At 42.5% G+C, this 133372-nt stretch overlaps 3 protein-coding genes and 1 pseudogene across 3 annotated transcripts; 3 read left to right on the top strand and 1 right to left on the bottom strand.

Moving 5' to 3' along the window:
* The first annotated feature begins 14746 nt into the window (after nucleotides 1-14746).
* Nucleotides 14747-22861, top strand: LOC132781537 (transmembrane protein 100-like). The gene is made up of 2 exons (XM_067473024.1): nucleotides 14747-16211; nucleotides 16274-22861. The coding sequence occupies exon 1, from the start codon at nucleotides 14997-14999 to the stop codon at nucleotides 15390-15392; it is 396 nt and encodes a 131-aa protein (XP_067329125.1). The 5' UTR covers nucleotides 14747-14996; the 3' UTR covers nucleotides 15393-16211; nucleotides 16274-22861.
* A 46352-nt stretch (nucleotides 22862-69213) lies between these two features.
* CCNF (cyclin F) lies at nucleotides 69214-104309 on the top strand. Its single transcript, XM_060786204.2, has 17 exons — nucleotides 69214-69295; nucleotides 72903-73057; nucleotides 75495-75601; nucleotides 77212-77279; nucleotides 78537-78733; nucleotides 79580-79633; nucleotides 80810-80914; nucleotides 83153-83230; nucleotides 83338-83489; nucleotides 84673-84837; nucleotides 89166-89289; nucleotides 91376-91556; nucleotides 92063-92150; nucleotides 93009-93108; nucleotides 94053-94177; nucleotides 96528-96697; nucleotides 99101-104309. The coding sequence occupies exons 1-17, from the start codon at nucleotides 69283-69285 to the stop codon at nucleotides 99565-99567; spliced, it is 2349 nt and encodes a 782-aa protein (XP_060642187.2). The 5' UTR covers nucleotides 69214-69282; the 3' UTR covers nucleotides 99568-104309.
* On the bottom strand, nucleotides 103409-105438 carry LOC132770182 (RPA-related protein RADX-like; annotated as a pseudogene).
* A 2507-nt stretch (nucleotides 105439-107945) lies between these two features.
* Nucleotides 107946-133093, top strand: LOC132781763 (serine/threonine-protein kinase VRK3-like). Its single transcript, XM_060786205.2, has 14 exons — nucleotides 107946-108095; nucleotides 113538-113668; nucleotides 115545-115694; nucleotides 116889-117029; nucleotides 121942-121994; nucleotides 124087-124153; nucleotides 124349-124433; nucleotides 126182-126284; nucleotides 127435-127527; nucleotides 128901-129033; nucleotides 129732-129852; nucleotides 130761-130819; nucleotides 130916-131064; nucleotides 132772-133093. Exons 1-13 carry the CDS (start codon nucleotides 108001-108003, stop codon nucleotides 131062-131064), a joined length of 1380 nt encoding a protein of 459 aa, XP_060642188.2. The 5' UTR covers nucleotides 107946-108000; the 3' UTR covers nucleotides 132772-133093.
* The last annotated feature ends 279 nt before the right edge of the window (nucleotides 133094-133372 follow it).

Raw genomic sequence — 133372 nt, 5'->3', positions numbered from 1 at the left:
AAGCCATGTGGGAATGGCTGGCATTCACAAACAAACAGTCAAAATCTGTTCTGTACACAGCCTAAGACGACCTCAGATTGGACCAGGCACAAAAGGAGATTGATTCCATGAGCAGTTTTTGAGTCTACTGTTTGTTCTTCAGAGATGCATTTGGCCATCTTGGGCATTTCTCTGCACTTTCTTGATACGCTTTTAAGTTCTACTCGCAACAAAGAATTAAGCCCTTTCCAAAGAGAGACCACCGTATATTTCAAATGTTCTGGAAAGGGCGCTTCTACGACCTGCGTCAATACTTATAGTAGGTTTAAAGGTGAATCTTACACTCTGCCGCCTACACAGTAGCAAGAATGAGCTAATTCTAAAATTCAGGATGCGGATTCTTGCGCATGGCTGGTTTGGTGGAAACAAACCGCATGCTCCTTGGGTGCCAGCGCTGTCAGTGTTCCCCTTTTTAGGACAGCTAATCCCAGAATCCTCTGATCAACAAAGTTGGGGGAATTCCTGGAAATGGTTGTCCACCAAAGAAACCTCCCCAACCTCTTTGGATGCTAGCAAGAATGCAATCCTATTAATGCTGGAGTGAAGACTATGAGAGTCTTCCTCTTATAGACTGGTGTTTGCTTCAGTCTGGATTCTCGCCTATGGAGAGCCTTTGTTCCCAAATCCAAGAATTTTCTTCCCTGTTGGCCTGCGTCCTGGACACATATTGAGTTATTCGGAAAAAATACAAAAGAGAGGGACCAATGGAAACATTGAAAGAAAGGTCAGGTTTGAGTCATGATACGTAACTGGTTTCTGCCCGCTTTTAGAGATGTTCCATCCCCAAAGTCATGCTGAATAGTCCCCTCCAGCGTGGCGCCCATTAGAGACTAATTAGAGTGCAGATAATAACCGCAAGCACCAGCAGCAATTGTGTGGCTCAGCACCGGCAGAGGAGTGGGATTTGAATCACTTTGCCAGTCCTTTGTATGCAATCCCCCAGGAACTGGCAGCCTTCGTCTAGACCAGGCATGGGCTAACTTTGGCCCTCCCACCATGTGTTTTGGGCTTCCAACTCCCACAGTCCAAATCACATAGAGGGAGGGCCAAAGTTGGCCCATGCCTGGTGTCTTTCTGGCTCATAAGAAGAACATCAAAAGGATTGTTGTCACCTTTTCCTTCTGAAAAGCTATTTGCTCATGATTCTGGTTCTGTTCATGTTTGAAAACTTGGGAGTTCTGTAATGCTCAGCAAACAGATGCGCAGTGGCTTATTTGTATAAATAAAATGTAAGGGGAAAAAATACCAGCGAAGAGAGTGATGAAAATGCTTTCCCCTGTTCCTGTTTTCCCTCTCGGGATACCTTTAGGCAAGCCACTGCCTTTCTGCCTCAGTTCTGTCACCTATAATCTGGAGGTAATAACACTATGTAACAATATTTGGAAAAAAATCTGCTTTGAAGGTGTTATTTCCTGTTTAATTGTGTAGTCCTTACTTTGAAAGTAGTTGTTCTGCTCCAGACTCTGTTGAATGGGTTGAGACTCAAGATATTCATTGAGAAACTACAGCCAAATGTGCTGCATGATGCCCCTCCTGTGAAAACAAAAGTTTTTTACAGTTTAATAAAAAAAATCCATGTTTTTATGATAGAACCGATTGGAAAATGACATTGATAACCCAAGGACAAAAATCATAATCCGGTTAATAGAGACTAAACGACATTATATGTTCAGTATGGACTCATGTAGTGCAGTTTAATTGCATTGAGTTGCATGTTATATAAGTCTATACTGACCATATAATGCAGTTTGATGTGCATTATTAAATAGCCAGTGTAGATGGGCCTTAGTAAAGTGTTGTGAGAATCTGGAGAGCTATAGCCAGGTGCACAATTGGAGCAATGGTTTGCCTTTGTCTGTCATGACCTGGTTTGGTGTGAAGCCAGGAAATAAGGCCATGACATAGACTTTTCCTATGTATATTTGAAATCTGGTAGAGGGTTGCCATGGAAATGAAAGCAATGCAGGGCAGGGGTCAGAATAAGACGTGAGGGAAATAAACTGTCGGTTATAACTTTGTCGTGTTCCCTACTGCATGCTTTTGAATTAAAGCCTTCCAACTTCATTTGTGAGGTAATTATTTTGCCAGAAAGCTACAGATCCAGACATTATCTTGACACAGCTTCATATCACACTTGAGTTTTAACAGCTATTATTTATAAATACAGGTAATTTTTATATATTAATAGTTTGCTGTGTAGCTTGAAATGTCAGCAGTTGGTTGCCTTTGGCAATTAGACTTGTATATGCTATAAACAGTTTGCAAATGGAAATGTACAAAGGCAACGTTGCAAAGCAGAACAGCCTTTCTACTCTCACGTTGTTTATGGGTTGGCTGCCAAAACATATGGATTGCTTGATGTTTTTGTCAAATGTTTTCCTTAAAGACACATCTTGGCAAGTTTTGTTCTGGTTGGTCATTAAACCAGGTTTAGATGAATAAATGGTGAAACCGATTTTCCGATTTGGGGGCAGAAATTGTAATTTCAGACTTGCAAAGGCAACTTCATTACTTCTTTTTGGTGATATAATTCCTATTTTCTTTTAACGCCAAAGGAGAGTTATTTGTTTGTGACCAAATATTTGCTTTGCACATTTTGGCAAAGCAATTGAGTTCCATTCAGGAAGAAAAACGGGACATAAATAAAGATTTATTATTATTATTATTATTATTATTATTATTATTATTACTTGTTACTGCAGCACATTTTGCTCTAGCTTTTCAATGTGTATCTCATCAATCAGTCTCAATGAATTGCAATCTAGTATGTGCCACAAAAACAATGTTTCTGGAGTAGAACAACTACTTCCAAAGTAGTAAATAGTGCACAATTAAACAGGAAATAACACTTCCAAACCAGGAACAGAAAATGTTTCACATTTTGTTACATAGTGTTATATTGGAGTTTCTTTGCAAAGATTTTTTAAGCTGCTTGTCATTGAAGAATTACTGTTTAAATGTTTAGTATATAATTACTCTTAAGGACGAGCTCAGCTTTTTCCACAACCAGCGCTTAAATATGTTTGGCCTAATTGTTTAATGGGCCCCGACGCACATGTCTCCTCCTAATTGCTAATTGCGAACTGATCATTAAGTGCCCAAAATGGCACAGGAAGGAAATGTCAACAGGCACAGAGGAATTGCAAAGATCACAGAAGGAAGAAACGCCTTCCCACTCCAAAAAGCTACGATATGTCACCTAGCAACTTGTCACTGTCTCTGAAACCTTTGTGGTTGGAGAGGAAAGTGACATGTCATTGTTCTATTTGGAACCACGTTCCTGATGCTGCCGTTGCTAAATCCGCACTGCATTTCTCTCCACCAGATTCAACAACATTGGAATGGAAAAAGGCTTCCAAAGAACCTATCTCCGTCTTTTGGACCCTTTTTCTGTGCCTTTCTTGGTTCCTGGGGATGTAGACAAAGGAAGACCAGAGTCAGACCGCCCTTGGTCCCTTTAAGAAGCTATGTTAGTGTCATCATTATGTGTTTTCTCTTTGAGTCCTTCTATCCACTTCTTCCATAGATGGCCGTTGCTCACTGCAGGTGTAAGTAAGCAACCTATATAGTATATGCTCAGGATTGATTAGGACAGGCATAGGCTGTTAGGAATTGTGGGAGTTAAAGTTCAAAACACCTAGAGGGCCAAAGTTTGCCTATGCCTATATTAGGAGCTTGCAAATATTACTTTTTAGCATCATCTAACCAACAAACGCGCTAATGTAGCAGGACTCTTACAATCATCTGAATGTAGAGATGATATATACTGTGCTACTTTCTCTGTTTCGCACATATTCCCACTTTGCAGATGAAACAATGAGGCGGAAGAGATCAATATACAAGGTTGCACAAAGCAGGCCATGGCAGAGATAAGGCATACCCAATGTAAGAGATACAGACACATATGTAAAATGTAATAACAAAATGAATGGAGACACAATATATAAAAGCCCATGATCTGTAAGGTAATGACATACATTTTCAAGGGAAATGTATTAGTGCACTGCAATAATCGACAGCACCTTTGCCGCATAAAAATGCACACACATTGTCATTGCTTTTCAAAGGTTTCTTGTTACATTTACGTGACATGCCTACACTCTGCAGCTGGCACACTTAACATGTCGCAACCCATGGTTGGAAAGTTTTTCTCTGGAAATGCTAAAAAAGTATGGGGTTTTCTGTTGTGTTGGTGGGCTCCCAATAATGGAGGAAAAGATTCTGGATGAAATCACCATTTGGTTTATCCAAACAGGCTCTTCTTATATTCTGTGGGCAAAAACATTTGCCCACGGCACTGCATTTGTACACTGCAATCCGCCATGTGCAATCCAGTTCCAGCACCCACAAAAGTGAATTAAGTACTTTCAAGTTTTTATGACGCTACATTGTCCTCGGTGACGCAATGGGTTAATCCCTTGTGCCAGCAGGACTGCTGACCGATAGGTCAGTGGTTCGAATCCAAGGAGTATGGTTGAGCTCCCTCTGTCAGCTGCAGCTCCCCATGCAGGGACATGAGAGAAGCCTCTCACAAGCATGGTAAAACATCTGGGCATCCCCTGGGCAACATCCTTGTAGACAGCCATTTCTCTCACACCAGAAGCGACTTGCAGTTTCTCAAGTTACTCCTGACACCCACACAAAAAAAGATCCAAGCGACACTCTGCTGCCACTGGAGGGCACCGGAACCTCACCATTGCCTCTTTCCTCCTCCGTTATTCTTGTTACTGTGTGAATGTAAGCTAGATCAAGATTACAATGCTGGCCCATCCATCCACCATCTTCTAAGGGTTGCAGGTGGATCAGGCATTTGCATCTTTCTCCCTTGAAAGAATGAGTCATTCAGATCCAGCTGGGCCGATTCATATTTGCAGAAAACAAACATAGATAATAACATCACCAAGTTTATTTGGTTAAGAAAGCTTTCTCCTTGCATTGGTCCCAGCAGCCAATGCGGTACCCAAATGCAAAGATGGACAAGCTCCCAGCTTCCCATCCTGCCTTTAAAAACAGAACTAGCCACAGTACAGTGCAGGGCTTTCCACCATCAAATCAGTATAGTCTGACACCACCATGGTTCATTGTTGTGGGATCTGACCAGGTCTTTATCCTTCTCTGCAAAGAGTTACAGTACTTCGCCAAACTCCAAGGATTCCTTAGCACTGAGCCATGGCAGTTAGAGTGGCAAAGATTGTATTAATGTTGCAGCATAGATGCAGGCCCGGTTGTAATTGGCCTCTTCCAGGTTCCTCTCCTAGATATTTTGTCCTTCTGCTGTTGTCCCACAAACTTTGATGCATGGATAGTACTCTTTTGGTAGTTAGAGGATGCAGCAATGCTTAATGCATACCTCGGGTAAATGCACTGGTGCCTGATGTGGCCCTCCCCATCCCATTGCGTTTCCTTCTGTACTGTGAGTTTCCAAACTGCTCTTGAGGACAGGCCTGCTTTTCTGCTGATATGTCTAAGCCGCTGTGGGCCTTTTGACTGAAGAACGGGATGAAAGGGTTTTTGGATATATTTAACAGACTTTCCCTGCTGCTTTCTTTTGACACGCCAAGAAAAGTTGGAAGACGGATCCCATTTCAGTCGCTTTCCCTTTTCATTCAGCAGCAGGAGATTGACTCTCAGTGGCTGCTGCCAGCTTTTTAACCTTTCCCCATTTTTGTGCTTTTAAAAAGCTACAGAAATGTCAATTCTTTCTTCCTGCATATCATTTTTTGTGTCAGGAGCGACTTGAGAAACTGCAAGTCACTTCTGGTGTGAGAGAACTGGCCATCTGTAAAGATGTTGCCCAGGAGACACCCGGATATTTTTGATGTTTTACCATCCTTATGGGAGGCTTCACTCATGTCCCCACATGGGGAGCTGGAACTGACAGAGGGAGCGCATCCGCGCTCTTCCCACATTCAAACCTGCAACCTGTCAGTCTTCAGTCCTGGCGGCACACCACTACATATCTTGATTAAACCTGATCCCCTTCACCTCACCCTGTCCTTTGTCAACTGGCAAGCAACTGCTGTTTCATTGATTATTAAAGAAGATTCTATGAGACCATGGCATTTAATAGGCAAGTTTCTCCCATGGATATTTAAAAACCAACCACAGAAAACAGAAATGACGTATCCACAGGTCAATCTATGATCATTCGCATTTTCTGACAGCAGACCGCTTTTTTGTTCTGAACCCTTTGGCGTTGGAAGCTGCATTCCTTTAGTGAAGGAGATCCTGAGAAAGTCTCCTTTCTCCTGCCTTCCACCATTGTCTTTGTGTGGGATCCTGTTTCCTCTGTTTTTGTATTTAACGGAATGCTCACAATTCCCTTTCTTGTGCTTTTAAATAGATTGTGACCTCCAGACTCTTCTCCCTAAATCCTGGACTCTGGTGACGTCAAGCGCAACAATTCTTTTCTTTCTTTTTTTCATTTTTCTGGCTCTTCCACCATTTACTCAACTAGGCTTTTGTTCCTCAAAAGAGGAAGTGGATACGTTCAGGAGGCAATGGTGGTGACAGTGATGCCGGTTATGGGGATAGTAAAGAGGAGAGGGATATTAGGGCAATAGTTCCTCCCACTTCTTTCCATTGCTGGGAAAGCCTGAGAAGGAAGCAAAGGATGCTGCCAAGGGATGATGGGAGGCCAGCAGTTGGGCCCTGGGAAACACAGCCACCATTGTGTGCATCCATCCAGCAGGCTCTTGCATGCCAAAAGGGATGCAAAACCTCTTGCAATTAGGACAAGGCTTCATCCAAGAACGAAGTGTTTTTAATGGGCACTTCATTGGCAGGCATCAGGCATTTCAAAGCTTGAAAGGGGGCAAAACTGTGAGGCAATGAAGTCCGGCCTAATTGCAGGGCATGGCGAAGCCACGTTGCATCTGATGGCAGATGCAGCAGACTGGTCCTTAAATGTCCCCAATGAAAACCATTGCACATACGTGTCACGCGGAAAGACTCAGTGTCACCCCATGATTTGAAGCATCGTTGTTGTTGTGAGGCAGCAATGACAGGTCTGACTGGAGCACATGGGGATTACAAGAGTCTAATAATAATAATAATAATAATAATAATAATAATTTAATAACCTGTCCTCTCTCCCCAAAGGGACTCAAAGCGGTTTCCTGAGTATAACAAAAATGGCAAACATTCAATGCCAAGAGCAAACAAATAACAATCAAGATGAAACAGAAAATAAAATAAATATAACTTATAAACAACTGAACTTAAGGTAAAGGTTTCCTCTGACATCAAGTCTAGTCAGGTCCAACTCTGGAGAGTGGTGCTCATCTCCATTTCTAAGCCGTAGACACCTCCAAGGTCATGTGGCCAGCATGACTGCATGGAGCACCATTACCTTCCCATTGAAGCAGTACCTATTGATCTTCTCACATTTGCATGTTTTCAGACTGCTAGGTTGGCAGAACCTTGGCCTAACAACCAAATATAATAAAGTTAATTAACATATTGATTTGTTTGCCTGGAGCATTTCTACCCTGCTCTTGAGCCACAAAAGCTCTCAGGCTTACAATCCAGCCTTGGATGTATATTGATACAGGACATATATCAGCTTATGAAAAATGTGTTTGTACTTATATCTAATAACACAATAATAATACATTTCTGCCCATAAAGCTGCACAAGTATTTCAGAGACGGTCATTTTGGTGTTGCCATGATGATGTCACATGGTGGTGTGATTCACACACATTGTGACCACCCATGAGCCCTGGCCTTGCTGTTCAAGTAGCAAATGCTGGGAATGGGGAGCTGACTTCTAGAGCAGAGCTTCTTAGCATTTCCCCACTCGTGAGCCCTTTTCTGGCCAAGACATATTTTTATTTGTATTTTGATGTATAAAATAGGCATGGAAATCAAACATTTACTGATAACTAATCAGCACTTGCAACACTTGTTCTGCAGTTTGATTTCCCTTTTTATGAAGTACAGAGAGAGCATTTAATAATAATACATAATTATACACTTTATTTATATAGTTCGCTTTATCTCCCTGGAGGAGCTCAGAGTGGATTACAATACACATCTGAGGCAAACATTCAATGCCTTTTACACCCAGTGAACAACAGCATAAAACACAGACAAAGGTAAAGACCTTCCCTTTTTTCCATCTCCAGCACCTGGAGGTGATGTTCAACTCCAGCCAATGGCTCTTGTTCCATTTTTCCATGACAAGGAGCCTGTTTGTCCATAGACATCTCCAATTGTGTTGCCAGCATGTCTGCATGGGGCACCCTTTTACCTTCCCACCAAGATGGTACCTATTGATCTACACACGTTGCATGTTTTCTAACTGGAAGCTCACCCCAATACACAGCCTTCTGCAGGCCTTCTGGTCAGCAGATTTCCTGCTGCTAACGGTTTAATTTGCTGCACTACCATGGCCCCTATTTTCTGCAGGGTTCACTGTAAACGTATGTTGTTGCAAACAGATTGGTATAAATGTCAAAAACAGCCACTAGGTGGCATTCAGAAAACTTTGTTGTTGTTCATTCGTTCAGTCGTCTCCGACTCTTCGTGACCTCATGGACCAGCCCACGCCAGAGCTCCCTGGATTACAATACACATGTGAGGCAAAACTTTTACTGTTGCCAATTTTGGGGGGACCACAGCGTTGAGACAAAGGGACCCCATTTAAGAAGCAGTGGCCCAGAGGATAGCCCCAATTCAGCTGCAGTGAAAGATGTTCTCCCTCTGTAAGTGCTGAATATTGTGCTCTATGAGAAGGGTGCCACTTTCTCTTTGGTTTCAGGCAGCCAAACGTTTGGGGGTGGACTTTAAATCTTCCCTTTAACTTACAAAGGCTGGTGCGGTGGGGGAGGGGGGCAATTTTATTTCCTGTGTCTTGTTTCATCTAAGGAAATGCTACCTCAGGCATGGGCCAACTTGGGCCCTCCCTCCAGGTGTTTTGAACTTCAACTCCCACAATTCCTAACAGCCTCGGGCCTTTCCTTTCCCCCCCTCAGCCACCTAAGTGGAAAAGGAAAGGGAAAAGGAATCAGAAAGGGCCTGAGGCTGTTAGGAATTGTGGGAGTTGAAGTCCAAAACACCTGGAGGCTGGACCCAAGTTTGGCTATGCCTGAGCTATTGGCACTAAATGATCTTTGTTCTGCAGAGTGCAGTGGAAAAGTCGGCCCAACAATTAAGGAAAGACAACAGAGGGAGGGGAGTATTTTGGAGGCTGGATCATTGATGATGTCCAACCCCCTGCCAAGAAGCAGGAATATTGCACTCAAATCACCCCTGACAAATGGCCATCCAGCCTCTGCTTAAAAGCTTCCAAAGAAGGAGCCTCCACCACACTCCGGGGCAGAGAGTTCCACTGCTGAACGGCTCTCACAGTCAGGAAGTTCTTCCTAATGTTCAGATGGAATCTCCTCTCTTGTAGTTTGAAGCCATTGTTCCGCGTCCTAGTCTCCAAGGAAGCAGAAAACAAGCTTGCTCCCTCCTCCCTGTGGCTTCCTCTCATATATTTATACATGGCTATCATATCTCCTCTCAGCCTTCTCTTCTTCAGGCTAAACATGCCCAGTTCCCTAAGCCGCTCCTCATAGCGCTTGTTCCCCAGACCCTTGATCATTTTAGTCGCCCTCCTTTGGACACATTCCAGCTTGTCAATATCTCTCTTGAATTGTGGTGCCCAGAATTGGACACAATATTCCAGATGTGGTCTAACAAAGCAGAATAGAGGGGTAGCATTACTTCCTTAGATCTAGACACTATGCTCCTATTGATGCAGGCCAAAATCCCATTGGCTTTTTTTGCTGCCACATCACATTGTTGGCTCATGTTTAACTTGTTGTCCACGAGGACTCCAAGATCTTTTTCACATGTACTGCTCTCGAGCCAGGCGTCACCCATTCTGTATCTTTGCATTTCATTTTTTCTGCCAAAGTGGAGTATCTTGCATTTGTCACTGTTGAACTTCATTTTGTTAGTTTTGGCCCATCTCTCTAATCTGTCAAGATCGTTTTGAATTCTGCTCCTGTCCTCTGGACTATTGGCTATCCCTCCCAATTTGGTGTCGTCTGCAAACTTGATGATCATGCCTTCTAGCCCTTCATCTAAGTCATTAATAAAGATGTTGAACAGGACCGGGCCCAGGACGGAACCCTGCGGCACTCCACTTGTCACTTCTTTCCAAGATGAAGAGGAAGCATTAGTGAGCACTCTCTGTGTTCGTCCACTTAACCAATTACAGATCCACCTCACCGTAGTTTTGCCTAGCCCACATTGGACTAGTTTCCTTGCCAGAAGGTCATGGGGGACCTTGTCGAAGGCCTTACTGAAATCCAGGTACGCTACATCCACGGCATTCCCCGCATCTACCCAGCTTGTGACACTATCGAAAAAAGAGATCAGATTAGTCTGGCATGACTTGTTTTTGATAAATCCATGTTGACTATTAGCGATGACTGCATTTGTTTCTAAGTGTTTGCAGACCGCTTCCTTAACAATCTTTTCCAGAATCTTGCCCGGTATCGACGTGAGGCTGACTGGACGGTAGTTGTTTGGGTCATCCTTTTTTCCCTTCTTGAAGATTGGGACCACATTGGCCCTCCTCCAATCTGCTGGAACTTCTCCCATTCTCCAAGAACTCTCAAAGATGGTTGCCAATGGTTCCGAAATGACTTCCGCTAGTTCCTTCAATACTCTGGGGTGTAGTTGATCTGGCCCTGGGGACTTGAACTCATTAAGAGCGGCCAGGTATTCCTGGACGACTTCTTTCCCAATTTGGGGTTGGATGTCCTCCAATCCCTCAACCACTCCATCTTGCTGAGGTTGAAGACTCTCTTTTTGTGAGAAGACCGAGGCAAAGAAGGCATTAAGTAGTTCTGCCTTTTCCCTATCCCCTGTCAGCATTGCCCCATCTTCTCCTCGAAGAGGTCTTATCGCCTCCTTGTTTTTCCTTTTTCTACTGACATAATAATAGAAGCCCTTTTTATTGTTTTTAATGTCCCTGGCAAGTCTGAGCTCATTTTTTGCTTTAGCCTTGCGGACCTTTTCCCTACAGGTGTTGGCTATTTGTTTGAATTCTTCTTTGGTGATTTCTCCCTTTTTCCACTTCTTGTGCATGTCTCTTTTGTGTCTTAGCACAGTTAGAAGTTCTTTGGACATCCATTCTGGCTTCTTTGCACTTGTCCTATTTTTTCTCTTTGTTGGCACGGTTTGCAATTGCGCCTTGAGTATTTCACTCTTGAGAAACTCCCATCCATCCGTAACTCCCTTGTCTTTTAGTATCTGTGTCCACTGAATGCTGCTCAGCGTTTGCTTCATTTTTTGGAAATCAGCTCTCCTAAAGTCCAAAATGCGGGTTTGACTTGTCTTAGTTTCGGCCTTTCTTTGTACCTCAAATTGCAGGAGCACATGGTCACTTGCCCCTAAGGATCCTACTACTTCGACCGCATCGATCAGGTCCTCCGCATTTGTTAGGATGAGATCAAGAGTAGCCAATCCCCTTGTTGCCTCTTCTACCTTCTGGACCATGAAATTGTCTGCAAGGCAAGTGAGGAATTTGTTGGACCTTGTACTCTTGGCCGAGTTTGTTTTCCAGCAAATATCGGGATAGTTGAAATCGCCCATGACTACTACATCTCTTCTCTGTGCCTGTTTGGTCAACTGTTGGCAGAAGACTTCATCAAGTTCTTCCTCCTGGCTTGGGGGTCTGTAGTAGACGCCTACAACGACATCTTTTTGAGTCCCAGTTCCCTTGATTCTTATCCAGATGATTTCAAGCTGGTTTCCCAGATTGCTGTTTTGAATCTCTTCTGCAGCATAAGAGTTTTTGACATATAAGGCTACTCCGCCTCCTCTCCCCTTTGTTCGGTTTCTGTGAAAGAGGTTATAGCCCTCGATATCTACATTCCAGCGATAGGAGTCATCCCACCAGGTTTCAGTGATCCCTATGATATCATATTTGTGGTGTTGTGCTAAAAGTTGGAGTTCGTCTTGTTTATTTCCCATGCTCTGTGCATTAGTGTAAAGACATGTGAGCCCCTGAGATCTTCCCTTGAGCTGTTTAATTGGGATTATTGTGCTTTTGGTACTTGGTCCTTGTTGTGTTTGTGCAGCCCTCCGTTTAGCCTTCTGGCGATTCCCAGACATTATGGGTAAAGTAGTGTTCGCAAGGCTGTTGTCCCCCTCCCCCGGTGGACCTAGTTTAAAGTGCGTCTTTCACACGTCTATAACCTCTTTCACAGAAACCGAATGAGCGCTCTTCCATTACTTGATCCAGGCAGCTTTCCATAATAACACTGCTGGATCTGGATGATGAAGCACTCATCAAAAGGCAGGAGCTGGAAGCTTTATGCTGAGCAAGCATTCGCCTGAGTCGCCGCACACTGTACTTAAGTGGATAGAACATTCGTGGGAAATTGCATTTGTGGATGGCCGTTCCTCAAATCCCCAGCCAGCAATGCTGAAATAAGATTCCTCTGCCAGCTTGGTTGGCTCCAAGCCATCAAAGGAATCCATGTTATCTCATTCTGGGAACTTTGTTTTTGCAAGACATCCTACAGCACATTTTGCTATATAATAATAATAATAATAATAATAATAATAATAGTTATTATTATTATATCTGTATATTTATTATTCCTCATGCAAATTGTAAACCAGATGCTTGTAACTTGGGGACTGCCTGAATGTGTGTGTGCTCACCCATGTGTGAGTTGTAGTTCACCCTGCACCCAGAGAGCATTCCAAAGCCCCAATGGCGAATCTGGTACACACGTAACACACAAAACCCTGATGGTGAACAGAATATAATTTGTGTTTCGATTGTGATGTGTTTTAGACTCCAACCTAGCTGCACAAGTAGCATGACACTCTTTTCCGTTTTCTGTGTTTGCTAAAGGGCAAGTGACCATGGGGCAATACAGAATGCTTGCCGAGCAAGGGGTTCAGGATGTGTTTGGGCTGAGACTTGAGCAACTGTCACCTACAATACTAAGAATTCCCAGCCACAATGTATAGTTTGTGTGGATTGCGCCTTGAGATGAGCTGAGAGTGAACATTGGCTGTGGTTTAATGATACCCATTTGTCTCACGTTTAGGTTCTTGTTTCCGTGTGCTATCTTTGCTACTATGTTTTGGTCAAAGGTAGCCGAATTTTCTTCAGTTTTAACAGAAGTATTGAAAGCCTATTGTGTCAAGAGGCTGATGCACATACACTTGTCATGGTTCAGGTTTTGTGATCCACTCCCAAATTATTTTTTTCAGATATTTAGAAATGGGAATTCATTTGAAAATGGGAGAATTTGAATAAGGCCTTACTGTTTTCCCACTGGTTGTCTTTTAAAGTTTCAGTATATTGGGTTGCTGTGAGTTTTCCAGGCTTTCTGGCCATATTCCAGAAATATTCTCTTCTGACGTTTCACCCACATCTACGGCAGGCATCCTCAGAGGTTCAATGTCCTCTGGATAAGGGCGCACTGCAACTCCCAGATCCAAGGTCAATCACCCCCAATCCCCATGTTGGAACTGTGTCAATAAATTTCCTTTTGACTGTGTTAGCTACTCTACCAGTAACGACATGCAGTGTGGAAGATCGTTTTCAACCATGAAGAGAGTGAAAGTGTATCTCGAAGTTTAATGACAGACCAGAGACTTAGTGGACTAGCAGTGATTTCCATCCATTGGGACATCACTATCAAACCAGAAAAAGTAATTGACAAAATAGCCGGGGAGAAGAAAAGAAGACTGTTGCTGTAAAGTAAAAAATAAGTCAAAGAGTATTCTAAACTTTTTGTGAATGAAAGTAAGTAAATAACATTTATTATTTAAACTATTACATTTATTCATACTTACTTACTTAGGCAATCTCTCGTTGTCCGAGGATGACGGTCCTCCTGGCAGTGGGTCCGTAGGTGACTGTGGAGCCCTATTCTTGATCTGCATCTTCTCCCACAGTGAGGGCATCGGTTTCCAGGTGGAAGGCAGTCCTGGTCGGGGTTGGCTTGATGTGCCTTCCTCTTGGAATGTTTCTCTCTTTTGCCCTCCATTTGTGCCTTTGCAAATTCTACTGCACTGCTGGTCACAGCTGACCTCCAACTGGAGCGCTCAAGGGCCAGGGCTTCCCAGTTCTCAGTGTCTATGCCAGAGTTTTTAAGATTAGGTTCTTGTAGGTTTTTTTGGGCTGTAGGGCCATGTTCTAGAGGCATTTCTCCTGATGTTTCGCCTGCATCTATGGCAAGCATCCTCAGAGGTAGTGAGGTGTTTTTAAGATTGTCTTTGAGCCCATCTTTAAATCTCTTTTCCTGTCCTCCAACATTCTGTTTTCTGTTTTTGAGTTCGGAATAGAGCAACTGTTTTGGGAGATGGTGGTTGGGGCATCCAGACAACATAGCCAGTCCAGCGGAGTTGATGGTGGAAGACCATCGCTTCAATGCTGGTGGTCTTTGCTTCTTCCAGCATGCTGACATTTGTCCGCTTGTCTATTTTTACGTTTATTCATGTCATGATCTGATCGCCATGCTCAATATATCCCATATGCATTGCATGATGGGGGTCTTGGGATAAGGATGCAAAAGGTTTGCTAGGGTAGATCCTCTCTCACTCAGACTCAGCTGGGCAGATTCATGTGCCAGATGCCAAGGTCCAGGGGGATTCCAGCCTGGAAGGATGTTCAAGGTGTGTTGCAAACCTTCCCGGTTGCTTTGGGGAGGGAGGGAGGGAGGAGAGGTCGGAAAGCTCTTCTGCGTCGCTTCCGCGAGGAAAGGGTTAAATCACGGGCCCCGCCCACCTTGCAAGAGAGCTCCGCCTATGGTGCCCCCAAAGAAGGATCTCCTTTGAGCCTCGTCTCCGGCAGAAAGAGCGGCGAGCTGAGGCGAGCAAGGAGAGAAGAGCGAGCGAGCGAGCGAGCGAGAGAGGGAGCGAGGGAGCGAGGGAGCGCGCGGTCCTCCTCCTGCTTTTGCTCCTTCTTCTCCTCTTGGTCTCCTGGCGGGGATGATGGGCTGCAAGTCGCCCTCGCTGACCTGCCTGCAGGGCAAGCCCCCTCCGGCGGCGGCGCCGGGCTCCCCGCCGGCCACGGAGTCCACGGCCACGCTGCACAAGCTGGCCTTGGCCACCGGCGGCACCGAGAAGTCCTGGTACCGCTGCGTCTTCCCCTTCGGCATCGTCTCGCTGGTCATCGGCGTGGCCGCCACCTGCATCACCTTCTCCATCAACGGGCCGCGCATGGACATCGCCAAGGTGGTCTCGGTGGCCGCGCTGCTCTTCGGGCTGGCCCTCCTGGCCGCCGCCCTCCTCTGCTGGCGGGCCAAGCGGCGGAGGCAGAGGCAGAGGCAGAAGCAAGGCGAGGCGCCCCCGGGACAGCCCCAGCCCCAGCCCGGCGCCTTGTGAAGCAGCCGCCCCAACGGGCAGGCCCCGCGGGCAGCTCTCCGCCACGCTTCCCTGGAGGGAGGGAGGGAAGGAAGGAAGGAAGCAAGCAAGGGAGGGAGGGAGGGCCTTCTCCCGAGACCCCGAGAAGGCACACAAGCCGGAGCGCCCTTCCTCTGCACCCGGTCTCTGGCTTGTTCACCAAGTGCCCCCTCCGGCAACTTCCAGAAGAAGGGGAGGATGTGGCAACCCTAGACATACATCGCAGCCGGCGGGAAGGAAGAAAGACTGACATATGTATGTGTCGCATTCATGAAACAATAACCATCCTGGAGGGGTCTGTGGGCTCCACCGCTTGCATCCAGGTGTCACCAAAAGTGCCCAAGATTGGAAAAGAGGGCTTTGTCGTTCCACCGACGCAAACAGTGTGAGTGAGCGAACCAACATGAACCAACATTTCGACCAACATGAACACTACGATCCTGTCCTGCGACTGGCGGGAACAAGAAGGTGCCATCGTTCAACCGCAACCAATGCTATGATCCTGTCCTGTGACTGGCAGCAATGAGAAAGTTCCGTCTTGCAACCAACAATCCTGTCCTACAAATGGTTCTGCCATTCAACAAGAACGAATGCTGTGATCCTTTCCTGCGACTGGCAGGAACAAGAAGGTTCCATCTTTCAACCAGCACCAGTGTTATGTTCCTGTCCTAAAAATGGTCCTGCCATTCAGCAGGGACGAATGCTACGATCCTGTCCTGCAACTGGCGGGAATGAGAAGGTTCCGTCTTTCAACTGGTACCAATGTTACAATTCCATCATACAACTGCCAGGAACAAGAAGGTTCTGTCTTTCAACCAGCACCAATTCTACAATTTTGTCCTGCAACTGCCAGGAACGAGAAGGTTTTGTCTTTCAACTGGCACCAGTGCTACAATCCTGTCCTGCAACTGGTGGGAACAAGAAGGTTCTGTCTTTCAACCAACACCAATGCTACAATCCTGTCCCGTGACTGTCAGGAACGAGAAGAGTCCATCTTTCAACCAGCACCAATGCTACAATCCTGTCCTGTGACTGGCGGGAATGAGAGTGTTCTGTCTTTCAACCAGCACCAGAGCTATGATCCTGTCCTACAAATGATTCTGCCATTCAATGAGCACGAATGCTGTGATCCTGTCCTGCAACTGGCATGAACCATAAGGTTCTGTCTTTTGACCAGCACGAATACCATGTTCCACCCCGATCAGTTGTTCAGTCTTTCAACTGGCAAGGTGAGCAACATGGCAAAACTCTCTCAAGTTGCAAGTTGGAGCAACAGTCGAGAACCAAACTCTCTTTCCCTCTTGGCCTAGACCAGCTCCAAGCCGTGGCCAGGATTTTGAGAAGGAACGGAGGCCTCTCTCCATCAAGAGGACCTTCTTGCGCAGGAAAAAAGAGCATTAAAGCGGCAAAGAGACAAGGGGTATGAGAAGACCTGATGAGACGGAGAAGGGTTCGGCTGCAGTGGAAGCAGGCCCGCTGTGGGGAGTGTGGGGCAAGGGGCTTCTAGCTGAGAAAGGCAGTTGGCACAGGTTAGGAAAGACAAAGAGTGCCTCCTTTGTTCTTCAGGGCCAGCATAGCCAGAAAGTCAAGGGCTGAGTCGGGCTACTGTTTCATGCAGGGCTGGCTCGAGTGTCGGATCAAGTGCACATTCGCCATGTGATTTTTATTATTACTCTTATTTGCAAGCAAGCTATAGCACAGGAGCCTTCGAAACAGCAGGGTCTGTGGCATCCCTGGTTTCACGGTGCGGCTGTGGCTGCATCTCAAAAGGAGCGGCGCACAGTATGTCCATTTGGCATGGCCCCAATTGAGCTTGTCATCGAAGAAAGGAAGGAAAGAGTGTATATATATATTGGAGGCAGAGAGGGAAAGCAAACAGTTGGTAGAGTTCCTGGTTCCATCTTCCCTGGAAAAAGGACAGAGCCAGAACGAGGGATGTTACGTTTTTTCCTGACTTCTCTGCCCTTTCTCACTTCATGGTCACCCTTTCTCTTTGGCACTGCTTAAGAAACTAACAGGGTGGCCTCATTTTGCCTTTCAGGAGGCCATCTTTCCTTCTTTTGAGCCGGATCTGCCCAAAGCAGGCGCCTTGTGGTTGGAAAAACAGCTGCGCTCTTGGCTCCCCGACACCTGGAGCCCATCTCACAGACGCACATGCAACTGGAAAGGAAGGAGTGAAACCGGACTCTCAGTAATGATACATACATACACCTAGAAGCCGGAGACAGGCTGCAACAGGGAGGGGGAAGGAGAGGATAGGCACAGGGCACTGGTACGCACATCCCTGACATCTGGGCCATGCCTGGCCCAGATGCTGTGGACGGGGCAGGGCAAGCCAAAAGAGAGGCAGTTGGAAGGGCAGAGTGTCCCTCTGGGAAAGTCCAATGGTCACCTCTCACCCTCTGGGTCTGTGTCCCTCGAGAGGAGGGGCCCATGCCTGCTCTTTCCATACCAGAGGCAATGGCCAGTCTTATGCTTTGGCACATGTCCTTCTCTTTCGATAAGTGCTTCTCAAACTGTGGCTCCCAGCCCCAAATGCAACTCCTTTGGCTCAGTGTTGAGGTCCCGAAACATTTGGCAAGGAGAACACTTTTCTGAATCTCACCCAGTTCCATTTTAGGAACAAATCCGTTGTGCTGTGTTTACAGGGGACTCCACCACTTTAGCAAGTCTTGCAAATGCTGATTTGTTATCAGTGAATGCCTGATTTTATACCTAGGTTATGTGCCTGTTGTCACAGAAAAAAATTACAATATGTAACATTATTGTTATTATTATTATTATGCTTATTTCTATCCCACTTTTTCTCTCCATAAGGAGACATGATTTTTGTTCCTGGGTTATCAATGTCATTTCCTAATTGGTTCTATCAGGAGCCCCCGATGGCACAATGGGTTAAACCCTTGTGCCGGCAGGACAGAAGACCGACAGGTCAGAGGTTCAAATCTGAGGACAGCATGGATGAGCTCCCTCTGTCAGCTCCAGCTCCCCATGCAGAGACATGAGAGAAGCCTCCCACAAGGATATTAAAACATCAAAATATCCAGGCACCCCCTGGGCAATGTCCTTGCAGACAGCCAATTATCTCACATCAGAAGCGACTTGCAGTTTCTCAAGTTGCTCCTGACATGAAAAAAATGGTTCTATCATAAAAACATGGAACAAGTTTATTAAACTGCAAAAACTTTTGTCTTTGCGGGAGGAACATCATCCTGCGAATTGGTTCTATCATAAAAACATGGTGAATGGGGCAGCAGCTTCACATGCTTGTGTTGGATTTTGGGTTTGTTCTTGTGAGGCATCCTGCTCCAGCACATTTTGCTCTAGTTTTTCCAAGGAATATCTCATAGAGTCTTAAGCGATTCAATGTTTCTGGAGTAGAACACAGACTTCCAAAGTAAGGGCCGCACTATTAAACAGGAAATAACACTTTCAAACCACGAATAGATTTTTCACCCTCAAATGTTGTTACATATTGTTGTCAGCTGAAATGGGCCACAAGTGGAAAAGTTCAAGAAGCCCTGATGTAGACTTATTCCCAAGTCAGCTGTCCTCAGAATTAAGGTGGCCTCCTTCAACAGCATTGAGTTGACATTTATGTAGCAAAAGGTGCAGAAATGTAGCATTTGTATACGAATACAAATATGCCTCGTATTCTTATAACAGCTTTGTAAGGGAGGTAAGACAGAGTGTAAGTGTTGGAGTGGAGAAGGAATGTGAAGTTTTTTTCCTTTCTCCACCTACCTATAGCTAATATTCTAGCTTGGGCATGGGCAAACTTGGGCCCTCCCTCCAGGTGTTTTGGACTTCAACTCCCACAATTCCTTACACCCTCTGGCCCCTTCCTTTTCTTCTCCTTTCTGCTTAAGCAGCTGAGGGGCAAAAAGAAAGGGCCTGAGGCTGTTAGGAATTGTGGGAGTTGAAGTCCAAAACACCTGGAGGGAGGGCCCAAGTTTGCCCATGCCTGCCTGCCTTGGCCATAGGAATAATACTGCAAGATAGCAAAACCTTCCCTACCTTTTTAAACTATCTACTCCTCGCGTGTATTGTCTCTATTAATGTAGCATAGCTTTTATTTCTTTCGTTTGCAAATCTTTTTCCCCTGAACACTTGCTTACTCTACAGATTCTTCTAACACAATTTAACTCAAATTGGCAAAGGATAATATTTATTTATATATTTATATACCACCTTTCTCACTCCCGGGAAGGGGAGGGAATGGGACTCAAGGTGGTTTACAACATATTAATGGCAACAATTCCATGCCAACATACATGTAGAGAGAAAAAATCATTATAAATAAACACTAACATATAACTCTAAATTAAAATCATTAAAACCATTAAACATAAGACATAAACACATTTTTTTAATTTATCGTATCAGAAGCAAACCAAGGGTACAGCTGTAATGTATTTTTAAAAATATAATGTTTAAAGAACATTATACTAAATGTCCTTTGACCAGTAGCTGGCCACTTGGAGTGCGTCTGGTGTTGCATGTGGCAGGGCTCAGGTTGCATTGTAGTCAGTGGCCTGCGGTTTGCTCTTCTCCACCTTGCATGTTGTGGACTCCACTTTGTAGCTCCGTTTCTTAAGGTTGGCTCTGCATCTCGCGGTGCCAGAGCACAGTCTGTTCAGCGACCCCCAAGTTGCCCAGTCTTCTGTTTGCCCAGGGGGGAGTCTCTCATTTGGTGTCGGCCATGGATTGAGGTGCTAGGTTTTAGCCTGCCACTTTTGGACTCTTGCTTGCTGTGATGTTCCTGTGAGTATCTCTGTAGATCTTAGAAAACTATTTCTTGATTTAAAGTGTTGATGTGCCGGTTCATACCCAAACGGAATGGGCTGGAGATGTCACTGCCTTGGTCCTTGGTCCTTACATAAAAAACATATAAACATTAAGACAAAACATTAAAAACATCCTAGTATAAATATCAAAATCACATGATCCAAAGACTGTACACTGTAGCCATTCCAATTTTCATTGCACATATTTCCTAATTTCAGTCTTTTTGACTTTCTTTCAGTTTATTTTCACTGCTGGAAACTTAATTAAAAAGGCAATAATAGTTTGGACCTGATTAACTCCAAGGAGGCTCGGGAGAAAGAAAACTGCTGCAACCTCTTCTCATTTGCGTACTTTTCTTCCTTGGTACATTTACAGTTTTTCCATGTATTGCTTGGCCACACATGCTCCAATTTCCAACTGTGAAGTGTTGTCTGCCTGACGCAATGTCCCAGGATGGCTGTCCAATTCCCTCCCCTTGCCAACCTGCTTCCAGGGAAAATCTTTCAGCGCTTTCTTATACTTTGTTCTCTCGACACAAGAATATTTCTGGGCAGAATGCTGAAACATGTCTCCATTTCCCCCAAGTGATGAGTTGCAGATGGGAGAAAGTTTGTTTTTAAAAAGCCCACCTTGTTCATCTGAGGAAACCTTTTCTTTCCTGCAGAGCAGTCTTAACCTGCTTTAACCCTTGCAGGTCCAAGGTAGCAAGAGGCTGATGGGCTTTCTGTAATTAGGCTGCCAAGAGCATGCCTGCTTTCTCCATTTCTGTGCTCTGGGTAATCAGATACAAGTCCCTTTTCTCACCACTGAATGAAATGCATGGCATTTCCTGAGCTAGGTAGTGCTGCGTTCAGTTTGTTGACATCCGTGAGCTGAGCCCATGAGCTCAAATTGGCAAACCCCCGAAGTGCAGACAGATATAACAGCGATTGGAAAGATTACTCTTCTGGATTTTGTTTTCCATAACCCTACATCATGCATTGGCGTTAGAGTCCAGGAAAGTAACATTCCCAGGTCTGAGATATACAGTGTTGGATTTAAATCACAGATCTCTTCAAAGATGTAAATGCCCTTGACATATAATGCTATTCTTCCTCCTGCCTTGTTCAGTCTATGTCTCTGACATATGTTATACCTCTCTGTTATGATATTCCAACCATGAGACCCATCCCATCAGGTTCCAGTGATACCTACTGCATTATATTTGCTTTGTTGTGTTAAGAGTTCAAGTTCATCTTGTTTATTTCCCATGGTCTGTGCAATAGTGTAGAATCATAGGCCATTTCCCCAGCTGCTTATTTAAGGCATTTTCCCCTCTTTTCCTTCTGTTTGGGGTTTCTTATGTTTTCCCAGTTCTCTCTGTAACAATGGGACTATTGTCTCCAGCACTTGATGAACTTCTGCCCTCAATAATACCATCTGCCTCCCCTCATTGTTCAACTTAAAGCCCTCCAAGCCATTTTGAAGGGCTTTTCTCCTCACTTTGTCCAGTTGCATGAAGTCCATACCATTGGTAGTTGTGATCTCCTTTTCGAAACAAGATTGTGATGAGTGTCCACAGTTAAATTACCTCATGGCCCCTTTTTAGGGGGAGAACAGAAAGTCAGTAGTTGAGGGAATCTCTGTTTCAGAAAGAAGAGGGATCTGCAAGAATGGCCAGCCTGTCTTATTATTTTGGAACATTTCCCAGGGCAAAGAGCATGCCGGCGAGATGAAATTGGTGTTGCTAACCTCCTACATATTTTTAAGTGCTAAGCTTTCCATTAGGTAGAGTGACCTTTAGGTGGAGTGACACCGTTGCCTTAGTTGACAGATTTCGAATGTCATGAAAAAGCAGTAAAGGGTTGATGATTGATCCTGTTATTGTAGTTTTACTGTCGAGGAAGGGAAAGGCGCTGATGCGATTGTCTGCCTTTTGTGCCAGAATAGTTCAGCTTCTTAGCGGAGTGAGCCAAGTCGGAGCAAATTGCATTTGTTCCTCTGCCTCAGGCAGCAAATGCTTTGGACCAAAGCCTCTCAATGTAAGAGGTAATAATCTCTTCATTGCACCAGCGTGGAAAAAAGCCCCAACTCTCCTGCGATCCTTTAGCAAAGAAATAAGCATTTCCCATTTACACAGCTAATCCAGCTGCAGAAATGTATGTGTTAACTCGGCACTGGCAGCAATGCTGAGACCCTGTTGTAGCAAATCCTAGCAGACAAATTAATGAACGGTTTCCTTCTTGGGGTGGGTGGGTGTGCTTGTGGCACAGGCTTCCATTTCTGTGGAGAAAAGAGTGAGCTTCCAGCCCTTGACATCCAGCCATTTGTGGAAGCATAACCTCCCTCCTCCTTTGTGCAACTGATCTCTTTCCCCTTTTATCAATGCTTCATCTCTTCAAGAGAGCAACAAGTCAACCAGTTTTCTCATACCAAAATTGTGAATGTCAAACCCCTTTGAGAGTGGGAGCTGCAGAGAGGTTTCATTCTTTGCTATCAAAGTGCCATAAAGAAGTCCTTTATGTACAGTTGATTGTTTTTTTTATACAATGTTACACTGGAATCAGATTTCAATTATATACAGTCTATATATATATATATATGTATATATAAAAAGATGTAATCTACCCCTTGCTGAGCTTTGTTGTATGTTTGAATAAATGCCATGGGTTTAATCTTGCAAAGATGACTTGTGGTGGGAAAAGGAGATGGTTGTGTGGGTGTGCGTGGGAGGGAGGGAGAAGGATGCGTCACCAAAGGCGCCTCACCTGCGGGGATGTGACAGCAGCAGAAGGGGCTCTCTGGCTTCTGACTAAGATCTTCTCTTTTCTCAGCGACAGAACTTGGGGGTGGGGAGCCGCTTTTTGGGTGTAACAGTGGCCCCAAAGGCACAGAAGCCAACCGTATTGCGTCGCGGCCAAAGAACACCTTGTCCATGTTCAAAGCCTCCTGTCCTTGCAAGACATCTTGCATTGCTGATGGCATCTTCTGAAGCATCTGAGGCATCAAGCTAATTTAGGGTCCCCGAGTGAGTCGTATTTGTACTTGGAATCATAGATTCTTAGCTGAAGCCCCCCAAAATCATTTTGCAGCCCACACAAATGACGCATTGGCATCCAAGCAGTTGCTCCTTCGGCCATTCATATTTGGTTGTCCAGAATGAAGAAACTTGCTGCGATGCTGGTGAGATCACAACAGGGATCCATCCATGCTGTTACCAGAAGCAACATCACCAGCCAGGCCCAGCTGGAAAGCTGTTTCTGGCCAGCAAAGAAGCAATGAGTTTCTTTGTTGTTGACACGTGGACTCTGGACCACCTTGGGTCCAGCCCAATCCAGATACCCACACCATGCCATAGTTTCCTTGAAGCTTAGATCAAAGGTTGAAAGGAACTCTTCTATTGTTCTACTATTGCTTTGGAGCTATGGGTTCAAATGACAGGGAAGGAGAGTCCACCTGAACATGAGGAAGAACTTCCTGACTGTAAGGAGAGCTGTTCAGCAGTGGAACTCTCTTCCTTGGAATCCAGTGGAAACTCCTTCCTTGGAGGCTTCTAAACAGAGGCTGGTTGGCCATCTGTCAGTTGTGCTTTGATTGTGCTTTCCTGCATGGAAGAAGGGAGTTGGACTAGATGGCCTTTAGGGTCTCTTCCAACTCTATTGCTGTTGTTGTTGTTATTGAGACTGGATGGCCATCTTTTGGGGGGGGGGGCTTTGTGCATTTCCTGCATGAAGGCAAGAGGGGGTTGGACTAGATGGCCTCTGTGCTTTCTTCCAACTCTAGGATTCTATGATGCTACTGAAAAACCCCAGTGTCATCATCTGAACTGCTCACAGTGGGCTCAAGGTAAGAACTTCTTTATCTGTCCCAAGTAGATATAGGTGCCGTGTTGTCTCCTTTTCCATTGTTGAATTATGATTATTTCTTCAATGTCTAATTGGAACATTAAACTAGAAAGAAACTCATGTTTTAGAGCTTCAAAGCAATCAACAATGAGTGAAACGTCTCTCTGTGAAGTTGACATCTCCTGGCTCTGTTTGCCTGTAGCATCATCACAGCAGAACCTCCATTGAATGCCATGGCATTAATTTCATCTCAGAGATGTGGAGCTTGATTAAAGATCTTTGGACGGCTCCTATGCAAGGCTTTGTGATTACACATTTTTAAAAACTTGCATAGAGGTAATTATTGAAACTATTGTTAGGACTGCGGAAAGAGGTGTGTTTCATCACCACACTGCGACTCCTGTTATCTTCTAAATCAGCCAAAACAAATCCTACTAATGAGCTTTTGGCCCGGCATCCAGATCAGGAACCATTTCATCCAATCAGCTCTGAATCTCGACCACAAGAGCTGGGAGAAGGCTGATGGGACTAATGAGCCTGGCTTGCGCTGCAGCTTTAATGGTAAACGGCAACATTCAATTATTTCATAAATGGTCCAGAGGGCTGCTTGTAATAGAGTGTTGACATGCTATTTACACTCAATGTGCCTGGTTTCGCCTTCTGTTTGTGTGAGAGAGAGAATAGAAGATAGAGATTACTGCTAAAAGCAACCCAGGACGTCTCCATGTAGCTGTTTAGTGTAGATGCACCATCTTGACTTATCTCTTGTTGTTGTGTATGTTTTGTTTGACCAAGGAAACAGGCTACAGACAAGTTACTAATACATTCCTCCCACATTTTGAAGAATTGAGTGTTAAATAACCACCAGAAAAGCATCCCTTCAAAAACAAGCAGTGAATAATATATTGAGACCACTAATGAATAGCCATTGCATTATCAAGGAAGTGATATATGCCCTAGAATAGTTGAACTTGCAGGGAGGGAGGGACACCCCTTTTCTTACACATATTTGTTGTCCTGAAGGACAAAACTATTTACAGTCTTTACATTTTCTTTCTCTGAAAGGATGTCTTTGCCACTTTTAACCTTACAGTCCTGCAGGAAATCCCAAATAAGTGAATATTAAATGATAGCACCTTGTTCTATCAGTTACGGGATGGGTGATGTCCAATAGTATCTAAAGATACTGTTGGACATACAGAACTGTTTGGCTATTTCAGGTACGAGTTTTTGTTGCTGTTTTATGAATTTTAATGTGTTATATTTTAATAATAATAATAATAATAATAATAATCTTTATTTGTACCCCATCACCAACTCCCCAACAACGCAATACAATAAATGAAATCAACACAAACAACAACATAATAAATTACATAAAACATAAACCACAAAAGTACAGCAACCAATATAAAATTATAACTATGTTTGCTCAAGTTTGTCCCCATGCAAGTTGCCCTGAGTCTCTTTGAGGAGATAGGGGCAGGGTACAAAAATAAAGTTATTATTATATTATATAGAGAGCAGCACACTCCCCATTGCCAACTGTATCGATGCTGTTTTCTCAACTGCCCCCCTTGTGGTAGTAGAAACCATTATTGCATTTCACGCTGGACTCACTGACTGCAGCTCTCCAGGATTTCTGCTCAAAGTCATTTCCAGCTCTCCTTGGAAATGGGTGAGAGGACACCTGAACTTTGCTAGGCCTGGGTGCAGTTCCACACAGGCATTACAGAGCCATTCCAAGCTGTCTCAAGGGCTGGGTGCCCACGAAACATCACCCCCAAATGTGTGCTGTAATGTGTGTCTATCCAGAATATACATATGTGTACTAAAGAAACTTACTGGAAATTCTGGAATAAGTCATAAATTGGCTGAAGTGATCACTGTGTATCCCATACGGAGCTATATGAGAGACAAGCGAAGTGTGGAGCGCCTGTCAGGACAGGGCTAGCGCTGATGCATGTTAAAAAACTGGACACAAAACCTATCAGCACTGTTCATGAGATGCCCATCAGCGCATCCCCACCAAAGCAGTATGAAAAGATATCATGGGTTTGCATTGATCCGCATGTAGCGATCTCAGTGGCCATCATTCCAGCCTCCAATCGGTTCCTGTGGTGCTTGTGTAGGTACTCTGCAGCAAACCATCTCACTTTAATCCACCTCTTGATTCAGGCCCCATCTACACTGCCATGCAATGCAGTTTGAAACTGCATTGTATGGTCAGTGTAGACTCATGTAATGCAGTTAAACAGCATTACATGAGTCTACACTGACCATATATGCCGTTTCCAACTGCATTATATGGCAGTAGAGATGGGAAGGCACTAGAGGCCAGGTGGTAGAAACCTTCAACAAAGTAGCTAGCTCTGTTGCTGGCAAAGGAAAGGTTGCTATGTAAGTTGCTCCCCCCTCCTCAAATTGGCCTGACTACAAACACAGCTGGCAAATGGATGTGGATTAAGAGCCCTTGGCTGGCAAATGCACTTCCTGTTTACCCAGGCCATAATGCACTGTAATAGCATTTCCAGACATGCTCTTTTGGGCTGGTTGTGTCTGTCTGATAGGTAATTTTCTCCTTTCTTTGAGAGCCAAAGGAAACCTGTGAGTCATCCTTCATACTTCCCACCTGTTGAGGAAAACATTATTATTATTATTTTGCAAAGTCCGAACAGATTGCTTGCAAACAGCCTCTGGAGTAAGTGACCAGTCACGTGTGGCTTGGAGAATACAGGGGATCCACCCTTGGGCTGCAGTAACAGCATCTTCCTAGGGTTAAAATGATGGTCAAGGTTTACACGACAACAGTGGGGCACGGAGCATCCAAAAACAGTCCAATGGGGAGTCCCAAAAATAGGCTGAATGATCCAAGGTCTGGAGACCATGAATAATCCCTTTAGAGAAGCTTCAGAAGCTGGGTCTGTTTAGCCTCAGAAGGGAAGGTTGAGAGAAGGAGACATGAGACCCATGTTTACAAATCTGAAAGGATGTCATAAGGAGGAGGGAAAGGCTTGTTTTTCTTGCCCTGAGACTCAATGGAGCCATGGGTTCAAATGACAGGGAAGGAGGTTCCACCTGAACTTTATTAGAAAGAGTGGAACTCTCTGCCTCTAAATCCTGTGGAAGCTCCTTCTTTGGAGGCTTTTAAACAGAGGCTGGATGGCCGTCTGTCAGAGGTGCTTTGTGCTTTTCCTGAGTGGTAGAAGGTAGTTGAATGTAAGTCCCATACGGTCTCTTTCAATTCTAGTAATATTAATGATGATGATGATGATGAGGAGGAGGAGGATAATAATAATAATAATAATAATAATAATAATAATCTTCATTTATATTCTGCTTTATCTCCCCGGAAGGACTCAGAGCGGATTGCAGTTTCACATATATAAGGCATGCATTCAATACTTTTTTTTTTTGCACAGTCAACAGTGACATACAATACACAAACAGAGGTAAAGGCCTTTCCCTTCCATCTCTGACATCCGGAGGTGATGTTCAACTCTGGCCTTAGGGAGGTGCTCTTGTTCCATTTGTCCATGCCGAGGAACCTATTGTCCATAAACTTCTCCAATCGTGTTGCTAGCATGTTCACATGGAGTGCCCTTTTACCTCCCTGCCAAAGTGGTACCTATTGATCTACTCACATTACATGCTTTCAAACTGCTAAGTAGGCAGAAACTAGGGCTGACAGCGAGGAGCTCACCTCAACTCGCGGCTTCGGACTACTAACCCTCCGGTCAACAGATTTCCTGGAGATAGCGGTTTAATCCGCTGCACTACCACAGCCCTGGGTTCTTATCAAGAGGGTATGGATTGAACTAGAGGGAAGGAAGAATGGCACAACAAAGCAAGCCGCTGTTGTCTCACCGGTCCCATTTTTGTGTGTATTTCCCCTTACTGCATGCTACATGTTTCTTCTCTTTCTACAAACACTATAAAAATAAAATCCTGTCCAATTTTGTCTTCACTTGCTAGTGAGCATCAAACATAAGAACAGTAATTAAGCACCGTGTAATTTTTGGAGGGGGAAACGTTGAAGCCGAAGCGATGCTTGGAGCACGAATGCCAGCTAACTCTACTCCTTGGTGTTCATGATGTGACATTTATCCTCCTACCCTTTGCAAATGTGCGTCCTCCAAATCTGAAGCTCTCTTTCTCTAATTGCCTGTTCAGCTCACTGTCTTGGATGATATTGCAGTGTATCTGCAAACAGGAAGGCCCCCACAAGAAAGAGGGGCTATGAAGTGGAGCAAGAAGGAGAGGGAATGGGGGTGAAAGCCACAAACACATTGGGAATAAACCAACCTTTCAAATGCCTTGTGCAAGTTGATAATGTGCCCATTTGGAAACACTGTTTGGAGATTTATGGTAAAAGGCAATTACACAGAGGTAAATCTTATAAACATTAATTCTCGATAGCGAGATTAAATAACAGAGAGCAAAAGAGTGGAGAGACAGCAAAACACCACAGAAAGAATGTCCTCGATGGCAGGCCAAGCAGTGGGCAGTAAACTGCATGTTTGATGGATGTTTACACCCACAATCAGGCATGTAGCCGGGGGGGGGGGGCTCGGGGGGCTTCAGCCGCCCCCGAAATTCTCATGGTGGTTCACGAAAAGGCCTTACTGGTGCATTACTTAAACTGTTATGTTTATTCATATCATGATCTGATCACCATGCTCAATATATCCCATATGCATGGGGGTATTGGGGTAATGGTACAAAAGGTTTGCTAGGGTAGACCCTCTTTCACTCACTCAGCCCCCCCCCCCGAAACTCAGCCCCCCCCGAAATCCCCCTGAAAAAAATTCACACACCCCCCCCCCCCCCCGAAACGAAATCCTGGCTACGGGCCTGCCCACAATCATTCTGCATTTGTGCATTTTAGATCTAATAGAACTTGGAAACTCTCATGGGCTTGTTGTAGAGCAGCATTTCTCAACCTGGGGGTCAGGACCCCTGGGGGGTTCTGAGGGGGGTGTCAGAGGGGTCACCAAAGACCATCAGAAAACACATATTTCTGATGGTCTTAAAAACCCCTTTGGCGGAGAAGGCTGAAGATCTTCTCATCCTCTTCCTTTTTGGAATCAGAGAGCAAATCCTCCCACCAAAAGCCCTCCCCTTGCTGTGATTGGCCAGCCTCTCAGCTGTCCTCTCTGCCAAGGGGAAGGCTGTTTCTGAGACTCCAAGTGGGGAGGGGAGAGCAGGGATGCTCAGCACATGGTAGCATGGTGCGCATGTGCATGTAAGGGTGAGAGTGTGAGGCTGGAGGGAGGCTTGGTTGAGTCCCTTCAAGGTGTGTGGGGGTGGGGGTGGGGAAGCACCCATGCGACATGGGACTGAGAGAGTGGCTCAACAGTACAGCAGCAGCAGAAGAAGCTCAGGTAATTTGTAACACTTTATTTACTGTTATAATTTTAGAGGGATTTTTTTAATACTGGTGAAAGAACAACTCTCTAACACAGGGGAACTCCAGGCAAGAAACAATCAGGGTCAGCTAATCATCTCTCTACAAAGGATTCTCCCAGGCAGTAACAAGTCAGACCTAAAAATTGTCAGGCCATCAAATGCTAATGAAGGTGGCCAACTGAAACATTCACACCTAGCTCCAACAGAGAAGAGTTATTTCTCCCACCCTGGACTTTCCACAGATATATTTATTTATTTATTTATTTATTTAAAACTTTTATATCCCGTTTTTCTCTACCTCCGTGGAGGGACTCAGAACGGCTAATAGCAAGAATTCAATGCTAACAATAATAACCTTTTAAAACACATAAACAATAAGTTTAAAATACATATAAGATAAAAATTACATATAAAACCATTTGCCAAGATAAAAAAAAAACATCGTCCAACTCAGTCCGCACATTGTGGTCAATAACTTTACTCATTGACCAGTCTCAGCCATCACTCTGCAAATGCCTCATTCCAAAGCCAGGTTTCATTTGCTTCCTAAAGCTCAGGAGGGAGGGGGCAGATCTAACTTCATTCGGGAGAGAGTTCCATAGCCGGGGGGCCACCACAGAGAAGGCCCTGTCTCTCATCCCACCAGATGCGACTGCGAAAGTGGCGGGACCAAGAGCAGAGCCTCTCCGGAAGACCTTAACACTCTTGATGGTTTGTAGGGGAGAATACGTTCAGACAGGTAAATTGGGCCAGAACTGTAAAGGGTTTTGTAGGGGAAAACCAGCCCTTTGAATTGTGCTCAGAAGCTAATTGGCGGCCAGTGGAGCTGGCGCAGCAAGGGAGTTGTGCGCTCCCTGTACCCAGCTCCCATGAGCAACCTGGCTGCCGAGTGTTGGACTAATTGCAGCTTCCAGGCAGTCTTCAGAGCCAACCCCAAGTAGAATGTGTTGCAGTAGTCTACACGGGATGTAACCAGAGCGTGGACCACTGTGGCCAAGTCAGACTTCCCAAGGTATGGGCGCAGCTGGCGCACAAGCTTTAACTGTGCAAAACTTCCCTTGTCCACCACCGAAACCTGGGGTTCTAGGCTCAGAGATGAGTCCAAAATCACTCCCAAGCTGCGAACCTGCGCCTTCAGGGGGAGTGTAACCCCGTCCAACAGATGCTGTAACCCTATGCCTTGTTCGGCCTTGCAACTGACCAGGAGGACCCAATCTTCCTAGTTTCCAACAGACCTCACAACCCCTGAGGATGCCTGCCATAGATGGAGGTGAAACGTCAGGAGAGAATGCTTTTAGAACACGGCCATACAGCCTGAAAAACCTACAACAACCCAGTGATTCTGGCCATTAAAGCCTTCGACAATACACTTTTCTCTTTGTTTGTACTGGATTTCATCATTGCTAAGACATGCTGTTTTCCCCATATAAATGGGGTGCATCTTGGAATGTAAACCTTTTTCTCCTGGTAGTACCGAAATTAGTGTGCATCTTCAAATCAATGAGGTACGGTATTTCTTTTTATAGCTCGCTTCTCTTTCTTCTCTTTCCCTTTTTTTAAGAAAAAAAGGTTGATAATTTTGTCTCTTGGTAATTGCATTTTGAAAAAAAAATAGTACATATACAAAAAAAGAACAATTAGCCTGTAGTGTCTTGAGTTTTAGGCCTGTTCCTGGGGTTATTTGGGGTGCCGATCCAGAAAAATGCACTGGATGGACCGCATTAGTTCTAGTTTCTTAGGTATGGTTATCTTAGTTTTCTATGCGTGAGACGATGGCGACTGGTAACTGGCCTATGTTCTGTATCTCAAACGTTAGAGCTGAGAGGGGGAAACTGGTGCTCTTTTTGGAATCAGCAGACCAAATAGACCCAGAAAGAGGGCTAACATTTGAGGCACCAAGATGTGTGTCGACCAATGGAAACGTGCGTTTTACTCTGATGATGGTCTTCCATCCTCCGCTGCACCAGAAATGTCAAATTAGCTTGCAGATTGCAAGGAGAACATGCAAAGGGAAGATTGGAGCAAGTCAGGCAACACAAAGGGGCAGAAAGGTTTATCTGTGCTTGAGGCCCCAAAATGCTAAATATGCATTGGGACTTAACCCAGCTCTGACCTCTTTGCTTGCATCTCCCATCTGGGAACTGGAATTCCTCATCATAGATTGCTTGTTCTTGGCTTTACTTCTGGTGAAGACTGGAAGGCTGTGTTTTGTTGCTTTTTGAACCCAACACAGTGGGCTCTGAGAAACGACAGAGGCCCAGCTATCTCCAGTTATGGGCGGGATGGGGGTGGAGGATATGAATTCGGAGGAACAACCATAAAAATAGCTTTGACATTTCGGATGTCACTAGGATGCCAGAAAGCCTCTACATCTTTATGGTTTTCCTGCTCAAGAAGAGACTTGGAACAAGTGGGAGGGCAAAGCCAGATCTGTCAGACATCCGCCTCTCCTTACAAGAAGGACCTGCCTTTACCCTGGAATGAGAATGAGAGAGAGTGCCTGGGCTACAGAGGCCTTGACAAAGAAGACTGCGATGTCATGGGGCTTCCTTCCAGGCTGTGTGGCCAACGAGTTCTAGCAGCACCGGGTAACCTGGGTAAAGTCAAATTTTCTCAGCCTCAGAGGAAAGCAGAAGCAGCCCTTCCCCAGAGAAATCTAACTTAGAAAGCCCTGCAATAGGATCATTTTAGAGTTGCCATAGGTCAGGAACAATGCAAAGGCACACAACAGCAGTAGCTTGTTTACATATAACCAACAACTCTTAGTAGAGCCACCTCTCCCATGCAGTGTTCCCTTCCAGATTCATTTTTTCGTCCAACTCATGTAACTCCCACATTTTCTCCAAGCTGGCTGGGATTGGGCACCGCAATTTAAGGGAGATGTTGACTCTAAGCTGGAATGTGTCCAGAGGAGGGCGACTCAAAGGATCAAGGCTCTGGAGAACAAGCCCTATGAGAAGCAGCTTAAAGAGATGGGCATGTTTAGCCTGTAGAAGAGAAGGCTGAGAGGAGGCATAATGAGGGCCATGGATAAAAAAGTGAGAGGAAGTCATAGGGAAGAGGGAGCAGGCTTGTTTTCTGCAATGGAACAATGGCTTCAAATGACAGGAAAGGAGATTTCACCTGAACATGAGGAAGAACTTCCTCAGTCTAAGGAAAGCTGTTCAGCAGTGGAACACACTCTCTCTGCCCCAGAATGTGGTGGATGCTCCTTATTTGGAGGCTTTTAAGCGGAGGCTGCATGGCCATCTGTTGGGAGTGCTTTGAATGTGATTTTCCTGCTTCTTGGCAGAATGGGGTTGGACTGGATGGCCCATGAGGTTTCTTCCAATTCTATGATTCTATGACTGATGGAAGTTGCAACTCCAAAGTATTTGTAGAACTCTATAGGCCCCTATTTCTGGCACACAGAACACTGACTTGTGGCTTTACAAATTCCTCTCCCGTTATTTCTCCAGGTGAGCCTTTTAATTTCTGTATTTTGTTCATGGATTTCACAATAGTTCTACATTCCTTCCTTATTTTTCCTGACCTAAGCAAATGTGTTCAAGATGAGATGACTCTGCCAATTCTTTTGACTAATTGCGTTTGAAGCTGTCAAAAAGTTTAAAGTATAGCTTAAAATATGTGCTTTCGTTCCGGATTTATTTAGTATCGGATGGAGCAGTTCCCTAGAAGAAATGCAATTTTTTTTAAAAATGTATTAAAGCTTCTGGAGAGTGGGGACTGGCAAGAATTTCCCTTCGCTTTGCCTTATTGAGAAAATGAGAAATCCTTTTCAGGATGGAAAGAATTTTAAAGATTTATTTTTAAAAAGCTCCAGGATGTGTAAGGAAGCAAACAGTTTTGGCTCTTGGACAAGCTCTCTTGCGCAGTCGAATTCCCTTGGCATCTTCCAAGCCTTTCCTTTGGTGTTGCTGCCCCAACGTTTGTGACGGAGCTCCAGTCCCATGGCATTTCAGAGCTTTTATATTTGGAAAGTGACTCGGAGGTGCTAAGAGCGACTTGTGCGGCCGGTATTTCACAAGCGTCATTCAGGCGATTCGGTTTCAGGCGCAGGTCCCACGACACAAGTCTTCTGTTCCGGTTTTGGGTTACAAAGGCCTGTTAACTTGACCCCGGAGAAAAATCCAGCAGGTGCTTTTGAAGAAGTGGGCTGCTAACTGGCAGAGAAGTTGGAGAAGTTCGTTCACCTCGGTTAACACTATCCATAATTTAAGTACAGGTCCCCAAAACCTATTTGCATTACAGATTTATGTTCCAAAAGAAAAGAAAAAAGAACAACATGGGGATAGTTGAGTTGTTCTTGGTTAGTTTATGTTATCCAATGCCACCATCCTCACCACTAATAAAAATGATTTATGGTTAGGGATTTATAGTTTTTCAAGGACAACAAGCCAAAGTGAGATACAGCGGTATCCTCACTTTTGCATTAAGCTCCCACCACCCCCAGACTTCTCCCTTCGTCTCCCCCCACTCTCTCTCCATCCTCCTAACCATAAACTATACTTTATTCCACTTTCATTCCTATAAATCTATTAAAACATGCTGCATTTTAGTCCTGGGACAGAAATCATTAACCTTTACCTAGGCCAGAAAAGCCAGCTATTGTTTCACATTGAGAAATGGTCCCCAAAGGTGTGACTCAAAGACAAAGGATGCTCTTGACCAATTTCAACATTCTTTATATATGGCTGGCCTGGGAGAAGAAATGTATGTAATCTTATCTTCATGCTTAGATCTCCAGAGATAAAACTAGGCTCAAGCAGCTACCACATTTATATCCAATTTTTGCTGTGTAATTTTTATCCTCTTATATAATGTATATCTTTCCCAAGTCTGCAATGTATAAACTGTACTTTTATTCTGCCTTATTCTTAAATATGCCAAATATGAGAAAGTGTATAAACAGTAGCCACAGCTATTAACCAAGAATCCTTCTCAGCCTCAGGCAAAGAATGTAACAGATGATAGGTGATAGTTCTGTACTGACATCCTTTCGGGCCAGAGAGAATAAACCTCTGTTCGTTGTCTTCAAATCCGGAACATATCTTGATCTTTTGAGTAGTAAAGCTCGCCAGGCTCCAAATCTGAATTTAGTGGTCAGCTGAAATCACTCAACACCTGCAGAGCTGTTTCCACTCAAGCAAACAAAAGTAGGTAGAGAAATAGTCACATTGAGTCTTCTTTGGGAAAGAGAAAGCGAGATGCACATACTATAAACATATACAAAGTAAATTCTGTGTTTCTCAATCATTTTAGATATTACTATGATGTGTGCCCCCCCTTTCCATTAACCTTTACCTAAAGTTAGCTTTGAAAAGCAACATTAAAATGAGCAATGCAGATTGGCAGCAGATGTCCACTATAGGCAGTGTTGGTTGTCTATCTCCTGTTTGCATCATCAAGAAATCTGCCCCTCCAATATCAACATTGGATTTGAAAAGGAAAACAGTCATTCTAGACTATTCAGTGCTTTGAAAAAGCAAAGAACACTCTATGAGCCTCTTGAAGCATAGAGCCAAAAACAAGATTAATGGCAAATCTGGCAACTGGTTGCTTGTGTAATGGATTATTAAATCAGCATGCAGGATAAATCCAGCTGATTGGCACAGGATTTCAGATGCTGCGACTTACTCCATTAGCTAAACCATCATGTACATGAAATTATATTATCACAGAATGAGACTTCTCTGATTGTTTTGTTAAGAGTCGGAGAGCACTGCTGCTCCTACCATCCCCATCTCTTCCATAACCGCTCCAGTCAATATCATCCCCAGTGTTTGAGGTTAACTTGTGTTTGTGGTTGAAAGGACATGGAAGGGAAAGAAGATGAGGAGGGAGCTAAAAGCATTATCACCCATCCCAAACAGAATATAAAAATAGGACAGTTTGTGAGCTTAAATCTAAGTACTGTTTACAAAATGTCTTGGTTAGAGAAGCCTGGACCCAAGCCAAGAGACCAAGAATGAAGCCTAATGATTTATCCTAGACTTCCCTCCTTTTCCAACTGGAAAAGAAGATATCTCTCCTAGAAAGCTAGAGGATTGAGCAGAAAGTGCACAAAGGCTATTGACTAGTGTTCTTTTAATCATTCTCATTGCAGGGTCCCACTAACTGAGTTCAGCAAACTATTTTGTGCCCATCGCTAAACTGGAAAGATTAGAAAAGTTGCCTTTGAAAAAAACCAACTATGATTCTCATACAATTCCATAGCATTGAGCCTATGGCAGTGAAAACGGTGTCAGACTGCATTAATTCTGCCATGTGGACGCACCCTAGGTCATAACCAGCACTTTGAATAAGTAGGCTATTGAAGTATTTTAAAATGACACTATAAAAAGAAGAATGATGCACACATAGAAACAAATGATACCACTCCCGTATACCACTCCTGAAAATGTAAGTATTGAAATGGGATGTATAAGGATGATCTTCATCTGGGGGAGGAATGCTTTCAGGAGTCGCTGTGAGTTTTCCAGCATGTTCCAGAAGCATTCTCTCCTGACGTTTCACACACATCTATGGCAGGCATCCTCAGGGATCTGTTGGAAGGGATTTGTTGGAAACTAGGCAAGTGGGATGTATATATCTGTGGAATGTCCAGGGTAGGAGAAAGAACTCTTGTCTGCTTGAGGCAGGTGTTAATGTTGCAAATGGCCACCTTGATTAGCATTTAATGGCCTTACAGCTTCAATGCCTGGCTTTTTAGGAGTATTCCTCCAATATAAAACACATTAAAAACCATATACAGAATGTCAATGGTCCTATTGATTTGTAGCAAGTGACTTCCAAGCTCTGCTATTCCTTTTCTAAACTCTGCTATTCCTGTGGTACTGGCCAGACTGAGACAATTATTTTAATTTCTGAGTCTCATGACTCAGTGAGGAGGATTTGAACCTTCATCTCCATGGTCTCAGACCAACATATTAATCTCAGTGCTTGAGCATACTGGCTCTCCATGGTCAAGGATAATGGGAACTGGAGTCCAGCAAAATTCAGAGGATCATCCTTTCCATGGCATTGGTTTACAAGATTAATTCAAGAAACAAAACATGCCTCCGTGTAGCAATATCTCAGCCTAGAATCTGCCTGGTGCAGTACAGGCTGTTCTTTGCAAGAGGCAGAGAAGTAATAAGAATCATGAAAAGATCCAGATTGAATAGGTACATGTTCCTTAAGCATATGTGATTGCTGCAGAAATAAATGGTACTCCTCGATCACCAGCTGTGATTGTTTGATTGTGTGCGTTGGTATGCTGTGCCTGCCATTAGGGGCCTTTCCTTCTGCTGTGTTTCAAGCTGAAAAGTGACCACTAGTGTGCTTTATTGACCACTGGAGCTGATCGATGGCACATTAGTTGTCCTTGATGCTTTTGTGCCAGGAGACCTTTAGCATCAGCCATCAAATGGGCAAATGGGTTGTTCCTAAGCAGTTAAATTGTATATATGGGCCTGTTTTGTAAGGATGGCAGTTCCACTGGCCAAGTAGGAAACCAGAGTGGAAAACAAGGCAGGGAAGGAGGAAAACCCCTCTCCCCGAGCAGCCAGGATTTTGTCATAACGTCTTGCTTCGAGCAGAACAGAGAGCTGAGTCACTGCTACAACTCAGCAGCCAGCATTGGTGAGTCATCCTCATCAGCTGAACCAAGATAATCAATAACTCCAGGAGGACAATCATGGAGCATTGTCAGGTTAGCCTTCTTGATGGCACCAGCGTCCACCTTCACCTTCACTCCAGGGAAGCAAGACCTTGGATTCATACTTGCTGAAATTTCAGAGCTGAATGAGCATTTGCATTTTAGGATGAACACTGTGTCATGACTTATTGACATGGACTCATGGGTGTTAAGCCTGGCAAGGCACCAACACTTCTTGGCAGAGAAGGCTGAAAGCCTTGTAAAAGTACAACTCCCATGATTCCACAGCATTGAGCCATGGCAGTTTTAATAAAGGCCACATCACACTAGATCAAAAATCCACTTAAAATCCGGTTTCTGCCTCCTGCAGAATTCTGGGGTTTGTAGTTTAGGGAGGAGCCTTTATCAGCCTCATAAACTACAAACCCCAGAATTTTGCAGGAGGCAGAAACTGGATTTTAAGTGGATTTTTTTCTCTAGTATGATGAAGTGGGAACAGGGTAGAGCAGAGCTTTACAAATGTTGTGTCATGACATATTAGTGTGTCGGCTGCAGTGTATCGGTGTGTCACATGAACATAACAAAGAATATCTGAGTCTATGTGAAATAAGCAATACATCATATATACTTAAATATATAAATAAAAAGGTTTTCATGAGATGTGTTGTGTTCCCATACATTTTGTTATGATGTTTTATGTATGTGTCCGTGTGTCGCATGAACTTACACATAGACACATGCATAAAACATAACAAAATTTATGGGAAGACAATACCAAGCTATAGCAAGCCAAGTTAAATAAGCAATACATTATACATGAACGAAAGGTGTTCATGAGATATGTTGTGTACGTACTTACCCATACATTTCATTATGACAATTTACATATGTGTCCGTATCTCTTAGGAAAGTTTGGCTTAACCTTTGTGTTCTGTCTCCCAGGAGCCTGATTTGCCTTATTTTATAGTTGCTTGAGGTTGCTTCCTCTTGCATTTTCTCCCAGGGTTGCTGCATCTTTGCAAGAGTCCTAAAGGTTAATAGTATCAGAGACTGCCGGCCTCTTTGCAACCATTGGCTTAGAGAGCAGCTCTTTGAGTTAGGGACTGCCTTTTCTCCCAGGGAAAGATCTCAATTTTAGAGTCTCCCCTGCCTTTTCAGTTTGAGGAAAGACTTCAGGACGTGCTGATGGCTAAGCAGTTAGCTCTGAGAGAACCATTGCAAAAACTATAAACTGAGTAAGATAAGTATTAAGCTATACTGAGTTAGTTTAGATAGTATATTGTATATTGAGCTGTGTTGAGATATTTTAGACAGATAAGCTTAGTTGAGAAGATTGAGTTATAGTTATAGAGAGAGAGTCGTGACTACTTTGTCTCCAGGACTGACCTTAAGTTATAGATAGGGGAAAAGCCTGCCTTTTTTAAACCACAACAGCTTGAGGTTAGGGTGTTAAGATTCCAGAATCTTATCTGCCATCTGAAGAAAAGGGTTACCTCTGTAACTAAAGAAAGGAAAGAATATTTTTGCAGTTTCATCTATTGACTGTTTGTTTGCAACTTTATGAACTGTGCCAAGTCTTCAAGGACTTTGTATAAATAAATATCCTTTTTTGATGTTTAAAACCAGTGATAGTCTCAATTGCTGAGTATCTCAAGCTTCTCAATATAGAGACTTGCAGTTCGCTCAAGCATAGAGAGAAGCACGTCGCAATTCTATTTTTTATATCGTCTGGGCGGGCGGCACACTTTGGTTTGCTAGTGAAACCGAATTACTGTGTCACGAAATGATGCATGTCTCAAAATTGTATCACTGACATAAAAATGTTTGGAAAGTTTTGATATAGATGCACTCCTAGTTACTTTTTTGGAAATAACACTTAGAACCTGAGATGCTGACCATGCTGAATGGGGGATTCTGGGAAACATAGTACAAAAACGTAACTTTGCAAACTGCATAGTTTTCGCCACCCATCTTCACCTCCACTCTTTTGCTTTGCTCTTTCTGCTCCTGACCCTCTAAATCAGTGGTTCCCAGCCTGTGGTCCAAAAGAACTAAAATATGGTCTGTGGCCTCACATTACTACACCATTGCAATGAGAGCGACTGATCTTGCAAAACCCTTTTCTAGTGCCAAGGCTTGTTAAATATAGTTTCTGTAGGCGAGCAGATGGCAACTACTGGATGGCATATGTTCTGTATCAGAAACTAGAGCTAATGTGGTCTATCCAATGCAATTTTTGAGTCCCTTTCAGGGTGAGTCCCCTTCAGGGTGAGAAAAGCATATTTACAATACTGTAAATAAATAAATAAATTTTCTGAATCAGCTCCCCAAATAACCAAACCGAATTTAAAGTTGGCCAAAAACTTTACTAATGGTACTAATGTTGGAGAGCGGTCCCTGGTCAAAGTGATCCCTAGTCAAGTGGTCCCTGGTAAAAAAAAAAAAAGGTTGGGAACTACTGCTCTAAATATCCAAGGACAATCATGAGCTTGGACATCAACCGATTTGTTGATTAAGAATCAGCCATTGATTGGTCCATGTGTCCATATTCTTTAGAGAACAGTCTTGATTTGAATATTTCTGGGAACAAATCCAAGTCGAAGAGAAGAAATCCCAAGAAAGGAGTGACACAGAGCTTAGAAGTTGCCAATCCATATGAGAAAGCAAGCTGCATTGGTGCCACACAGGTCACCTAGCCAGAGTTATCCATCTTTCTGTTATTTCTCTTTAAGTTAAAATATTTCTATATAAAGGGGAACAATACAGATCTATTTACCCACATTTACACTATGAAGATTTCATGCAGATTTATCTGTGCTCCCATTTCCTCCTCCTTTTTAATAACGACTGACTATGTCTGACTATGAATGTTTGAAAAGTTTGCTCCCTTGAGTGTGCTTTCACAATTGCACTCTGCCTACAAATATAATTGCTTTTTAACATATTTCTGTCCCTGCAGGTGGTTTTTAAATCCAAGCTTACGTTTTTAATTTGCTCCAACTGGGATTGTTTTTCTGATGCTGTTCTACAATGTTAACTCCTCTTTTCTTTGGTCTGTCCCAATTTTCTGTGACTTTCAGCATAATTATTTATATCTTATATTAAAGATAGGAAAGTAAGACATACAAGTTTAAATGAATAACATGGTTTTTTTTTCAATTGTAAGATGTCATCTATGGGAAGATGCACTCTAATTTCAATACCATCAACAGCAACAACAAAATTCCAGAAAATATGCCTGGACTTCTTGAAGTCGAGGAGAAATTTAGAAGGGTCTTGCCCTGAAGGAGAGCCCCTGCGGACCCACTAAAGAGGGCTTGCTACTTTGGTGAGCAAAAGAAAAGAGAAGCTGCAGTTTAAAAGATTTCCCTAAGTTCCCAAAAGAATCTCACCAAAGCTGAAGGAAGCGCCACCGAGTTGATTTTATTGCGATCCAGCTGGAAAGGATGCAAAGCTGCAATAATTCGTCAAGCAAAGCATACAGTGTACACAAAATAAAGCCTTTTTATACATAAAACAGAGCTGTCAGATTTGAATTTCCCACTCCTCGCACCTCAGCCGGCTCAGTGTCGATTGGCTGGTGCTCTACAGCTAGGAAGAGCTTCTGCCACCTCGGCTTCCTGGCCAATCAGGAGAGAGGGAGGCGGGACGAGAGGGAAACAATGAATTCTTGAGTGGATTATGGCCGGTGAGTCCTCGGGAGCCTTTTAGCCGGCCAGCCTATTTGATGGGTGGCAATCAACGTTGAAGTCTAGCAACCCTGCCAAAATCTGGATTTTCTTGGTGCCGAGATATGGGAACAATGAGGCAATCTTGGCTGAAATTTCGGTGGAGGGAAGTTTGAATGAGTAAACAGATCAGGACAAAATGTGGCTTTCCAAAGGCCCTTTGTTCTGTTGAGATGTGATCATCTATGCCAAGTGGGCATCTTCCTCTGGGAGGACATACTCCGAGCCCCAGGGTCACTGCCCATTGTATTGTCCATGCAAATATGTCTCTTGATAAGGTTTTTTTTCAAACAGGAGATTTCCTCCTTCCCAGGGTCACTGAGGGTGGCTTCTTATACTTTTATACATTTCTTATAAAAGGGAATAGGGCAGAAGGGTCAGGAAAAGGTCAAATACACAGGAAGAAATGTAGAAATCATAGTGCAGAAAACATACCCACTTACCCCTCCCACCATAGTCCCATAGTGAAATTGATGAGAGCCTCGATCTTGGCTCAGTATATGTCCATAGTTCATAATATTTTTGTGAGAGTCCAAAAAAAGGAGAGGGAAACTATTATCATCATCAAAGGGTCCTTGGGAGGGGCAAAAAAGGTTCATAAATCATGAGATGTGGTTTGGTAAGTCCACTGAGCCAAGATATGGGGTCCTGCATCACCGGGGCTGAAGCTTGCCCTATGGTCCGAAGAGAACTACAATTCCCTCCGAGGTCTGGGGCGAGGGTGGCAGATCCACTTCCCGAGGGTCTCATGGGATGACCACATCAAGTTCCCCGGGTCCTGGGGCTCCAAAAGGGCGAAGAAGCATCGGCGGGAGCAGTGCAGCAGCAGGAAGCCCAGTTTGACAATAAGCTGTTCCTTATTAAATATATTCTTAAAAACAAAAAGGTTATTCTCAGAGTGCAGGAGTCCGAAATGCAAAAAAGTGAGATAACAGTTAGTGTTAGAACTGGGCTAGGAAAAATATGGCACCAAAATGGAGTCGTTTGATTAACTCGCAGATACGGGGGCCCGAGGGGTTTCCGTTTCCGCGGTTTAAAGAAACGCAGATTCGGCCTCCCTGGGACGGCTGGAGGGCACCCCAGGTGAGCCGGCGGCTGCCCATGGCCCAAAAAAGGAGAAGTACATGCATTTGATACCTTTGAGTCAAGAAATAGACACAATGTATCACTATGGAGAGATGAAGGTTACAATTCAATTAGTCTTTATTAGGGGTTTGTTCCAATGTTTGGGCTGGGGAGAAAAGCAAAAGGAGAGAACTCAAGGTTGGAGAGAGTCCTCAGTTGAGGCTGCTCCTGGGGCACATTTCATTAAAGCTGGCCCAACAGGGCATCCAGGAACTGCGGAACTCCCTGCAGCTGGTCAGATCAGCTGGAAAGCAGGCGGCTTGGGCAGGTTCGCCATCATTCTAAGATGCAGCCCACTTTTTGACATATTTATATAGGGAGGAAAGTACATCTTAGAATGGAAGAAATGCAGTAATAATGACAAAAATTAATACAAATATGAGTGTTGGCATTTGTGGATCTCAAAATATTCTGAAGTCTTCATCCAATCACTGGATCATAAACACAACTACTTTAAACCAACCCAGTCCCTCTGGACGAGAAGTTTGGGGGAAAGCCCAGCTTTCCATAAAGGATCTTTTACAAGCTGGGAAACAAATTATGTTGGGAGAAAACAACGATACACATTTTATGGCTTGTGTATACTAACCTGTCACTCCTCTGCAAGTCGGAGAGATTCACCAGCTGCATAGGGAAGGCTTGTCCAATGTGCACAGGCATAAATCAAGAGGATGACCTTACAAGCATTTTTCGCTGTCACAGAAAAGTCACAATACCAATAAATCAATTGGGCAGGAAAGGGATGACCCTGTGGTTTCAGTTCAGATTCTGCATGGATATGTTTCTACTGTTACCATAGCATCTCAGGGTCGACATTTAAATCACCCACAAGTGCCCCTTAAAGCAGCCACAAGTGCCCTTCTTAAGAGGCCTATTGAGCACAAGGAACTGACTTATACATCCAGGGCTGGACCAAAACATGGAAGAGTTGGGAAGACAATAGCTTTATAAACAAGCATCTTGGTTCTGAATGTCCTGATCCTCAAAAACTCTGCTTTATTTGAGAAAATGCTGCACTTGCAGAGCTCAGACGGTGTTGCATTTCATGTTGATGTTGGCTTTTGAGGAGAAGTGGCTGCCCAAGGAGTGGAAGGTTTCAACATTTTCTAATGTTACACCATCAAGCTTTATTTCTGCCAGAGGGATGGGTTGGTGCCATTTGTCGGTAGAGCACTTTGCTTTTCTCGATGTTCAGTGAGAGGCAAAGCTTTTCGTGTGCTTCTGCAAAAATGTTTAAAGTGGCTTGCTCCAAATGAGCACAGACTACGCTATCATCAGCATATGATTGGAGTTCTATAACAGGAGTTGTTATGGTCACACTTTTGGCTTTCAGCCTGCTGAAATTAGTGATTTCCACATTGCTGGGAGGCTTCCCATCAACAAAGTGTGGAATCATTCTTAGCTGTCACATCACCCTGTTAACTCATGTTCAGCTTGTGGACTACTGTGGCCCCTGGATCTCTTTCACACAGACTGCCCCGACTCTATATCTGTGAATTTTTGTTGGCAAAATTTAGAAATGTACATTTCTCCTTGATGAAATTCATGTACTTTTTTTAGCCATTTGTAAGAGGGCTCCTAAATGGATAGTAAAAGTGCAAAGGTTGGGAGGACAGATGGATGCCAACATGTTTTCGGCATCACAACCTCCTCTTTCCCATTTTCACCTCTGTCCTCTCTTGTTGTTTTGTCTCTGGTGGGAGACATAGAGAAGGAAAGATAGAAAAGAAGTAGCTTTTCTGTGGCATCTCCAGCGCCATCTACACTGCCACATAAGCCAGTTTCTGAATCCAGATTATCTGGATGTGTAGATTCATATAATCCAATTCAAAGCAGATAATCTGGATTCAGAAACTGGTTTATCTGGCAGTAGAGATCCAGCCTCCACTGAGGTAGTTTTTGTGTAAGCAATCTAATACACAAAGCAAATGCAGCCAGGAGATGTACTCCCATTCTCCTGCTGATGTGTGTTTGTTACACAATTATTTGTTTTCATTCATTCATCAACACAGATGTAATTGAATCAGCCTCGGTCCATCACTGAGACAAATGGCCCCTGTTTCCCTCTGTACAATTACTACAGGCAATTAGTGCTCTGTCTGTCCTTCAGGGGGAAATTGTGGCATGATAAAATGGGAACAACAAATCAAAAAGGGAATGGAAGAAGCAGGGGGTTGCCATGTTATAGCAAATGGTATATTCTCATTTTCAAAGCCTTGAGCCTGAAAAGGATGTGAGTTTTGTGGAGAGGTTGAGTGGTAACATCATTAAAGAGAGGAGCTGCATTATAGCATCATTGCGCTGCGCATATCATCTTCTGGTCTTGCTTTAATCTTTGGTATGAAGAAAGGGAAGGAAACGCACACCATGTTCTGTTCAGATGACTCTGTCCTAAAGAGGTGGGATTGCGGCAACTCTTGTCTCCACAACCTGCTTTTGCAGGTGAAGCAACCAGCATTTTTAGGAGGCCAAACAAATAATAGGTTTTTGGAGATACCCGACTACCTTTTGCCCATTCGCTGCCTATGGAAATGGCAAGAAATTCCTGCCTGAACACAGAGATGAGGCAGCTGTGTCAATGGAGTTGGTGTCATCCACTCATGATGATGATGGTGGTCACCCACTCATGATGATGATGATGAAGATGATGATGATGATAATTTTTATTGTTGTTATTTTATTTTAATTCTTACTCGCCTCTCCTTTTGGCTTGAGGCAGGTTATAAAATAACTAAAAGACATAAACATTGTAAAAGTTCCACAAATGCTCAATTTAAAAATGTATTTTTTATGAAAGATACATATTAAAATGTGCTTCTATAAAATACATATTAAAATACACAGGACAGCGATTAAACAAAGGACACAACTTTAAAATTCATGCTTAAAACTGGTCGGGTTTGAGGTCATCCCTGTGGACTTCCTCCCATTTCAAAGTATGCCGCAATATTGAAAATACCAGGGAAATTCTGACCAAAGCAGAGACTATAAAAAAAAACTACCAGCAATGAAAACAACTCTATGTTCAGAATGCACACAACTGAAACTACATCATTTGAAGTGCCATTGGATAATAAGGACATACTCGTCAGATGATGAATCAGAATGGAGTCTTTACCTTGTAGGTGTGTGTATCATGGCAGTACATATAAGACAGCCTTATGTACAATGTTTTTGTGGCTATATTTAAATACACTGATATTTTGATTAAAAACATAAAGTTACTCAGAGGATGAAAAACTTCAAATATTTCTGCTGCTGCCATAAATAGAAAGGAACCTGACAGTTCTACTCATTTTTTAAAAAATCACAGAAGCGCTTCTTTATAGCAGCTGCTAATATAATTAGAAACTTCGTCAGCTCCTCATATAAAGGGGGACTATAGTATTCCCTTCAACATTTCCCAGTAAAAAACTGGAAGCCGTGAAGGACAATAGCAAAAGTTATTGAAGAGAAAGGCTGTACAGCAGGCATGGGCCAACTTTGGCCCTCCATCCAGGTGTTTTGGACTTCAACTCCCACAATTCCTAACAGACCCAGGCCCTTTCCTTTTCCTTTTCTATTGCCTTTTCCACTTAAGCAGCTGAGGGGGGAAAGGAAGGAGCCCGAGGCTGTTAGGAATGGTGGGAGTTGAAGTCCAAAATACCTGGAGGGCCCAAGTTTGCTCATGCCTGCTGTACAAGTTAAGGGAGGCTGCAGTGAAGGGGATTTCCTCTGATGTTCCCCCTTTGCTTCATGGTTGACGCTTGGAGAGAAAGATCAGAACTCCAGGTGAGTAAAAAACAAGTGTTTGTTTTGCTGCCCTCCAAATAAGGTGGACAGCACCTGCCAAAGAAGATTGAAAGGCCACCAATGCAATGTGCCTTGTCTACTTTGGTCTATAAAAGCCTGATGATCTGAATGATAGGTGTTATCATTCAGATCATCAGGCTTTTATAGACCAAAGTAAACAAGGCACATTGCATGATCTCTATGTGTCACTTTACCTGATCATTTGGGAAGGGTACAAACACTTTCCACTGCCCTCTCAGCAGCAGTTTACTTTTGCCTGAGCCACTGTCTACACTTTGGACTACAAAAAGCAAGGCAAGCAAGCTAGCATCTCTAATGAAATATGCGATCCATTTAGATGCCGTAATATATTTATGTTCTGTCTCTCCTCTCCAGTGCTCAAGGCAGTTTTCCAGACAAACATCAATCAACAAAATAATGTACCTAAAAGAAATAATAAAACCCAGCAAAGAACATGCATTCGTCAGGCCAGCGGGAAAACAACAAATGCTAAATGTAAATAATGCAGAGCAGCAAAAAGAGCAAATCCACTGGCTTCTAGTTCCAGCTAGAGCAGATCCATTGAATTGATAAAGTTTACCAATAAGTTGATTCACTAGTCAAAAAGTTGCATCCAGGCCTATATGTCCATGCAAAGGTTTCAGAGTCAGTGGCATTTTAAATTACCCAAACAGAACTGAATTTCCACCAAGCCAGGCTAGATTACTACAGGGTGGCTTTCTGGTTAAAAATGTGATTTTACAGAATCACATTTAGGAGAGAGCTCATTATGTAAAGGGGTTGGGCACTGCCTAATTCACCAGGATAGACTGGGGGCTGTCAAGCATTGGGTGGCAGGTTGGGGAAGTTTGACCTATGGGAATTCTCTTTCAGCCAAGAAAACCTTCTTTCTCCATTCAGGACAACAGAAATTCAGAAAGGCACTCCCATGCACAGGGTCAGAATGGAGTCTCAGCACCTTGCAAAAGGAGCAATATGAACACCCACCCATCTGCTGCACCTAATCTGACAACGAAAGACCACATTTTGAACAAAAGTGCTTTTCCCCAAAGATGTGGAATGCTCTGAGAGTGCAGCTCAGAGCATTCCAAAAACCACACAGTCCTCTCTCTGCAGGGCCACCTGGTGCAATGTGAGCCCTTTTCTGCTGCACAGCTGGAGTGCCGTTAAAGGTAACCATGACTTACTTATTGAAGGTATGACACATTTCACTGTCAAGAAAAGGAGGAATCACTCATGGGATTTCAAAACTTGGTGTCGTTTTGCCTCAGGTGCCAAAATAATTTGACTAACCCAAGAGACAGTGTGCCTAGACTTTCAGTGAGGATGGCTGACGTGTTCCTTTGCCAAAGGGAGAAATCGGCCTCGTGCCAACCAATGGCTCTCTCCTTCTGCCCAGCAAGGCTTCCATTGTGCCTCTTCATAAAGCTGGGAGGCTCTTTTCATGTGGTTGCTTAGCTCCGCATCTTTCTTCCACCACCCACCCTCCCTCCCTTTTCAGCTTAAGTCGACACACGGGACCTGGGAAATAATTGGCAAACACGAGCCTGTCTTTGGTGCAGCTGGAAAAAAGATAGCCAGGAAAACTAATGGGAGCTATTCTTGCAGCAAATTACTATCTAGGCTGCTATAGAAACATGGCTTTAAAAATTATTTGACCTCCTTTGGACTGTCCAAAAATTATCTCAGTGCTTCTGTAGTTTTCCATTTCTCTGTCCATGGTACCCAGTGCACTAGCAGCATTTCGTGTCTCATAACTGACGAGGGAAGCTGCAGCAGATTAAACCATGAGCAGAAGCAATTTGTGAACCAAAGGAGCCATTCTAAGTCTCCAATGTTTGTCAGGTGGCACCGGGCACAAAGCGAGAGCCTATAGGTCTGTGTGCCATTCCCCATTCGTCAGACCATTCAGCCAATCAAAGACGTTTGGCGATCTCAGGTACACCCTCCCCGCACATTGTGCAAATGCACCCAGGCCACAACTGGCCAAGCAACATCAGAGTATGGCAAGAGATAGCAAAGGTTATTCATGAGGAAGGACTTGCTAGGAGGAGAGGGTGCTGAAGTTTGCTTTTGCTTAAGGGTACCAACAATTACCCATCTGAGAAATGGAATGTAAGCGACATAGAGTTGGAAGGGACCTCCATGGGCCATCTAGTCCATCTCAGTTCAGCCCTGCAGGAACACACAATCAAAGCCCTCCCAACAGATGGCCATCTAGCCTCCGCTTTAAAACCTCCAGGGAAGGAAGGAGGCACCACTGGACTCCCAGGCAGCATTTCCCTCTATTGAACAGATATTACTTCCAGGAAATTCTTCCCAATGTTTAGGTGGAATCTCCTTTCCTGCCATTTGAATCCATAACTCCATTGGATCCTAGCCTCTAGGCTAGCAGAAATCACACCTGCTTCACCCTCAACGGGACATGAAGCAAAAAATAAATAAAGCAAATAAATAAATACATATTTTCAAATGTTTTATATGTGTGTGTATATTACAAGGTGGGTAGATGCAGAGAACGCCGTGAATGTAGTGTATCTGGATTTCAGGAAGGCCTTCTTTTGACAAGGTCCCAAATGACCTTCTGGTAAGGAAACTAGTCCTATGTGGGCTAGACAAAACTACAGTTAGGTGGATCTGTTATTGGTTAAGTGAACGAACCCAGAGAGTGATTCTCTCCAATGCTTCCTCTTCATCCTTGAAAGAAGTGACAAACGGCGTGCCAGAAGCAGGGTTCCATTCTGGTCCAGGTTCTGTTCAACATCTTTATGAATGACTTAGATTAAGGGTTCAATGGTATGCCCATCAAGTCTGCAGACGGGACCAAATTGGGAGGGAGATCCAATACTCCAGAAGACAGGAGCAGAATTCAAAACTGTCTTAACAGATTAGAGATTTTTTTTCCTGTCAGAAGCAACTTGAGAAACTGCAGGTCACTTCTGGTATGAGAGATTTGGCCAACTCCAGGGACCTTGCCCAGGGGACACCTGGATGTGCTACCATTCTGTGGGAGGCTTTTCTCATGTCCCTGTGTGGGAAGCTGGAGCTGACAGGTGGGATCTCACCCCATCTTGCAGATTCAAACCGCCGACTGTCAGGTCAGCAGTTTAGCCAGCACAAAGGTTAACCCATTGCACCACCACAGCTCTTTTATTAGATAAGTGATTGGCCAAAACTAACAAAATGAAGTTCAACAGAGACAAATGCAAGATACTCTACTTAGGCAGGAAAAATGAAACACAAAGATACAGAATGGGGGATGCCTGGCTTCACAGCAGTATGTGTGAAAAAGATCTTGGAGTCCTCATGGACAGGAAGATGAACATGAGCCAACAATATCACACGGCAGCTAAAAAAACCAATGGGATTTTGGCCTGCATCAATAGGAGTCTAGTGCCTAGATCCAGGGAAGTCATGCTACCCCTCTATTCTGCCTTGGTCAGACCACACCTGGAATCACACTGTGTCCCTTTCTGGGCACCACAATTGAAGGGAGATGTTGACTCTATGCTGTAATGTGTCCAGAGGAGGGCAACTAAAATGTTTAAGGGTCTGAAGAACAAGCCCTATGAGGAGTGGTTTAAAGAGCTGGCAAGTTTAGCCTGCAAAAGAGAAGTCTAAGAGGAGACATGATGAGGGTGAGTTCATAGGGAGGAGAGAGCAAGCTTGTTTTCTGCTACCCTGGAGACTAGGATGCGGAACCATGCTTTCAAACAGGAAAGAAAGGAGATTCCACCTGAACATTAGAAAGAACTTCCTAACTGTAAGGGGAGCTGTTCAGCAGTGGAACTCTCTGCCTCTGAGTGTGGTGGAGGCTCCTTCTTTGGAGGCTTTTAAACAGAGGCTGGATGGCCATCTGTTGGGGGTGCTTTGAATGTGATTTTCTTGCTTCTTGGCAGATTGGGGTTGGACTGGATGGCTCACGAGGTCTTTTCCAACTCTACTGTTCTATAAAATCCTGGGCTCATTTTGCGACAGTTTTCCAATAAATATCTCACAATCAAGTCTCAACCAATTCAATCTTTCTTGTGGCACAAAACACAAAGTTCTTGGAGTAGAACAACTACTTTCAAAATTAGTACCTCACAATTACATGGGAAATAACATGTTCAAACCAGGAACAAATTTTTTCCCCCAAATGTTGTTGCATAGTGCTTGGTTTAAAACTCCGACACATCCAGTATGTGATCGTTTAACTAGGAGCCCCCAGTAGCGCAATGGGTTAAACCACTGAGCTGCTGAGCTTGCTGACCGAAAGGTCACAGGTTCAAACCCACCATTTCACCTGGTCCTTCTATGTGCAATCTATATAAATAAAAATGTAATGTTCATTTGTGGGATTCACAGAACTCAAAAACCAGTGGACAAATTGACACCAAATTTGAACAGTATACACCTGACAACCCAATGTATGTCCTTCACTCATTTTTTTAAATTTTGTCATTTGGGAGTTGTAGTTCTTGGGATTTATAGTTCACCTACAATCAAAGAGGATTCTGAACTCCACCAATGATGGAATTGAACCAAAGGTGACACACAGGACCCCCCTGACCAACAGAAAACACAAGAAGGGTTTGGTGGGCATTGACCTTGAGTTTGGGAGTTGTAGTTCACCTACATCCAGAGACCACTGTGGACTCAAACAATGATGGAACTGGACCAAACTTGACACAAATATTGTCAAGGTTCAGACTCTCCAGTCTGGCGCAGCAAGCGTGTAGTTTCAAAAATAAACAAGCTCAGGCAGCATTCTTCTAAGAGAGCTTTTACTAAAGCATCTACTGCATAGGAACTACATTTTGGAACTAACAAAGATGGCGACGGACACACAGTATAGTACAAGCAGACAAAAATAAAACATCCTGTTCGTCAAGCTGGGTAACTCCCTTTTTCTTCCCTGGGCAAAGGAATTTTTGTTATCTCTGTCTCAAGGTTCTTTCTCTCTCTGCCTCTTAATAACAATTCTAACACTCAGCTGAATCCATCTTTGAAATGCAAACTAATACATTGTAATATATTATAATATTAATACAAACACATTGAAAACATACATATATATAAAATAACTATAACTACTCTGACAATTCCCCCTCTTTTTCAATGTGTTACAATACCTCTCTTCATACATCCATGTGGTTTGCATAATAGTAACTTCTTGACTCTTGACTCTCAACTTCAATATTCACTTATTCTTTACTCTTTAACTTTATTCTTCACTCTTATACATTTGTCTACTATTTTTAACTTCTTTAATAACTTTATCATACATTTGCTTCTCTTAACTTTTCTTAGCAATCTAATAACATTTCTATTACATATAATCATATCTTTGTTTGTTTTTATTACATCTTAAACACATATAATACTTCTTCCATATTATTCTGCTTTGCTTCATTATAACTTTTCTATATACAGTAACTTCTTCTCATTACATAATACATTTCTGCAAACTTATAATGTCTTAGTACATACAATCATGTCTCCATACATTTCTGCATTTCTTTTACATATTAACTCTATATCATTACTGCTCTTCATTTTATAATGTCTTTCTGTAATTCTGTAATCTCTTCAATACACACAATTACTCTTTTTCATTATTTTTTATTATATATCATTCTTACGTTTCTTCTTAAAGTACATCATAGCTACTTAATACATCATATCTTTAATATAACTACTATTCTTCGTTACCTCAATATTTTAATAACCATTATCTTTATTAATCATTTCATAATAATTGTAACCTTTTACACTCTATAACTTTACACCACATGATTTAACTTCTTAGTCTCAATACATCAATACAACAATACAGGGGAATAAATGCATCATAAAAATCTTAGCAATACACATAGCAAAACTATAAAAAACATAAAACACATTGCATCTTTTGCAAAGGCACCTACACTTTTTAGTTAAACACAGTTTCAAACATCTTGCACTATTACATTTTTGACAATCTAAACCAATTTATAACAAACTCATTTCATTTCAAAACATTCCGGTACTTGCTGGTTCTAGAAATCACTATCATCCCAGCTATAATCTTTTCCTACTGCAACTGTATCTACGCCCCCAGTGGCTGAATTATGGTACTGCATGTATTTCACTGCATCTCTCTCATTCACGACACCAACTTGCTTTGTAACCACCGGCTCTTCAGGTTCCTGTTTAACTTGCAAACTCTTTCTTTCAGGTGTTTTTGTCATTTCTCCTCTACTTTTTGGTGATTCTGCTTCTGACTTGTATGTGGGTTCTCTTTCCTTTGAATGTGTACCTCTTTCTGCCAACTCCTGCACCTTCTACATCACTTCTGTATATTGCTTAGCTATTTTCTCACTCTTTGTCTGTGTGTGTGTTCCTGACTCATGTCTCTTTTTCTCTTCTGTGTCTGTGACAACACTCCTTTCCTTTTTACGTGTATCTGGCTCAATTTTTCCCTCATGTTTCTGCTTCTGCTCAACCTCTACGTCTGGTGCATCTCTATTCTCCTCTCTCTTTGTGGGTAAACCATGTAAATTCTCTTTGTTAGTGTGTATGTCTTCCCAGTCTCTCAATCTTTGAAAATATGCCACTCTAGCTAACTTGACTGTTTGTGGTGAACTCAAAAATTTTAGATAATTCTTATAATAGCCTAGGAAAAACATCTCACGATAACGGTTGCGTTTGTTTCTCTCATTCACAGATAGTAACACATTTGCACAGTGTCCAAAGATTCTCATGTGTTTGAAACTTGGTGCATAGCCATACAATTTACGAAAAGGAATATCATCCAACACCTGATCCCACAAACGATTCATTATATAATTAGCTGTGTGAATTGCTTCTGGCCAGTAAACATTCTCAATCTTCGAGTCTTTGAAAATACATGTTTTCATTTCATTTATATACTCCATTCTTTTATCTGCAATCCCTTCCTCATTCTTAAACTGACTTATTTCAATGACTTCAATCCCTTCTGACTGTATAAACTGCTTTAGCTCATCTTTACACACTTCAGCTCCTTTATCAATATACAGCGTCTCCAGTTGTACATCGAAAACATTCTCAACCATTTTTAACCAATTTCCGAGTTTCTCAGTGGCCTCTGACAAATCTTTCAAGAAATATACAAAAGAAAATTTAGATAATTTCTCCACTATCAACATAGTAAATCTAGAATTCCCGCCACTTTGTTGGTAAGGTCCTGCAATACTAATGTGTCCTATTTGGAAAAGTCTCTCAGCTCTAATTTTGGATTTCTTGTAACACTTAATTGGTTGTCTTTTTACCTCACTGCAGATTGCACATTTTAAATCAAAATAACATTTTTCAAGCTCATGTTCTGGACACAAATTTAAAGTTTTCTTCAAGACTTCCATATCAGCATGCCCCATAATTCTATGAAGTAAATGTATGCACCTGTCATGTTGGATCTCATTTTTAACACATTGCACTTGTACATTCTCATTGCTCTCTGTCTGATTCAATTTCTCAAACATTAAGTACATTTTATCTTTCTTCACACCCTTGGCAATCAAGACACCCTTGGGGTCAAAAATATAACAATAAATTCCCTTGAACTTTACTTGATAATTATGTTCAGTCAAAGTTGCTACGCTTAACAGATTAGTTCTCATTTCTGGTACATACAATACTTTCTCCCAACAAACATTAAGACAAGGGATATAACAAGTACCAAACTTTTCAAACATGAGATAAGACCCATCAGCCATTGTTACCATACTCCCCTGGGTATATTGGGTGCAATTAAAGTTACGTAGAGAATTCGAAATATGATGCGTCGCACCCGAATCCAAAATCCATCTGTCTCTTTTGATGTCATCCAGTTCTCCTACAGCAGCAACCATGATCCTCGCTTTTTCGGCTTGACTTGAGCTATTTCTCCCATAATAGCCCCCTCTGCTTCCGCGACCTCTGGAACCACGAGCACGACTGCTTCTGGGTTGGTCTCTTCTCTCTACACAATTACGTGCCAAATGTCCAATTCTATTGCAGTTGAAACATCTCCGGTCAGTTGTAACAGATCTGACTGATGGCTGTGCTTCATCGGCTGTGTTTATTGACTCCCCCACGCAAAGACTTTGTTCTCTCTCATAACGTCGCCGCTCATCTTCTTGCAAAATTCGACTGCACACCAATTCTACTGTTAAATCTTGTGCTCTTACTGATTGTAATGAATGAAATAAAAAGTCCCACTCAGAGCTTAATGATGCCAAAAGAATGTAAGCTCTTGATTCATTGCTCAGCTCCACTCCCCGGGAACTGCATCCCATAAACAATTCTTTCATCAGCTTGAGATGTGTACGAATGTCTCCTCCTGATTCAAGCTTAGCTCTGTAAAGCCGCTTTGTCCAAATTAATTTTGCCACAACACTGTCAGTAACATGTATTTCCTTTAAAGTATCCCAGATCTCCTTTGCAGTTTGTAAATTCCTTATGTGTAAAAGTTGACCACCACTCAGGCACAATACAATAGTAGAAATAGCTTTACGATTCTTCTCAGGATCTGCTTCAGTCCCAGTTAAACAATTTTGTAATCCTTCTCTTGCCAACAAATGCTGCATGTATATGGACCATTCATTGTAATTGTCATCATTCAGTTTGTCAAAACTTACTGTAGGATGATTGATAGACGTAGCCATGTTTTAACTCTCGGTCCCCGAGTTTAAGCCCAGCTGCAAGAAAAACAGCTTCTGGCAGTTTTATGGCTTGGCAGATTCCAACATCAATCACCTTCTTAATCACTCAATTGGCCCAGCGCGCCCCGCTGCGTATCTTCCTTCAAAACTCAGCCTCGTTACTCACCGCAGGCTGCAATCTTTGTCATCAACTCACACTGAATAGCCACGGCAAAATTCTCTCTTTTGCTCCGTCAGGCTGTTTCAGTTCCCATGCTCCGTCAGCCTCTTCTGTCAACTGGGTTGCAATTCAGGGCTCCGGCAGCATGCTTACAGGTCTGCTCCTTGGTACTCTTATCATCCGTAAATCAGGTCATCAGGGCGTAATTCTGGGCGTAATTCCGGGCCCATAACCATTGTCAAGGTTCAGACTCTCCAGTCTGGCGCAGCAAGCGTGTAGTTTCAAAAATAAACAAGCTCAGGCAGCATTCTTCTAAGAGAGCTTTTACTAAAGCATCTACTGCATAGGAACTACATTTTGGAACTAACAAAGATGGCGACGGACACACAGTATAGTACAAGCAGACAAAAATAAAACATCCTGTTCGTCAAGCTGGGTAACTCCCTTTTTCTTCCCTGGGCAAAGGAATTTTTGTTATCTCTGTCTCAAGGTTCTTTCTCTCTCTGCCTCTTAATAACAATTCTAACACTCAGCTGAATCCATCTTTGAAATGCAAACTAATACATTGTAATATATTATAATATTAATACAAACACATTGAAAACATACATATATATAAAATAACTATAACTACTCTGACAAATATTCCATATGCCCAAATATGAACACAGATGGAGTTTGGGGGAAATAGACCTTGACATTTGGGAGTTGTAGTTACTGGGATTTATAGTTCACCTACAATCAAAGAGCATTCTGAACCCCACAAACGACAGAATTGGGGCAAATTTCCCACACAGAACCCCCATGACCAACAGAAAATACTTAAGGCCATCCAGTCCAACTCTCTTCACCAGGGCAAGAAAATCTAATCAAAGCCCTCCTGACAAAGAGCCATCCAGCCATAGATATAGATAGATAGATATGATTCACACAGAGAGAGATATAGTATCATAGATTTTAAAGGGATCCTTAAAGAAGGAAAATGATATGTTGCATATTCCAGAGTAGGCAAACCAGACACTCTCCACATCAACACTGACAAAGAAACAACAAGAAATATTGTTTACCCACAAGGATAAAGAAATTACATAGATTAAAAACCATTACTTTATTTCCAGATCACCAGACTGGGCCACAGCAACGTGTGGCAGGGGACAGCTAGTGTTGATATAAGTATAGTCAAAATGCACATCACCACAGCAGTCTCTGGCACATGTGATTACATAGTCTAAGAGGTGCTTTGACCGGGGGTGCTTCCATGATGTCTTGACCTTGTTTTTCTGGCGAAAGAGCGTGTTGGTGATGACAAGGTTGTGTTCTGCACATTTGGTGAGAAGCAGGATGCCATTCGAGTTGCTGTTTCCAACCCCGTTTTTTCCTATGGTCCCTGGCCACAGGTCGAAGTCTCGCCCGACTCTTGCATTGAAGTCCCCCAGGAGGATGATTTTGTCCTCCTTAGGTATCCCCGATAGGACGGTGTCCAGCTGACAGTAAAAATTTTCCTTGACGTCTTCATCAGCATCTAGTGTTGGTGCATAGACACTTATGATGGTTGCCTGTTGGTTTTTGGCAAGATCAATTTGGAGGGTTGAGAGTCGTTCGTTGATGCCAGTGAGTGCTTCGGTCAGATGTTTCACCAGATCATTTCTGATAGCAAAGCCAACTCCGTGCATTCTTTGGTCTTCTTCGGGCAGTCCCTTCCAGAAGAAGGTGTAGCCTCCTTTTTCTTCCTTCCTTTCTCCTGCTCTCTGGGTCTCCTGAAGGGCTGCTCTGTCGATGTTAAAGCATCCCAGCTCCATTGCAATGATGGCAGTTCTGTGTTCGGGGCGTTCACTGTCACTGTTGTCCATCAGTGTCCGTACATTCCAAGTACCAAAGTTCATTTTTCTTTGAGAGACCACTGTGACGTGCTCCTCACAAGAGCCATGACAGGTGCCGACAACTGCTGGACAGACCACAGGCTAATCCGATCCACAATGGCTATCAGGATCGCCCCCAAGCGCAGACTCCAAGGAAGAAAGACAAGGCACAAAATGAACACCCAAGCCCTTCAGGAGCCCTCAAGATGAGCCCTTCTCCAAACAGCACTCAAGGACCATCTACCCACAGAACACCCCAAAAATGTTGAGGAACATTGGAACAAACTGAAGACCTCCATCATCACAGCCTGTGAAGAAACTATTGGATATCAAACCAAGAAACATCAAGATTGGTTTGACGAAAATGACAACGAGATCCAACAGCTAATTGACAAGAAAAGGAAAGCCTTCCAAACATAGCAGAGAGACATCAACTGTGCTGCTAAGAAAAAGATCTACGCCAGTGCAAAAGCTGAGGTCCAAAGAAGGACAAGAGAATTCGAGAACAACTGGTGGACAAAGAACACTGAAGAAATCCAACACCTGGCAGATACCCATGATGCTCAGAGATTTTTCAAAGCCACAAAGGTCATCTATGGATCAAGAAACCATGGCATACCGCCTCTACGCTCATCAGATGGAACCAAACTCCTGAAGGACCAAAACTCAATTGCACTACATTGGAAAGAACACTACCAAAGCCTCCTGAACTGCAGCTCCAATGTGGCTGAAGAGGTTCTCTCACAAATCCCACAACAACAAACCAGGAATGAGCTTGCAGCACTGCCTAGCTTGGAAGAAGTCAGCAATGCCATCAGCCAACAGAAGAGTAACAAAGCCAGCGGACCTGATGGGATCCCTGCTGAAATCTTTAAAGAGGGAAGACCTGAGCTGACACAACAACTCCACCAGCTCATAGAAAAAGTGTGGGTGACCGAGAAAATCCCAGCAGATTTCAAGGATGCCATCATCATCACCCTCTTCAAAAAAGGGGAAAGATCAGACTGCAGAAACTGTCATGCTATCTCCCTTCTAACTTCAGCTGGGAAAATCCTCGCAAGAATCCTTGCAAACCGCCTTCTGCCCCTCTCAGAAGACACCCTCCCAGAATCCCAGAACGGCTTCTGCCCCTCCAGAGGAACAGTGGACATGATCTTCACTGCACAACAGCTCCAAGAAAAATGCAGGGAACAAAATCCACCTCTGTATATGGCATTCACTGACCTTGCAAAGGTATTCGACACAGTGAATCACAGCGCCCTCTGGACCATCCTCCAAAAAATTGGGTGCCCTAACAAATTTGTGAACATCCTGCGGCTCCTCCATGATGACATGATGGCAACAGTCTTGCACAGCAATGGCTCCCAAAATGACCCATTTAAGGTGGAATCAGGCGTCAAACAGGGATGTGTTATTGCCCCAACTTTATTCTCCATCTTCATCACTATGATACTTCACCTTATTGATAGGAAGCTTCCCAGTGGAGTGGAAATCATCTATCGGACAGATGGCAAGCTGTTTAACCTCAGCAGACTGAAAGCCAAAACCAAGGTTACAACAACATCTGTTATAGAACTCCAGTATGCTGATGACAATGTCGTCTGTGCGCATTCAGAAGATCTACAAGCCACTCTAAACACCTTCGCATGGATCATGGAAGACTATCCTACTCGTACAACGAGGGATCGCCTAACATCTAACCACAACAACAGTCAAAATGCAGTGTTCGCTGTTATATAAGGTTTCAGGTATCCACTGTGTTTTTGCCGTGGATACAGGGGTCATGTTGTGTGTGCAGGCTCTGGTCAAGGAAATTTGGTACTTTTGCATCATTACTTAGTCCTCAAATGTTTGAAACTTTGCTGTTTTATTTTTTAATAAAACGTCCTCAACGTACATCATTCCCGGATGTTTTTCAGCCATGCATTTATTTCGTAAATTTTATTCACTTCGTTCCATATGGAAATTTAGCTGAAAAATCAGGCAAGGGACATGCATTCCTCAAACTGCAGCCAAGTGCCCAGAGTAAATTGAAAACGCTTCTTCATTTTGTCAACGCTTCCTGTTTAAAGTCCCTCTTGTGACTTTTTGCAACAGCCGGAGAGAGGGAGAGAAAATGCCTTCAAACCAAACTCTTGCAGCTACAAGCAGCCACAAACCAGAGCTAACCAAGGATTTATAAGTCATGGATGGAAACAGGGATGGAAACAGTATGCACCCATCTACATGGGCCACATAATGCAGATTGAAACCACATTATATGGCAGTGCAGACAGGGCCACGCTTTCCAAGGGATTCTCAGACACAGGGGCGGCTCAACCCATTACACAAAGTAAGCATTTGCAGTATAGTTGATTTTGTCCAGGGGCGCTCTTGAGGCGCTTTCGGGGGAAAATAGACCTTGACATATGCGAGTTGTAGTTACTGGGATGTATAGTTCACCTACAATCAAAGAGCATTCTGAACTCCACCAATGATGGAATTGAACCAAATATGGCACACAGAACTCCCACGACGAACAGAAAATTTATATCAGTGATTGGTTGGGGGCGCCAGAATACTGTTTGCTTACCGTTGAAAATTACCTAGGGTCGCCTCTGCTCAGACATTCCCGAGTTTGAGCTACTTTAAAACAACCACAGATAGTGAGATCTGAGCTGCAGATACCAGAACCTGAGGCACGGATACCAAGTCCAATAAGCGGCAACTGACACCAGCAATCAGCCATCCATGTGAGTCCGTGCCCCCAGCAAGCCTGATATTTCGAGATAAAGCTCACCAAGTTGAAGAAGAAGCTACAGAAGTTGTTTATTCAATCAGCTGATAGTGATGCCAGCTTGTGGTAATCTGCCAAAGTAAGCTGAGGCACTTTACATTGTAAAACAGACATTTTTATACATTGCTGCCTTTTGAAATTCCCGCTCCCGTCCAGCTGGACCCAGCTTCGCTGTGACTGACTTGTTAACTAGGGATGATGGAAATAGCAATCCAATCAGTGTTGCCCATTGCCCAGTCAACCATAGGAGGGAAGACTGAGGCTCCTATACCTGCCCATCTTGATCTCCAGGTGATGCCGTTACTAGGCTCTAGTAAATAAAGAGCAACACTCGGGAAACAGGTGAATTCCAGACAGGAAACAATCAGGGCCAGTTAACTCCTCCCAACAAAGAATTCCCCCCAGGCAGGAAGCAGCCAGGCTTTGAAGCTGCAAGGCTATTCAATACTAATCAAGGTGGCCAGTTGCAACATTAACACTTGCCTCCAACAGACAAGAGTTCTTTCTCCCACCCTGGAATTATTCCACAGATTTAACCCCAACTGCCTAGTTTCCAACAGAGCTCACAGCCTCTTAGGATGCCTGCCACAGATGTGGGCGAAACGTCTGGAGAGAATGCTTCTGGACATGGCCAGACAGCCTGGAAAACTCATAGCAAACCAAGTCCAAACTGCTGAGGAACCAAACTTGGCCTGTCCTCTTCCTCCAACATGCTCTTGCAGAGATGCCAACCTGTTCTTCATCCCAAGCAGCAAAATGCCTGTGCTTATCAACATGGAGACAGGGAGCAAATGTCACGTGGTTCCAGGACAGCATTATTATTTCCTCAATGCAGAAGACAGGCCTCCTGGTTACGATTTGTCTCATGTTCACTTCTGCCTTGAAATGAGAGGATGCTCCAGTCATTTCCCTCCCTCCATCTGCTCAAGGAAACTAGAAAAGGGAGAATAGCTGGAAGGCTAGGGAAATATTGGCTAAGGAGCAGCTAATTATTCCTGACACACAGGCATGTGTTTGCTGATTTTTTAGACTGCCAAAAAAACAAGACCATTAGATTACACTGTGTAACACAACTTTAATAACAATAATAATAATAATAATAATAATAATAATAATATACAGTGGCAAATGTTCAGTGCCAAAAACCAAGAACAACATATAACAAATCAAAAAAACAAACTCAGTGAAAATTAATATAACAACATAAATAAACATAGCATAATGCAACCCATACCTTACAACACAATTAGTTCTTTAAAACTCTTTTAAACTCTTTTAAATTTTGATTATTAGAGCTAAGATGGTACAGGCTAATAGACGATGTAGCCTGATTTGATGTAGCCTATTTATTATTTATTATTTATTTATTTCGAGGTTTTATATACCGACCCTCTCACCTTCAAAGAGGGATTCGGACCGGTTCACAACATGTGTTAACATACAAAAAATATACAATAACAACACAATGCCACTTCATTACACGATTAAAATATCAGCACCATACACATTAAAATATTAACATCCTAGTTAAAAGAGCCAAATCGTCCAACACCATCACAATCACATTCATCATCCTCCTTTCATGTGGGCAAAGAATTAAATCAGTTGTCAAATGCCGCGTTCCACAACCAGGTCTTTGTTAGTTTCCTGAACGTCATGAGGGAGGGGGCAGTTCTAATCTCTAATGGCAGGGAGTTCCAAAGTCGAGGGGCCACCATCGAGAAGGCCCTGTCCCTCGTCCCCACCAGCCGTGCTTGTGCAGGCGGAGGGACCGAGAGCAGGGCCCCTCCAGACGATCTTAGTGGTCTTGATGGTTCGTAGGGGAGAATACGTTCGGAGAGGTAAACAGGGCCGGAGTCGTTTAGGGCTTTATAGGTTAACACCAGCACTTTGAATTGTGCTCGGAAGCTAATCGGCAGCCAGTGGAGTTCGAGTAACAGCGGAGTGGTGTGCTCCCTGTATCCCGCACCCGTTAATCTGGCTGCCGCGCGTTGTACTTGCTGCAGCTTCCGGGCAGTCTTCAGAGGCAACCCCACGTAGAGAGCGTTGCAGTAATCTAAGCGGGATGTAACCAAAGCGTGTACTACCGTGGCCAAGTCAGCCCTCCCAAGGTACGGACGCAGCTGGCGCACAAGTTTTAATTGTGCGAATGCTCCCCTGACCACCGCTGAAACCTGGGGTTCCAGGCTCAGCGATGAATCCAGGAGAACTCCCAGACTGCGTACCTGTGCTTTTAGGGGGAGTGTGACCCCGTCCAACACAGGCTGTAACCCCGTACCCTGTTCGGTCTTACGACTGACCAGGAGTACCTCTGTCTTGTCTGGATTTAGTTTCAATCTGTTGTCCCTCATCCAGTCCGTGACAGCGGCCAAGCACCGGTTCATGACCTGAACAGCCTCCTTAGTGGCAGGTGGAAATGAGTGATAGAGTTGGACATCATCTGCGTACAGATGACATCGCACCCCAAAACTCCGGATGATCTCTCCCAACGGCTTCATGTATATGTTAAACAACATAGGGGACAGTATTGAGCCCTGCGGGACTCCACAGTACAATGGCCGAGGAGTCGAGCAGGAGTCCCCTAGTGACACCTTCTGGGAGCGACCCTCGAGAAAGGACCGGAGCCACTGCAAGGCAGTACCCCCGAGACCCATTCCCGCGAGGCGTCCCAGAAGGATACCGTGGTCGACGGTATCGAAGGCCGAAGAGAGGTCCAGCAGAACTAACAGGGACACACTCCCCCTGTCCAGTTCCCGGCGCAGATCATCAACTAAGGCGACCAAGGCTGTCTCAGTACCATGTCCCGGCCTAAAACCAGACTGTGACGGATCTAGATAGTCCGTGTCCACCAGGAATTCCTGGAGTTGCGAGGCCACCACACGTTCCAGGACTTTGCCCAAGTAGGGGAGATTGGAGACTGGCCGAAAGTTGACGAATTGAGTGGGGTCTAGTGATGGTTTTTTCAACAGCGGTTTGATGACAGCTTGTTTTAAGCTGGCTGGAATCTTGCCTTCCCGAAGGGAGGCATTAACCACCACCTTTACCCACTCTGCCAAACCCCCTCTGGCTTCTTTTACCAGCCAGGAAGGGCAGGGGTCTAGGATGCATGTGGTGGGCCTCGCCTCTCCCAGAACCCTGATGACCTCGTCGAGTTGAACAGATCGAAACGAATCCAACAAAACTGGACAAGCAGATGCTTGAGTTACATCCTCAGAGACTGCAGTTAATGTGGTGTCAAAGCCCACGCGGATCAAAGCGACTTTGTCCGCAAAGTACTGAGCAAATGCTTCACAGCGCGCTGTCGAGTCGTCAGGGGACCCACTCAAGGTGGGATTCAACAACCCTCTGACTACTCGGAACAGCTCTGCCGGACGGTTCCTTGCGGACGCAATATTGGCCGAGTAGAAAGCATTTTGCGCGGCCTCTATTGCCGCGCCATACGCCCTTAGATAGAGGCGTAGGCGTGTTCGGTTTGACTCGCTGGGCTGTTTCCTCCACACGCTCTCTAGCCATCTCTTTGTTCGCTTTAGCTCCACCAGCTCCTCGTTGAACCAAGGGGCCGGTTTCGCTCGGCGACTTAAGAGGGGGCGCTCCGGAGCAATCGTGTCTATTGCCCTAGTCAACTCCCTATTCCAGTGAGCGACCAGGGCATCGACAGAATCACCATCCAAGGCAGCGGAAACATCCCCAAGAGCCATCAGGAGTCCTTCTGGATCCATAAGCCTCCTGGGGCGGACCATCTTAATGGGTCCACCACCCCTGCGGAGGTTAGAAGTTATGTTCCTGATTTGAAAGTGTTATACTTGTTGAATTGTGCAGTCCTTACTTTGAAAGTACTTGTTCTACTCCAGAAACTTCGCTTTTGTGCCACAAACTATTGTTGAATTGGTTGAGACTCTATGCGATATTCATTGGAAAACTAGACCAAAAAGCACTATAGCAGGATGTCCCCCCTGCAGAAATAATGTTTTTGCAGCTCAATAAATTTCCCCCATGATTTTATGATAGAACCAATTAGGAAACGACATTGATAACCCAGGAACAAAAACCATGTTCCAGAGTGTTATCCCAGGGACAGAAAGAGAGGTGGGATCTTCTGAAGAGGGACATAGATGGCAAATGAAACACCGCAGGGGTGTATACAATCCAAAGCTTTTCATTGAGTATGTCATCATAGTCTCAACCAATTCAACCTAGTTTTTGGCACAAAAACTAAGTTTCTAGAGTAGAACAACGACTTTAAAAATAAAGACCAGACCATTAAACAGGAAATAACACTTTCAAACCAGGAGGAACAGTATTTTTTCCAATTTTGGTTACATAGCTTAGTTAGGTTGGATCTCTCCACCTCCTTGGAGAGAAAAGAAAGTTAATTAGTTATACAATAGAAAAGGAACCTGGTGCCATCTGGCGGTAGGCTGATCATAAATTGTTTGGGGAATTGGCTTGTTTTTGATATTGTGATTATATAACACATAATTCTTTTGGAATGGCATCCATTTACAAAGTGGCATACCTTGGTGTAAGTGTAGTCTTGCTTCCGGACCAGGGTTCTCTTCTGGATCCAGTGCTATTAGGCCTCTTTGTCAATCACAATCACAATAGTGATACATTATATATTCCCCGCCCTTTTCCTGATAGCTTGACACAAGGTATAACAAATTCAAAAACAAATAAACATAAAACTACAATAAGTTACTATTTTTTTTAAAAAAAACACAGACATATATATGAAAACGTATACCAAACATAGCTACAGAATTGACATATAGTGGTCAGCCCATTGAAATAGAACAATGTAAAGCAACCGCAGATAGTGAGAACCTGAGGTGAGGATACCAAGTCCAGTAAGTGGCAACTGGCATCCGCAATCAGCCATCCTGGGTGAGTCCGTGCGCCTGATGAGCGAAAAGAAGCCTGATGTTTTGAAATAAAGCTCACCAAGTTGAAGAAGAAGCCACTGAGATTGTTTATTCAATAATCTGATGGTGAAGTCAACTCATGGTAATACGCCAAAGTAAGCTGAGATACAGTACACTGCAAAAACAGACGTTTTATACATTGCTACCTACCCTTTGAAATTCCCGCTCCCGCTCAGCTGCACCCAGTTTTGCTGTGATTGGCTGGATGCCAATGACATCAGGGAGGACTGCAGCCCCTGCCGGCCAACCAGAAAGCATTCCTCACTCTCAATGTAGATTTTTCTCTGTCCAATGGCTGATGAGGGCTGGGCAGTCCAATAGACAAAGACGCTGAAATGAGTCTTGAGTGGATTATGCTCAACATTATTTTTAAAAATTTAATTATTACATTTGGCCCAGCTATAGGTCTCTTAAACATTGTTGTGTTACTGTTAATGTTTATTGCTTATTTTTTGTTATGAGTTTTATTTTATTGTTTGTATTACTGTTGTTATTGTTTTTATAACTGATGTATTGTGGGCTCGGTCTCATGTAAGCCGCACCGAGTCCCTTGGGGAGATGGTAGTGGGGTATAAATAAAGTTATTATTATTATTATTATTATTATTATTATTATTGTTATTATGTGGTCCCAGCAAGGGACAAACAATAGGGGACATCAGGTCCCAAGAACCTTTATTGTTGAAATGATAACAATCTGAGTCCCCAGTTTGTGGGTGCAGTGCAGTGGGTGCTGAATGTCAAAAAAGTCCAAGGCAGAGTATTGTTCATCCTAATACGATGAAGTGGCAAGTTGCTGAGAAAGGGGAAATGCTATTGTGTGTCAACGGGGCATGGCTTTCTTATCTGGGAACCACCATGCCAAGCGATGAGTGTAATTGTATGTCCAATAAGCTGCGCAAAGGACAGGTGGCCTGTACCTCTGGATCCTGTTGTCCTTGGCACAGCTGGAGTTCTATGGGGCTAATAGAGATGGACTAGCCAAAAAGTGAAGGGCGATTGAATCCAGTTTCATGCAAATAAAGCCCAGGAATACAGCTGACTGGACTTTCTAGGTCACAATAAGTGAGTAAAAGGTCATCACAAGGTTTGGTGGCAAAGCTCCTCCAAAAAGATTTTAGAGTAAGACACAAAATACAGAAATTTTAATAAAACACACAAAAGTGATCTCACGGATAGTGGAGGACTTACCCCACAGAGACCCAGTAGCTACAGGACAAAGGGGACACATATGCAGGAGGTATATGAATGTCAAGGAGGACCTGACCTTATGGAGTCCCTGGCTCCCATGGGGAGGAAAAGCTAAGATATGGACATATATGGGGCCGTGGACAGCGAGAGAACCCAATAGATAGGTAGTGTGATGCCCATGGGATGGGGGAACAAACAGGAGAAATCCACGAATACCTGGGAGCCCCTTTGGGTTTTGGTATCTGCATAAGTTAGTGTAGATGTGGATTATGGGACTTGGGGTGAGGTGCGGGCAAGGGAATTATGGATAAGAGAATAGATGGGTAAAACAGAAAAAGGTGAAGATTGGTGGATATGGAGGCTTCCGGGATAACCAGGACACCTATGGAGGTGGGAGTTGGGTGAGGGGGTTCAGGGGTCTTAGAGGACGTGTAGGGCTGTGATCAGCGGATACCGAGGGAGAAACAACAGATCTCGGCATCCGTGAGCAAGGCTAAAGCAGTTTCAGGGTTAGTAGAGTAAAAGTTAGGTTATCTGAGTGTCATGATCCCTCACTCATGCCAGCTGACTAACATCCCTGAAGTAGAGCACATGGCCTTTGGCAAAAAGGGAGGACAAGATCTTACTAGGACATATGAACCAGCCATAAAACTCAATTGCCTTGAGCTGAGAGGAGATGGGCTCTGGTTTGTGGGAAAGGAGCCACAACCATTGAGTAATTTATGATGTTGTAGTTTAGGCCCTAGAAAGTGAGCAGAATGGTTATTTCTTGGATTCTGAACAATAAAGATGCATGATAACTTTAACTGCTGTGTGACTTAGCATATTTCTTTCTAATGAAGTCTAACCCACAGCAACACAGCAAAGAACCCTCTCACTGAGGACAATTGAGTGAAAAAAAAAGGAAAAACAAAGGAGAAACATGGTTTTGGTGCACATTGGAGCTCTCAAGGTGGGAACAAAGGTTAGCGAGGGGCTTGGGGTGAGAAAGGAGCACAGATTACTCATCCACGGATACCGAGGGACAAATGATAGATCTCGGTATCCACGGTTTGGGGAGAACATATTGGGCTTACCAGGAACAGGTCAATGTTAGCCAAGGTAAGAAAAGGAAGGAAAGCAGTGTTGCTAGATCTGGGAGAGGGGGGAGGTCATGGGAGCTATGTGGGTCATGTGGACCAAGTGGCCACCAGGCTGGCAGTGGAATGTGGAACTGAGGAGAAAGGAAGGATTCTGGGAGGAAAAGGAGAGACGGAGAAGCAGGAATTAAAGGTGGGGGGGGGGGTGAGAAGTCTCCTGGGCGCTGGTAGCTGCTGGTTGGCTCCTCCAGACCACTGGATGGAGAATTATTTCTTTAATTTAGAAGGCACCCGAGGCCTGTGGAACTCTCAGCTGTGGTGCCAACCATGCCAATTTAATATTCCCTGAGGGGGGGGGGGGTCTGTCCTCGACAACACATTCTCAACTGGAATAATAACCCTGTGTCCAGTTCTAGGCAAAGCATTTCAAGGGGACGATTTTCAAGTTGGAATGCTGTCCAGAGAATGGCGATTGAAATGATCAGTGGGAATGATTGGCTCTGTAAGCCTATACGAAATGGCTTACGGAGCTGGCTAAGTTGAGTTTGGAGAAACAAAAGCCGAAAGGAGGCATGATAACTCTGGAAAGATTTGAGGACTGGAACAGGCTTTTGAAAGATTATTTTATTTATTTATTTATTTTGCTGCTCTGGAGAGATTCAGGGCAATGGGTTCAAATGACAGGAAAGGACATTCTACCTGAATTTTAGTAGGAAGAACTTCCTGACCGTAATAAGAGCTGTTTGGCAGTGGAACTCTCTGCCTCAGAGTTTATTGGAAGCTCCTTCCTTGGAGGCTTTTAAACAGAGGCTGGGTGGCCATCTGTCAGGGGCTTTGATGGTGCTTTTCCTGCATGAAAGCAGAAGGGACTAGCTGGCTTTTGGGCTCCCTCCCAACTCTAGGATAATATGATTGTATTATGATTATTTTTGAGGCTGGATGGCCATCTGTCAAGAGGCTTTGATGGTGCTGTAATCGAATGTGACCCTCCCGCCTGCACATACAAACTTCCTAACTGTGAGAGCTGTAGTGGAACTCTCTGCCTTGGAATCCATTGGAAGCTTTTAAACATAGGCTGGATGGCCATCTGTCAGGGGGCTTTGATGGTGCTTTTCCTGCATGAAAGCAGAAGGGAGTTGAACTAGATGGCAGGCATGTAGCCGGGGGGGGGGGCCTCGGGGGGCTTCAGCAGCCCCCCCCCCCCCAATTCTCATGGTGGTTCGCGAAAAGGCCTTACTGGTGCATTACTTAAACTGTTATGTGTATTCATATCATGATCTGATCACCATACTCAATATATCCCATATGCATGGGGGTATTGGGGTAATGATACAAAATGTTTGCTAGGGTAGACCCTCTTTCACTCAGACTCAGCCCCCCCCCCCCCCGAAGCTCAGCCCCCCTGAAACCCCCCCTGAAAAAAAATCACCCCACCCCCCGAAACGAAATCCTGGCTACGGGCCTGCTAGATGGCTTTTGGGCTTCCTTCCAAATCTAGGATAATATGATTGTATTATGATTATTATTGAGCCCCCTGGCCATCTGTCAGGGGGCTTTGGCGGTGCTGTAATCGAGTGTGACCCCCACCCCATCACCACACGCAAACTTCCTAACTGTGAGAGCTGTTCAGCAGTGGAACTCTCTGCCCTGGACTGTGGTGGAGGCTCCTTCTTTGGAGGCTTTGAAACAGGCTGAATGTCTATCTGTCGGGGGTGCTTTGAATGCGATGTTCCTGCTTCTTGGCAGGATGGGGTTGGACTGGATGGCTCACGAGGTCTCTTCCAACTAAGATTCTATAACTTGGTGAGATTCATTCTGTAACATTGGCTTCTTTGTCTCCCCAGACATGGCCCACAGCAGCCTAGAAGTCTGGATCTCACTATCCACGACAGCTCTACATTGCTCTATTTCAGTGCTTTCCCTCCATGAAGGCAGAAGGGGGTTGGACTGGATGGGCCCTAGGGTTGCTCTTATTACTATTGTTGTTGTTATTGTATTATTATCATCACTACTACAAAGGCTGGATGGTCACCTGTTGGGGGTGCTTTGATGGTGCTTTTCCTGCATGGCAGAATAAAGGGGGCTGGACTAGATGCCCCCTGGGGTTGCTCCTATTATTATTATTATCATCACCGCAAAGGCTGGATGGCCATCTGTCGAGAGGGCTTTGATGGTGCTTTTCCTGCATGGCAGAATAAAGGGGCTTGGACTAGATGCCCCCTTGGGTTCTCTTCCAACTCTAGGATTCTAATATGATTATTACAGTATTAATAAGCAGAACCTGGATGGCCCTCTGTCGGGAGGGCTTTGATGGTGCTTTTCCTGCATGAAGGCAGAATAAAGGGATGGGATAGATGGCCTTAAGAGATCCTTTGAACCCTAGAATGCTATTACTATTACTATTATGTATTGTAAAACTGCGATTCCCTTGCATCAAAGCACGCCCTTTCAACTGAAACGGAATGGCATGACTTCTGCACTGCGGAGGCATTCCTCGGGAGGCTTGGGCCGGAATGCTTTCTGTTGCTCTCATCTGCGCCTGTGCCGACCAGCCCCAAGCGTTCGAATCTTCCCCACCCCTTCGGAGTCCTGCTGCCCAATCGCGGCCCGGCGGCGCTCTCTTTGCCCCGCCTCCCGTCCAATCAGCAGCCCAGCGGGGTTTGAAAAAGTGAGCGCGCGGTGACTTTTTTGAAAAGAAAAAAAGAAAAAAAACAAGCAGGAAGGAGGTGTGGCTTCGTCAAGGCCCTTTGGCGGAACCGCAAGCAATTGGTCGCTGAGTTCGAAGTGGGGGGCGTGGCTTCGAGGCTGAAAAAGGAGGCGGGAGGTGCTTGTGAATGAGACTGGGCCCGGAGGGGGCGGGGCCAAGTGGGGCCACACCCACCGGCCTGTTTGAGCGCTGGCGGTGAGTTTGGCGCGGCGACGTCCGTTCTTGCAGCATGAAAGTTGGCGGTGAGGGATTGAAACTCTTACATGATTTTTTTCATGGTTGTTGTTGCAGGTTCTTGAGTGGCAAGTGGCGTTGTTTGCAGGCTTGGCCGGGTTGAGTCTCTTTTCAGAGCAGAGAGAAATATTAAGACTACTACTATTATTATTATTACTATTATTATTATTTAGCTCTAGTTCGGACTAGTAGCCACCCAGTTCAGTGCCATAAGATGATGATGATGATTATTATTAAATTCTTGTTGAGACTAGGAGCCATGCAGTTCAAGGTAATATAATAATAATAATTTATTCAATAAAATCTATATTATTATTATTATTATTATTATTATTATTGGGACTAGTAGCCATGTAGTTCAAGGTAATATAATAATAATATATTAAATAAAATAGATATTATTATCATTATTGGGACTAGTAGCCATCCAGTTCAATGTAATATAATAATTATAATAATTATAATAATTTATTCAATAAAATAGATATTATTATTATTATTATTGGGGCTAGTAGCCATCCAGTTCAATTCAATAAAATAGATATAATAATAATGATGATGATGATATAGTTGGGACTAGTTTGGATATGTGCTTTTAATATTTGTATTAGGTGTTTTTAATTTTTATGTTTCATGTTTAAATGTCCTCTTATCTTATGGCAAATTGTCCTATTGAATTTATGCTTAGTTATATGCTGTTTAAGTTATAATTTGGTTTATATATGGAAGGCATTGAATTTTGCCATTCTTTTTGGAAACCGCTTTGACTCCCCCCAGGAATGTGAAAAGCAGTGTAAAAATGTTGTAAATAAATAAATAATAGCCATTTTGCTTTTATAATAATAAGAAGAAGAATAAGAATAGTTATTCTAGTTTGGATTAGTGACTGTTCAGTTCAGTAAAATAAATGCGATAGTAATAATTTAACTCTTGTTGGGACTAATAACCATTCACTTCAGTTTAATAACATTATTATTATTATTATTATTATTATTATTCAACTCTTGTTGGGACTAGTAGCCATCCACTTGATTTTAATAACATTATTATTATTATTACTACTACAGTAGAGTCTTGCTTATCCAACATTAAGGGGCCAGCAGAACGTTGGATAAGCAAAAATGTTGGATAATAAGGAGGGATTAAGGAAAAGCCTATTAAACGTCAAATTACATTATGATTTTACAAATTAAGCACCAAAACATCATGTTTTACAACAAATTTACAGAAAAAGCAGTTCAATACACGGTAATGTTATGTAGTAATTGCTGTATTTATGGATTTAGCACCAAAATATCACATCGTATTGAAACAGCTGTGAATTCGGAATGCATTAGATCAAGGGTCCAAAAACTTTTTAAGCAGAGGGCCAGGTCACAGTCCCTCAAACTGTTGGAGGGCCGGATTATAATTTGAAAAAAAAAAACATGAATTAATTCCTATGCACACTGCACATATCTTATTTGTAGTGCCAAAAATGCTTTAAAACAATACAATAATTAAAATGAAGATCATTTTTAACAAATATAAACTTATTAGTATTTCAGTGTGTGCTTTCAAGTCATTTCAGACTTAGGTTGACCCTGAGCGAGGGCCGGGTAAATGACCTGGGAGGGGCATATCCGGCCCCCGGGCCTTAGTTTGAGGACCCCTGCATTAGACAATACAGAACATTGGATGAGCAATACTGTACTGTATTATTATTATTAAACTCTTGTTGGGACTAGTAACTATCCAGTTCATTATGGTAGAATTCCAAGAAATTGGGGATCAGAGTGGAGTCCCTGGTGGTGCAGTGGGTTACACTGCTTAGCTGCTGAACTTGCTGACAAAAAGTTTGGCGGTTTGAATCCGGGGAGCGGGATGAGCCCCTGCTGTTAGCCCCAGCTTCTGCCAACCTAGCAATTAAAAAACATACAAATGTGAGTAGATAAATAGGTATCGCTTCGGTAGGAGGGTAATGGTACTCCATGCAATTGTGCTGGCCACATGTCCTTGGAGGTGACAATGCCAGCTCTTCAGCTTAGAAATGAAGATGAGCACCACTTGCCAGAGTTGGACTCCACTAGATGTAATGTCAAGGGGAAACCTTTACCTGGGGATAAGAAAGTCCTCTTTAATTCAGTGGGGCCTTCCTTCTGGTCTTCATTGCACACTGTAGAATTAATCCAGTTTGACACTTCCTTAACTGCCATGGCTCAATGTTATGGACTGTGGGAGTTGTTTGGTGAGGCTCACTCCTTGGCAGAAAAGGATAAAGGCCTTGAAAAAAACCACTTCTCCCGTGATTCATAGCACTGAGCCATGGCGGTTAAAGTGGTGTCAAACTGGATTAATTCTACAGTGAAGATGACCCTAAAGACTAAAAACTTTGAAAAGTGAAGTTCTTAAAATAATTGGTGGAAGGAGTTGTTTGGCACGGAGTTTGAGGGGCAGCCTATGTGCACCTACACTGTAGAATTAATGCAGTTTAATACCACTTTAACTGCCAAGGTTTGTGTTATCGTTGTTTTTGTTTTGCAAACCTTCTCTGGCAAAGAGCTCTGATACCTCAACAAACTATAGCTCCTAGCATTCCATGGCAGTTCAAAGTGGTATTGATTGCAATTAAATATGTAGTGTAGATGCAGCCCCTTTTGTTGGGAATCTTTGCAACCTTATGCAAGGTTTACTTTTGTGCTGAAGATCTTAGAAGAACCCTAATGGAATTTTGTAGTTTGAGTTGTGCTCTTTTTCAAAGTTCAGGACTTGCCCTATAGGGTTCTGCCCCTGCCCCTCCTTTTGGGCGGTAAGCAGCTTTTTGCAAAGGGAGGCAGGCGAGCTTTAGACTCTTTCTTTCCTTCAAAAGTCCCCTTCGTATTATTGGCTCCTCTGCATTTCTCCATCTGATGGATTCAGGCCAATATTACGGCACTGAAGTTGGATATATATAATTACTATTCTGTTATGGACAGTTGACACCTTTTGTATTATAGTGGCTCCTCCGTGTCCATGGATTCAGCATCCCACAAACTGACCCAACCATGATTGGAAAATATTTTTAATGCCAAAAGCAAAGTTTGGTCCGCCCCCCCCCCCCCCCCCAATATATATATTTAAGGAACACCACTTTACTATAGCATTGTATTTAATAGGACTTCATCTAGAGCATTCCATCATTGGTGGAGCTCAGAATGCCATTTGATTGTAAGTGAACTATAAATCCCAGCAACTACAACTCCCAAATGACAAAATCAATCCCTCCCAACCCCACCAGTATTCAAATTTGGGCGTATTGGGTATATGTGTCAAATTTTGTCCAGTGAATGAAAATACATCCTGCATATCAGATATGTATATTATGGTTCACAACAGTAGCAATATTACAGTTATGAAGTAGCAATGAAAATAATTTTATGGTTGGGGTTCACCATAACAGGAGGAACTGTATTAAGGGGTTGTGGCATCAGGAAGGTTGAGAAACACTGTTTCAGAGCATGTTTAGGCATCGACCCTCACTTTTGTTGAATCTTACCTGGTATTCTCGAAAGAGGTGGTCAGACCCAGGCCATCATATATAATGATGATATGCTTGATGCTCCTGTGCTCATGTTGACACAGCACGCCTCCCTTTAGTGACCCACTGCAGGTGTTCCCGGTGCTTTTCCGTCCCTTCCAAGCGGAGAATGAAGAAGCGTCCCCGGGTCCTGACACTCCTCTGCCTCCCGGAAGACATCCTCTTCCATGTCCTTAAGGGGCTTCCTGCAGAAGATATCCTCTCCCTTCGAGCTGTAAGTTGGAGCCCTTTGCAAGCCCTGCTTTTTCTTTTTTAAGGCTATAGCTATGTAGTTGCCTATTCCTAATGCAAAACTACACCTTTATTTGGGGGGGGGGGGTTCTTTTTGTAGCTCTGGAAAGTATTCATCTATAAGATAATGATATGGGAACCTACATCACTCAGAAAGTTGTTGGACTACAACTACCATAATTGCTTCACATGTTAGGCATAATGGGAGCCGTGTTGCATTTACGTTGCAAAGACTTCCCATCTCACCATTATTTCCTTGAGGCAAAAGCAGAACTTTCCAAACATTTTGTGTTTACGGTCCGCTTTTCAGGCATGCATCATTTCACAACACAGCAATTTGCTTTTACTAGCAAGAACTCCTTATAAGAGATGCAGGCATAGATGCAAATTGTAATAACAAAATGTATGAAAATCTGGGCAAGATTAATTTCAGACATTTCAGTTGGCTGTGTTGGGGGTGCTTTTATTGAACTATTGTGTGGTTGCTTATACTCAAAGTTCTCATGTTTAAGTCTTCAATGATATTGAATTTTACTTGGTTCTAACTATGCTCGTTTATGTAGTGGTCCATGCTCTTGTTACATCCCGAATAGATTACTGCAACGCACTCATAGAATCAGAGAGTTGGAAGAGAAGTTGTGGGTCACCCAGTCCAGCCCCCTGCCAAGAATAAGGAAAATCACATTCAAAGCACCCCTGACAGATGGCCATCCAGCCTCTACTTAAAAGCCTCCAAAGAAGGAGTCTCCACCACACTTCAGCGTAGAGTTCCACTGCTAACAGCTCTCACGGTCAGAAAGTTCTTCCTAATGTTCAGGTGGAACTTTACTTTGGGTTACCCCTGAAGACTGCTCAGAAGCTCCAGTTAGTTCAACAAACAGCAGCCAAGTTGCTCACCGGGAGCGTATAACTCCTCTGTTATGCCAGTTTCACTGGCTACCTATTTGCTCTCAAGCACAATTCAAAGTGCTGGCTTTAGCCTTTAAAGCCCTAATCCGCTCCGCCCCAGTTTACCTGTCCAAACCTATCTCCCTCTACAAACCACCAAGCATGTTAAGATTATCCGGGGAGGTCCTGCTCTTGGTCCCACCTCCTTTGCAGACGCGTTTGATGGGGACGAGAGACAGGGCCTTCTCCGTGGCGACTCCTCGGCTGTGGAACTGCCTCCCCAATGACATTAGATCTGCCCCCTCCCTCCTGACCTTTTGTAAAACACTTAAAACCTGGCTGTAGGGTTAAGCGTTTGAACAATAGATGGATCAATTGGGAAGAGAATGTTTTTAGTGACTACAATGGATTAATCTGGACTATGATTTTGAACCGGCAAACTGTTTTTAAATTGAATGTTATAATTGTTTTAATTGTAACTGATTTTTAATGTATTGTGTTGGCATCTAATGACTGCCTGTTGTAAGCCGTCCTTACTCTCTCTTCAGAGGTGAGAAGGAAGGGATATAAATGCTCGAAAAAAATAATTTTAAGGTGGCATTGTTTGGCATTTTATAATAATTGGGTTCATATGTACTTACTGTACTTGTTTGTTCTGTATGTGAAAGATCTATGGTCTAAGCATTAAATAAAATCTATCGATCGAATGAAATGTATGGAGACACCACATATGAAAACCTTTCATTGGTGTTTTTAAAGTATATGATTCATCGCTTTTTTCACATACATTCAAAGGTTTCTCATGACATTTGTGTGCAACACACAGCTTGGGCAGCTATGGGTTAAGGTTTCTGTCATTCTGGGAAAAAAGCAGGACCAAATCCAAGTATGTTTTAGTGTAAAAGCTTTTGTGACCTCTGGCTAAGGCTGTGAAAGGCAGTTCCACCTTTGGGATGGGGAAAATCAATCTGTAAGCTGTGAAACCCAAATTGCTGGTAATATGACACTGAAGATGAAAACATTTTAAAATAATATACAGTATAATTACTATTATTCTGGTATGGACAACTGAGACCCTTTGCATTACAGTCCCTATATTTATTATTATTATTATTATTATTATTATTATGTTTATTCATACCCCGCTTCATTTCTTCCAATGGAGACTCAAAGCGACTTACAATTAAACGTATGACCACATAATTTATAAATATATACAAATATGCAAACATTTAAACAGAATTAAACACAACACTATTAAAATTCAGATAAAATCTATTAAAACATATTCAAGGCTAAAAATCATAGCACCCCCTGACTTGCTCTTAAAAATCTTCTTTAAAAGCCTGCCTGAATATTTCAGGAACACCACTTTACTCCAGCATTGTGTTTAATAGGACTTCCTCATTTCTAGATTCTGGTATGCTAGAAAGACGTACCAAGACCTCTTTTATGATGGAGTCCATGTGTCACAGTTTTGCCTCAACTGTATTAAATACAGTGCTGTAATTGCCTACTTCTCTCTCTTGTAGGTCCACTCTCACCTTAAGTACCTTGTTGATAACCACTCGAGCGTATGGGCCTGTGCAAGCTTCCAAGAAGTGTGGCCATCACCCAGAAACTTGAACATGTTTGAAAGGTAACTTTGCAGAGATCCAAGAAACTCTCAAAATTAAGGAAAACAACAGCCAAGTGCTTAGGTTACAACTTCCCACCAGCTACCCCTTTCACTGTGGTGTTTTTTTTTTTTTTTTAATCACTGCCGACTCCATCTTGTATATACATTTAAAATCAGAGCATGGTGGAAGAGGGGAGTTTCTATTTGTCTGGAAAATGCAAATACTTCAATGACTGCAAAGGCTTTTCCTACTGTACTTGAATATTGCAAACAGGGCTCTTTTAGTGGTTGCTCCTATATTGGGAGAAAGGTATGATGAACTATGTGCAGTTGCTTATATTCAAAGCTTCCTTGTTTAAGTCTTCAATAATATTGAATTTGATTTGGCTTCTAACTAAGAAAGAGGCGGTTTGTGTAGTATTTTTAATGTTGCATTGCTTGGTATCATATAATTGGGTTTATAATAATAACAACAACAACACTTTATTTATATTCCGCTCTATCTCCCTAAGGGGACTCAGAGCGGATTACAACATACACAGATAGGCAAACTTTCAGTGCCTTTAATAGAATGGAACAACAATGACGTACAAATACAAAGAACAAAGGTAGTACATTTTATTGATTAGCCCATCGGCTGTATCAAAACACTGGACAAACACATTTAACACGTACACATACTGCATACAACCCACAGTACAACAAAAGTTCAAATAAACAAGCTGTTAACAAGAGATCAAGATCCCAGTCCAAATCATATATCTGCATCACCCCTACAGTTTTCCCCAATTGACTCCAAATACGCCATTCTCAGCTGAGTTGCTTTATATAGAAAAAGGGCCGTTTTGTGTTTTATTTTAGCATTCTAGCCGGCCAATAAAAACGTAGTTTTAATATAAGGATCCCAATGTGTCTTTTGTATAATTTATGGTCCAAGGTATTGGTTTCTCTCTTTCTTAGAGAAATTACAACTAAACAGTACATGTGTGATACCTTCTACCTCTGACATATAATTGTTCATTATATGGAACTTGGTTAAACCTTCCATGTTTGACCATTGTATCCAGCTGTTGAAATCTAGTAACAGAACAAAGGTAAAGGCTTCCCCTTTCATCTCCGGCTTCTGTTTTCGGTGCTCAACTCTGGCGATCGGGAGGTGCTCTTGTTCCATTTCCAAACCAAGGAGCTTATTTTCCGTAGGCAGCTGGTCGTGTTGCCAGCATGGCTACATGGGCGCCTTTATTAACTTCCTGCTGAAGCGCTACCTATTAGTCTACTCACATTTGCATGTTTTCGAACTGATAGGTTGGCAGGAGTTAGGGCTAACAGCGGGAGCTCACCCCGACCTGAGACTTCGAACCACCAACCTTTAGGTCAGCAGTCAAAACTTCAATGGTTTAACCCGTTTTCTCACCGCAGTTTACTTGTTCTGTTTGTGAGAGATCCATGGTCTAAGCATGAAATAAAATTGAATAATAATAATAATAATAATAGATCAATAAGTAATAATAAGTGATATGTAATAATAGATCAGTAAGTAATAATAACATTATTATTAATAATGTACGCCATGCAATCCTGTTTGTGTAACCGGAAAGATATGGTACTAGTTAATCCTCTCTATGTTTCAGAGCTGCAGGAAAAGGTAACTTTGAAGCAGCCGTGAAGCTTGGCATTGCTTACCTCTACAATGAAGGCTGTAAGTACTGAAGTGTATGTTAAAACATTCACATGTAAAATGTATTTAAGGGTATGTAGCAGAGCTGTGTCCACTTACTGTGATGTGTTTGGATCTCTTGCCTTGGTCACTAGCTTGCTCTGCCTTGTTAAGGGCCATAGAAGGTTCCTAGCAATTATGTTCTCTTTCCTTGGTTGCAATCGTTGTTTGCGTCTTTTCCTATTAGGACTTTATGTATCACATAATGGACAGTTACGCATGATATCAGTATGGGATGCCGATTCAGGAATGCTAGGTTTCTATTATGTCTGGCTAAGGAACTATGAAGCCTTCAGCTCAAGAAAGCCTGTAGCTCAAGAACAGAATATATACTCTGTTTTGTCTATAGACTATTCCGGTTCAGGCTCTGGAATCTGCATTTCAGGCAGGGAAAGGCTGGATCCTTCAACCTTTTCAAGAATTGGGTCTCTTTTCATTCCAGGTTTTGGGACATGCTTCTTTCTTTGACCACAAAGGCTGTTTCTTCATTGCCTTTTGTTGATTTTGGCGATAGATAGGACAGCTTTGAAAATGATGGCCCTGTTTGGGAGTGTTAGTTCAAAAATATTTTTTAAAGAGAGTGTTTCCCCAAAGCTGCCCCAAGCTAGTGCTATTGTCCTGCGCTGTAATGCCTCCTTAAATCAGGCTGCAACTATTTGGTCCTCTGGTCAGCTTGGCGGATGGACAACACCGAGGCCCACCTTGAGCCCAGGACGCTTTGGGTGGCAGCTTAAAATTGGATGTTTGAATTGAAATCCTCAGGTTCGTTGGCTCATTCTTGGATCACATGAGTATTCGTGTACGATGAGCAGCGTTGAACTGAATGAGTCAGCGGTCTGTTTTACAGCATGTCCTAGGATGGTGGGAAGGCATTCGTTCTGGCTGGTTGATGTACTGCAGGCTGTCCCTGAGTTATTGTTGCTGATAATAATAATAATAATAATAATAATAATAATAATAATAATAATAATGGATTACTAGAGGGCAACTTGCCATAGTAAGGAAGCTTTAGCAGCTTTTGTAGATTTCTCCATGTTGACTTTGTATTAAATGTTGCTAACCTTTTTAATGGATTTTATCTGTGAATTTTTAAATACCATTTATATTTAATTCTGTTTGTAGGTTTTAAACTGTACTGAAAGGCTTTTAATATAAGCCACTTTGAGACTTTGGAGAGAAAAGCGAGGTGTAAATAAACATAATAATAGTATTATATTGCTATCTTTTTAATGAATTTAGTATCGGTCTCAGACGAGGGCCGTGCAGAAGTGAACGGGCTGAAAGCTTCCCGCTTCTTCAGCCTGGCGGAGCGCCTGAACATCTCGGCCGCCCCTTTTGTCTGGCTCTTCATCCGCCCACCTTGGTCTCCGAGTGGAAGCTGCTGCAAAGCCGTGGTCTACCAGAGCCTCAAGGCTGAGTGCCGGCTGCAGACAGCGGTAAGCTCTTTCAGTTCGCGCTTCCTTTTTCCACCGCACAAAGTGCATGGAAAAATTATGAGATGTATTCAATTGATACCCGTCCCCCTGGACTAACAGTGGTTTGGGGCAATTTTCCCGCTTTTTCTCCCAAATTTGCTCCTGTGGGTTGGAGGAAACTTTGGAAGAGTACAGGTGTTAATGGACAATGGACATGATGTAGAAAAGAAAGTAAGAAACCACAAGCTAGAAGAGAGGCCAATTTAGTTCAGGATGTTGTTCCCATAGTGCTTATGAGAAGGGCACAAACAGGACAGATGTGAGAGGAACCTGTCTTAAGAATATAAGAGGAACCTGCCTAGCCCAAAATCCAGTTCTTACAGCAACCAACCCAGCAGCCTAAAATACAATTCTCCCAACAAAATGTGAATATACCTGCCATCCAGCAACTGATTTATAGAGGCATACTGCTTTTGATAGTGGAACTGATATACAGATACTCTGACTAAAAGACATTGATGGCTCCATCATCCTTGAACTACTATAGGTCTGCGGTAGCTCAGCGGGTTAAACCGCTAGCTGCAGAAAACGTTTGAAGCTGCAAGTCTGGGTGAGCACTTGTTGAGATGGAGTCTGCCAGAAATGTTCTCTTTGAATGGCTCGGGGTTTTGCAAGAAACTTGTGGGTGTTGCCATTCTAGCCATGCCTTGAATGCATGCATGCTCATGAAATCACACTTTTTCTTCTCAAACATATGATCAGGTGAATGATCCATCTCTAGAAGTTCAAAGGAAGGCATTTCTCTTCTGTGAAACCATGTTGAGCCTTGCCTCTTGTTTCTCATGTTCTTCCTTTCCTCCCTTTTAGACTCAAAGAGGCTCAATTCTCTATTGTTTGGCTAAGGTTCTTAATCTCTTTGAGGTAAGGCTTTCTGGTAATAAAGTGCTGATGATACCTTTTCTTTCTTTCTTTCATTCGTTCATTCATTTTTGACACTTTGAAAACTTCATGATATAAAAAATGCATTGTCCCAGCAGGGAGGTTTGCTCTTCTGCAAAATCTTAGAAATTACATAGATATTTTATTATTTTTTATTATTTTTTTTCCTAATGGTTATAGAGCAGGGCATGGGCAAACTTTGGCTCTCCAGCTGGCTGTTAGGAATTGAGGACGTTAAAGTCCAAAACACCCGGAAGACCCAAGTTTGCCCATGCCTGTTATAGATAGATGTCCATGTGCTGTTCAAAAGCCATAAATCCAGCCAGTTTTAAGCATGGATTTAAAATTCGTGCCCTGTGTGTTGAATCCCTTGTCCTGGGTATGAAATATGTATTTTATAAAATTTTAACTGAACTTTATTGCTTACATCAACTAATTGTGGACCCGGGGTGTTTTAATTGCATTACTTGATTTAATTATTACCTATTTTAATTTTATGTTTTGAGTTATATTTACTGTAGTTGTCTTGTGATCTATGTTTCTTTTTATGTTCTGTTGTAGTTATCATTTGTCTTAATTTTAATGCATTATGTGCTTATTATTATTTTGTATTGCTTTGCCTTGTTACAAGCCACTCTGAGTCCCCTAGGGAAGAGGGATGGGATATAAATAATAATAATAATAATAATAATAATAATAATAATAATAATAGAAATAGTTGAGATTTTAATTCTATTGAATGTAAAAATTATGTCGCGTTAGCTATTTATTACGTTGTTGTGTGCTTTATCATTTTTTATGAGATGTTGTGTTTTTGATTACTGTGTTTATTTTTATGGTTGTGATGTTTTTGTTTACATGTTGTTTGTCGCTTAGAGTTCCTATCTGAGAGAAAAGCAAGATAGAAATAAATAAATTATTATTATTAATATTCAATTTTTGTTTTTGATAAGGCCAATTGGCTAATCAATAAATTGTTGTTATTATTAATATTATTAATAATAATAGAAATATGTTTTAATAGAACTACTTGAATAGAACTATCATTTGAATATATGTGTTTATAGAATTTTTGCGATGAAAGCCACCTCGAGACATGAGGAGAGGCGTGTAAGGAATAAACTTATTATTATTAATATTGATATTTCTTCTTTGAAGGATGAAGAAAAGAGGAAAGAAGCTCTAGAGATGTTTGAGAACTCCTCCAAGCAAGGCTGCTTGCATAGTTCTTACCTCCTCTGGGAAAGCAATAGAAAAGCTTCTGTGAGTTTCCATACAAGAGATTATGCATTGCATGGATACAAACAAGACTTGTCTTATCTAGAGTTGTACGCGGAATTCGTTTCTCCCATTTCATCCATTATTTTGTTCCCTTTGGGAGCACGGAACGAGAAGCCCCCTCCCGGTACAAAAATCATCTCAACAGGAAAGCAAGTGAGAGCCAATAACCGGCTCCTCTGCTTTTGTGACCATGTCGTGCCCCTAGCTCGACTGAGCTCCAGGTCCCTGGGCCTCCTTGAAATGTGCTGCCAAGGGCCAAGGAATTCACTCCCTCAGCCTCTCTCTGCCTGCCTCAGGAGCCTGGAAAAGGACAAACAAACAGTACCAGAAAGAGGGTTATCTTTAACCCTCCTCCACCAACAACATGGAAATCTTTAGCTGCAGCAGCAATAGCCAGGCTTCCAGGTCAGGTCGGTGAAAGTGGGGGGCAAGGCTAAGCACATGAAGCCTAGGACCAAGGACCTCCCTCCTTCCCTTCCTCCCTCCCTCAGCCTCTCTCTTGGGGAGCTGAACCTGGCGCTGCAGGAGCCTTAAATCCAAGCCACGTCCTGCCTCTCCTCTAAAGTAGAACAGCAATACTAATAATAATCATCATCTTTATTTATACCCTGCCACCATCTCCCCGATTGGGACTTGGGGCGACTTTAAATCCAGGTTTTAATGAGGATATGGAAGGGGAGCCTGTGGGAAGTCGTCCTTCTTAACCCTATTGTTGCTAATGGGCCGAAAATAAAATTTGTTTTGTTTTGTTTTTGTTTCTTTGTTTTTGGATGCTGAACAAAAAACCCATTTGACAATGCGCCCGTTTTTTTGGAGGCACTGCAAAACGGATATGGGGGGCTTCCGAAACAAGCAGGCAGAAACAGATAGTGATTCACTCCAAATGCACAAGCCTAATTTTGTCTTTCCACATGGCCAATGGCTCGAATGGTACTGGTGAGATGTGAGTTTGTATCTCACAGCTATCCTTTGCAGAGTATTCAAAATGACTTCCCAGGGCAGCAACGAAGAACTTAAACGACTGAAACCAGAGACTTGCTTTCTCAATGCAAAATAGGCAATATTAGATAATTCTCATGTCCATAATGCCAACAACTATCTATTTTAAAGAGCTCAGCAGTAGAATGCAGACATCAGATTTTTCCCTAAACATATACATCCTAGTGACTTCAACAGGAAGTTGAGAACATGTGCAATACTCCAGTTGAAACCAGTGAGGCAAAGTTTGGAACTCTGGGTATATTTTTTTTACAAGAAAGTGACCTCAATTGAACATAAGAAGACTTCTAGTCAAGCAGACACACTTTGTGTCCCATTGAAATGAACCATCCATCTGTATTGATATAGATATAGATGGATATAATAATATTAGCACCCCAAAATCAGCCTGGGATTAAGAGCATTCGATTGGCATCTGCTAAGGACACTCATCCAACTGCAAGGAGGCCTGGAAATCATCTCCTCAAACAGAACATTCATTCAAGGTTTAAAGTAAATTATAAAGTAACTGAAAACTACCTCAATCGATGTTTTGGGTCATATTTCTGTTCCTGTTTTGAAAGTGCAATTTCCTGTTTAATTGTACTGTCCTTAATTGGAAAGCCATTGTTAAACTCTAGGGACTTCATTTTTGTGGCTGCCACAATCTAGATTGAATTGGTTGAGACACTATGGAAAAACTAGAGCAAAATATGCAATAGCAGGATGATGTCCCTCCTGCAACGATAAAGCTTTTTGCAGATTAATACACATTTCCTGTGTTTTTATGATAGAACCAATTAGGAAATAATGACATCACTAATCCAAGAACAAAAAATCATCGTGTGACATAGTATAATATATCACAATAATGTAATAATAAATAATTATAATAACTTAATACAATTATAATATAATAAAATAATAAATATAATATATAATGTGTTGCAGGATGTTCCTTCCTCAACGACAAAGCTTTTTGCAATTTAATCCACTTTTCCTATGTTTTTATGATGGAACCAGTTAGGAAATAATGACATTGATAACCCAGGAAAAACAATCATCATGTGTCATAGTGTAAATATTATAATGTATTAATAAATAATTATAATAATATAAAACAATTATAATTGTTTGTAGCAAAGAAAAAAGCAAGTTTTTAGCTTGTCTTCCCTGCAACAGACAAGAAATGTCTGTCTCTCTTAGAAATATATATTTAATGACAGCGTGCTGTATTTGTAGATGGCAGACCCTGGCAGATACCTTCAGAGCCTGAGGAAACTCAGAGACTATGCAGCCAAAGGCTCCTGGGAAGCCCAGGTAAGAAGAGCGGAGTTGGAGTTTTTGAGCCGTTGCTGCTATTCTGAAAAGACAAGATCTCATTATTTTCTGCTTATCTCTGCACTGTTGTCTTTCCTAATTTACAGCTAGCTCTAGCCAAAGCTTGTGGGAATGGGAACCAACTAGGACTGGAGACAAAGGCTGCCAACGAGACGGTGTCTCAACTCTTCCAAACCGCGCTTCCTCTCTGCAAGCAGAGCATCTTCACCGTCCAGAAGGGAATGAACGAGACAATGAGGTGTTGTTTAATTGTGCAGTCATTACTTTGAAAGGAGTTGCTCTGCTCCAGAAACCTTGTTTTTGTTCCACAAATTAAGATGAATTGGTTGAGACTGTATGATATATTCATGGCGAAACTATTGCAAATATGCTATTGCAGAATGATGTCCCTCCCACAAAGTCAAAGTTTTTGCAGTTTAATAAATTTTCTCATGTTTTTAGGATAGAACCAATTAGGAAATGACATTGATAACCCAGGAACAACAATCATAGTGTTACATAGTGTAATATATTAAAATAATGTAATAATGTATTTAATGTATTGATATCCTATGATTTTTAATTTTATTTATTTTAATGTATGCATATATTGTATTTATATATTATATGTGTGTGGCATTGAATTATTGCCAAACTGGAAGCAGCTCTGAGTCCCCTTTGGGGTGAGATAGAGCGGGGTAAAAATACAGTTAATAAAAATAATAAATAATATAATATAATTATGTAATGATATATAGTTATATAATGTGCTGCAGGATTTTTTTGCAGTTAGTAAACCTTAGCTGTGTTTTTATGATAGAACCAATTAGAACCACTTTGCACTTATATCACATAGTGTAACATAGTCCAACCTGTTTAGAGAATGCACAGAAAACCGCACCGAGTCCCTTGGGGAGATGGTAGCGGGGTACAAATAAAGTGTTGTTGTTTAGGAAAGAGAGAGGTATTTTCGTTTTCTCTTCCTCCTCCCAATTTTGGGACCCTAAAACATCCTGGGTTTGGTGTGATGGCTGTGTGTGGGTTTATCTATCTGTCTGTTTAACTATATGGCTTGTAAAAGTGGTTCATGCCTTCATGTGTGTTTTTAGGGGGCCTCATGTTGCAATTCTGATTGAAAGAAGTTAGTAGATGGATAGACCTGCTTATTGATTAGTCCTCTGACTATATCAACAATGGACAAAAAATGCACAGAGAAATGAACACTAATTACAGCCCTACAACTCCTCTAGTTGTTAAGTGAAAACACCATAAAACTTGATTAAATAATAAGTTTGGTAAAATGGGATTGAATTACAAGGTGAAAAATAGGAAGTCGAGTGACAAATGTCGAAGGATCGGTCGAGGGATTTAGAGAAATCCGTCGACATGGCAAGGGTCGCATGGAGCTGTGGTTTAACTCGTTGCCTTGTCTTGTGTCCTAGATACATCCTGGTTGACTGGCTGGTAGAAGTGGCCACCATGAAGGACTTTTCGAGCCTCTGCCTCCACCTGACTGTTGGCTGCGTGGACCGGTACTTGAAAATACGGCCTGTGCCGAGGGTTTCTCTGCAGCTGTTGGGAATCGCATGCATGGTGATTTGTACTCGGTAAGAGTCACAACAACTGTTTATTCTGTTGTTCGTTTTTCCCTGCACCTCTGTGACAAACACATGGTTGGCAAAATTTCCCGAATGTTGTTCGCTGTCGCAGCTCATGAGGTCTCCTGCTACTCTTGTGGATCTGGACTCGCGAAGCCAACTGCCAGCCATGGCTGCTTCTGGAATTCCTTATTATTATTATTATTATTATTATTATTATTATATTAATTATCTCTCTTGAAGGAAACTCAAACCAGCTATGTATCTATTATTATTATTATTATTATTATTATTATTATTATTGATATCCCGGTTTCTCCTTCGTGGTGTCTGGTGAAATATGCACATGTGATAGTTGATGCACCTGTGCAGCAATCACTGGAAACCTCTGAAAATCTGAGAAGGCTTGTGGCTGCTGCCCCGCCCCTCTTCCCCATGAGGCATATAAGCTGGAGGAGGGGCAGTAGCTCTAGTTCCTTTTTTCCAGCCGCCTTAGCAGCAGCTCATAGGAACCTCTCTGACATTTACAAACTTACCTACAGACTTGGACTGTTTAATGGACTTTTCTACTCTCCAACCCTGACTTCGGACTGATATTGTTGACTACTCTTTGTTTAATCCTTTATTATGGCTTCTACTGTGATTAAGAAATGTGTTTCTTGTGGGGATAAGCTTTCTGATTCAGATAGCCATGCTTTGTGTCTCCTGTGTTTAGGAGAAACTCACTCTGTAAAATCCTGTTCTGCCTGCAAGGCATTTACACCGCAGACAAGGAAGAGCTGGGAGAGGCAGCTCAAAGCCCTACTCTGTGAGAAGGCTCTCTTACCTTCTTCCTCCTCTGATGGACCCCTGGTAGCGTCAGAGCCCCCTGGACCCTTGCAGGGCCAGGACAGTGCTCACTGAGCATCTGCTCCAGCCAAGGAAAGAGGCTCTAGAGAAAGAACTCCCTCGCCAGGAAAGAAGGGAGGGAAGAGGAAGGAGAAGACACGCGGCGTCCTCGAGCGCAGGGCATATCTTCTGGAAAAGCGGTTTCGCAACCTCCGAGCAGCTGTGCAGCACATCCGTCATTCATCCTCTGTGCAGACCAAGCACATTCAGTCAACGTTGGGGCATATGGCTTCCACAACTGCTGTAACACCATTTGCCCGGCTGCACTTCTGACCGCTGCAAGCGTAGTTCATCAGGGTGTTCGACCCTCTCCGCCACAGCCAGCATCGCATGTTACATCCACCAGCATCCATCCGGCTCTCACTCCATTGGTGGGCAATGTCTGCGTCGGCATGCCATTTCATCCTACAGGGCCTTCAGCAGTCATCGTCACCGACGCCTCTCTTCAAGGCTGGGAAGCCTACTCCGGCACACTCTCCATACAAGGGCTGTGGACATCAGCCGAGACCAAGCTCCATATCAACGTGTTGGAGCTGACTGCCGTCCAGAAAGAGCTCCGAGCATTCAAGCGCTCTCTTCAGGGCCGTGTGGTCCAGATTCGCACAGACAACACAACAGCCATCTGGTACATCAACAAACGAGGGCCGCAGTCCTGCTTTTGCCCCATCCAGTTGGCTCTCGACATCTGGCAATGGTGCATTCCCAGGAGAATCCATCTTGTGGTGTTACATCTGCCCGGCCAAATCAACACGGTGGCAAACCACCTCAGCAGGGCTGGGCCCACCGACCACAAGTGGTCGCTGCACCCTCACGAGACCCACCTCCTCTTTCGATGGTGGGGACGGCTGGACATTGACCTGTTTGCAGCGCCAGCCAATGCCAAATGCAAACGCTTCTGTGCCAGGATGCCACAAGACACGCCACAGAGATGTCTGGGGGATGCGTTCCTCTACAGTTGGCACGGGCCACTGTTGTACACTTTTCCACCACTACCTCTCCTCAGCAGAGTAGTGGCCAAACTGGATGCGGACAGAGCCAATGCCATCCTGATAACACCTTGGTGGCCAAGGCAACCCTGGTTCGCCCTCCTCAAGGCCATGGCTGCGAGCAATTATCTTTCACTGAGCAATCGGCCGGACTTGCTCAAGATCCAGGACGGTTGTGTCCGTCACCCAGATCTCGACCTGCTCCGTCCAACAGCATGGCGGGTCAGGCCGCACCGCTACCTCCAGCAGTGACGGCCATCCTCGAAGCTGCACACCAGCCTTCGACACAGCACTCGTATGAGGCTAAGTGGAAGCGCTTTGCGGTGTTTACACGCCAACATGGTGTGCAGCCTCTGCAGGCCCCCTCTTCACTCCTTCAGTTCCTTGTGACGTTGGTAAATTAGGGCCTGGTGCTTTCTTCAATCAAGTGCTATCTTGCTGCACTCTCAGCATATCGCCGCAGGGAAGGTGGCTTCTCCTGGTTTCAGGACCCTCTTGTCCAACTCTTCCTTAGAGGGTACAGGAATCTCTGGCCACCAGCCTCCCCTCCACCTCCCTCTTGGCAGCTTGACCTTGTGTTGTCAGCATTGATGAAGCCACCTTTTGAACCCATGGCTACAGCCGATCTTTGTCATTTTTCGTGGAAAGTTGCTGTTTTGGTGGCAGTCACCTCAGCTCGCAGATCCAGTGATTTGTGTGCACTCCGTGTTGATGAGCCCTATCTCTGATTTCATAGGGACAAGGTGGTTCTATGAACTGACATTGCCTTCCTCCCTAAGGTCACTTTGGTATATTATTTGGCTCAAGACATTGTGCTTCCAGCATTTTTTCAAGCTCCACAAACAGAGCTTGAGCGGGCGCTTCATCTTCTTGACATCTGCAGAGCGCTCTCTTTCTACCTTCATAGGACGAAGGACTTCAGGCAGCCTCCTAGGTTTTTTGTGAAGTACTGTAGTGACACCAAAGGTCTGCCTGTTTCCCCCCAATGCCTATCGGCATGGGTGGTCTCCACCATTAGACTTGCCTATCAGATGACGGGCAAAGATTCGCCTGTGCATCTGAGGGTCCACTCCACGAGAGCAGTCGCTACATCGGCAGCTTACCTTTGTGGAGTTCCATTGGACTACATCTGTCGGGCGGCGATCTGGTCCACTCCGTTAAGGTTCGCCACCCATTATAAGATGGACGTCCAGTCGAGGAGGCACGCCGCATTTGGCAGAGCGGTTCTCTTCTCAGCAGTGGCATGATGCCCACCATCCAAGGTTTGTGGCTTGCTAGTCTATCACATGTGCTTATTTCACCAGACACCACGAAGGAGAAATGATGGTTTCTTACCTGTAACCATGTTTCTTCGAGTGGTGATCTGTGAAATTAGCACATCCCCGCCCTTCCTCTCCGCAGATCATGCCTCTAGCCTCGGGCCGCTGCACGGCAGCAGAGAACTAGAGCTACTGTCCCTCCTCCAGCTTATATGCCTCATGGGGAAGAGGGGCGGGGCAGCAGCCACAAGCCACCTCAGCTTTTCAGAGGTTTCCAGTGATTGCTGCACAGGTGCATCAACTATCACATGTGCTAATTTCACAGATCACCACTCGAAGAAACATGGTTACAGGTAAGCAACCATCATTTATCTCTCCTGAAGGAGACTCCAACTGGCTACGTATCTATTATTGCTATTACAGTAGAGTCTCGCTTCTCCAACATAAATGGGCTGGCATAACGTTGGATAAGTGAAAATATTGGATGATAAGGAAAAGGGATTAAGGAAAACCTATTAAACATCAAATTACATTATGATTTTACAAATTAAGCACCAAAACATCATGTTTTACAATAAATCAACAGAAAAAGCAGTTCATTACTCAGTAACGTTATGTAGTAATTAGTTACTGTATTTACAAATTAAGCACCAAAACAGACATGGGCTCTTTCTTTCTCCCACCCTGGACATTTTTCCAGGCAGGAGGTAGACTGCATTGGATAATATAGAATGTTGGATGGGCAAAGGTTGGATAAGGGCGACAGTTGTTGTTATATTTATTTATACCCTGCTTTATCTCTCCTGAGGGAGACTCAAAGCAGCTACATATCCATTATTAGTATTACAATGTATCATCATTATTAATAATATTAATTATTATATTATATATTATTATATTTATTTATATCCCGCTTTATCACTCCCAATGGAGACTCAAAGTAGTTGTGAATCTATTATTATTATATTTAGTTATACCCTGCTTTATCTCTTCTGAAGGAGACTCAAAGCGGCTATGTATTATTATTTTAAATACTCAAGTTGGCGTTAAAAAGAACTGCAGCTAACACTTTCTGGATTAACCTTAAAACTTGAAGGGTTTTTAGTTGCAAATAAAATACCCTTAAGTCTAAAATAGACGTGAAGAACAGAACTTGCGCTTCTTTTTCCTGTATGTGGTGACGCCACTAATCTTATTGTTACAGTTTTATTAGCAAAGAGATCTTGACAATACGGGAAGCAGTTTGGCTCACCGACAACACCTACAAGTATGAAGACCTGGTGAGGATGATGGGAGAGATCATCTCTGCTTTAGAGGGGAAGATACGGGTAAGGATCTAAGACTTGCATGGGGAAAGAGATGCATTTGCCTCCTACAGTGATTTCTGTACTGGCCATTGTGCCATCTTGGCAAAATGAACCAGAGACCTGTGGAGTAACAGATGTTCTGCCTCAAGCATCTTTGCCATCAGTGATACCAACTGCAGCCACTGGACTGGAGTCCACTCTGCCCCCAGTCCATGTGGCTTCTAGCCCAGTTGGTGATACTGCAGTACCACTTCAAGCAGTTAACCAGCCATTAATGCCTATGACCTCTGGTGATGCAGCGGGTTAAACCACAGAACTGCTGAACTTGCGGACCAAAAGGATGGCAGTTCGAATAAGGGGAGCAGGGTGAGCTCCCACTGTTAGACCCTGCTTCTGCCTACCTAGCGGTTCGAAAACATGCAAATGTGAGTAGATCAATAGGTACAGCTTCTGCAGGAAGGTAACGGCGCTCCATGCAATCATGCCGGCCACATGACCTTGGCGGCGTCTTCAGACAATGCCGGCTCTTCAGCTTAGAAATGGAGATGAGCACCACCAGCCAGTCTTACTCAACTAGACTTGATGTCAAGGGGAAATCTTTATCTTTACCTTAATGCAGTGGTTCTTCACCTGTGGGTCCCCAGATGTTTTGGCCTTCAACTCCCAGAAATCCCAACAGCTGGTAAACTGTTGGGAGTTGTAGGCCAAAACACCTGGGGACCCACAGGTTGAGAACCACTGCCTTAATGCCTATGCCTATGCTTCAATCACTGAATCCTTACCAGGGCCCACTGTATCCTTGGTTCCCACTGAACTAGTGATGGTCCCTCCCTTCTCCTTGTGCTGCACAGGGAAGGATCTCCCAAATGATAAAAATATCCTCAGGTTTTTCTTCAGTCTTGGTGTAAAGGCATACAGTTGTCTCATGTAGGTCTCACACTCGTATTTGTACCTTCTACATTAGGCTTACATAATTGCCTGCAGAATGTATACAAAAGTGCCAATGGCAGTGTATTATCACAAGCCTTGGATGAAAGAGTTACCTTTGGCTCAGAACGAGAATGAAGCTTCACTCATGGATGGATACTTTCCTGTGCAGGTTGAAGTGGGAATATGTGGCCAGAGTTCACAAACTGATACCCTGTCTCCACCTATGCCCATCTTCATACCTACTGCTCAAGTGTTGTTGTTGTTATTATTATTATTTGAAACACAACAAGATTAGTACACAGCAAACAAGATCACTATGCTGGCTGTTGTCTTGAATCACACGTCAGACACTTCCCAAGTGTCTATGACTGTAATGTATCAGCAAATAATGCGTGCAGACCTGAGTAAGGTGGCCTTCTGCAGCTGACAGATGGTAATTTTGTCAGCGCCAATTGTGTTTTAAGTGCAGGCCATGGTCTTTAGGCACTACACCCAGTGTGCTGATTACCACTGGGATTACCTTTACTGGCTTGTGCCAGAGTCTTTGCAATTATTATTATTATTATTATTACCCTCTTTATTTCCTCAGAGGAGACTCAAAGCAGCTTAACATAAAAGCATAAGCATACATAATTTAAAATACACAAATATGCAAACATTAAAACAGAATTAAATATGAAAAGTATTAAAACATTCAGAGTTAAAATCCATAACTTGCCAAATCCATAATGTTTTTAAACCATTTTTATAATTTACCCAATAAGCAGATCTATGAGTAAACAAACCATACATGATCAACATAATCGCGTCACATCCAGTAAATCAGTTTTGATATTCTTCCAACACCTTCAACTTGGTTTTCTCAGTTCTCATCATCATCGTCTACTCATATTATTCTTAGCCACAGATACCTGAGTTAGTTTTAGCATTCAAAAAACATATATTCCATATTTATCTAAAAGTCCTATATCCTGCGGTATTATCTTCTTACAATGTTTTTCTTGCTAGTTTGTTGTTGCTTTGTTTTTGTATGTTGCATTCGCTCTCTATCTCATTTTTGTATAGGAATTAATACAAAAGGGAGCAGGAAAAGATGGCACTCCATGCAAACAGATGAAATGTTGCATAGTTTAGGTGTGATGCTGGACTTCACTCTGACTTTCCTTGTTTCTTAAAGATTCCTACGATTGTGGACTATAAAGAAGTGCTACTGAACATAACTCCAATGGAGAAAAGAACTGTTTACCTCTACAGCTTTATCTGTGAACTCTCCCTGCTCAACACGGGTCTTTGCATTTACTCTCCAGCTCGTTTGGCTGCCGCGGCTTTGCTGCTAGCCAGAGTGTTGCACAAACAAGGTAAGAACAATACTATGCAATAAAATTTGAAAAAAATAAAATTGTTTTCCTGGTTGAAAGTGTTAGTGCTGTTTAATTGTGCGGTCCTTACTTTGAAAGTAGTTCTCCCACAAAGTTTTTGCAGTTTAAATAACTTTTCTCATGTTTTTATTATAGAACCAATTAGGAAATGACATCTATAACCCAGAAACACCAATCATATTGCTGTTGTAAAATGGAAAAGTTACAGTTTAGGGGTTTTTTTTAAAGTAAGTTTTGTTAGCAGAGAATAGAATAGCTTTATTGTCATTGTGTTACTGCACAACAAAATTAAATACCTTCCCCATCACACATCCCAAAAACAACACAGCCATCCCTCCACTTTGTAATCACTATTTCACAGCCCCCACATCAATGCGAAGCCATGAAGTTCAATATAGCCACAGCTCTATGGGTGCGCTAACCTGCACAACGCAGAGGTCTGCAAGATTATATGTCTGATTGGTTTTGATTTTTGTTTCCTTCAGCTCACCCTTGGAACAGTCCGCTATCGGAAAGCACAGGATTTTCCCTTGAAGAGCTGATACCTTGCGTGCTGAGCCTGCACAAGAAATGGTAAAGACTGGGGCGGGATGCAAGGAATCTGAAAGCGAGCCACAATGCAAATATCTAGATCAGGCCTGGGCCAACTTCAACCCTCCCTCCAGATGTTTTGGACTGCAACTCCCACAATTCCTAACAGCCAGTAGGAAAATAGGGGGGAGGTTTATAAAATTTGCATTTGCTGAACAAACCTGCAACAGAAACAATGACATTCTGGAGGTCTAAGATAAGTTGGTCCATGGAAAAGGTGGCACAAAGAAAGGGGAAAGGCATGGGGAGGGGTGGAACTAAATATGTTAAGTACTCGGAAGAGTTGTATTAGAACTGTAAGTACAGTATAGTTTGGATGGGGAAAGTTTTAAACTAATTTAGGACTCTTTTATTACTACACATATCATTATTTTACTTTAATAATCAGTGTTAAGACCTTCAGTTTATTCATGCACACACACACACACACACACTTATATAAGCGATGTTCGAAAAAAAGCTTGCAGAATGCAAAATAATGCAAAATAATTATATGTCTTTGTTGACTTTAGTGATTGTAAACAACTATGTCAACCCAATAGGAACCACAGGTTCCATTCTGTTGTGGCCCTTTAGCCCTATACATTAAGAAAAATCCTTTGTTAAGGTGTACTTCCTTGATGCAGATCCTGTTTCAATATGTTTTCTTTTATATTAATAAAATACATACATACATACATACATACATAATTGTGGGAGTTGAAGTCCAAAAGACCTGGAGGGAGGGCTGAAGTTGACCCAGGCCTGTTATGGAAGACTTTATAGGAACTTCTTCATAAAAGGTTATCTTATAATTAATAGTAGAAACAATGCCTGAAAGGGTTGCTTTTTCTCTCCCAGTTTCCACGAGGATGTCCCGAAAGATTATAGGCAGGTTTCCCTCACTGCGGTGAAGCAGCGCTTTGAAGATGAGCGCTATGAAGAAGTTGGCAAGGAGGAGGTGAGTCTGAAGACATAGGGGCCCATTGATCTGAGTGCGGTTGCTTATTTGGACTGCCGAGTTGTCACTGGGAGTTATAGTCTCCCGGTGTTTATGCGTGTCTACTCCAATGTCAACCTAATGAGATATACTTCCAAGTAAATGTGTGCTAAATTGCAGCTCAAATCTAGATAAGGAAGAAGGAGTGTGGTATACTTTCTGTAAATAAATCAGTGGAACATAACATTATTATTATTATTATTATTATTATTATTATTATTATTATCCTGCTTTATCTCCCCAAAGGGGACTCGAAGTGGCTTGACATACAAGCATTAGCACACAATTTAAAATATATTATTAGTTATTTTATACTATTATTATTATATTATCATATTATATTTATTTATACCCTACTTTATCTCTCGCAAAGGGGACTCAAAGTGGCTTGACATAAAAGTATTAGTATACAATTTAAAATACACAAATATGATGTCATACCTAGGGAGCCCCATTAGTTTCCGGAGAAGCTTGGAATGTGGCATATTACATGATTTATTAATTTCAGAAATCTAAGGTATCAAAAATATTTGACCTGTTCAGTTTTGTGGCCCTTAATCTGCCAAGATATAGGGCTTCCATTTTTTGACAAAAATGAGAATTTTGGATTTAACCTAGCTAATTTCCAGTCTATTCATTTCACGGTAGCTGGCAAAGCAATGAATTAACCATTTAAGGCCGATACTAGATAAGGACAGTAACACAATAAGTGCAAAGTCATTTTCTAATATCTGCCTTTCAAAACCCACACTAAATGTAAACGTTGGCTTGATAAAGCAAGGACAAAGGTTAAAAGGGCTTTTTGGAAAGGGGTTTTGAGGACATTAGTTGCAAGGAGTTGGGGTTAAAGATGGATGTAAGTCTAGCTCTACTATCTTATTATTTGGCTATTATTTGTGCCTTAGGTGATGAGTTACAGCCAGCTCTGCTCACTGCTAGGAGTGAAAGAAGAGCATCCGGAGCCAGATTCATTGTACATGAACACGGTGGAAACCTTCCTCACTTCCCCGTCAGGAAAGAGAACTAAAAGGCAAGTTTTAACAGGAAGGGATGGACGATCTCTCTGTTGCATCAACAATGACTGCAGATTGTTTCCTGTGCCTTTTTTGCAAGCCTTGAGGCATCAGCTCACCTGTTGCTGCAGCTTTGCCTGCCTCCTTCCCAGGAGTTCAGTATTGTCTCTCCTGTTGCTGTTTTTACCCATAATATTTTATATTAATTTTTAATTGTTAAAATCCTCCCATTACCCATACCACATATTTCCTCTATTATCTTTCATCCATGAGCACAATTTTCTTAGTTTATGAGCAATGTTTACATTGGCTTCACGGCCTGCTTATCCATTCCATATAAACCATCCATTTATTTTTATTTTGTCTTATTTTACCCTCCTGAATTAAACATTCTATAATGTCAGGTTGAACCGGATCGTCAAGGAAATCATTCCAGTTTTCCTTTGTCCATTTTTTCCTGTCTTTCCAACCTCACGCTGTCATTGTCCTGCTAAATTCGTGGTTTTAAGCCATTCTTGTTCATTCTCTTCAGGTTTGAGAAAGGCGAGATAGAAATATTGTAAATAAATAATAAATAAATTTTATGTTAATCTTGTTACTGAGTTCTTGTTGGAGAGAAAAGTGGGGTATCAATAAACATAATAATAATAATAATAATAATAATAATAATAATAATAATAATCCCATTAGCATCAAATCTATATTCACTTAAAGTGATATTTTAATAGTTTTTTTTTCATTTTCTTCACTATTTCTTCCCCTTTGGGCATTCCCACCACATATGGGCATGCCATCCTTTATTTAATCTCCAGTAACCAACAACACATTGGGATTAATCACTGTTTACCATATATGAAAGCTGGGGCTCGGATCCTATACCATTTCAATAACAATTTCCAGTTCCAGTTCTTTGTATTTCGCAGTTTTGATTTTCTTTATCCACTTCATTAATCTCTGTTATTTGAGTATTGTCTCTATTGTGTGGCGGTGGTTCTTAGGTTTGTCTGAAGACTTTTATGGCTGGAATCACTGGATTGCTGTGAGTTTTCCCGGCTGTCTGGCCATGTTCCAGCCACATTCTCTCCTGACATTTCATCTGCATCTGTGGCTAATGGAATCTTCAGAGGTCTGTTGTCACAGATACAGGTGAAATGTCAGGAGAGAATGATGTTGGAACATGGCCAGGCAGCCTGGAAAACTGATAGCAACCCAGTTCTCTGGTTTCTCAGGCAGAGGTCTCCTTTAGCAATGAGATGTCAGACAACAAATCTCAGGCTCTTTACCTACAGAATGTGGGCTCTACTATCTGCTGTGTTCCAAGCCTGCCTGAGCAAAATGCAAATTGCGGGTGGTAATTCCTTGTTGCTGCTGCCTGTCAAAAAGTGACGCTGCAAACAGTTTGGGGAAGGGAATGATGTCCTTGCAAACTCCTGTATTGACTCAAGTGTTGTGTGCCATCATAGAATCTCATGCACACCTCAATTTTGAAAACCCTGAAATCAAAAAAAGTTCTTGCTGGTGAATGTCATGCGCAGCAGCAAAAGGTGCCTTCTTTGTAATTTGGCCATTACAGTGGCTGCCTGCATAGGATTTCCCTTAGAAAAATGTTAGAGCACCAAAGCTTTCAGCAATAGAAAAGGAAACCTTGGGATGCGTCTGTGCTACAGAATGAATGTACTTTCTCAATGCTATGGAGACTATAGTTTGGGATTGTGGGGGCTACAAAGAAGGCTGACGCCTCACCAAACTACAAATCCCAGCATTGCTATAGCTATTACTTAGAGATGAAGTCCTTCAAATAGAAGCTCCAGGTTCTCCCAAAACAGCTTCCCCTTCTGCTCTTACTCAGCACTAAGATGACCATATGACACTAATCTGATTTTGGCAAGGTCATTTAGCCCAAAAAGGTGAGCATTAGATTCAAGGAAATATAGTAAAAAAAACCTCAAGTGTTAGTCAAAAAGGGCTTGAAACCAATAATAATAATAATAACATGGCAATTCAGCCCGGAAAATTCACAGCAACCTAATGATTCCAGCCATGAAAGTCTCTGACAAAACAACAACAATAATAGTTATATTTCTTGTCCGTCTCTCCTCACGGCTTGAGGAGGATTACAGCATTACTAAGACATAAACAAACACAATCATTTTCAAACACTCCGTAATATACACGTATTAAAACATACCTCCATAAAATATGTATCAGGTGCACAAAACAAAAACAAGGCATACAGTGAAGTGTAAAATTTAGCATTAAAACTGTCTAGGTAGGCCTGCCGGAAGAGAGAGGTTGTCACTTGTATCTTGAGGTTGAGCCGGCTTCTCTTTCTCCTTTTGAGGATTTGTCTTTGATTCCTGCTTATAGGAGAAGAGAAGATAGCATCCAAGAAGACCGGGGGAGTTTTGTGACAACCCCCACGGCTGAGCTTTCCAACCAAGAGGAGAGTCTTCTGGACAACTTTCTGGACTGGAGTTTAGATTCCTGCTCTGGCTACGAAGGCGATCAAGAAAGCGAAGGAGAGAAGGAAGGAGACAGTAAGCTATCTTTTCTTTCTTCCTCTTCTTCCTCTCCCTTCCTTTTTTACTGCTATTGCCAATAATTTATTTTTGTGTCAAAAGCATTGCATAAATATTTATTTATTTACTTACTTTATGTCTACCCCGCTCCATCTCACCCTGAGGGGGACTCAGAGCGGCTTCCAAGTTTTGGCAAACATTCAATGCTGCAAATATAAAAGATCAAGCAAACATACACAATTAACCATTAAAATCAATTAAACATATATATACAAATCAAGACCATGTAAAAACATGTAAAACTTAGCACTAATCCTGAAATCGTCATCCCGATTACTGTATATACTTGAGTATAAGCCGACCCAAATATCAGCCAAGGCACCTAATTTTACCACAAAAACCTAGAAAAACTTAATGACTCGAGTATAAGCCAAGGGTGGGAAATGCAGCCACTACTGGTAAATTTCAAAAATAAAAATAGATACCAATAAAATTACATTAATTGAGGCATCAGTAGGTTAATTTTTTTGAGTATTTACCATATTTCAAAGAAAAACAATATACTAGCTCTTTAATTGGAAAGGGGGGGTCAACAAAAACAATATGTATCAACAATAATTTTATAATAATGGGGACTCAGGGCAGCTTCCAACATAGTAACAGGCAGACATTCAATGCCGCATTGGCCCACGAGCCATTTCTTCTCTGCCAAAAATACCCAGACAGATGGCCACACAGCCTCAATAAGAAAAAAAAAGAATTGGAAGAGACCCCTTGAGCCATCTAGTCCAACCCCTTTCTGCCTTCATGCACTAAAAGCACAATCAGAGTACTCCTGACAGATGGCAATCCAGCGTCAATAATGATGATGCTGATGACGACGATGAGTTGGAAGAGACACCTTGGGCCATCTAGTCCAACCCCCTTCGGCCTTCATGCACCAAAAGCACAATCAAAGCACTCCTGACCAATGGCCACCCAGCCTCAACAGCAATAATAATAATGTTTTCACTTCCTAGCTCTGGAAGGCAGGCAGGCTGCTGTGAGTGGATGTCCTCCACTCGCTGCACCGCCTCTGCAGCTAGGGCAGGCCAGCATGAGGAAGGAGGCCAGACCCAGCCTTGCCGGAAGCGAGGCCAAGTGAAGCTGGTTGTGGAGGCCAGCAGAAGCCTCCATAGCCAGCTTCACTCGGCCTCGCTTCTGGCGAGGACACCTCCGACTGAATGAAGTGACTGGTGAGTACGCCCACTGCCGCTTTCAGTGAGGCTGCCTCCAGCCTCCTTCCTCACGCTGCCTCCTTCCTTCCTGGGGCCAGCTTCATGTGGGCAGACTTATGCCAAACAGGGCAGGCATGCTCAGCAGTTGAATAAGACAAGGTCAGGGCTGATGTTCTTGTTAATTTTGGGTCTGCACCCCATATACTATTGATAAGTTTCCACAGGATGTTATTGCGTGCAGCTACTTTGTGCTTGGTGTTCTCACAGTGTTTCCTAAATGTTAGTGTTTGATCTAAGGTGACGGCATGATATTTAGGGTGGGGAACGGTGTTCGAGCTCTTGGCCTTCCCAGGTAACTTTCAATGTCCTGTTGGCTTTACAGTTGTGTAAGTGGAAAGGACACACTTCTGCCAGGGTTAGGCTTCAGGTGGTTATCTTCATAGTAGCTGGAGAGATCTTTCACGTGGCCTTGGGAGCTGTGCAATAGTGATTAGAAGGTGGAAGGATGGCTGCGTTGGTTTGCGATGTGTGCTGGGGAAGACATTTAATTTTGTTGTACAATGACATTAATGTTATTCTATTCTATTCATCATCCTGTAATATTTTAATCCCTGGGTTATCAATGTCAGTGTTTCCTAATTGATTTTATCATAAAAACATGGGGAAGGTTGATTAAACTGCCAAAACTTTGTTTCTGTGGAAGGGACATTATCCTGACGCAGCACAGTTTGCAATAGTTTTCCAATGAATTTCTCGTTATTGAGTCTTAACTAATCCAATCTCGTTTGTGGCAGCCACAAAAACAAAAATTCTGGGAGTAGAACAACTACTTTCAAAGTCAATAGTGTGCAATGAAACAGGAAATAACATTCTCAAACCAGGAAGAGAACATGTTTCAAATTGTGTTACATAGTGTTATAGAACTTAAGTAAATAAAATCAATGTAGATTGTATAAAACCAGGTATGGTTTATATGTAAATATGTTTCAATATGTGTATTTTACAGAGTGTTTTTAAATGATGATGTGCTTTAATAGTGTTGTAACTTGCCTCGAGCCATGAGAAGAGGCGGGTAAGAATTATTATTATTATTATTATTATTATTATTATTATTATTCCCATGTGTTACCACCTTGTGTTTTAAATAAGTTCCTGACCCGATTTCATGCATTTGTGTCACTAATGAGATAATCTTTCTGTCCAGTTACAGTTCCCAGTGGAGTTCTAGACGTGGCTGTGGTGTGCATGGACCCTAAAGAGCGTGCTGCTGGCGGCTGCTGCTGCGACGCATCCAGCGATGAAGAGAGCCTCGCGAAAGAAGGGTCCTTGTCCAGTTTCAAGGAGGATGGCCATCCTGTGGCAGAGAAGAAATGGCTCGTGGGCCAATGCGGCTTATTACCGGCCTCTTCCACAGATGCCAGCTCTGGGTATTCTTCAGTTCACAGTGCCAGCCCCGGCTCCGCTGTCGATTGCAATTTCGGCACTTCTTACAAAGCCACTACCTCAGCAGCGCAACCTTTGGGTCCCATGATGAGCAAAGGCCCGCGGCTGTTGCGCAACCCAGCCATGCGTTTACAGTCCTTTCGGGCCGAAAGGAGGCAAGCCAAGCGGAAAAATGTGGCCCAGTACAGCGAGGAGGAGAGGATGAACCTGGGCTTCTTAAGCCTCTGATGCCACAACAGGATACACAAACATGGAAGTTCTGTGACATTTCTGGGATGTACGTGGTCAAAGGCTACATTGCACACGTTGGGTTGCGGGCTTTGTAGCATTGGTCTGTTTCTCTTGTTTACTAAGGGTTTTCCCCAAGGATTCTGCCAGCCTCTCTGCACCTCCTCTTGTGATTAAGCTTTGCAACTGAAATCAACAAGGCTTAAGGCATTGTTAGCAGGAGTAACCGGTTCTCCTTCTCCTCTGTGAATGCCTTGTGGGCAACATGGCATTGAAGTGTTGCTGCTTCTATTATTTTTCTCCCCCATCTCCTCCATAATCTATTGCTTGTGCCAGGTCATATACAAGGTGTTCCAAAAAAATGTATACACACACTTTCAAAAATTATAAAGTCAACATTTCTTAAAATGTAATAGAATCTAGACATTACTGACTTATTTTGTCAATGCCTGCTTTCAAACTGATGTCCATTTTGGTCCAGGCACTGCTGACAATGCAAAGCAATGGAAACGCAAACATCGCGAAAGATTTTGTTTGATATTTGTGCCCATTCTCATTTGATGGCTGCTGGTCTCAATTCAGCAATGGTTGCAGGCTTCGTAGCGTAGGCTTCCTCTTTTTAAATATCCCCATTTTTTAAAAGGAGGTCTAGTGTGAGGTGTGGTTGAACGAGCAGGGTTCAAAACAGAATGGTCCAATTCACCCTCTTCTTGATGAAAAACAAGCCGCACCATACAATAACTCGTGGTAAATTAACATGATGTTCTGCAATAAAAATGCGGGTTATTATCAAGTCCCCAGGAAGTGCCATTGCGGTGGTTCATAAGTTACTATTGTGTAGACCAAAATTAGCTATGTATCCCTATCATTCCTTCTCCCCCTTAGAACTACACAAAGCTTATGTAGTTCTAATGTGAGCATTCCTAATCTACTTAAGGGGTGTTAAATCATCAATTTCTAAGATCGCTTAAGTGTGCGGTAGATAAAACATTTATATTTTTATATTAACATTCCAAACCTAATTAAAGGGCTTCATCACTCCATCTTGGTTGTAGAACGTGCCATTCTGAACAGTGCCATCAGATTCAAAACTTGAATTCAACCCATGGTAACAAGTCTTTGAACCTCCCTCCTTCCTAAACTGTATTTGCACTTCAACTATGTTTTCACATTTCCAGGAGCATTTTAAATTGGATCTTCCTTTGTTCAAAGCTTATTCAAATGTCCATGATTAATTCCAATGGGTTTAACCTGGAGAAAAAAAAGGAACGTCACTTATCAGCTTTTAAAGTGTGTATACTTTTTTGGGGGATATCCTGTATCTGGTCTCTCATGGCTTAGCTGCAGACCTCTTCCAACAATGGCCCTCTAGTTTGAAAAGCCATGGCCAGTTTGTGCAGTGGCCAGGAGTTCTGGGAACTGGAGTCCAAAACACCGGGAGGTTGAAGAGGCCTTGTAGCCCCTTGTTGCATTTCTATCTGTTCTTTATCCCCTCCCTTTTTCGTTTTGGAAATCTTGAACATGGCTGAGAACATCTCTGCTTCCCCCTTTTCGTTCATCTTGGAACAAATGGAAGTGATAAAGAAGAACTTTAAAACTTATGGAATGGAAGTAATGCAAAACAAAGAAAGGACACAAACCTTTATATTTGCTCTCTATAACGTTTACCAGAATGTTAGCTCTTCAGTCTCTGGGGGGAACAGTTCCCCACCTCTGAACTGAATAATTTCAATTCATATTTGGTATTCCAGAAGTGACCTGCATTGCCTTATTTTAATTGCCTTTGTTGATTCTGCAGTTTGCTGAGAAGCCTGTTTACCAATTTTTTTTAAGACTAGGTGCTATTTTTGTTTTAAGCAAAACGGTGGCCATTGTCATGGATTGGTAGGAAAACGACTCTCTGGGAATAAGCATTGGATTTTTTGTGCTTTTTTTTAAAAAAAAAATCCTTATATATTTGTTTCCTTTTTTATTGTACCTGTGCCTTTAAGATGCCAAACTATAGTCCTTTCATGTCTTGATTCTCTCCCAGTCTCAAAGGGATTAATTACCCTACAAAGGAATGTGATGACAGTCATTAAACCCATGAATCTTACCCAAATTAAGGGTGAAGAATGTTTGATTCCTATTATATCTGATGCCCTATAGCTCATTGTTTGCAGAAACTATGGAATGGGCTGTCTCTCCAAACTGGTATACCTGCAATCTGAATTCAGTTATCATGGATCTATGGGCTTGATCATTGTTCTGTTGGACTAACCTCTGATCTGTGTGTGAGCAACACTTTGATGGCACAATCCCTGTTATTGTGATTGTTGTACTGGGGAAAAGAGATTTTGAACAACATCCTCTGCTTTGCCTAGAGAGGGATCTATCCACAACAGGGTCTGGTTTCTTTGATGAATTGTGCCTCCTTTAGAATGTATGCCAATGGTACAAAATGTGTGCACTTCCTAATGACTACACAATTTTGAAGATAAAAAAGAAAACACTGGACAGGTTAAATGAGTCCTTTTTAAAGATAGTAATGTCAATGACAGTTCACGTTGCTTAGTGGTGATATTTTTTTATAAAAGCAAACAATTTTTATATTAAAAAATTGGTTTCAGACTTTGTTTATGGGTAACAGCGCTCAGATAAAAGGTTTGTGTATTGTATCTTAAAGAGCTTACATACAAAATCAGCTTTAAAAAAAACCTGCAGAACTTCTCTTGTTTGCAACTTGGGAACTGCCTGTGTGTGTGTGTATAGAAAGAGAAGCTAGAGTTACACTTAAAAATGCCCCCATTCCGACTTACCTACAAAAAACAAACCTACAAAACCGATCTTGTTCGTAGCTTGGGAACTGATGTGTGTGTGTATAAATGAATGAGAGAATGATTGGGGTTACACTTCAAAAATATCCTTGTTCTAACTCACATACAGATTCAACTTTTCTTTTTGTGTACCTACATATCTATGTGCACAGACACGCGTACTTTGCTCTTCATTTGTATTGCACAGCAGATAACGCCCTTCTGAAGGCGTTATCTGAAAAATTTCCCGGGGCTGAGATAACCACAAGGTCTACATAAACAGCAGCTTCACTTCATTTCCATTTCTACAAAAGGAGTCAAATGATAATTTCTCATTTGAATGTTGTGCTTGGAAATGACCAGCTTTGCAGGGCAGAGAGATGTTATAAAAACACAACTGACAGTATAATTATTCTCGTTTGGCCCAGCAAACAAAAGGGCTGGATAACAAAAAGGGAACCCCTCCCAGCCTTAGGTAATGTTGGCTTCTTTAAGAAAATAGTCATTTTCAGAAACCAGGAGATCACAGTGTAGATTCAGAAACCTTACACATTTTCTTTGTTCCTCTCCCAATTCCTTCAAATTGTCAGTAAGAAGATGAAATGGGACAATCTAATTTTAGCAGTTGTTTCTTGACACGTCTCATTTCACTTCAGTGATACTTGGAAGCTTTCAGAAAAATCACAGAGAGAATTCACTATTGTGGTAAAAGTTTGGGAACATCATCAAGCTTAGATGCCAACCAATTAAGTATGCAGTTCTTAATTGGCCAATTTTTTCTACCTGTGCAAAGATCTATTCACAGGACAGTGTTTGGCCTGTCTTGCAACCCAACACTCAAAGAAAGATGTCACGATGAACCATTTGGCAATGTACCTTTTTACAGAAAAGCATCTTCCTAGGAGCCAATGATTAGGGACTTCCTTTTGCAATCCTGCTGGCTAAGTAAGCTTTTCTCAAGCAGTGGCAGGAAAATGCTGAAATACATGTTAATTCCTCTTCACCATCTGATCCTTCATAAACTATGTTTGGTTTGCTACATTGACTTAGTACACTTTGTTCAGAAAGACCTCAAAGACCTTCGCCTTCAGAACAGATATCCAGGATACAGATGACATGTTTCTCCAGGTCAGCAGCGGCTTTTGCAACTACATCTGTAAATGGAAATATTTCAGGATGCCCTTCATTGTTAATACTCTTGTTGACATGAAGTACCACTTGTCTGAGGCACACTACAGAACTGGTTGTACCTTTTCCATGAAATAAATGGGAGTCTTCAGGACAATATACGGGAAGGAAAGCAACATCTACAGCAATGTGATTTATCAGAAGAATAGCCACTTCATAGTATTCAGGAGGATACATTTTCAAAGGTACCTGCTTCTCCATTTGTTGCACACTGGGTTTGCATCTGACTGTCTGAAGACTGTATTGTCACATAATGTGTGTCATTAAATTTACAAGGGAGGCTTTCTGGGAAAATGCTGCTGTTGTTTAAATGTTGTGTTAAGTTGTCTTTGCTACCCAGAGAGTGCTTTACGGCACATCCTCTATGCTTGGACTCTTACAGGCACACCAGCTATTTCTTTGCTATTTTTAAAGGAATGTGTTGCTTCTTCCTTCACTCCTTGACTTTGTTTCATTTTAAATAATCACGGGGTGTCTGCGCCCTACACCACTGGAGAAATTACACTGTTTAGCCGGCATTGCACCACCTGACATCTGCCGGGAAGTAGCAGCCAATAGTGAAAGAACCAAGGCAGTGACATCCCCAGCTCAGCCCTTGTTTGGGTATCAGCCAGCACGTCAACGACTTAAATCAAGAAATAGTTTTCTAAGTTCTACAGAGACACTCGCTGGAACACCTCAGCAAGCAAGAGTCCAAAAGTGGCAAGCTCAAACCCAGAATCTCAACCAATGGCTGATACCAAATGAGAGACTCCCTCCTGGGCACACAGAAGACTGGGCGACTTGGAAGGCGCTGAACAGAACGCGCTCTGGCACCACGAGATGCAGAGCCAATCTTAAGAAATGGGACTACAAAGTGGAATCCACGACATGCGAGTGTGGAGAGGAGCAAACCACTGACCACTTGCTGCAATGCAACCTGAGCCCTGCCACATGCACAATGGAGGGCCTTCTTGCGGCAACACCAGAGGCACTCCCAAGTGGCCAGATACTGGTCAAAGGACATTTAATCAACTACCAAGCTTGCAAATTTTGTTTTGTGTCTGTTTGTTTGTTTTTTGTTCTGTTAGAAATGTAATGCAATCATCTGGTTGGACGGGTGGGAAAGAGTAATATCCACTAATGGCCATTCTCTCCATATGAGAAGCTCGCCTCTGTGTTCTAATCCATTGAATAAAGTTTTTCACTTTGGTATCTTTTGTATATGGCTGGTCTTTGTGCTAAATACCTGACTTTCATTACTAGTGGTCAGGTAAACTGTAGAGGAGCCATTCTCAGCTTCATCTCGTATCACCCGCATCTGTGTACATACCAAGTATGTCATTGGGTGAATTCCTTCAAATACATCTGGTTGACATGTAGCAAACAATTCCAGTATGAAGGGCTGCTCTGAGGTCCCATTGATAAAATGCACACAGCGACTCATCCAAAAATCCTCTCCCATGTTCCCTTTTCCTTGTGCATTGAGTCCTTCCTACATATTGCACAAGTCCAATAATATCACAGCAGTGATTATTTAGCAGGTTGTCTAATTCAGACCTTGTTATAAACTGATATTTAACTTCAGGCAACTCCCACTCTGCTATAACTTGATGTTCAGGAATGATGCTAATCTTCATTTCAGGGTCTAAGGATTCAAAGCGATTTCAATTGTAGATAATCTGGAGCCTGTGAAGGCTCCAGGAGCCACCTGTGTTTCAAGGGGATTTATTTATTTATCGTGTAATCCGCAACCAGAACATTGTATTACATTTCTAACAGAACAAAACAAACAAACAGATTTTAAAAACCCCACAAATTTTGCAAACTTGGTAGCTGATTAAATGTCCTTTGACCAGTATCTGGCCACTTGGAGTGCCTCTGGTGTTGCCGCAAGAAGGTCCTCCATCGTGCATGTGGCAGGGCTCAGGCTGCATTATTTGTATTGTCAGAAGCAAACCGAGAGTACAGTTGCAATGTATTTAAAAAACACAAAGCTTTAAAAACTTGGCATGATACTAAATGTCCTTTGACCAGTAGCTGGCCACTTGGAGTGCCTCTGGTGTTGCTATAAGAAGGTCCTCCATTGTGCATGTGGCAGGATTCAGACTGCATTGTAATAGGTGGTCTATGTTTTGCTTTTCTCCAAACCCGCATGTCGTGGACTCCACTTTGTGGCCCCATTTCTTAAGGTTAGCTCTGCATCTCATGGTGCCAGAACGCAGTCTGTTCAGTGCCTTCCAAGTCATCTATTCTGTGTGCTCAGGAGGGATTCTCTCATTCGGTATCAGCCATGGCTTGAGGTTCCGGGTTTGAGCCTGCCACTTTTGGACTCTCACTTGCTGTTCCTGCGAGTATCTCTGTAGATCTAAAAAAACCTATTTCTTGATTTAAGGCGTTGGTGTGCTGGCTGATATCTGAACTGGGGATGGGCCAGAGATGTCACTGCCTTAGTCCTTTGATTGTTGGCTGCTACTTCCCAGTGAATGTCAGGTGGTGCAATACTGGCCAAACAGTATAATTTCTCCAGTGGTGTGAGGCGTAGACATCCTGTGATAATGCGGCATGTCTCATTAAGAGCCACATACACTGTTTTAATGTGGTGAGATGTGTTCCACACTGGGCATGCACATTCAGCAGCAGAGTAGCAAAGAGCAAGGGAAGATGCCTTCACTGTGTCTGGTTGTGATCCCCAGGTTGTGCCAGTCACCTTTCGTATCATATTATTTCTAGAGTTCACTTTTTGCTTGATAGTCAAGCAGTGCTTCTTGTAAGTCAGAACATGGTCCAGGGTATCTCCCAATTATTTTGTGTGCTGCAGTGCTCCAGTGGGATTCCTTCCCAGGTAATCCTCAGAGCTCGAGATGCTTCTCTATTCTTAAGGTGAAAAATACACTTCTGTGTTTTAGATGGGTTAGGAATCAGCTGGTTTTCCCTGTAATAGACAGTAAGAGCGCCTAAAGCTTCGGAGAGCTTCTATGCAACCATTTCAAAGGTCCCTGCTTGGGCAGTGATGGCACAATCGTCAGCATAGATGAAACTCTCTGTCCCTTCTGGCCGTGGATGGTTATTTGTGTAAATGTTGAACATGGATGGAGCAAGCACGTTCCCCTGAGGCAGGCCGTTCTTCTGTTTCCGCCATCTGCTTCTCTGGCCCTGGAACTCAACAAAAAAGCTGCTCTTTTGTAGCAGATTTCCTATGAAGCAGGTGAGGTGGTAATCCTTTATGATATTATACATTTTCCTCAGAAGAAGGCGATTCTTTACAGTGTCATTGGGTGCTGACAGGTCTATGAAGACAGCTCCTGTGATCTGCTGCCTTTCAAAGCCATGTTCTATGTATTGTCGAAGGCTTTCATGGCTTGAATCACTAGGTTCTTGTGGGTTTTTTTGGGCTATATGGCCATGTTCTAGAGGCATTTCTCCTGACGTTTCGCCTGCATCTATGGCAAGCATCCTCAGAGACCTCACCTCTGAGGATGCTTGCCATAGATGCAGGCGAAACGTCAGGAGAAATGCCTCTAGAACATGGCCATATAGCCTGAAAAAACCCACAAGAACTGAGCATCTTCTATGTGCTGAGTCAGGTTCAACACTTGCGATGTGTAGCTTTTGCCTTTCCTAAAGCCCGCAAATAAAATAATATAAAGAAAATAAAATAATATAAATATTAAAATAATATATTGATATAATAAAATAATGTCACAATAAAATAATTAATAAATAATAGAATGCAATACTATGATAGTCATAAAAATAATAAAATAATTACTGTATTGTCGAAGGCTTTCATGGCCGGGATCACTCAGTTCTTGTGGGTTTTTTCGGGCTATATGCCCATGTTCTAGAGGCATTTCTCCTGACGTTTCGCCTGCATCTATGGCAAGCTTCCTCAGAGGGTGAGGTCTGCTGGAGCTGGGAAAAAAGGGGTTTATATATCTGTGGAATGACCAGGGTGAGACAAAAGGCTTTTGTAAGTTGGGCTAGGTGTGTCTCACCCTGGTCATTCCACAGATATATAAACCCCTTTTTTCCCAGCTCCAGCAGACCTCACCCTCTGAGGAAGCTTGCCATAGATGCAGGCGAAACGTCAGGAGAAATGCCTCTAGAACATGGCCATATAGCCCGAAAAAACCCACAAGAACTGAGGGAAAATAATTACTGTAATCATTAATACAAAAACAATAAAATAACCATTATAATAATAAACTAATCGGTTTAATAATTTAGAAAATCAATATAATGATATTATAAAAATAGCATAATAAAATGTAATAATATAAAATAATAATATGATGATGATGATATTGATGATAATAATAATGACGGTGCCGGCGGTTGGGAGGGATTGTGGGCGGGCCTGCGGGCGCTTCTTGGCTCCTGATAGGCCGGCCTCCTCCCTCCCTCCCATATCCCTTAGCGCCTACCTCTGAAGCGAGGCCTCTCAGGCTGGGGAGTCGCGTGAAGCGCCATGCAACGGTTGCGGGGCAAGAGGGCCCGCGCCGGGCCGGGAAAGGCGGCGGAGAAGCAGCAGGAGGCGAAGAGGGGGAAGCCTGCGTGCGGCAGGTGCGTCAAGGAAGCAGGCAGGCCTCCAGAAAGAAAGGACGATGTCTCCATTATTATTATTATTATTATCTCTCCTGAAGGCGACTCAAAGCGTCTATGTATCGATTACTGATATTACAATGTATTATTATTACTATTATTATTACTTTATATTATTATTATTATTAGTAGTAGTAGTAGTAATAATAATAATAATAGTATTATGTTTATTCATACCCCGCTTTATCTCTTCCAAAGCAGATTCAAAGCAGCTATTATCTATTATTATTATTATTATTATTATTATTATTATCTTTATTTGTACCCCGCTAGCATCTCCCGGAGGATTCGATGCGGCTTACAATAGGCCGAAGCCCAACACAATACACAATACAACATCTGGCAAATAAAAACAGTTAAGCAGAAAAACAATAACAATGGTAATACAACAAGACATTATTAAAAACTGAGTCGGGCGAAGTAGGGGTACACGGTTAAAAGTGCTGATGTGTCAGAGGGGTGTGGGATTATGATATAAGTGCGGTGTGCAGTGTGCGGTGATTTTGGTACTAAAGTGCTTCTGGGATTTGGTACTGGGAGAATTCCTAATCTGAAAAGGCACATTGGAACAGCCAGGTTTTCAAATTCTTCCTGAAGACTGCCAGTGTAGGAGCTTGTCTGAGATCTTTCTTTTTATTACTACTACTACTACTACTACTACTATATTTATTTGTACCCCTTTATCTTTATCCCGAAGAAGACTCAAAGCGGCTATGTATCGATTTTATTATTATTATTGTTATTATCTTTATTCATACTCTGCTTAATGTCTCCTGAAGCAGACTCAAAGTGGCTATGTATTCTCTATTATTATTATTATTATTATTATTATTTGAAACACAACAAGATGAGTCCGCAGCAAACAAGATCACTCTACTGGCTATTGTATTAGATCACACATCGGACACTTCCCAAGTGTCTAGGACTGTGTGATGTATCAGCAAATAATGCGTGCAGATCCCAGTAAGGTGGCCTTCTGCAGCTGGCAGATGGTAATTTTGTCAGCACCCATTGTGTTTAAGTGCAAACCAAGGTCTTTAGGCACTGCACCCAGTGTGCCGATCACCACTGGGAGCACCTTGACTGGCTTGTGCCAGAGTCTTTTCAGTTCGATTTTTAAATCCTCATATTGTGTCAGCTTTTCCAGTTGTTTCTCTGCAATCCTGCTGTCACCTGGGATTGCAATATTGACAATCCATACTTTGTTTTTTAACACGATTGTGAGGTCAGGAGTATTGGGCTCCAAAACTCTGCCAGTCTGAATTCGGAAGTCCCAGAGTAGTTTGACATGTTCATTTTCTGTAACTTTTTCAGGCTTGTTATTTTATTTATTTATTTATTTATTTACTTCGCTTATATACCACAATTCTCAGCCCAAGGGCAACTCATTGCGGTGTACAACATAGAAAACAGGTGCAAAATACAAAACATAGTGTAAAATAATCCACAATTCATTATTATCAAAAAACATCTTATCAAAACATCAACATTACTACAGAAGCCATTCCGAATCGTCTCATCGTCAAAACCACAATCCAATAACATTTCCGTTGTTCCATTCCTATAGTCAAATTACCAGTCATTGCACTTCTTGTTCAAAAGCCTTCTTAAACAGCCAGGTCTTTAACTTCCTGCGGAATATCAACAGGGAGGGAGCTAGCCTGATGTCCACGGGAAGGGTGTTCCACAGCCGAGGAGCCACCACCGAGAAGGCCCTATCTCTCGTCCCCGCCAGCCGTGCCTGTGACGCAGGCAGGATCGAGAGCAGGGCCTCCCCGGACTTGTTATCCCACCAGTTCTTTGTTGTGTTATATTATTATTAGTATTTATTATTATTATTATTATTATTATTATTATACTCTACCATGGGTACTCGGCATTGCCCGGGTTATTTGAAAAAGTCAATTGTTTAATTGTACAAAATGCGTACGGTTGTGCATGAACTACAACTAACATTATGCCAGGTTAACCCTGAAAAGCCCCATCAGTACTTAATTTGCTCTAGATCAGTGGTTCCCAACCTTTTTTGACCAGGGACCACTTTGATCAGAGACCACTTTGACCAGGGACCACTCTCCAGCATTAGTACCAAAAGGGGCAGGGCTGGACAGCTCTGCAGAAAGGAGTAGAAATAAAATAAAATAAGAGGAAGGAGGTTTGCAGACCATATTTTCATTATTCGCAGCCCATGGCTGGGCCGTGGCCCACAGGTTGAGAATCACTGCGCTAGATGCATCATCGGTGGGGTTCAGTATGCTCTCTGGCTGTAGGGTAAACTACAATTCCCACTATGGTGAATCAGTCCCCTCAATCCCCTCCAGTAGGTTGAGTTAGTCATGGGGGTTCTGTGTGCCAAGTTTGGTCCATCATTGGTGGAGGTCACCGTTTCTCTGGTTGTGGGTAAATTACAACTCGGGAAAGTGAGTTCCCCCCAAACCCTGCTAGTAATCAAATTTCAACATATCAGGTATGTGTGCCAAGTTTGGTCCAGATCCATCAGTGTTTGGGTTCACAGTGTTTTCTGGGTGTAGGTGAACTACAGCTCTCCCAAATCAAGGTGAATTTCCCCCAAAGACTTCCAGTATTTTTTGGTAGTCATGGGGGGCTCTGTCTGCCAAGTTTGGTCCAATTCCATCTTTGGTGGAGTTCAGAGTGAGTGTTGATTGCTGGTGAACTATAAATCCCAGTACCTACAACTCCAAAATGTCCAGGCCAATTTCTCTCAAAACCCACCAGTATTCAAATTTGGGCACATGCATGCCAAGTTTGGTCCAGATCTATCATTGTTTGGGTTCATAGTGCACTCTGGATGTAGGTGAACTACAACTGCTATGAATCCATCCAAAGATTTCTGGTATTTTTTGTTGGTTGTGGGTGTTCTGTGCGCCAAGTTAGTTCCAGATCCATCGTTGGTGGAGTTTAGAGTGCTCTTAGATTGCAGGTGAATTATACAACTATAAATCATGGTGAATTCTCCCCAAACCCCTCTAGTATGTTCAGTTGCTGATCAATTCCACTGTTTGCTGTGTGCTATAGAAAACAATAGGAAAGGTATTGTCGAAGACTTTCACGGCCGGAATCACTGGGTTGTAGGTTTTTTCGGGCTATATGGCCATGTCCTAGAGGCATTCTCTCCTGACGTTTCTACCTCTGAGGATGCTTGCCATAGATGCAGGTGAAACGTCAGGAGAGAATGCCTCTAGGACATGGCCATATAGCCCGAAAAAACCTACTACAACCCAATAGGAAAGGGTTATGGGAGAGGCAGTGGGCGGGATCATGCAAATTCCACACCAATGGAGAGAGTAAGAAACACTTGGATGTCTGTGGTGGAGGAAAAACAGAAAATCTAGTATGAAATTGTTCCTGTATGAAAGCCTTCACTTGGGTGGTGGACAGTATGGTGTTTGTGGAGAACATTGGCGGGCTCTTGTACATGTTCATGGTGCTCACTATAACCCACAATGTCACTGAAGAGACGGCTATTGCTGCCTCCTGAGTAGAGGAAGCTGTAACTGTTTGTGGAAGCTTGTCTGTGTAAGTGGACATATTTTCACTTTTATTATGTGTATAGATTATTATTCTTATTATGTTTATTAATACCCTGCTTTATCTCTCCCAAAGGAGACTCCAAGAAGCCATGTATCTATTATTATTATATATTATATTATTATTTATTATATTATTACATGTATTATATTATTGTTATATTTCTTTATACCCACTTTATCTCTCCCGAAGGAGGCCCCAAGTGGCTATGTATCTATCATTATTTTAAATACATGTTTTGGTGTTAAAAAGTACAGTTTGGACATCCTTTACCCCAAATTCTCCCAAAGAACCCTGATTGTAGTCTACACTGCCCTATAACCCAGTTTGTGAATCCAGATTATCTCCTTTGAATCTGATTCATAAAGTCCAGCTCAAAGCAGGAAGGGCTTCTCCTGGGGATCTCACAGGAAGAAACGATCTGCCGAACAGCTGGGACCTGAGCCATATTGGGATTTATCTACTGTGAATTTGTACCCGGAAAGAAAGTGCAAATATTACATGCTTTTCCTTATGCCTAATTATTTATTTATAGCATTTCCGTATCGCCTCCCAGTTAAAACAACACAAAGAGAATTTAAACAAAAAAAACTTTTTAAAAACTCATAAAAGGAGTCAAAAACAATCCTAGCATCCAGTTTTAAAACTGTTTGAAACAGTAACTTGAAACTTCATTTTTTTAACAAGCTTGAAAATGGTTCTGAATAAATTCCACTTTACGACAGATCAGAGACAGATTAGAGAACAAATAGGCGGAGTGAACAGGAAGCAGATACAGAAGTATTTAGGTTTTGTTTTGTTTTTGTTTTTTTAAAAGGGAATGCCTGTATTTTTACATATGTACATAAGGAGATGTCTCGAAGATAGGACCCCAGTAAAGGATGCTCACTCAATCAGGACTTGAAATGATGGTAGATTGAGAACTGTTTTCAGTTGGAAAGAACGTATATATTGTCTTCCTTTTTGAGATTTTTTTGGGATTGGTGTTTTGTCAGAGTTGCCTGATATTGGCTGGAAATCCTGTTAGTCACAGCTAGAGTAGACTCATTCAATCTGCTTCTTGGCCTTTTGGCTAAGATCAAGTGTAGAATAATGAGTCAACCGACATAGGGTAAATCCCATGAATTCAATGGGTCTGTTTCATTCAAGTGTACAGCCAGACCTCCACGTTTACGGATTTCATGTTTGCAGATTCAACTACTCACGGTAATTTAATCCAGACATTCTCTAGGAATGTTTAGATCCTTCTGCACCACCATACAGTCAACTTCATCTGCTGGAAATTGGCATTAGCTTTATCAATAGTGATGTAGAATGGTGCAGAGACACATTTTGAAGCACAGGGTTCCATCTAAACCATTTTAAACAGAGGCTCAAGACTTCAGACTGTTGGGGGGCTGGGCTGTCGTTTGTTGTGGTTGTTGTTGTTGTTGTGGGCCTTCAAGTCATTTCAGACTTAGGATGACCCAATCATAGCATTTTCTTGTCAAGATTATTCTGCTTTTGTCTTCCCTCAAAGGCTTTATTTATTTTTATAGTGTGGGTAGGCAATTGCTTCTGTTCTCTCTTGTTTTTAATGTTTTTCATTGTGTTATATTAAAGCAACAATTAATATCTTCGTAGACAAAAGAGCCCCATCTAGATGATGTAGCCTCCAAATTCGGATTAAGATATGTTTTTCTATTTTGACATTGATTTGTTTGTTTATTTACTATATTTCGACCCTGCTCTATCTCACTCCAAAGGGGACTCAGAGCAGCTTACAGTTTTGGCAATCATTCAATGCCACATTGCAATAGAAATATACAAATGCAACACATTGTTCTCTTTTTCTTCTTGATTTTTTCCTCCCAGAATGGCTCATTTTTGTCCACAGTGCGGGCAGGAAGCACAGGCAGTGTTTAACTTCTGCCCTTCTTGCGGAGGCCGGTTGCCTAAACAAGAAGAGGAGCCTATGCAAATCACACCATCTTCTTCACTAAAAGGTATAAATGTAGATCTCTAAAACATTAACATGGTGTATCTGAAGGCCAAAAGGAGTATTTAGTAGCTTAGAATTGAATAGACTAGTTTCTACAGTTGTGTCCAGGTGGGATGAAAGCATAGTGCGGGGCCATTCTGTTTGCCCTGAGAAAGATGTCTAGGCTGAGACTGCAGTGCTTTGGAAGATATGGCTCATTAGAAAATACATCAATGTTTTGTCTAAGGGCCCTTCCACACAGCCATATAATCCAGAATATCAAGGCAAATAATCCACAATATCTGCTTTGAACTGGATTACCTGAGTCCACACTGCCATGTAATCCAGTTCAGTGTGGATTTTATGCAGCTGTGTAGAAGGGGCCTAAGGTAGAAGACAATAAGAGGGAGATCACACTACAGCTGAACAGACAACCAGAAAAGCTACAACCTTCAGTTGTGCAATCCTGTGTCTTGCTATTAGACTCTAGGGAAATCCCTCTGTCAACAAGAGCTTGGTGGTGGGTCATTAAATATTGGATTAAGGTCAGTGTTTTCAGGCTGGATTCAGGTCTGATTCACCACCTAGCCCAGGATGATTACACTAGCAACTGGTTCAAGCTTAACTCTAAAAGAGCCTCTTCTATCAATCTTACTTCACTTTCTTATCTCATTTGGGTTATGACATGGCACTGAAATCTATCAAAGACTGTGGGACATTGCCTTCTGTGAGCTGCGCTTTTGCTCATATGTTTCTTGTTCCCCAAACACCCTGAGTATAAACACTATGCTGGGCCTTTTTATGAAGCAACTTATCTTAAGAACTTGACTGTGGACAAATATTGCTGCCTATTATCCAAGGCAAGGTGCAACATGTTTCCATCCAAAGTGCATTGATGTAGATTTGCAGGAGGGAGTCCCATACAATGCAAGAATTTGCCCTTATAGTAATAACCAGGGTGTTGAATATATGTCTCATATCTTATTGTCCTGCAGTTTTTACAAGCAGTCTTGGCTACATATTATTTATCCACTGGTGAGCAACGTTCCTTGTAGATCAGCCCAATTCCATGTTAAATTCTTACTAGGCAACAATTTCCCCTAATAAGCTGTTGCCAAGTTTCTCTCTGAGGAAGCCAGGATAAGACAACTTCCTGTATTAGACTCCGGTTTAAACTTGCCTTGTATATGTTCACAGTGTTTTTACCCATGTTCATATGCTTCTAGAATCGCACTCGTTTAGGAATCTGTTGTTCACTTTTTCTGCTGAGCCAATTGGGTATTTGGAGCACAATCTAGATTGATTGATTGATTGATTAAAACAACCTTGAGTTTGGTTGTAGCTTTTTGGTTTGCAAGAAGTGAACCAGGCTGTTAATAACTGGGTATTGTGGAGGTCTCCCAGTCATAGGATTGCCAGAAGCCATGGTCAATCCAAAGGGGATTAATAACAACAAAGAACAAATGCTTCTGATACTAATCCAATTGTTTGCTCACTTCCGCTGTGCATTGGGACTCAAAATACTGTTCATTGAGATTCCAGAAGTCTTTATAAGCAAGATGCAAATGAAGAGACTTTCAGAAAACCATTCATGAAGTGTTCTTGTTCTCTAGCTTTATTTGCAGTTGCTCTGCTTTTTCAGTTTTTTTTTAATGAACAGATCTCTGGTTTTATACACTGTGAAAAAAATTTCCAATTTAAAAAATTTGGACAATCCAAAAATGGATGAAGGGAAGATACAACTAAGGAAAATATTTTGGTATGTGAATGCTAGACCTATGTTACTTCTTGCTGCTGCCAGGCTCCTCAGATGCTATGTTTTGGAACTACTGGCATCATGCTCACCTTTTTTAAAAACAAACTTTTGTCATTATGATAATGTCACCTTTGTTTTTGCCCAGGACTAAGTCAGGAAATCCAGGATCAGCTGCAAAGACCTGCTGCAATGAAAAAAGTGGAGTTGGCTTTACCAGACAAAGAAAAAGCCTCTGCTTCACCTAAACGAGCTCTTGCACAGAAATCAGCATCTACTGTGTCTCCAAAGGCACAAAGTGAGGATTGCAAAGATTCCCTTTGACAGATAGCAATGCTTCATCATGTCTCTTAGGGATTCCCAGAACCATAATTGGGTTCTCCCCCCCCCCCCCCCCCACGGGTGCTGTACATATGAATCCAAAAGACATTCCAAAGGTTACAGTTTGTCTGAGAAAATTCTAGCACGCCTAACTGGCTCTCAGCTATTTCTTGCTCATTTACCTGCATTGAATTTGATCTTTTTTCTTCAGTTCACTGCACTTTTATCCTGTTCCTCCTTCAATGAACCCAGTAAAATTGTGTCTTTGAAAAAGAAGTCTCAAAAATCCTGTGAGGCATTCTAGACTGAAGGAGTGAATGGCATCAAACTTCTGTTTATAGATCTCCAAAACTGGAGAACCCACTACGTTTCAAGGCAGTGTATTCCACTGTCAAATTGCTCTCACAATAAAGCCATATCCTCACTGAGGAATTGTAGCAGTTTGACAATGTATTAACTGTCATGGCTCAATTCTGTAGAATCCAGGGAGATCCTCTCCAGAAGACCTTAGAGGTTGTGTGGGTTTGTAGGGGAAGATGCGGTCACAAAGATAGGCAGGGTCTGAACCATTTAGAGCTTTATAGGTAATAACCTGCACCTTGAATTGGGACTGGAAACTTATTATTGGCAGCCAGTGAAGCTGTTTAAACAGGGGGGGTTGACTGCTCCCTGTAACTTGCTCCAGTTAGCAACCTGGCCGCCAATCTTTGTACCAACTGCAGTTTCCGGGCCATCTTCAAAGGCAGCCCCATGTAGAGAGCATTACAGTAATCCAACCTTGAGGTAACTAAGGCGTGGACCACGGTGGTCAAATCAGACTTCTCGAGGTATGGTTGCAGCTGGCACACAAGTTTTAACTATGCAAAGGCCCTCCCAGCCGTCCGGGATCCAGGGAGCTTCCTTGAATTGAGGTGGAAAAGAGTAGTAGAGTTTCGTGTCATCTGCATACAGATGGCACCCAATTCCAAAACTTTGGATGGACTCGCTCAGTGGTTTCATGTAGATGTTGAAGAGCATGGGGGAGAGAATGGAACCTTGTGAGACCCCACAGGTCAAAGGTCAAAAGAGTCTTTGCATTTTATTTTTTGTTAACAACAAACATCACTGTCTCCCCTAGTGATGCAGGAGCTTGCAAATACAAGTAACCCGTATTTGTCTTTATTTTGGAAAGCAAAAGCCAGTCCCCGATCTCCCAAAAAGAGCCGAAGTGTGAGGCCTCTCCCTGAGGGCCAGATCCTGACCGACCTGAATGATAAACACTGGGTTCTTAGAAAACTTCTGGCCGAGGACGACAGTGGGCTCATCTATGAAGGTACAAAATATGATTACATGGATAACACATTGGACCCAGTATGCCGTTCTGTTCTATGCTCTAATTTCTGAAAGGAAGTCTATGGTGAAACTAAGATAACTTGCCCTTATATGTGCACCAGAACCATTTCTGTGGACTTATTTCAGGCCGATGATTATTTTGGGGCTTATTTGTTTTATTATTGCCTCAAAAAGACAGTAGTTCTTTCTCCTACCCTGGACATCATGCCACAGGAATACATAGAAGCCCCACTTGCCTAGTTTCCAACATACCTCACAACCTCTGAGGATGCCTGCCATAGATGTGGGTGAAACATCAGGAGAGAATGCTTCTGACACATGGCCAGACAGCCCGGAAAACTCACAGCAACCCCAGTGATTCTGGCCATGAAAACCTTTGGCAACACATTAAATGGATAGGTTTTCCAATCTAAAACATTTCATTTCATATACGATCCTATCTTACTTTCCTTTCTGGTTAAGATAGCATTACCAGGATCTGATATGCCACATAGAAAGAAGTGTTAGAAGTAAAGGCAGTCCCTGAGTTACAAACATCCGACTTACAAATGGTTCATAGTTCAGATCAGGGCTGAGACAACAGGAAGTTAGAGGAATATACCCCTAGAAAAGGAAACTCGCTCCTCCAGGAGATATTGTCCTGGTGAAAAAGGGTCTCCACTGAAGCTTCATCACCAAGCCTTGTTTCCACAACAAGCCAAATTTTCCAAAATCTAAATCTCAAATGGACAGGAAGTGAGTAAAATCTTCCAAACCGGGGAACAGACAGCAAAACAAACACCACAAGGCTTTCACACACGCATACACACACACACACACACACACACACACACTGCCAGAAGTGATTAGAGCAGCCCCCACCCTCATATCCTTTAGGAAGAATATGAAGACTTACCTGTTTGAAATAGCTTTTAATTGGTCTGTAACAGAAGCCCAGGATTTTATAGAATAGTAGAGTTGGAAAAGACCTCGTGGGCCATCCAGTCCAACCCCAATCTGCCAAGAAGCAAGAAAATCACATTCAAAGTACCCCCAACAGATGGCCATCCAGCCTCTGTTTAAAAGCCTCCAAAGAAGGAGCCTTCACCACTCTCCGGGGCAGAGAGTTCCACTGCTGAACAGCTCCCCTTACAGTTAGGAAGTTCTTCCTAATGTTCAGGTGGAATCTCCTTTCTTTCCTGCAGTTTGAAACCATTGTTCCGCATCCTAGTCTCCAGGGTAGCAGAAAACAAACTTGCTCTCTCCTCCCTATGACCTCACCCTCATCATGTCTCCTCTTAAACTTCTGTTTTGCAGGCTAAACTTGCCAGCTCTTTAAACCACTCCTCATAGGGCTTGTTCTCCAGACCCTTAAACATTTTAGTTGCCCTCCTCTGGACACATTCCAGCATAGAGTCAACATCTCCCTTCAATTGTGGTGCCCAGAAATGGACACAGTGTGATTCCAGGTGTGGTCTGACCAAGAAAGAAGAGAGGGGTAGCATGACTTCCCTGGATCTAGGCACTAGACTCCTATTTATGCCGCCACATGACATTGTTGGCTCATGTTTAACTTGTTCCCCATGAGGACTCCAAGTTCTTTTTTCACACAAACTGTTATCAAACCAGACATTGTCCCCCATTCTGTATCTTTGCATTTCATTTTTTCTGCGTAAGTGGAGTGTCTTGCATTTGTCCCTGTTTTTTTTTTTTTTTTTTTGGGAGATTCCTTACAAGGCAAGAAATATATCTTCATGATCAAGACGGTTTCAGAGTATGTCCAAATACATCTTGATATTACATCAATAAAAAAACAAGAATGGGAGCAGGCAACAAAGTACTCTCTTATGACTAGAGCTTTCTGACTATTTTACAGAAAGCTCTAGTCATAAGAGAGTACTTTGTTGCCTGCTCCCATTCTTGTTTTTTTTATTGATGTAATATCAAGACTATTTTACATATACAGGCATAAACAATTGCAAAAACCCAATTTGCGTAAATTGAAAGATGTCCAAAATCATAATCAAATGTTTCATTAGCATTATGCCAACATATTTAATTTTTCCAGGAATCACTTTTTTCTACTTTATAGCATTCCAGCTTGTCCACATAGTATTACATATATTTTTTAATTCTTTCCCTTTTCTTTTCTCCCCCCCCCCCCCTTTTTCTCCCTTCCCTTTCTTTTCTTGACAACCATACATAATCCCTTTTCTAAACATCCACATAGTATTCACGTCTCAGGAGTTCCACCATAACACATATACCATGGAAAAGAAAGTCACACCAAAAGATCAACAAAAGATTCCTCATCATTTCTTTCTTCAGAAGGAAGTCAAACCATTTGACGAAAATCAGGCTTTTGTATTCGTCAGTCTTGGAATCCCCATGTTGAAATAGCCTTTCCTTCTAAAAACCTTTTGAAGGGTTCCCAGTCTTTCCTAAATTCTGAAGGGTCTTTTGACTGGAGATATCCCGTCAAATGTCCATCTCTGCCACTTCTGCCACTTTCATGATCCATTCCTCCATTTCCGGTGTTTCCTCCAATTTCCAGGCTTGTATGTAAACGATTCTTGCAGCAGTTACCATCATGGTGAAGAGTTTGTCATGTGACTTCAGCAGTGATCTGTCTGTTATTCCTAGTAGGAATATTTCTGGATGCATAGGTATTTTTAGCTTTAATATTTTTTTCAATAGTTTTATGGACTTTAATTCAAAAGCTTTTTGCCTTCTTGCAAGACCACCACATATGGAAAAATGATCCTGTTGCTTGTTTACATTTCCAGCAAGTGTTTTTTAATTGTGGCTGCATTTTGGCTAATTTAGCAGGTGTCATATAGGACTGATAAAACATTTTATAGAAATTTTCCAGAAGTTAATAGCTTCTGAAAATTTTAATTTTTACACTCCAGAGATATTCCCAATTATCTAAACTGATCAAGTGGCCAATGTTTTTGGCCCATTTTACCATACATTCTTTGATATATTCATCTTCTGTATGCAATTTTAACAAGAGGTTGTAGAGCTTAGAGAGTTGTTTATTTCTTGATTGTAGTATCTTGTTAAAATCTGTCTTTTCTAGTTCAAATCCTGTCTGCACATCTTTTTGATACTGTTGGTGTATTTGTGCATATTCAAACCAGTTCATATTATAGCCTTGTTGGTTTATTTCTGTCAGTGTTTTCAGTTGGAGGTTACCTTGTGATTTCTTGAGTATTTCCACATATGTTGGCCATCTTTTACTACCTTTAGGGTTTCGACTTTGTTTGAAAGCTTCCTGGATTGAGGTCCATTGTGGTATTTTTGTATAAAATGTTTTTTTATATTTGTTCCAAATTTTCATCAGGGTTTTCCTAATTGGGTGTTTGTTAAAATTTGGATCTTCTGCCACTTTTCCATAAATTAAGTAAGCATGTAAGCCAAATTTTAAAGTATCTCCTTCAAGAGTTATGAGACTTTGATTGTCAAGATGAATCCATTCTTTTAGCCAATTCACTATAGCTGCTTCTCTATATAATTTTAGGTTTGGGAGAGCCAGTCCTCCTCTTTTTTTAGTGTCTTGTAGATTTTTCATCTTTATTCTAGGTTTCTTCCCTCTCCAAATAAATCTCGTAAGTTCGGCATTCCAATTTGTAAGTTCTTTTTCCTTGATGTCCCTGTTGAACTTCATCTTGTTAGTTTTGGCCATTCATACCTCTAATCTGTTAAGATCATTTTGAATTCTGCTCCTGTCTTCTGGAGTATTGCCTCTCCCTCCCAATTTGGTGTCGTCTGCAAACTTGATGATCATGCCTTCTAACCCTTCATCTAAGTAATTAGTAAAGATGTTGAACAGAACTGGGCACAGGACGGAACCCTGCTTATGACACACCACACGTCCCTTCTTTCCAGGATGGAGGAAGCATTGGGGAGAATCACCCTCTGGGTTCGTTCACTTACCAATTATAGATCCACCTAACGGTTGTTTTGCCTAGCCCACAAGTCTACATAGGGACCACCAAACGCAGCATTGTCCAAACACGAATCAAGGAACATCAAAGGCACTGCAGACTACTTCAACCAGAGAAGTCAGCCATAGCAGAGCACCTGATGAACCAGCCTGGACACAGCATATTATTTGAGAACACAGAAATGCTGGACCACACCAACAACCACCATGTCAGACTACACAGAGAAGCCATTGAGATCCACAAGCATGTGGACAATTTCAACAGAAAGGAAGAGACCATAAAAATGAACAAAATCTGGCTACCAGTATTAAAAATCTCTAAAATTACAACAGCAAAACAGCAGAGAGGAAACAACCACGCACAGCTTAACACCTCTCAACAAAAGATTTTCCCAGGCTCAGCCAGGCCTTCAAATGCTAATGAAGGTGGTCAGTTGAAACATTCACACCTAGCTCCAGCAGAGAAGAGCTCTTTGCCCCACCCCAGCCATTCCACAGATATATAAACCCATTGTCCTAATTCCAACAGACCTCACTACCTCTGAGGATGCTTGCCATAGATGCAGGCGAAACGTCAGGAGAAATGCCTCTAGAACATGGCCCTATAGCCCGAAAAAACCCACAAGAACCTAGTGATTCCAGCCATGAAAGCCTTCAACAATTCATTGCTTCATGAACAACTTGTAACGGTGGAAGAATAATAATGAGCACTTAGGGGACTTAATCTAGAACTTTAACTAGTCCTGTGATACAAAGACAGTCATCCAACTTGTAGAAATTGGAGATATCTATTGTTGCTAAACCATGTCAGAACCTGATGTTATTTAGGATTCAAATTTTGTAATGTTGCAATGACTGACTTGCTTTTGTGGCTTGATAGGGTCTTCCTTTTTAAAAAAGCAACAAAAAAAGCACTGTGATCTGTATGTATCCATAACCATCAATGTATTTCATCCTTCCACAGCAGAGCCAGCCTCTGGAGCTTGCCTTCCTAAGCAGAGATACACCCTCAAACTTGTGAGTCCAGATCTCTGTGTCAGGTGTAGCAGAACTATTGAAACGGAAGCTTGGCAAATCCAAAATGGCAAATGCAATAGGAAGGGCTATCGTAGGCCTGGGCCAACTTTGGCCCTCCCTCCAGGTGTTTTGCACTGCAACTCCTACAATTCCTAACAGCCAGTAGGCTGTTAGGTATTGTGGGAGTTGCAGTCCAAAACACCTGGAGGGCCCAAGTTAGTAGAGGACACTAACACTCTTGACTGCTGGGTAATCTGATTCTGTACCTTAGATCAGTGTGGCTGTTTGTTAGGCCAGAAGCAAGAGTCTTTATGGCAACAGGCAGGAATTTGTGTGGTAAAGGGAGTCAGGTTGGAATCTCATCTTGGTACTTTTTCTATTTTGAAGACTGGGTTCTTTTGATTCTTTGGCTGGCTTTGAATAATCAGGGCTTGCTAACATTTTCAACCCAAATCAGTCCCCTGCTTCCCTTTGAAATTACATTTTGTATCCCCCATCTTTGGCACTCAGACACTCAAATGTATCTCTATAGTTATTAAACTGTGTGTTCTTTCCTATTCTGTTTCCTATTCTCTGAAATTTAAATGATAATCATCATTGAATTAAACTTGCAGGCAACCTGCTCAGTCATAACCATCTGTAACCTCTCCTGGGCTTAATAAGAAATCCTAATGACTTCTCAAGGGCTTAAATAATGAAAGAGAGGATGCAGAGGGAAATGAGCAACACCAGTAAATTGTGGGTTAGATATATACATGGAGTGGGTTTGTAAGCTTTGTAAGGCATAGCAACTCCAATCTGCATAATCAAGGAAGCTTCCACTTCAGCCCCGTCTACACTGCCATATAATGCAGTTCCAACTGCATTATATGCTCAGTGTAGACTCATATAATGCAGATTTAACTGGGTTATATGACTACACTGCCGTATTATCCAGCGCAATGCAGTTAAACTGCATTCTGAAACTTGATGATATGGCAGTGTAGATGGGGCCTCATATAATCCAGTTTAAATGTTATGTATGTGTTATGTTTAGTGGTTTTAATTGATTTTAAGTTCATAGTTATATGTAGTAATTCGTTATTATGATTTCTTTGTGTACTGTATGCTGACATTGAATTTTTGCCATTAGTATGTTGTAAACCATGTTGTAAACTGCCTCGAATACCCCCAGGAGTGAGAAAGGCGGTATATAAATACAGTAAATAAATAAATAAATTTAGTGCAGTTCAATCTGCATTATACGACTCTACACTGACACTATAATGCGCTTCAAACTGGGTGATATGGCAGTGTAGATGGGACATCATATAATCTGGTTTAATGCACTTCAACCTGCATTATATGAGTCTACACTGACCCTATAATCCAGTTCAAACTGGATGATATGGCAGTGCAGATGGGGCCTCATATAATCCAGTTTAATGCAGTTCAGTCTGCATTACACTGACCATATAATGTGGTTGAAACTGGATTATATTGCAGTGTAGATGGGGCCTGAGTCTACACTGCCATATAGTCACAAACCTTGTTTTCATTAATATTGTGTAACTTTTCACTATTGCTTTTATGTGATTTGTATTTTCTGTGTTGTTGTTTTTGGTCAAATTGTCTGTTTTGTTTATTTTGATTTGTTTCATTTATTGTTGTCTTTTATGGCACTGAATGTTTGCCTTTTATGTTGTGAGCCGCCCTGAGTCCCCATGGGGAGATTACTGTATGGGTGACTGTATGGGTGCTTTGTCCCTACGTATACCAAATAGTTCTCTTCTTTAAAAAGTGAAAAAAAGACAGATTGTTTATCTAATGCCCTTCATGTCAGAATTTGAATGATACTAAACACACTTATTGTTGCCTATGGTTCAAAAGGAAAACATCGCTAGTGATGTTTTCCTTCCTCTGTATGTCCCTAAGTACATTTCATTTCCACTACACCATTTCCTATCTGTAAAACAAAAATGGAAGTGTTGTTGTTGCCGCCTAAGAATACTGTTCAGTGTTTGAGGATATAAATGTTTACTGGTAATCAAAGATAATGTGGTGAAGAGGCAGAAAAAGGTGTATTCTTGCCAACTACAGTCTTCTGTCTTAGGACTGGAAAGACGGAATGATCTTCAATGAACAAAACTTCCTTCAGCGAGCCGCAAAGAAAGTCACCGGTAAGACTGGGGAATGAGCCAATATAGCATTAGGAGACAAACTTCACTCACTCTCTTAACAGAGTAAGGGAAAAGGTCAATTATGTCGTGTGTTACATGGCACTACTCTCACAGTAATGCAATACATAGTCAGCCTGGGTGGGTCTGCTTCTGTTCTCTCAAACTTCTCTCTAAACTTTTAATCTCCTTTTTTAGTAGAGAGATGGAAGAGACAGCATTCAGTGCCATTGCTGGGGATCCCGGAGTGTGTTGGTTTTGGCCTTCATGATGATTGCTACAGGTGAGGCAGCCTTGGCAAAGGTATTCTTGTGTACCATCTGTCCTCTTTACTGCCCATATCTTTCTTTGTCCGATAGTTTGCATTTCCACCACCAACCCAGCCCTTTTTGCTGCCTTTTGTATAATTGATGAATCTATTCTTCCTTACCATGACTTCCTTTCCCCCCTTTCCTTTAAGTGCAGAAGGTGGTTCATGACAATCTATCTTGCCATAGTCAAGGTGAGGTGTTTGGTCTCTGTAATGTGTGATTACAGGAATGCTTTTATCTGTATCTTTTATGGAACTGAATTTTAAAGAGTGTTTGTAGAATATAGTATTTGTGTGTTCTTAACTGTGCTGTGACCTACCTCGAGCTGTGGGGAGAGGTGGGTAAGAAGGTTGTTGTTGTTGTTGTTGTTGTTATTGTTATCCAGGCAAGTAACTACAAAATCAGGAATGATTACTCTTCCTTGCTGTAAGTGAAAGAAACCTTTTCTCTCAACTTACAAACTTTACCAGACATAAAAGGTAATTATTTGTTTAAAAAGAGAGAGAAGGAAGGAAGGAAGGGAGGGAGGGAGGGAGGGAGGGAGGGAGGGAGAAAGAAGGATGGAAGAGAGAAAGAAGGAAGGAAGGAAGGAAGGAAGGAAGGAAGGAAGGAAGGAAGGAAGGAAGGAAGGTGAAAAAGAGAAAAAGTAGGAAGGCGAAAGAAGGAAGGAAGGAGAGAGAGAGGAAGAAAGAAGGAGAAAGAGAGATGGAAGGGAAAAAAGAAAAATACATTATTTCTGAGGTGGCTGAATGTTACAAGAAACTGCATATTATTATTATTATTATCATCATCATCATCATCATCCTGGTTTATCTATCTAAAAAGAGACTTAAAGCTGCACACAATAGAACCAATGCAATATAAGAACATAAAAGTCTTTCCTTTCAGCACAGTGTTGTAGTTACAAAAAAGAATTAAAATTTATGTTCTGATTGAAGGAGTTCCTTTTTTTTTAATCCACAGTAAAGCAAAATACTTTGCATATCCCTAAACATTGCAACTGTTTTGTGGGCTCACCTCTGGGCCTCCTTAAACAAGGGTGGCACTGGGTTGTTGCAGACCACATTGTTGAACCCCAAGAAAACCAGCAACAATACACTCTTTCTTCCAGTTGCGGTGTCCAGAAGAAGAGGTGTTTGTGTCACAAAAGAAATAAATTATCTAAAGCTGCTTGCTCTTCTTCCTTATTTTGTCTCTCGGCTCAGCTCTACAGCTGTAAACCTTTGAAGGCAGTATACACAGGTTACAGTGATGAAACAAAACAGTATAACTATGTCCTCTGACTTTCTTCTTAAAAGATTACAGCCTTGGCTTTCCCTGACGCCCCTCCTTTTTAATATTTAATATATTCAAAGAGAAAAATGGACTTTAGTGCTCCCCAGGACTCTCTTTTTATGTAATCTTCCCTTGCTACATTTCCTGCTTTGCGTCTTCTCATTTTAAAGTCTTCTGATAATACTACCTTTGAGGCGTACTGGCTTGGGGAGGGAAGCAGTGTAAATTTGAGAAGTCATGTCCATTGTGCTGCCGTAAATGCAGCTGAGATAAACTGCCTTCCTCCCATTTCATACTGATTACTGATAGTTTTCACTTCCAGCTTTCCATGGAACTGAAGAGGAATTAACTGATAAGAGAGATAAAAGGCTTTAATAATGGCTGCCTGGAGATAGCCAACAGATGATAGGAGTTCATGTACATCATTATTTCTTTTGACTGGCAGGTTTCTGGTGTTCCCTCATTTGGGTCGCTCGCTTCAGTCAATCCTGGATGATTGTGCAAACAAGATGACAGAGAAAGCGGTGCTGCAACTTGCTGTCAGGCTGGTATGAAAAAATTCCAAACAAAGGGGAAGTAGAGTAAAGTGGGTTTTTCAGAAATATTAGATAAGCCATACAATTGTAGGGTTTGCCACTGATAATGGGCTTGTAGGGGTAGCTATGCTATTGCAACAAAGTGGCTTAACTAGAGGTCCCATCGCTCCCTACCTTGATATCAGCTGTACCTTGAGCACCATTTTCCAGATGGGAAATAGTGGTCGCATTCATGTTATTCATGGTTGTGTTACCTTTGCTGCTCAATCAAAACAGTCTCCAGCCCCATCTAAACTACCATATGCAGTTTCAGAGCACAGATTGACTGCATGCAACTGGATTATATGGCAGTGTAGACTCAAATAATCCAGTTCAGTGCAATTCAGTCTGCATTAAATGAGGTTGGATCTACACTGCCATATATAAACTAGATGATCTGCTTTGAACTGGATTATATGACAGTTTAGACTCATATAATCCAGTTCAAATCAGATAATGTGGATTCACTGCTCCGATAAGATGGATTATATGGCTGTGTAGATCCAGCTTGAGTCTATGCTGACCATATAATCTATTTAAAACCGCATTATTTGGCAATGTAGATGAGGCCTCCTTCAAGAAGAAGGACTGTAAAGTTGTACGTCAGGTTCTTCACGCATTAGGACTTTGATGGCCATTGCTAAGCTCTGCATCACAGATGCAGAAACCAAGGCTTCCAGGCATTGCTGAGCATCTCCAAGAGCCTATTGACTGCATGTTGCTGTCAATCAGAGATGTACATGCAAAGGATGCAGCCACCCAAACTGTGTTATGGATCTTGCCATGACCTGTGGTTTAGTCAATCCTCTCAAAGATATCAGTTGCAGATTTCTTCAAGATTTGTGAAGAAACCTCTGCACTGCCATCCCACCAATAAACTTTCAGGATTCCTGCTTGACTCTTGCTAATAGCAGCAATTGGGGGCACTGTGGCTTCACTCTTTCCCCACAATCCCATATTTGTGTTCAGGCTGTGTGTGTGTCTAAGTGAAATAGAGAAAGGAAAATTATGCATGTGATGTCTGCACATAGACATGGGTGTCTGAGGCAGTCCTTGGTGCTTACAATGTTCTAGATCTCTGTTCTGAATGACATTTCTTCTCTGCCTTAAACTTTGTCTTTAGTTGGATGTCCTTGAATTCCTCCATGAGAATGAATATACCCACGGGGACATTGCTGCTGAGAACATCTATGTGAATCCAGCCGACCCTAGTGTGGTAAGGAATAAGACGGCAGCAAACAGCGAATATATTCAGACCAAAAAGAGTTCCTGTAGACTTGGAGAACCTTTTGGGTTGTTCTACCAAGCGTTCCCAAGTGTGGATGTCAAGAACCTTAAAGTTCATACATTCCATTCAAGACAACTCTACCCCAAAAAGTGTGAGGTTTTTCTCTCTCCTGCCAGAAAACATTGATTGTTGCTGCTTTAAAGACATGGGTTTTCTGAACCATAGTAATAAAAAAAAAGGCATTGTTCCAAGCTCAGAGTAAATACACACCCATGCTCACTTGCACACAATCTTATAGGAGATTGAGAGCTAGAAAGATAAAGAAGTGAGTGAAGCAGCTACAAACCAATTAGTAATTCGTTTCAGAGATTCGGATGGCCCCCACTTGGTTTTGTAAAGATTTTGAGGGGCCCCATTACAATTAGTAATCCAAATCTCTGAAGCTTCGTAATTGTTTCATTAAGATATGTTCCAATAGCGACAATGGGGAAAATTTTGAAAGGCTCATTTCTCCGACATTTTTATGAGCATCAGGGGAAACTTGGCACACTTATAGGCAACATTTCCCACTTTCAGCCTGTCAAATTTCAGAACGTTGCGGCAATCCACTGATTTTTAACCATTTAAAAAAGCTTTTACAAATAATAATAATAATAATAATAATAATAATACGACAGTGGGTTTTCCCCTTGAATTTCTGCACAATGAGACAACATAAGCAGGGCATCAATCCTGCAAAATTTTAGAAAGACTCATACATCTACCCTTTTCAAGGAAATTTTGGGAAAAACTAAATTAAAAATATTTTTTTAAAGAGGTGCCACCACGTTGAGGGGAGGAGACCGGCTTTGCAGAAAGCCTTGTGATTGGCTGGGGGGGGGGGGACAGCATGCCGCCGCCATTGTCCATCACCTCAGCCCCTTTGGCCCTTCCCACCCAGATAATTACGGGGTGGAAAAAACACAGCTTGAAACGCTCCGAAACAACAAATCTTTACTAATCTCTGAAAAGTTTTAAAGGCTTCCATTTTTGTAATACTTTGGAAAGGTCCGATTCCCATTAGTAGTTTGGAGAATTGTGTTAACAAATCATTCAAATCTCCAAATTACGAAACAGCCCTAGTATTTACCTTCTTATTGTGTAGCACATTGTAGCACTATACCCCTTCTTAATGTTAGTTTCTTTTTCTGGCTGCTGCAAAGATTCAGAGAGGGGCTTCGCGGAGCATGGCAATTCCTAAAAGTGGTGAGCAACTGGATCAAAGAGTGTCTTGCAAACCAGGCTGGGTTGTGAGCTTTTCATCTCTCTCTCCTGCCAGGCCCACCTTGCAGCTTGTTCAGCCTTCTCTCCCCTTCTGCTAGGTCACCATGGCGGATTACTGCTTTGCCTTCCGCTACAGCCCTGCGGGGAAGCATGTGCCTCAGCGAGAGGGCAGCAAGACCCCCCACCAGGGTACCTTGGAGTTCATCAGCCTCGACAGCCACAAAGGAGCAGGTGAGTTTCTGGTCCTGGAAAGAGATGCTCCATCTGGCATGGGCCAACTTCGGCCCTCCCTCCGTCCAGGTGTTTTGGACTACAATTCCTAACAGCCGGTAGAAGTTGTGATGCTCCCAAATATTGTGATGCTCTCAAAGATATCCAAGAAGAAGGAAGCTTGCAGCTTGGAAACAGTGCATTTGGAGCACCCTCCTCCCCTAAAGGGCCTGGTCTAAGGGATGGTGGGAGCTGTCATTTTCGCACAAGTCCTGTATCATTTCGCTTTTTGGGGTCATTTCCTCTGTTTTGGGGGCTGGGGTTATGAGTGATGATCACTCGTTGGTCTCTTAGGGGTGCAGTGTCCAAATTTGGTGTCAATTCGTCCAGTGGTTTTTGAGTTATGTTAATCCCACAAATGGACATTACATTTTTATTTATATAGATAAGTGCTCATCTGGTGGGTGACTTAGAGAGATAGGAGACTGAAACAGGGAACGGTTTTTTAGAAAGCCTACAAAACCTTATTGATTGATTTTAAAGCAATCAGAAGCCTGGAACGAATAATAAGAAACTGAATCACATTTTCATGCCGTAGTTTACTCACTGGATGGTTTTACTTTATGTGACTCCTAAGGCTGTATATCATCTGTAACTCTCCTATTTAATACTCTGCTCTTAATGTTTCTCTGGTGAATTTTTTTTTCCTGTCCTAATAGCACCATCCCGTAGGAGTGATCTTGAGTCCTTGGGGTACTGCTTAGTCAAGTGGCTCTGTGGCTTTCTCCCATGGTCTATGGAGCTGGCGAATCCATGCGCAGTCATGGAGAAGAAGGAAAGGTCTGTGGATGTGTATACTGTGATGACAAAGGCCCTTGTTTTATATCACGAGCATTCTCTATACTCCAGAAGTAGAGAAGAAAACTTCTAAAATATTTGGGGGGGGGGGGGGGGAGGATTGCCACGCTTATTATGGCAGTATTGTATCACTGCCTTTTTGGAGACAAATATCACATTCACCCAGTGGGTCAAGAGAAGTCTTTGATGGTAATCAGAGGGGAAGCAAATTTTAGCTAAATGTTAGATACATTCTTATAGTTGTTTGAGAGTCCCTTTGGGATGTGCAGGATTCTGTTTTACTGAAGATATTTCAGCAAAGACTGGACAGCTATATATCAAGGTAAAGGTAAAGGTTTCCCCTGACATTAAGTCCAGTCATGTCCGACTCTGGGAGTGGTGCTCATCTCCATTTCTAAGCCAAAGAGCTGGCGTTGTCCATGGACACCTTCAAGGTCATGTGGCCGGCATGATTGCATGGAGTGCCGTTACTTTCCCGCTGGAGTGGTACTTATTGATCTACTCACATTTGGATGTTTTTTAACTGCTAGGTTGGCAGAAGCTGGGGCTAACCACACAGGAGCTCACCCCACTCCCTGGATTCAAACTTTTTGGTCAGCAAGATCAGCAGCTCAGCGGTTTAACTCACTGCGCCACCAGGGGGCCCCTGCTATTTATCAAACAAGATGTAATTACATTCTCCATTGCAGATCCTGCACTGACAAAGGATTACCCCTAGGTGACTGCCAAGAATTAGGGGAGACCTTCCACTTGTATAATTCCTAGCTTAATTTTTGGTGGAAATAGGCAAGGATGTCCAGTGTTTCAGTGCAAAGTTCTCTGCTCAGCTTAACACTTTCCACATCTTGTTTGAAGGAATTACCGGTACTTCTTTCTCTATGCTTTTGTAGGTATAAATCAGATGTCATCAAGCATCCAAGCTTTTCCTATGGTTGGAAAGAAATTCCAGGTTCATTCTTCCTTCTTTGGGTTTTGTGACATTCATGTTGGGGAATACTTGTGTGATGCCTTCCTTCTCATTGACATTCCCAGCTATCTTTTCCAGAAGCCCTGCAAGGCTACCTGCTGCAAGTGATGTCCTTGGAGTATGAGGAGAAGCCAGAGTATGGAAAGCTGCGAGCCTTGCTGCGGAGTGGCCTGCAGCGGATGAGGACGGATGCCTATGACACTATGGACCTCAGGGTCGTGCCCTAGGTAATGCGCAGCTGACCCCGTTGACTCTCCCAGCCTCACACTTCTCAGATCAGGACTCAGGAGTTCCCTGGACACAAGGACCTCATGGACCATCCAGTCCAACCCCTTGTCATGCTTAATAATAATAATAATAATCATCATCATCATCATCATCACCATCCTTGGAAGAACCCCCAAGGGCCATCAAACCCAACCCCTTCCATGATTATTATTATTATAAATAACAATAGTGATAATCATAATCATAATATCATCATAGAATCCTAAAGTTGGAAGAAGCCCAAGGGCCAGCCAGTCCAACTCCCTGTCATGTCTAATAATAATAATAATAATAATAATAATAATAATAATAATATCATAGTTGCATGAGACCACATAGGCCACCCAGTCCAGCCCCTTCCATATTTATTATTATAAATAGTAATAATAGGATCATCATAGAATCAAAGAGTTGGAAGACATGTGTCTTAAGAAACAGCCTTCTTTCTCTGTCTCTCCAATTATGTGAATTTGAGTAGCTTTCCTGTTTCATCTCATTTCAGATATCAAAAGTATTTTTCTTCTTTTCCTGAATTACATTTGTATGTTTCCAAATGCTTTAAATAGTCTAAGAAATTATTAATTTTTTAGGTGTAGTCCAGACCACAGATCAGAACATGATGGACGTGTAATGCATTGCTGATGGTTGGGAAATGATCATATATTGAGGAATTGCATAAAGTTATTTATATTGCATCTACAGTTAGTGTTATCATAGGAATGCGGTTTGGTACAAAGTTGGACATTTTCAAACCTGTTGATACCTGTGAAACTGAGGCGAGTTTGCTCTGTTTTATTTATTTATTTATTTATTTATTTAAAACACTTATTATTCCGCCCTTCTCACCCCGAAGGGGACTCAGAGCGGAGCACAACATATACATGGCAAACATTCAATGCCTGGGTACAATACATAAACATTAAAAAACATTTATCTAAATATTAAAATACACCATTTAAAATAACACAATTTAAAACCGTCCTAGCCATCCGCATCAAATCCAATTGGCCCTGTCATCTTTCCCATTGTCGCTTCATTGCCCTGTCCCGAAAGCTTGGTCCCACAGCTAAGTTTTTACCATCCTTCTAAAGGACAGGAGGGAGGGGGCCAACCTGATCTCACAAGGAAGGGAGTTCCATAGCTGGGGAGCAATCACCGAGAAGGCGCTGTCCCTCGTCCCCACCTGTGACAATGGCGGGATGGAAAGCAGGGCCTCCCCGGAGGATCTTAATCTCCACGATGGTACATAGAGGGAGATGCGTTTGCACAGGAAATTTGGAGTGTACCTTTAGTGTTTTACAAAACATTAAGCCTTGCCACTGAGATGAAACCTTGATCCGTTTGAGGCTCTTTCAGAATACGTAGCTATGCCTATACTTAATAGGTAGACTTATTGCTTTTTCTTTGAAAACCAGCCTCCCCACAAGTATTTGCCTTTGTCCATGTTTTTTATAATCTTGGATTACTGTGCATACCTGCATGTCAACAAGCATTTCCCTGCAGCAGGAAACCTATTCAATCAGTGCAGATATTATCTTCGATATCATGCTGCGTTGTGAGCTAGATTTGAGACCATAATGCTGCTTGCCTGTCCATCCTGCCTAAGAACAGGTACAATCACCTGTTGTAGCTTTTACCCAGCAAGATTTGCCTCCTCTTTCCTTTAGGTTTCTAGCGGCATGGGAGCTGAATATCACGAGTGGCAGGAATAATGAGTTACGTTCCACGTTTGAGAAGCAGGGAGCTGGATCCACCGGCATGTCTTCCCGTTGGAGCGGCTGGCAGCAGAACTCCCAAGTTTTACATTAGAGTGAGAAGGAGAATTTCTTGGAACAGTTTGTTGAGATCTTTTGGTGATCTTTTAATTGGCTCCAGTTCTATTCAGTTTTGTGTCTTAATTAAACCTAGCTTAAACCGGAATCACTAGGTTCTTGTGGGTTTTTTCGGGCTATAGAGCCATGTTCTAGAGGCATTTCTCCTGACGTTTCACCTGCAACTATGGCAAGCATCCTCAGAGGTTGTGAGGTCTGTTGGAAGTAGGAAAAATGGGTTTATATATCTGTGGAATGGTTGGGGTGGGGCAAGGAGCTCTTCCCTGCTGCAGTTAGGTGTGAATGTTTAGCTGATCACCTTCATTAGCATTTGAAGGCCTGCCTGAGCCTGGGAAAATCTGTTGCTGGGAGGTGTTAATCTGTGCCTGGTTTTTTCCTCTCTGTTGTTTAGCTGTTATAATTTTTGAGTTTTTTAATACTGGTAGCCAGATTTTGT

Source organism: Anolis sagrei, chromosome X (genome assembly GCF_037176765.1).
Source record: "Anolis sagrei isolate rAnoSag1 chromosome X, rAnoSag1.mat, whole genome shotgun sequence".
NCBI classification, from domain to species: Eukaryota; Metazoa; Chordata; class Lepidosauria; order Squamata; family Dactyloidae; genus Anolis; species Anolis sagrei.
Note: the sequence above shows the minus strand (reverse complement) of the source record. Positions and strands in the feature narration are given on the sequence as shown.

Bases quoted from the DNA above. Each gene is read 5' to 3' on its own strand.
- CCNF (XM_060786204.2), top strand. The intron at 77,280-78,536 runs GTAAGTACTGAA...TAATGAATTTAG, and splicing joins TTACCTCTACAATGAAGGCT to TATCGGTCTCAGACGAGGGC. The intron at 92,151-93,008 runs GTAAAGACTGGG...TTTCTCTCCCAG, and splicing joins CTGAGCCTGCACAAGAAATG to TTTCCACGAGGATGTCCCGA.
- LOC132781763 (XM_060786205.2), top strand. From the start codon at position 108,001: ATGCAACGGTTGCGGGGCAAGAGGGCCCGCGCCGGGCCGGGAAAGGCG. The intron at 108,096-113,537 runs GTGCGTCAAGGA...TTTTCCTCCCAG, and splicing joins GGGAAGCCTGCGTGCGGCAG to AATGGCTCATTTTTGTCCAC. The intron at 117,030-121,941 runs GTACAAAATATG...ATCCTTCCACAG, and splicing joins CAGTGGGCTCATCTATGAAG to CAGAGCCAGCCTCTGGAGCT.
- LOC132781537 (XM_067473024.1), top strand. From the start codon at position 14,997: ATGATGGGCTGCAAGTCGCCCTCGCTGACCTGCCTGCAGGGCAAGCCC.